General features: G+C 38.2%; 2 protein-coding genes across 3 annotated transcripts; both read left to right on the forward strand.

Annotated features, from left to right (window-relative positions):
• Nucleotides 1–34,574: 34,574 nt before the first annotated feature.
• On the forward strand, nt 34,575–71,284 carry BMT2 (base methyltransferase of 25S rRNA 2 homolog). 2 transcript variants are annotated; one of them, XM_064507671.1, is made up of 6 exons: nt 34,694–34,829; nt 39,421–39,485; nt 46,979–47,120; nt 56,616–56,789; nt 64,564–64,678; nt 67,963–71,284. In XM_064507671.1, exons 3-6 carry the CDS (start codon nt 47,050–47,052, stop codon nt 68,590–68,592), a joined length of 990 nt encoding a protein of 329 aa, XP_064363741.1. In that variant the 5' UTR covers nt 34,694–34,829; nt 39,421–39,485; nt 46,979–47,049; the 3' UTR covers nt 68,593–71,284. The 2 variants fall into 2 exon arrangements, with proteins under 2 accessions (XP_025973505.2, XP_064363741.1); XM_026117720.2 differs by lacking the exon at nt 39,421–39,485 and having other exon boundaries at nt 34,575–34,829.
• Nucleotides 71,285–73,637: 2,353 nt separating this feature from the next.
• Nucleotides 73,638–101,026, forward strand: TMEM168 (transmembrane protein 168). Its single transcript, XM_026117719.2, has 5 exons — nt 73,638–73,837; nt 77,645–78,911; nt 88,927–89,069; nt 91,496–91,770; nt 96,173–101,026. Exons 2-5 carry the CDS (start codon nt 77,775–77,777, stop codon nt 96,718–96,720), a joined length of 2,103 nt encoding a protein of 700 aa, XP_025973504.2. The 5' UTR covers nt 73,638–73,837; nt 77,645–77,774; the 3' UTR covers nt 96,721–101,026.
• The last annotated feature ends 43,153 nt before the right edge of the window (nt 101,027–144,179 follow it).

Below are 144,179 nucleotides of genomic sequence, written 5' to 3' on the forward strand. Positions count from 1 at the left end.
CTTAAGAAGCAGTTTTAAAAAGTCTGTTCTTGGGATTTGCCCCAAACGTAAAGGCAGGTACAGAAACAATTTATAATAGGAGTCAGCAGCACATTACAGACAGAGCACTCCAGTGTGGTTTTTCCTCTTACGAAGGAAGTTATAGTGAAACAAATGCAACAGCAGCTCTTAAATGCAAAACAGATTTGCCCCATAGCTTCATGACAAAACAAGCTTGAAAGAGTTCTCCAACTGAACTCTACTCAACTACATCTTTCCTACCTCCCTACCTTTACCCAAAAATAATTGCCTGGAAAATGAGCATTTCCTGAAGTTAGTCCTGAATGCTATTGTACTCAGGTTTTGGTGCACTAAGGCAGAAGACATCAGAGCCACTGAATATTTGAATTAGTCTCAGCAGGTCAATTACTACAAAGATTTTCTGCTCTAGTTGCTTGTAGAGAGATGTGCTCTTCCTAAAAGTCCAGTTATTTTCTGTTTAATTTATTTGCAAAGCAAGACCTAACAGTGTAAAAAAAATCAATTGGACAAAACAATTTTATTGGAGTTCACATGCTACAACAAGGTGTACTGGTACAAAACCTCAAGCAAGACAAACAAGCAGTCTTGTAACTTATTCTTTCAAAGACCTCAGCTGTTTGCAGCAACATAGGCTGAGCACAACATTCATTTAACAGGTTTCCCCCTTGATCAATTATTTAGTCTTTCCTTTTATTTTACTGAAAGTTCTTTTTTCTTAATAAAATTGCTACCTCTAGTAAAAGACATATCCCTATATCTTCATGCATTTGAACTTAGAGCACTGTAAAATCCTGCTTTCATACCTCAGATTCAGTGGTTTCTATCTAGCCTGAATTGTCTGTCAGGCAGGGGAGGATGACAAGTCAATAGAAGTTCCAGCAGATCAAAGCACAGGACCTGTCAGGCCTTCATAGCCTCCAAGTCCCATATTATGTTGCAGTCCTTATGGGCCGAAGCAGAACCTTTCATTTGAGAACTTGGATTGAAGAAGTTCCAGAATACCAAAAAAATGGATGAAAGCCAAAGAAAGTCTGTAAGCTTGAGATTCTCAGGAATAAAGGGAGAATTAGCACTATCACACACAGCTGCACTTGCTGTCATTAAACAGAGGAGATAATAAAAACGATGTCTGAGGATAATTAGCTAAAAATGTACTGTAATCTTCAATAGATACTTTACAAAAAGTCCCACCAGAAAAATAGATTCTTTACAAAAATTCCCACCAGGAATCTTGCAGCTCCTGCGATACTTATTTCTACGCATTAATTTTTTTTGCTTTTATATATTCAAATACTTTATATACATTTAAGATGCAATTGATATTTAAATTTTGCTCAATCCTTTATGAAGCTTAGTGGACAGAAACAATTCAATCAGAAATAAAGAATGATGCAAATAGGCAGCAAGGGAGTGACTCTTCATTCTGTGTACAGAAAAATTAATATCCACAGAACAGTTATTAAATAAAGCAGATTTTTTTCATCGCTCCAGTAGTAGAGCTACACTGATTTTGTACCAAGCAAGTATTATACACTGAAGAAAGAAGGGTGACACAGAGCCGAAATTTGCTGAGAGAGGGGAGGGGAATAAGTGTTCTACTTATCTGCAATGATAAATGCCACAGCAAAGCACTAACAGCTGTTACTTCACTCACATAAATGCATTCTGCTTTCTTTAAAAAAAAAAGGTGTTTTTGTCAACAAAACAATACACACAACACCCAGTTTCACACTTGAAAGATAGAGAACATTTAGTAAGGGGTAATAATCAGTCAAACTTATCAGTTTGCTTTCCTGTTAGAAGGAAATGATCTTACCATTAAAGTCAACAATGAAGTAAATAACCCAGAAAGAGTCTTCCTTAATGATCACAGGGCCAAGAGCAGCAGAGGAAACTGGAGGAGCAAAGGGACAGACAGGTAAGACACACGTACTTGCAAAAGGTGTAAATCATCAGAAGTCTTCAAAACGATGCTATTGCCCTGCCAGGTGCATGCGCACCCGGAGAGGGCAGGGGCCGAGCAAGCAGAGTCGGGGCCACCCCTCCCCGGATGGATCCAGGCTGCTCCTCTCGGCACAGCACGGCGTGGGCTGGGGCTGAGGTACCAGGCAGCGGCACGCTACCCTGTGTCACACCTGAGGTGTGAAATGAGGTGTTATAACTGCAAGAGCCGAAGCTGGAAAGCAGAAACCGTAGAAGGCGCTGGCTGGAAGGGACCTTTCAATATGCATTGGAGCTGCACAGAAACACAGGCCTCTTCAAAGCAACAGGCTTCTCTACAAAACCTAAATGGTGGCAAAAGCTGAAATGTAAATCATTCAAATAGTTTCATCTTCCAATCCATAGCTCTCAGCTATCTTATCCTCAGTATAACGATGAGCTGGAGGCCAACTTTAACTCCTTACCACAACTGTCTGAAAAAGGAAGTTAGAAGCACAGGCTAGCAAAGGTCCTCCTGCAGAGCTCCAAGGGAGGCAGGGGCAAAACCATTTTGCCCCACAGATCCTCAAGCTTCTTGTAACTTTGAGGTCACATAGGAGCCTGTTCAACACCACATCTAACCTCTCCGTCCTCAAGTGGAGGATGAGGTTTTCAGTGTGCTCTAACATGGAGTTTTATGGTTAGTTTGAACCAGAAGGAGAAATATAAGTCATATTTTTCCGTCATCTAATTGGTGTTTCTGTCACTTCAGGGCTTCTTATTGTAATATACTTGCCTAATATATTTGCATAGCAGGGTGAGGAAGATACTCAGGGTGAGAAAAACTTACCTTGACATACTAATTATAGAAAGAAAGTTATTTTAATTTAAGAATCTATATGACAATTCCTATACAATATATACATGTAAATCCCTGGTGTATTACACTGGTTTATAGGATGGTTGGCCTTTGTGCACAGTGATGACATTGTGTATGATATTTATATTCTATTAAAGTGGCTGGTAGTTATTATAAAGCCTGCATATATCTTCAGTCTTAAGATTGTTTGATAATACAGTGTTTTAATAACTTTATAATGAATCTACATAGAGGCGGTGTGCTGCCAAAGAAAAATGAGTATGAGCTTCTTCTGTATCAGCACTATAAAATTAGGTCTTTCTAATCCAGTTTCTGGGCTATACATATATAACCTTTATACTTGCTTACAGGTCATTAATAATGATACTTATAGCTTTTAATTTTGTTACTGCAGAGGTGTGTAAAATGGGAAAAAATATACTTAAGTACCTCGTGTGCACCAATTTAAAAAAAATCTATACTTTTTTATTTCATGAGTATACAGAGCTGATAGTACTTCTGAGGAAATTATACATATTTCTAATTCTTAAATTAAAGTTTAGGTTTTGATGAACAAGTAATTACCGTAAAAAATTCATTTTTTCTTAATCCTATCAGGTTTTCTATCAGGTTTGGAAGACTGCAACCATTCAACCACGAATTCATCTGTGGAAAAGATACTGCAGTAGAAATCAAAAGATACATGTTGTAATCTTTAACAGTTAAAGAAAGAAACAAAATACGCCGCCATTACTGTAACAAAGCTTTAGCATTTTCAGACAGCTTAACAGCTGAAACAAAAGTAGAAGAGGAGAACCGGCTACCTGCAAGCGAGCCAGGCAAAGTACGGCAAGGGCAGATATCTGATCATTCCCGAGTAATCACAGCTGGCAAAGGACAGAATGATTTCAGATGCAGATTTCTATTGAACTGCAAAACCCACTGAAGGCTCAGCCCAGCCCTGGCTCATGGGGTGTCGGGAGGGAGAGCACACATGCTGCATTGATCATCCTCCCAGTGAGGACAGAACTGCTGAAAAACGGGAAACCATGGAAATTTCCAGTCTGCTCCCCAAGAAACATGGGCACCAGGGGAGCCCTCGGCAAGCAGGCGTCGAGGCAGCGGGGGCTGCATGTGCTCAGCGGGCTGGTGCTGGGGCCGCCAGGCTGGGAGCCCGTGCACTCCCTCGGTGCCGGCACACACGTTTCGCTTCTAACTTTTGTCTGCGACGTGCAGCCAACAGCTGTACTTGATTTGTTAAAAACCTCTCACAAGATAGGTACGGATGACTGTTCGATAGCAAACAGACAATAATTCTCATATTTCAATACCTAACCTCTGCTGTGTCAACCGCACAAACTATCTTTGGATAAAGTTTATGGGAGTATAATGGAGTCAGCAATATCCATATACCGAAGCTTTGATGGATCCTTTCTGAAGCTCACATTAATGTTTCTTATGCACTGTCTGAAGTCAGAAACAAGGTTATGTCTTCTTTTAGAACAGGAATCAACAGTCTTATTATCACTGAAAAAGACTATCCAAAATGCCTGTTACCCATAATATGACATTTAAATTGAATAAAATATTTGAGATAAACTTCATTGCATTAAAAAACATCAACACAGAACCAGGAATGGCAGAGGCTCCAGCAGGTGATATACTTGAACACTTGTTTATTAACTGCTGCATAAATAGATTTATTAAACACCTGCAACCACCAATTTCTGTGCTACCAAACCCTCCCCCGCCTGAAAATCAGACAAGTTCAGTTCAGGCATGAGAAAAGTATTAAAATTCCAAAAGCTGATTTTAGAAAGCTTTACTATGAGGTGTGTGATTACCACTATGGCTCAAAAAATAAATGTTTGCTGGAAGAGTCTGAATGAACAGCGTTCTTCTCCCTGTTCCTCTGCAATGTTCTTACTATTGATTATTTTTAGCTAGTGAGATATTCTGGAAAAGCAGTATCTATTAAAGCCAACTGCAAAATATGTTAATTCTAAAATGATCTTTCTACACAAACTGAGGGGAATATGAAGTGTAAAATAAATGTTATACTGCCTTGAATCAACAAGTCGATCTTATTAAGGTGCTGAGCAATTTAGATGATAGGCTGAAAATTGGCCAGGGCAGAAAGCAGACAAGACCCAATTAAGACAAAAAGCAATCTGAGTTTACAGAATAATCTATAAGAGTCGGTAACAAATTACAAAAGCCTAAGAAAATTACAAGCAGTTTTTGTTTTCAGTGCACAATTGAAAGTAGCTGCACAAGAAACAAGTATAGCATTACCGAACAATTCAGAGTGGGTTTATTTTACATTCAGTCTTCATTTGTGAAGGATAGAAAATATATTAGTAGTTCGAATATGCTTATGCATAAAAAAAGCTGGTTTTCATTAAATGGAGAAAAGCCAGGGTGCTGGGGTACCGAATCCACGAGAAACTAGATGACACAGCACCTCCGTTGCCGGTTCTGGGCTGTGAGCTGGGTTCCCTGCTCCGCCAGCGGCCCCAAAACCAGCACCAGGCTCTCTAAGGGGGGCAGAGGTAGACCGCAGTTTACTTGTCAAGCTGGTTTAAGGATTTTGAATGCCAAAGGAAAACACATGGCTGCCAGATGACTCAAATTGCAGAGATGGTCTAAAACCAGCGCGTCAGCTGAAAGAGCTGACAGGGTTACGTCTGTGCCTGGATTAGGGCTGCGCAAGAGTTCTGCCACGCTGTCCAGCCTTCACAGCCCTTCCTCGCTCAGGGACTTGGGGAAGTCAGACTCCCTCCTCTCCCCTTGACTGTGGCCCAAGCCTTTTCTTTCACTTTCTTTTGGACCATTGCCATGATGGGGTCTGGTCTTCCCACCAGGGGTATTTGCAGCAGGGCTGAGGGGCTGCTCCAGCAGCAGAAGCTCATGGAGCTGTGCCCGTTGCTGGGGGTCCCCCACGCCGCAGCAGCCAGCACCAGCACCGCGAGGGCAGCTGGGGCCACCGGGGCAGCTGCAGTGCCGCGAGCGGTGACAGATGCAGGCAAGGAGCAAGCCAAAGTCGTGACTTGGGCAGGCTTGTGCTGGCCAAGCAGCCCAAAGCTTCCTTCTCCCCTGCCATGCAGTTTGGCGATTAACAAACTCTCTTGCTGTAAGAGAGAGAGAGAGAACTGATAGGAAATCCTCCAAGCCAAAGAGGAAAACAAAAGCAGGGAATTTTTAACTGGAAAATTTAGGGACATCCAGAGTCATGTGTGCTGACTGTTATATACCTTATTCTGAGACAACAGAGCAAGAAACCTAAATACCTAAACCTAGGGGAAATCTGCCAAGCCAGTGACTCCCAGGCACCTACCCGCAACACCTCTCAACATCAGCACATTTAAGTGTTTCAAAATATTAACATTATACTCAAGTCTGAACTACAGTAATGAGGAACATCCTTCTCCTCCTGCACAAAGCTATGAAAAGCACAGTGATATCATATATTTTACTGACACATAAATATTATAATATACAAAGTAAACTTGGAGCACTTGGTGATGCCAACAGGCAGCTAGCAGAATTTCCAAAAGCACTTTGGTGCCTTGGCCGTTAATTGAAATGTAACTTTACAAATCTGGTTCCCTGTCAAGCCAGGAGCTATATTACAGATCTTAATGCAGTTTGCACCACCATAGTACAGACAAACATTATCTCATCCAGCATAAAGTCTACAAGGATAAATATAACCCAACAAGTTCTTTTGAATTGGCACAGTATTTTTACATTAAATCAGTAAATTGTACCAGGCTGAAACAGGACCAAACAGACAGAAGACTATACTAGTCTTTTTTTTCTTCACAATTCTGAAAATAAATTCTAACAATTTAACCATTAAGTAATAAATTATTATAAATGAGTAAAGACGATACTGAAAATACACAGAAAACAATGATTGTTTGACAGGATTAACAGTGACTGGTTTATATTTGAGTATCAATTAGAATTGACCTACACCAAAGAACAGGAGTCCTTTATGTTAGTGTATTAGTACCTACTTCTTAAGGGAAAGAAGAGGCTATGTTACAACTGCAATACTTAGTAGAATAGTCATTGCAGTTGCTTATTCCATTTCTATTTTAAGTAGGTCTTCCCTTATTAGGAAAAAAAATGGCCAGTAGGAAATGCTTATGTTAGGGCCAAGAGCTTTTTCATAAGGAATGTAACATGTGCAATTAATTTAATCTCTTTCTGCTTTGAAATATGTTGCAAACAGATTGTGATTTTCTTCAACACATTATACTAAACTATTCAAGGATTCATTTCAACAATAATTCATATTCTGAACCTCATTAGTGAGTAGTTTGCTGCCAGTAGTCAGTATTAAAAAATGAACTATTTCAATAGATTAGTCATATGGCTTTATTGGTTCTTTTTTTTTTTTTTTTTTTTTTTTTTTTTTTTTTTGACTTGATTGCACTAATGTAAATCAGACAATAAATTTGCCTGTGTAAAGACAAGAATTCGGTATTATGTATCACCAGTATTTCACAATATTCAATTAATCTCCATTTTGGCAGTCACTCCTACTAGCTAACTTATTTGCTATCCTTGCAGAATGTGACCACCAAAACAGCAGGAATATAGGCTAAATGAGCTTCTTAACAAGCAGGATTGCTAAATGCTCTTCACATGTTTACTCACTTGTAGAGTCAAATTCTCCTTTTTTTTCAGATTGTGTATTCATTTACATGAACACCATGTGAAGGCAGGATGGGCTGAAGACCTTACAAAGCCACAATTTCTTCCTGTCAGTGGAAGTCCCACTTTCTGTGTGTACAAGTCGCTACACAAGGACTATACTGAGGCAGTAGAGAAGGCAGCTCACGGTTTCTCTACTGCCAGTCCTGGAAAGTGTTATCAAAAACAGAGCCCAGCTTTACAATCAGAACTTCAGTGGCAAATAAGGTAGCTCAGCAGAAACAGGAACTCCTCAAGAGCAACGTATTCCATAAAATCATATTCAAGTTCTATACCTTCATCCGTGTAACTTCTAGAGAGCCAAGCTGTGCTGGCTTTCATCCAAAAGCAGGGAGGGAGCTGCACTACTACCTCTGCTCCGCTACTGCTGCTTCAAAGAGCCCATTAAGGAAGCTGGGCCTGAACAGAGATGAGTTTTGATGCCAGAGACGATGCTCTGCCCTCAGGTTGTACGAGCAGTGTCGCTCTGGACCACAGAGTTGGACCTGCAGCACGTGGCACTCTAGAAAATCCTGCTCTGCAGTTCCAATTATAAATGGCCATTTTCCTCCTTAGACAGTCACATCTGTACCAACCTACTGAAACATGCCTTAGCATACAAAAAGCTAGCTTGAATGGCACATAACTTATTAGGCTAAGTGAATACTCTGACCATGCAGGAGTGGTTTACAGGGCTGACAGAAGCAAACCCCAAAGGAAATGCAGGATTAACTTTTAGTCAGTTAAGTCAGTTGACTGCACTTTATATAACTTAAAAGTTTACAAGCTCTAGTAGCCACACAAAATACATTTTATCTTATTTTAGAAAACTTAAAGGAAAAAGAAAAAGGGACCTTATAGCATCTTTCCTAATATTTAATTTTTTTTTTTTTTTTTTGCATTACCATAAACATTTTGGGTGTTATCTTAGAGCAGCCATTTAGTCCTGACAGTTAACAATCTCTGTCAAAGAGGAGAGGGCAGCCAGATTTTAGCAGTTCTCTGTGTAACTGTGGAGTACTCGGTCCTTCTGCTTTGTTGTGAGCTGAAGTTCACAAACATGAATTGAATGGAGGCTTGTACCAAGCATTTTATATAATATGTTTCATGGATGACTGCTAGAATAGGGATCCATCCTGATACAATCCAAAATTTACTGCTCAGAAATATCTCTGTTCAGCAAGAAGCTACAAAGGAGTTAAAAAAAAAAAAAAAAAAAAAAAAAAAAGACGTTTCAGTCCTTGACTGTTCCTTTCTAGTAGTTTGTTTTCTTTTTCTGCTATTCTTTTTGCTAGAAGACAGCAGCTAGATCTTTGGAAGACCTAAATACTGATGTCACACCAGGCTGAAACATGAGTTACAGCTGCTCCCCGCCAGAAGAGAGTCCCTGACCATTCATTACTCGGCCCCTCATTGTGGGAAGGCAGAGCTGCAGCTAGGATTTCAGTTTCTTGTGACATGACTATTCCAGCCTGCCCACAGGCTGCAAAGACCTGACCTTTCAAATGTAAAAATAGAAAACTGAATTGCCTGGATGGAGAATATAGCTAGAATTTGAGGCAGGAGGATATTTAACTTGTTTTCCTATCAATTAGATAGATTCCTTAGACTACACATACCCTTCAAACTCTCTTAAATTAATGGCATTAAAATCTTAATTGGTAACCAGCCGTTTCTGCTTCCCCCAGGCAATTCTGACAACAGAATTAGGCTCAGGTAACTCAATTAGACATCAGCCCAACCTAGCTCTCTCCAAACAGGACTCTAAGCAAAACTCTCCATGAGCCTGATGAAAACAGTGTTAGGATTGTTTTGTTGAGGTCTGATACCGTATGCCTACAATAATCAAAAGGGCTAAATCTTCTCCTTGAAGCCCAAATGCTACCTAGTTGCAGATCCTATGAACTTCTCAGCTCAGTGCTTGGGTGCTTCATCCACCCTGACCTAGAAATTCTGCTAAACTGCTTGGTGCAGTAGGGGGTTGACCTTATTTTTGCCATGTTTCCTTCAGTCCTGCTTTGTTTCCCAACAGTGTGCTTCAGACTTGCACATGAAGCACAGAAAACAAGGTAGCAGCAATCTTACTCTTCCCTTTTCTGCATGCTCCTGTCCTGTTTGCTGTTTGGAAGCAGAAGCAGGGCTTTGCCTCACCTGTGAAAGACATAACATGAAGAGGGAAGATGTGTAGGAAAGGGCAGCTCCAAAAACCTGCAAGGACAAGGTGTTGGAGCTCAGTCCAAATAGAGAAGCTTGGGGCCATGTTAAAGTAAATTCTTAGCCCCTGGCCTCTCGAAGGGAGCACAGGATAAGGTACAGAGGTGTTAGTACAGTACATGGGAAGAGGCAAGTGTCTCCAAAGCATGACCCAGACATCCTTTTCTCTGAAAACTTAATGTATTGAATGTTGCTTTACACTCACTGGCTTAAAACACATGGTTTTGCTATGGAACAAGAATTTCCCTGCTCTGGGGAAGCACTCTTTCCACTAAGTTCTCCTTTATCTGCTCTACAGATGTGCTCTTTGCTACGTAGTAGCCCCACATCCACAGGAGTGATGGGAGATCCCTCCCTGGTGCAATGGGCAGTTACCAGAGGCAGTTTCACAGGCTGAGGAAAACCTACAGCCCAGGCTGGCGCCTGTTTCCTGGGCAAGTGCTCCAGCTGGTAGGCAATTATGCAGAAGGTAGGAGACACAACCAGATAGAAGGCAATATTTCTAAAATTATATACGTTTGTAGACAGCCAAGAGTGAGTCTGAGCTCTTGATGCAGGTTCACATCCCCTTTTGCAGGCCTAGGCCTAGGCCTAGAGCTCCCAAAAGGGGTAAATATGCAGATACACCCCTCTGCTTAACATTCTCTATCACTATCTTGGAGTAGTTTCCTGCCTGTTGTACAGTGGATGGTCCAACCCCCCTCCCAAGGTCTTTAATTCTTCCCATTCTCTGCAAACCATAGCCTGTAGGCTTGATGGTATGATTGTATTTTACTCCAGGTACCAAGCACTTGGAATTTGGGCACTGAAGCACTTAATTCAGAGGTACTAAACCCTTTATTATATCTTTTCTCAGTCAGTAACTTACTGACACAAGCAAAATTGATATACACAAGAGTTAAAAGGATTAATGGAAATCTACATTAGAGATTTGCACCAGATGAACCAGATTGATTTTTAAATCCATTTGATTAAATGGGTGTACTTTTTCAAGACTGATTCATTTAGCAATTTCTCCCTCAAAGGCTTCACTAATGTTTCGCATACACTGACTAATTACTTTTCAGAACACTGTGTACTTATTCTCTGCTTCTGTGGACTTCACACAGTCACTACATCTGGGTAAAGTGTATATAAATTGCTATTCTGCTTGACAGTCTTTCACACCACTCCAAAGGATGTATGTGAGATCATGCAAGGGGCAAGAGAGCACCTGACAACTTTGATTGGAGATGGAAGCACAAACAGCATGGAAAAATAACTTGCCAAAGCCTACCCAGGTGCTGGGATACTTATACTGGTTGCGTATGGTCAAAAAAAAGCTAAGTCCAGTAGGAGGGTTGGAGCAGACTGACAAAGGCAGTTAGGTCCTTGCTGAGGAGAGATCCCAGACTGCAGGAGGGAGGAGGCTGGGGCAGGAGCGGAGCCTCCACCACCTGTCCTCTCCTCTGCTGCCGTGCTGTGAGCAGCGAAACAGCTCCTGGCATACCTGCATGACATCCCATGTCGGCCAAGAATGGCATCCTGCTGTCCTCCTTATGACAGAGGCAGATGACAAGTGATGATTTAATACCAGCTTTTCCTTTATTTAACATTCTGTTAATGTTAAGCTCCTGAACCCTTGAAGCTCCACCACCGCTCGGAGGGTTTACTCCCCCCACCGCCTTCTTAACTTTGTAAGCAGTTTTTGTGTGGCTTTGTCTCAGCTTCATGTAGCTTTGTTCTCCTGCCTCCTTCCTGCACAAGGGGATAAAAGTCTGCAAAGTCTTCAAAATCCTCCTAAAAATCCTCCTGCTCCATGCCTGCAAAAACCTGACAGTCAGCTGGTTTGGCGGATGGTCTCACCTTTGTCTGTCATGCTAACTACTATTTTCCATTGCTAGCTTTGTGCCCCCCTTGTTTTTTTATTTTATCTGTGTGTTGGGTCTCATCTTACACCAAAACTGCTTACTTTTAGGGGCAGGGGATGAATTTATGTTGTTTGAATTGTGTAGATTTAAGAAAGAGAGAGAGAGAAGGTATAGCAACAACATACCTGCTTTTTACTGTCCACCATTGCCTTATGGAAATGGAGGTGTACTCAGATGCTCCCTTTAGGACCAAGGTTTGAAGACCAGTCTCAAGGCATGGTTTCTTGTACACTTTTTAAAATGCAAAGCTCCCCAACTGAGAGCTCACTTAGACTGTGTCTACTTTGACAGGTACAGTGAGACCTGCATTTACTGCCCTAATGCTTATCCCAGAGCCAGAAATGCAGAGGATACAGTGCAGGAATCACTAACATAGCTGGACATGAGCCAGCACAGGTCTAGCTTTAGACTAGATGTGTTTGCCTAACACGGGCACAGTGACAATCTCACACAGGTCTACAACAAAGAGGCTCAGATCTCTGAATTCATCTAAATTACTGTAGTGATATGCTGCCCTAAATTCACCATCTCATTAAACTTAATGCACCATAGTAACATATTTATCTAATACCAGTAATCTCATGCTGCCAGTGCTGTCATGAGCCAAAGGAAGAAAGCCTGTGGTCAAAAGAAACCCTTTAGAAAGGCGTACAAAGGGGATCTTATTTCTTGAACATTATCACCTTGCTCATTGTAATGGTTGCACTCACATGCCCCTTAATGACAAGAAAGGCAGAACTGGGACAAAACTTCCCCAGAGATATATCTCTAAAGCACTGAGATATATTCTTTAGCACTCTGCTGTAGTGCAGTATACCTGGCTGATGCCTGCGGCACTCACGCCGATTGATATAAGTACACGCAAGAGGAGGTGAGTCAGGCACTATTGAGGTTGGTGTCCCCTGCTGCAAAGCTTCCCCAAACCACATGGCTCTTATCAGAGCTGGCCTTTGGGATCCAATTGCTGTCCTGCTTTCAAGTTGCTAAAAAGGCTGAAATTCACTCCAAGTGTGTTCACAGGTGCTCTCGTAACCTTCCAATACTTAATAGACAAAGAGATCTCATCTCTGGAAAATTCATCATTTTAATTGTCTTCCATACAGCCAGCCAGGGCTGGAAGGGTAGTTTAGTTACAGCTTCTCTGGTTTTGGGAGGCTGCTTTAAACAAATTCTGAAATTTCCAGGGCTGTTAGTACCACCGCATGTTCCCTGCCAAAGCTGCCAGGAGCCTCTTGTGAGTGCACTTGTCCTCTGTTGTGACCAGTCAAGTGTAAGACACAGCTAGAACTAAAGGAATAAAGACTAATATTTAAGCGACGGAGAGCCGCATACCAAGCCCAGCTCTGACTGAATTCTGCCTCTGACTGAAGTAATGAAATTCCTTTCCAAGTGTCCTCATCTATATAACACAGATAGTATCTGCCTGCATGGTGCTGATGTAATAGCTAGGGTAGCTAAGAGTCAGTCCTGCCCTGCCATACTCTAAACAATTGCACTTACTTTAGAACTGATGCGTAAGATGTGAATGAAAATGGAAATTAGTTAAGTATTTCCAAATTGTTACAAACACTGAGCAGTAGAATTAAAGAAAGCAGATGGTCATGCCAGACCTCAAAGAGATGATGCTGCTGAGACAAAGGCCTTTCAAGGTAATACAACCATAGTGAGAAGTAAAGACAAAAACTGAAAGGGGACAAGAAGAAAGAATATGAAAAATTAACTAAGAAAGGGAAAGCCAAGAGAAGGAAATCCTTTTCAGAAAGGGGATAGTGAATTATATATATTAAAAAAAAAGGAAAACAACATGCTCAAATGAAAAAAACTTTTTAACACAAAGCAAAAAAAGAAATAAAAAAGCTCCCAAAACATTTAACAACAGATCTTTCCCGTAACACTGCTGTTGATTTTTCCTGTTAACCCTGTGTGTCATTTCCTAATGTACTTTTAAAATAACACAACCTGGTTAATCAAATATGGGCATCATCCTTGCTAAGCAGCCCAGAAAAAATACCATATTAAGACTAGGATAGGACTGTGATCTGTCTCCCCCATTAGAGTCAGGGATTGGAGGACTAAATTAATATGATTTCAATACATAACAATTTTATTCCTTCTTATTAACAACCATCCAATAGAATCCCTAGTTTTAATTTATTTTGTAAGACACCACTCTTAAGAGGTGACAACACTTGATAAAAGAAGAGATGCGTAATATTTGAATAATCACTATGGGGCTAATCTCAATATTGAGGTTGTTCTCTGTTATGATTAACAAGGTTAACACTTCCATGGTTCCTCCTCTTTGTTCATATACTGATTGGACTAATGACTGTGACTTGACATAGATTTCTTGTCCTACTTTCTACTTTAGATAGTAATTCACTTCTTCCTCTGACAATGAAGATATATCTTGGAAAATTACCATTCTATACAGTACACTGAACATAAGTCAAAACAATTTTCCGTTCAGTTTGCAGGCCCCAGAGGAAACTGCTGGCATGTGCATACTGCACCCTGTATAAATGAATGCATGAATTATACATCAATGTTATATGTCTCAATGTTTTTTAGATTATAAGCTATTTTATTAAGATTATACAGAATTTAACATGCAAAGTGACCCAAACCCTGTTTTGGAGAGTGTATAATCAAAGGTACCAAATGATACCTTCAGCGCATATAGCCATACCACTCACAAAAAGAGAAACAATGTAAGGCTTCAAAAAGCAGAATACAATGAGTTTGTCTGCACATCAGAAAAGGCTCTTTGGATCTACTGATAATCCAGCAACAGAAAACAGTAAACATAACCATATCATCATAGGCCCTAGGTGCAAGAGTCAGAACTATATTCTATTAAGCCATCTAAAAATCATATCTTTCCCTGGAAATCTGTAAAAGTTGGCATTAAATGTGGGTTCTCCAACTCCATGTTTTTCTGGTCACCAGTCAGAGCTAGTGTAAAGCTTTGAGAAGCCTAATTTACATAGCCTACAATTTTAGGATCCTGAAACCAAAGATTTCAAGCAAAGGAGAAGCGACCTTTCTGATGAACTAATCCCAATCAAAGACATAGTGATCATAGTTTTCTTGGCATAACACCAAAAGATTTTTTGCAGAATGTATACTGCTATATTCCAAAAAGCAAATTTCAAGGACTTCAGAAAGAGCAAGAATATCAAAAAAAGAATCCATGTTAGTAATGCTGGCCAAATGGGTAAGAGGATTATGAAGAGCTGTGAAAAACTAGGTCTAGTATCGGGGCAGAAATTAACAATGACTCAAAAATGACTATGATACGGAATGTAGTCTAAAAGTAAGTCGTGGTGAGAAAAGACAAGCTTCTAATGTAAGTAGACAAATGCAAGTAAAGGAAAATATGCGACCCTCCACGTCTGGATGCTGTACTGTGAAAAGAGCATTAGATAGTTTTCAGCACTGTTCAATATTTGGGGAGAGCAAGCACTGAAAGAAGGAAACAAAATAAACACAATAAATGAGAATGGGTTTGAAAATTAACATCTGATGGAAAAAGATGCTTTCAAGCTATGATCCCCAAAAGTCTATTTTTAGTCTTAGTAAAAAAGAAGGTTTCAGTGGCTGCCGCCAACTTAAAAGCACAGTTAAAGTAAATGAATATACTGAACAGTAGAGGTGGAAGACATTTTCAGAGAACAGAAATTTGAGCTCACTTTTGCTGAACAAAGGCAAAACTGGAAAGAATTACAATCAGGTTGAATTAAGTGAAAAATTCTAATGCTTTTTTAATTAAAATGTTTTTCATTCCAAAATTACATTTTCAAGTCGGAGTGATACATTTAATGTGGAATCAATCCAAATAATTTTATATCAGATTTCTATGCTTGCCCCACAACAAGATCCATTACTCATGCTGGCCAGGTAAGTGCCTTTCATTCACAGTAAAGGAAGGAGTAATTAAATATTTCCATGTATGATGACCTGAAACAGAAACTCCTGTCGAAGGTTAAAGCCAGTATGGTGAGCAGTTAAGCCAGTTAGGTCAACAGGCTTCTCTGATTTCTTATTTGATTTTAAGGCAATGAATAGGCTGAGGCATAGGTGTTTTAGCTGTGTCTTATTAGAGGCTGAAAGAAATCAGATGGCTAACAGAAAACCAGCAACCCGTACAAGCTGTACTGGTAAGGAGCAAATACAAGGCTTGCCGTGGTACCCGACCAGTTGGAAAGTCAGGCTTAACTATCGTAAGCAAAGAAGCTGGTTGCAAAAGTATAGCATGTTAGGGTAACTAAGCAGACAAAGTTGCAACAGAGCAATACCCAAGCATGATCCAATTCTGCTATTGATAGAAAGAAGCTCCAAATATTAGGCCAACATTTACAAAGAATACATATGAAAATACATATGCCTTCCAGGGCAGGAGGCCCTCACAAGTCTCCTCTCTCCTGACATGTACACCGAAAGCGGAAAAGATGCATCTCATACATAAAAGATACTAATACATGTATATGTGCATATAAAATCCATAATTTTGACCAGGCCTTTGAAAGGAATAACATGCATTAGCAGTAGCCCTAGCCATTCAGCGCTGTTCAGGTTTCTATGCTGTTTTCAGCGCCATGCAATGCACACTTTCAAACCATAATATAGCAAGAAAAAATACACCCTGCATCTCTCATGTATGGAGCCCATCCCATTTTTCCTGAGAAAGGATAAAAGTTGCATATACATTCATTCATCATCAAGTACATGAGCTTTTATATATGAAGGCAGCCTTCAGGTTTCTCTTCTACCTGGCATAGAGCATAATGAGACCAGAAGTGTTCCTTAATCAGTCTCCAAGAAAGCTCTGCCTCATGCACTGACGTTTCTCTTGTGATAGTCAGACTCATTGTACATGAGCTGACAGCTGCTGCCTTCGCCCCAGATGCATGAATTTCTGTATATTTCTGTATGCCATAAAAATGTCTTTAAGGCCTTATAGATGAGGAAGGTGATCTTGAACATAATATTACATTTATTTTGTGGAGAAAAGTAGGTTTATAAAGGTAGGACAGGCAGATATGCTTATGGAAATTTCTGTACTGGAGATATATTTGTGACAGCGCTGAAGAAGCTGGGAGAGCAACCCATCTAGGAGGATAAAAGGCCCCACTGTCTGGGACACAGTCATCAGTAGGGATGGAAAGGTACCTCAAGGGCACAAAAAACTGAACAGCAGCAACACTCTTCACTTTTTGCAAGCTCCAGCTCACATCCCTAGAAATGGATCTTTCATGACATTATCCTGGCTTTCTCGTACTGTGTTGTGTAACACATGAAGGGTTGGGAAAAGGAAGGCAGTAGAGCTGGAATGCATCGAACAGAACTTAATATTGCTTCTATCTACAAACAGCAGAAAAGAAAGCTTATGACTATGTTCATAAGTATTTGTTTTCTAGGAAAAAAAAAAATCTCCTCAAAAGGAACAAGCAGTTCTCGAAACTTTGTTCAGCTTTTTGACTTTTCTTTCAACTTTCTTGAAACATGATGCTTTTCTAATGTAAAGACCCTTAAAAACAGTCTTTTTCTTCCCACATTGGATATTTAATAAGAGATAATAATTATTTAGTAACCACCTAGGCCTAGGACCAAAAGGTTTTACTTCTAATTATCAAATCTTTCATCCATTTAGTCTCCTCCTAGTTTAGAGCAAAACCAGTTATGTTATCGAGCAATTTTAACATTTCCTCAATTACTAACAGTAAAATTGTCTTGGCATTAGCCACACAGCTTCTACCTGTACATTAAAACAGCCTCAAAATGTACCTGACATCCTGCTGGTATCTGACAGCCACCATGGTGCTATCTACAGAACATGAGCTGGAGCTGCAACTTTAGCAGATCAGACTAATCAAGTATCTATTTTTCCCTGACTAGTGGTAGTATAGAAAGTAGAAAATTCATACACATGCTTGCATAAAATAATTATGCTTCTGGTTTTTGGCTCATGTCATAATGACAAATCCATCATTTTCATGCACCGAGCTAAAAACACTGTAAAGGAGGAGCTATTGAAAACTTCGAAGCTGTTTGTAATGATACTTATAGCTACTCAAGAGCACCCACTCAGGCAACTCCTAATTAGCTAACATATTGGTCCATAATAGCCTACCAGTCTACTAACACTTGTTTCTAGGCACAATTTTTTAGATAAATCACAAATATTTGTGAAAGATACACTGATATCTCTATACATGTCTATATGCGGAAAGATATTTGTATTCTCCATTCACATTAGCTCAGAAGAACTAACTCACATGCAGTAAAATTCTGAAAAGATAGAATAACCTGAGATTTTAAGACATGACAGCAGATTAGCTGATATGGGGGAGTCTGGGGTCTACCATCACTCTGTTTTTGAGGCATCTGACAATTTTTTTTTCTTTGAGGAAGGAAAGACCTCACCGGCCTGCACTAGTACATCAGGCCATCCTAAAATAGGGCAAATCAACAAAACCTCTAAACTTAAAATCAAAGATTAAAATTAAATAGTAGGGCAATTACTTTGATTTCAGGGCATTCCGTTTATTTTATACCAGCAATTGTTTCACATGACTGAAATAACATACAAGGTTGAGGAGTAGCTCATAGCCTCATGTCTTTTTTTCTAGACCTAAATTCCTTTGTTATCTCCGTAAGATTGACCCCTTAAAACCTTGGCATTACTGTTACCTGTCTAAGATTCCATCAAATTTTCAGTGTCTTTTTAAACCTGCACAGATTATTCCCAAGTGTAAGCAAAGCTGCATGAAGCAGAATTATTTTCCTGTCCCTAAAAGTCGTACCCTATTTATACATCCAGTACAGTACTCATTTTCTGCAGCTTCATCACATTGTGAACTCCTGTCTCATTTGCTGTCCATCACCCTCAGGTCTTTCTCTGAATCACTGTATTTTAAAACTTATGATTAGGAAACTGGGCCTTAAGTAAAAATAACTGACTCAATCAGCCCTTACCAGGGTTTTGAGAATTCAGACAATCCAACAGACTATTCCCCTACTTTCCTAACTCCATCTTCCCCAGTCATACTACAAATAAGCACATTTACTCCCACCACACACTAAGCCTATTATAATTACTTCTCAAAAAAGCTTTGCTGTGGGTTGAGAGGAAATTGAGAAGAAAATAAAAAGCTGTGCCAGAGGCTCCAATCCTATCACAGAAAGGTAAGTGTTCCTTCCAGCACCGGGTGCAAGTCTACACACTCCTTAAACCTGAGGGTGGGACCAAGTATTGCTGCTTTTTCATAATCACATCTGCTCTATCATCTTTCCTTTAGAAATACTTCTCTCAGACAATTCTTTACCATCTCCTGTTTCCCCTCGAAGCTCCACACAGTTTGAAAACTCCTGCGTGGTGGCCAGCGGGCATTTTCTGCTGCAAGACAAAGGGGCTCTGAACTATTAAATTCCGAATATGTATATATACTCAGAATATTCCCAACTGCTGATGTTACATTTTAAATTATATTTCTGCAACCACAACCTCTACAAACTTCTACATAAAGCAAAGTATGATAAGATTCTTAGTTCACATCATTCTAAAAGTGGATGCTTCATGAAAATCACAAAAATCATCCATCACATTACAGCATTGTTTATTTTGCATCTGCAAGGTTAACTGCTGCAAAATTAGTTTTCTGATTTTGAAGATAGATTATTCAGTCTCTCTTCTGCTGACTGTACTCCTACCAAGCAGCAGACTAGTGAAAAAAAGAGTAACTCATGTTACGCTTCACTTACTGAAAGAGGTTAAGGCATCTCCATTCCTGGAGGTTTTCAAAACTTGGCTAGACGAAGCCACGGCTGATCTGATTTAATTTTAGCAACAGCTCTGCTCCAAGCAAGAGGTTGGGTAGATGATGTCCAGAGGTTCCTTCCAACCAACACGTCTGGGATTTTGTGGTCTGTGAAATCAGCAGGAAAGTCAGTTGTATCTCACCGTTATATCTCACTGCTTTTTAGATGTCAAGTACTGAATAAGGAAAAAGGAGAAAATGCATCTATAAATAGAGTCAAAGCATGCCTTGTTCTTCCTGTCCCTTACAACAGCCACAAGAGCCAGAAGCAGGCAGAAAATACAAAAGATCTTTCTCTCTGCAGCAGCTTGGGTGGATGCATTGCAGTAAGTAATGAACTCACTGCATACTGCTGCCGTCAGTGCTGAGAAATTTGCCTTCACAACCCTGACCTGGCCCATACGTCTGTGGACAGAAAAGAGAGCTAGCAGCCGTGTCAACAAGACATAATGCTAAGGACAGCGATGACTGAAACATCAAGTTTGCAAAGCAGCTAAAAATGTAGTGACAGGAAAGCAGGTTGAAAAAATTCCAGCACCCTCCAACCTCACAGCTGCTCTGAATTGCAGTAAGCTGAGTCTCTTCTTAGACTTTTCCTCCCAGAACTCAGCATGCTTTTGCATGCCATTAACCTTTACATCTGCCTACTTCCAGCAAGCAAGTTTATGATATATGTTCTTGAACTTCTCTTCTCAATCAGCTGTGTTCTGCACCAAAAATTGTGGGTTTGCTTATGACTTCTTATTTGCAAACCAAACCTAGAGGTTACACAAAGGCAGCTTTTTCGTGTGGTGAGCACACAACAGAATCTGAGGATGATTTTGTAATGAACTTATTTTTGTCAGTGACTATACTGTAATTTCATGCAAGCTCTGAGGCACTGATGGCATATTTCATTCATTTTATAGAGCCCCATGCATATTCAGAGTGCTATATACGAAAAAAAAGCTGCTTATGCTCTTTCAGACTAATAGTAAAACAAAGTCTTGCAGGAAAGATTGGGTTTTTTGAAACTTCCACCTGTGTTTTGCAGAACCAATGGGTTTGTGTGTCAGCTAAAGTAACTTTTACATTTATTAAGCTTAAGAAGTTGAGTTCTATTTAATTTGACCTTCAGTTATGGAGACTAAAAGGGTAGATAGCTAAGACAGCACTATACTACTGTCTTGCTTCTCCATGTAAATTGATTTTTTTCCCTAGGTCTTATACCTAAAGGCAATGAGCATTATGGCTGTGACATCTGCTGCCACTGCAGCTGTGACTCCAGCTGGTTTTCTTCCCTGGGGTAACCATAATAGCATGATACTTAGATTTGGGGGGGGGGGGGGGGTGAATGTATTGTAGAAAATATCATCTAAATCACCAATCACATCAGTTATTATTTTCAAAATGAATTCTGTTTTGCAAGAAATATGATTTAAGAAGCATTCCCAAGATTTCAGCTTGTTTAGAGAATGACATACCTGTTTTTTCTTGTCATTATTGTATACACTGTGTTGTTGCTTACTCCTACACAAAGCAGAGTGAGAGTATTTTATGCCTGCTTCATGCAGCTCAAGGCTAAAAAGAACCATTTCCACTTTGCACGTGCTTTATGACTGAAAATTTTCCCTGTTGATTGCAAAAGAAAAACAGGTGACTGTTAATTTAACATTAAATTTAGGGTTGGTGGAAACTGTCAGGTTCATACCCTGAGAACAGATGTTTCTCAGCCATGTTCTGGAAGTGGCTTAGGTGGTGGCAGTGCAGTTTCTCCCTTCTTAGAGTCTTCCTCCATTTTAAAGAACAAAGTCCTTTGATACTGCAAGATGTATTTGTATCCCATGATGAAACAGTCCTTCCTAAGAAGTCTCCTCCTATCTTAACTCTTCTGACCTTCTATTTCAAGTCTTTTTTTTTTTTTTTTTTTTTGAGTACAGCAAACTTTTGGAATTGCATGTGAAGTAAATGATTTGGGGACCCTTCTGAAGGGGATATCCCATTATCATAGAATTTCCTATGACTGTGGTGGATTAGCTGTAGCACACATAGTGGTTCCTTCCATTCCTAAAACAACCTGAAGATGCCATCAGCGATCCAGCTGCCATACAGACGCTTGTCCATTAGGAACCATTTCTGCCAGATAAGAAGCTACTGAAGAACAGTCACGAGAAATTAACTATATTTAATTCTAATTAGGACAGATTTGAATCTCTGACTTCAGAGTGGAGGCGAATGAATTCTTTGAGCAAATTTCCCAGTGCACTATGTGCTGAGGATAGCTGTAGGAAGTCAACAGTTGTTCTTTTTTGACATCCAGTGAGTCTCTGCTCAAGGCCATGTAAGGGCAAAATAAGTGAACACAAAAGTAATTATTCATGGAAAAGAGGAGCAACATTAACTAGACTTGGGATTTCAACTGGTATGAAAGGAGGTTATGCTTATCTTAAAGACGTAAATGTTGCTAAGTAAACACGTTTGTCTTCATTTGAAGACAGAGCCACTGAACTGTTTGCCCTTACCATGTTGTTTAATTGATTGTTGTCTGATTGACTGTTGGCTGATTGGACTACAACATGTTCCTAATATGTGCCCCTCCTTCTCTTAATTTCTATTCCTTAAATTCTTAGAGCATATTAAAAATCAGTTTAGAGGCCTCTCTTTTTCTGATTGCTGGCCATATTTGCAATATCCCTCATTATTTTAAACACACTGAGTTTTAGAACAATGCTATATGCCTCTACTATGTTTTCTGACTGTTGCATTCACTTTGTTACTTCCTATTTACTGCTAATTGGTCCTGCAAGAAATCTACAGGTTTTACTTACAGGAAAATTGCAAGCAATACAACTCAGCTTCACAATTATAAATCAAACAATCTTTGAGTAACTGCCATTTCATAAATGTTATCTTTACTTTTCCTATGGAGTAAAAATCAAACTGGTAAATCTAGGACAGATACTTAGTATGAGTTTCAGTTTTTGTTTTTCTTATGTGATTCATATGGTCCCCTCTCATCATGTGTAACAAATCTTGTCTTTTTTTTTTTTAATAGTCAATACTTGACTAAATTTACCATTTCAATGTATACCTTCTTTGATTGGGAATGACTATTTTGCAATTAAAATATTGAATTGAGAGCCAGGAACTACAGTGCCATCAAGAACAAAAACCTGACTTAAGGCCCTGTTCTTCGTTACCTTGCTCTGCCTTAAGGGTCTCACTGCAGCAGTAACATTTTTTCTTATTTATTCAAAGATGAAAAGGGCTAGCTCAACACTTGCAGTGCAGGTTAGACCCCTCTGTTAATTTTGCAGGGTCCCTGGGAATTACAGAATATCTATGATATTCTATTAGAGATCAAAATGGCTGAAAGACTGGGGTGCCTTGGCTTCATCTCCATGCTGCAACCACCTGGCAAGAGGAACATGAGAGCTTCAATAAGCAGGCTTCTGAGAAAGTAGGTCTAACACCCTACATAATACAATGAGTCATTTTATTTTTCCTACTGTGTAAATTGCGCACAAGTGAGTACACAAAGTGCATGACTTGACAAGACACAGATGTCTCAATCTTCCTGAGTTAACAAAAGGACCCAATTTGCTCTTTGATACCCTTGAAGAAATCACTTTTCTTAGAAGTGATACTCTGATCAGGACTAGCTTGAGGCACAGATGCTATAGACCAATTAACAGTCACATTCACTTAGCTGGCTAACTACTAACTACTTCCCAGCAATCCTCTACAGATGTCATGAATTTATAGCATGGCGCTTCCTTTCTATGCCGGTAAGGTATATGCAAGACACAGCTGAGCAGCCCTGTTTGCTGTGCTGGCATAAGGGCAGTGGAGCTACGGAGGGCACACAGTAGGATGGCAGGGTCTCCCTTCAGCGAGGCCAAAAGTAGGGAATATTTGCTATACATCAACCATCTCCCCCACCATATGATCCAGAATATGAAGTCTTGCACGCTAGCTGAGATTTTGAGGTTTGGGATTTGCTTGTATGGCAGCAGTTGTCAGCAATGTGGAAAAAGTTCCATGAATGATAAAAAAGAGTGTATTATGCTAATTTGTATTAATTTATCTGTAAGATTGAAAAATTGCTTCTTTATTTTCTGGCTTTATTCAACTTACAAATCTCTTCTGATTTCAAACTGTTTGGGCACTCTTAATTAAGGACTCAATTTTACAATTATGTTTAGAAAGAAATTTATATCAGACTTCTACCTATGTGCGATTATAAAATCACACAACAAACAGTGAGACATACAACATCACACAACAACCTGAAGTGAGAAAATAATTCCTCTAAGCACACTGTCTACTATTCTTGCAGCCAGAACTATAACCAGTTCCAAAACTACCCAGCTATTTTGCTCCTTTATCAGTCAAGATTTGCATGTGCACATGCTGGATGCCAACATCTGATCTAATGACCATTAATGTTTTTGTATAAGGGAAAAGAATGGTTCCGTTAGTCTGGAGCCAGCTGTGAGTTTGTAAAAGCTATTGTAAAGAGAGTATATGCCGAGTAATAGTGATTGCAAAACACTTACTAAGCATGTTGACCCAAGTCTTGCCACTGAGTTTAAGAGATTCAAATTTAGACCTGATAAGCAATTGCTGCCAGAAAGGATGGTGGCTTATGCCAGTCACCTCTGGGACCCAGCAAGTACATGTGAATTCAGTAATATCCAATAGCAAAAGAAATTTCAGACTATAGCCATTTGCTTGTCATCTCCATTTAGGTGCCAGGTTCTATAGGAAGAGAGTCTCAACAACATTCACAGATGACCTGGTAGCTTGAAATAGCAGAACAGCAAGTATTATAGTCACTGAGCATGTAGCCTAGAGTGGAGAAAATGTAGAAGCTAATTTATTTAAAATAAAATTCCCTAAAAGAGTGACTCAGTGAGGATTTGGTACCTCTTCTAGAAATCGATTGTGCTCTATCAATAACATGGGAATTTTGGGAAGCCCCTCTGTACTTTGTTTTAAAAACCCCATGAAGTTGCTCAGGTTGCAAAAAAAACCCCTAATAGTTGCAAAGAAGTCTCAGCAATGGAGAACTTTAAAAGCTTACCTTTATGCTGGCATTTCTCTTATTCAGGATAAAAGGGGAAGTGAGGCTGGAGTACAAGTCGAAATAATAACAGGAGCAACCTCTGAATTCTTTCTTGACAGCCCAAGGGCTACTTGTCCCCATTACTTTGCAGATGTGTTAGAAAAGTCCCTGGTGGGCAATTTCCAGTTCAGCTTCTTCAGGAGGAAATCCAGTTCCTGTCCTCCCAGGTCATGATGTGATGTGATTTAAAGAACATCAAATGCAGGAGATTCACAGGCAAGGGAGATTCACGCTAAAAAAACGTTTATGTAGTGCTCTTAAATGCTCATGTAGACAGATCCATTCTATCCCCGATAGTAAAAGGTTCCTCCATCAAAAGAAAATTGGCCAGGGTCCTATTAGTGTTCACCTACATGAAGAAGCAATTGTGGAAGAAGCCAGGTGTGAACTTCAAGCCCAATAGCCATTTTGTCTTGTTTCTCGTTGCGGGTGTTGATTCCTCTCTTAGGGCTCTGACAGTGGCAGGTGAAACGGGGAGGGCTGCAGCAGCGGCTGTTCACAGCTGGACGTGTGCCCCTTGTTCAGAGCTTTCTGCCTCTGTTATAAGGCTAGGTCAGCTGCTCATAAAGCAGCTGCAGGGCAAATTACACACTAAAATTAAGGAAAACCATCAGGCATAAGACATGACCAAGAACATTTCCTCATTCTAGGTAAACCTAGGCATCCTAAGCCAGGGCCAAATTGCAGAGGGATTTGCTGGTAGCCTAAAATCAGCCTGTCAACAAGGATACAACAGATGCCTCATACTGGACCTGGGAACAGTCTGAAATCCTGCATGCCCCTGGGAGTTCCTGGCTGAACAGGATTTGAGCGTAACCACCATCCACACCAACAAGGAAGGCAAAGTATGTATTCCACACCATTTAACTTGGGCTGCTTCTCTCAGAAGCAAGCCTTCACAGATGTCAGAATTCCGGTTGTCCTGTCCAACCAGACTTAAAGGGAACTTCTTCTGAAATAACATATTGTGTAAATATAGCTTCATGCACGGACTGCCCTCTGAGAATTGTAAAGCCAGCTAGATCTTTTCAGTTATCTGTGGGTCTTTAGGCTTCAGCTTGAATGGTAAAAGAATGCAGGTAATCTTTTAGCAAAGGGAAGTACAAACTGAAATACTTTCAAACCAGAAATTTCTCCCCACCTTTTCATACAATTTTTAGTACTGTTCAGAACCAAGGAAAAAAAAGTTAATGAAAAGGTAAGCTTAAAAATTATTTTGAAAATACATTTTAGTCATGATTTTACTTCTGATTCAGGGGCCTTTAAGTAATGATGAATAAAATTCACCATTATGAGTATAAATGGGGCTTGAAATGTCATGATATGTGTAATAAAATTGGCCACAATTACTTTTTTTGATGCTTCAGAATTATTTCTGTGTCTTCAAAGAAAAGGCTGTTTCTATCCACGTAGGAAAGTTTCCACAAGAGAATTTTAGCTTCTAAAAAGTCAAGGACAGGAATGCATCAAGTACAGACATTTTAGGCCCTGGGATTAAGGTTATGTTGCATTGTGCTGAACATGTAGCAGACAGAAGTCTTTGAGTCTTATGCCCTCCTTGTGTTATATTGTACTCACAAGTAATTTTCCCCATTTTGTAGTATGTTTTCATTATGACTTCCAAAAGTATGCCCTGCCCTTGGTGACCAGTGCAGAAAAGCCAGTAGCCCAAATACATATTTTTATTGTAAAATGATTCTTAGTATCATTTTTCTGTAATGAAGCCATCAACCTTTATAAGGAATATCTGCACTGTTTTGAAATCTTTGCTTACAAAGAGTATCTACATGTGATGTATTTCAAGAAACAAGGCTACTATATCAGTTGAAGTGGCAAATGTGAGCACTTTAACACAACATTTCCAGCAAAATTTAGCTTCTGAAAAGCAGAACTATATTTTCTAGAAGGGCGAAGATTCTACTTGACAACCATGACTCTAAAGAAATTAAGTATATTCAGTTAGGTCTCCCCCTCCCCTGTTTTTTAAATTAATGAAAAAGAAATGGCACCTGTAGGGGTTGAAAAATATTTTGTGGTTGTAATTATTGTGCAGTTTATATCACATAGCTGAGATGCTACTAAAGCTTGATAAAGTTGTTGATTGTTGCGTGGCTTGGAAGTGCTTCTTCCACCTCCTGTTATACCAGTGAGGTTACGGTTATGCTCTGAAATGTTCTGAAACTGCCCTTGGAGAAATCACAGCATTGCTCTACGTCTCAGATGCCAATGTTTATACTACATGCCGACTATCCTAACTAAGTGTGTGTGTGTGAGGGGGTGTATCTCCTCCATAGTTTGCAACAAGTATCTCCCAGCCTGCATTTCAGTATCACTCCAGCCTCCCCAGCTATATGAGCCATTCTTATTTTCAGCACTGCCAACTCTTAACGACTATGGCAAAATAACCTTACCATAAGACAGATGGCAGCCTTTCCTCACACTGCCTTACATGTTTTATCTTCCATCGAAATGGCTGACATCTCCCATTTTGGATAAATGGGTTTACAACAGCTGTTTCCCTACCAGGCATCTCTGCGCTGGGTGTGAGGCTGCACTTGGTACAGGTGCTGGAGAACTGGGAGCTGCAGGAAGCTGGGGGTGCAGACGTACAGGGAGGACGGACGGCTGCTGCAGTGGTATCACGGGGGGCTCACACAGAGAAGACCCTGGGAGGCTCCGGGGCCACAGGGACCTGCAAGTCTGCATTCAGCAGTGCAAATGCAATGTAGCCAACCTCTGTGGACAGACCATGAGGCATCTGACTGGTATGCCTACAGGAAGAAGTCCTTGTTTCCACAGTTTACAGAGCAAAACTCTGTAAAAGGGAGCTCTCACATGAGAATCAGAAGGAGGTACTGCTGAGGACACAAGCAGATGAAAAGCCCAAATGGAAATGAAAGAAGGAGTGCTTAAAGACACGTCTATATGTACTTCTTTGTTATTTGGTAATTTTATTTTTTACTCTAATTTTAATGTAATGATTTGTTTTAGATGTAGTTCAACCACAAATATTTAAAATTATTTTTGAAATGTTTTGAATATGTCAGAATTGATTATTTTATATGTCAGAATTGATTATTTTAGCAAGACTAGAGTTTTCAACCATAACGATAGCACTCAATAATAGAGGCTTAGCTTAGGCTACATTTTTTCTAGGAGTTAACAACATGATTAATGTCAAAGAATATGCTTACATGTAAAGAGAGGTTATAGAAATGTGTACTAGCAAGAAATCTGAAAGACTTCAAGTCTTAACTAAAATCTGAACATCAATATGAAAGTATGTTTTCATTAACTGCTATAGTACCTTTCAGTTCTGTTTTGATTTCCCAGATTTTGAATATAATAGTTTATCAGTGTATTCTCAGTCAATTGAAATAGTTATCTAATTCTATCACAACTCTAAATATCTTTAAATAAGCATTCCAGAACTGCACTGTCCTTCTTCAGTAAACTAAGATTGTACAGACATTTGGACCTCACGGCAGCTGCTATCAGATCATTCTTAATAGAAGATAAAATAAAAAAAACTAGCATGGAGAATGCTCACTTCATGGTATTTGTGTCACAGTTGTTTTATTAGATGTTCTGAGGGAGAAATGAGAAACCGTTCTTCTAACAGTATATATAGTCTTCGCCTGTGGTGCATGTATGGGAAAACCGTTCTGACCCTTTTTGTACTTACTGCCAAAAATTCTCAAACAGCATTAATATTTGCAGTTTCATTTGACTTGCCACCATTCCTTAAGGTCCTAAGTCTGGATCCTTCAAACCTATGCACAGAGTACTTACCCTTTTAATTTTACTGATAATATCTTAAACATCAGTGTCACCAAGGCCAGACTTATCCCAGCCTAAAACGCAAACCATGTACAAGCTGAGTACAGCCTGTACAAGGTAAGTAGCAACTTCAGCATTCCTTATTCTTCATGAAATACATTATACTGCCTGAAATATATTGTCCTGAAGAAAGAGCTCCGTTTGATGTTGTATGAATAGGGTTTGTTCTTGTTCTCTCATCTTCTTAACCAAAAACTTGATTTGAAGTTCAGTAGAGCCCCAAATAAATCACACGATAGTATTCAAGAGACAGAAAAGATTAAAAGGAGTTGGGCAGTCTTTGGTAAGACAAGAATAGTTTATGCATGCTAGAGATGTATTTCCTTTATAGGTCATATCTAATGAATACCCAAAATACCTTCTCACACACCCTTTCAGGACTTAGAAAGGGAAAGAAAGACAGAGATGGAATGATGCAGCATGCCCTGATCAACCCACAGCATCACAGAAATAGATCATTCTTCATAGATTTTTTTCTCTACAATTACCGGCATCTTGAAAACTGTCTCAAAAATTCAAACAAGTTTAGTTTTTCTCTGAGTGCTTTTTAGCATTTGCAACTCCAATCAGGCCATGAAGTCATCTTAGTGTGTAAGTCAGGCTATCATACCTGAAATACAAGATTACAGGGATACTGCTGTATTTCCCAAGCTGAAAATGACCTAATAGGCAGCTACATTGCTATTGAGCTGAGCTGGAATTATACATATTTGACCCATAAAGGAAGATTCTAATTTGAATCCCCAAAACTGACAATATCTTATTGCTATCGGGTTCCCTAGACACAGAAATAACCAAACATAAAAGCTTTCCTACTATCACTGAATTTGTCTTAAAGTTACTGTGTTTGAATTGATTACTCAGCAAGTTTATGCATAACAGCTGACAGAAACATGAATCAGTGCTAAAACTGCACACTATTTTGACTGACATTGAAAGTAAACCAGTTAGACCTGCTGGATGTTTTGACATCTCTTGCTAAATCAAAGTTGTTTTATGAGTTAATCTTATTTGGCAGCAAGAATTCAACTAAGAAAAAACTCAGTCTAGAACAAGTCGCTAGTTAAGAGTCTTTGTTAAAGCAATCATTGTATTGACTCTCTTCATTTAATAATTCATACACTCCAAATAATAGGAGAATGTGTTCAGACTAAAATCAATGAAAAAAAGAGATTTTTAAATGAATTTGGGATTGCTTTTCAGTAAGTTATGTTTATATTGAATGATCTTTGTTAATACAGCATTAAGTATGTTTGCAAAGTACATGTTGCAAATAAGTTCTACAATGAAGTACAGTCTTTATTCCAAAAAATGTGTTAACTGTTCCCAGTATTAAAGGATCGTTTTACTTTTTACAAATACACATAACATTCAAAATATCTGAAGTCTGAAGTACTTCGCTGCATTTTCAGTATACATTTCATGGATTTCACAGAATTTAATTACCACTACACTGTTAAACAAGTGACAGACTGACACGATTAAAGAATTCTAAACTCCCTTCCTGTCTCCCAACAGACAGCTACTTTCCATGGATAGACACAGCTGGTCAATCTGTTGGCCACAACAGAGGCAGTGAACATATTGTTTATCAGAAGTGCTGGCTAGTGTTAAAAATATTCCTGCTTTATTGCAACACAAGCTAACAAGCAGAAGACATGACTTCAAAAATTAAAATTTCTGATGAATATCCAAATCTAGTGGTCTTGAGAATGCATATTAGACATAGTGAGCCAGTCTCTGTCTGCACAAAGGATTTTTCAGCCCTCTTTTCCAAGATCGGTGTCTCTGGGTAAGTGAGAAGCAACTTTAATTGGTCTTCAATAGAGGAATCCTCTATATGTTTTCCAGAAGCAAAATGTTTATTTCAGTAAATATTGGGACTTTAGAGCCAACCTGAAGTCATTATCAAGCCTGTTTTTTCTATTTGAAATACGCAGGGGACTGAATAATGGAACTGATGATATAAGCTTTCTTTTAGAGGTGTCAACCTCCAGGAACGGAATCCGGGATCTATAGTTATAAAATTATTGTTATGCAGTAGCAGTTTAACCACTATGTAATTTTAATTACTAAATTACTAAAGTGTGTAGTCTAGAGAAATGTAATAATGGACCAGCTCTTAATAATTGCCTCAGTGCAAATTCAGGGATGTGACTCCCACTTTTGAATCAAATTAAGTTATTACCATGGCTTACAGGACATCACAATTAACGAATAAGAAGAATCTTACATTCAACCCAAATATGCTGTTGCTGCCTGTTTGTCTTCCCTGTGGGTACACATAGCAGAAACAGTTCCATACCTAACAGAGGGATCTTTTCTCTCTTTTAAATTATAGTGGTATTTCAGTATTCCATTAAAATCATTACATCCTTCTGGTAATATTTTTGCGGACTACATTACATTAGAGACTCTTATGATGATGTCATCACACTGGAGAAACAGTGTTGCCTAGAAAGGTTTCTTCTCTTTGATGCAAAGTCATTTTTTTCTTCTTTTTCAAACAACCAGTATCAGTAAGATAGAAGGGATGAACACATTGAAAAGACTCGATTGTCAAAAGCGCCACTGAAATAGAGAAAGAAGCAGAGCACTGCTGATTTGATTTTTATCTTATTTTTCTTCCATGGTTTCCCTGGGGAGAAAGACTGAAAATATGAACTGCTGTCACCCTTCCCTCAGGAAGGAAGGAAGAGCACTTCCACTTTGTGTAATCTTGTAGTAAAAGATGTGGGTTCAGATCCGCTCGAGCAGAGCAGGGACGTGAACTGGTTTTCCCACATCCTCAGTAAATGCCCTACCCACTCAGGTACTGGATAGAGCAGGGTTAATTCCTCCTTCTGTCCTGTGAATCTAGACTTTTGTTTCTAAAGCTATTCATGAAAAGTGACTGGACCTGAAATATTTCAGAAATGTCAAAAGCAACTGTTCTAGTCTGCTCTAACTCTGCTTTTTTAGAAAGACGAACGTTTGGCCATTTCCTGCATTTGAGCTAGCAAGTCCAGCTTCTCAGACTGATTCTTCCCCAGATGATGATACCTCATCATCCCAACTGGATCACAGGTACCTTATTGTCTTATCCTCTCCTTATCACTGGTTCTCCTGTCATGCCTCAGGGACAATCACAAGCCTTGTGTCCATCTTCATTTATTCCTTGACTCTCCCTGTATTGTGTTCAAGAAATGTATCGAGCCCAAGTGTTTGTCTGCACATTGACAGCATACTGGGTCATCAGTTCCAGGCCTGACAGAACTAGTCCCACTTTAATTACTCATTTGCCACTGCTCTCTGGTTTCTTAAGCAGAGAAAGCTGGTTTTATGAAAGCTTCTCCTTGACAGTTTTGCATTCAGATCCCATTTGTGGAGTCTAATTGTCACCACATAGTCTATAGGGAATTTAGAGCATGTCTCTGCTCTGATTGATAAACTGAGGGGAGTTTCAATGCATCTTGAAAGCATAAAACCTCTTTCCCTGCTATTTTTTCTTTTTTTGTTCCTGGAAAAAACTTGACATTTCATAAACACAGTTCACTTCCTTATTGAAACTAAACTTTTAATTTACATTTTTAAGAATGAAGAATATATTCTATATCTTTGTCTATTTTAATCTAGAAAATACTACCACATATATTAAAGATTTTATACTTCTGTTTTCCCTATTTTTAACATGAGCTAGTGCATCTAGTTCTAGATATGAAAGCAGTCTGTGTAACAGAGTTGTATTTTTTGCTTGTTGACATTTCTAAAATATCAGATAATAATTAAAATCTTGAAAATAGAAAGCAACATCATCATTAACTTTTATAAAAAAGGAGAGTAATATGTATAAGAACTGTACAGTGCAAACTCATAGTATTAAAACACACCTAATATTAATACGTAAAGTTTTGAAATAATTTTGATCAGTTAAAGCCATTCTGTTAGTTGTAGAAAGAACCCATGAGAACTGAAAAGCAATAGTAATATCATTCAAGATAGTAATGTTGTTGTTTATTCTGAGAAAGTATATCTCACATAAGTGCTCTGCACTTTTTTCCTGGGTTTTTTTTCCAATTCTACAAGTGTATTTCCAGTTCTCCAGTTCACAGATGCGTTCATATTTTAACTATGTACCCCACACTTCTGAGTCCAGAGGCACTGGGAGGTTTTCTTTGGTGCCACAGCAGTGCACGTAGCAGCCCTGCTCCAAATGCCTCCATCTCTTCTCTATGTCACTCCAGTATTCCTAGTTTTCTGAGAAGGCTTCCTCAGAGGTCTTCAAGTACCACGTAACAAACAGAAGACTGACTGATGCTTTCCCTCTTAATTCTCTGCTTCCCAAAATCCTGCCCAACATAAAACTGGATAGGACATTAACCACTGTATAGGCTCCCCCTTTAGCAAAAAGTTTCCTAGTACCTATCAATTTAATGCCCTCTTTTTACACTGTCTTAATTCTTCTCATGTGGACCTGCATATGAAACTAGAAGGATTTTGGAAAGATATCATTGAGCCCCAGCACTAAGCCTTCTTCCTAATTCAAATTTAGCTTCCTGGATCAGATCTGTAAATCTGAAATACACTAACCTATATGAGATGATGATTTCTGGATGTTTTCCAAGTTAAAGTGAAATTAATAAACATTACTATTTGGAGTTTTTTAATTAACATATGCTGTTTTTCACAGTTCCAAAATTTAAAGAAATATGTAACTAAAAGAATAACTAAATCGCTACATTTCTCTTTCCCTTCTTAGTACTGATGTCAGTAGCAAAAATTTTAATTTTCCTTCCATAATGTTCCTCTATTTTGAGAAAAATAGAACAGAACGATTCTGATGATATAATACCTAATGACAGGTAAACATAGTGATGGAAGATCCAAACTAGACTGAAGTTTTCTAGGCATTTACTGAAAAATAACCGGAAAAGCTGGACCTTTACTCTTAGTGTACAACCTACTTTTAGGGAGATGGGTGCAATGCAGTATTTGCCTGCACAGCTCAGTGTGAAGTAAAAGAGGGATGCCATCACAATAATAAAGAAAAGCTTTTGTTTGGACATTTCAGTTTTGACTTGATAATTCCACCTTTAGGGAGTTTATCAGAGAAGCAGAATGATGCCACCCACTGTAATTAGCTCAAAAATAATCTTTTTGGCAGGACTGACATAGTGCTGATAAGAACCTATTACAGTTGTATTCATACACCACACTGCATAAAGTTGCATGTCACCAAATTCTCATTCGGATGAAATCTTGACCCTACCCAAGTCACTCTGATTTGTCACCAATTTAACTGTAGCCACAATTACCCTCTTAATGTTTATGAACATCTTCAGAGAAGGCAATTAGCTGCTCCTAGCCAAGTCAAACAGGCAAACAACTTTATGGCAGATCTCCCTACTGTGATCTTGTGAGAAGTGCTTTTGTCTATTCTATTTCCAGCAGTGATGAGAGAGAGAATCGCATTACTTCAAGTTTTGTGAAAATTTAAAGCTGGGTAGAGAAAAACGGAAACTGAGTCACTGCTGCTGCTGTTTCTCGGGGAGGCACAAAGGTGCGGCCGCAGCTGCATGAAGAGATCCTGACACCGACCCTCCCCTGGCTGTGGTTGGAGACGCAGCGCCGTAATCCCCGAGAAAGTGGCTCCGTTGGCTCTGCGGCATGGAGGTTCTGATTCGGCACGGGTGACACATTTCGGTGCAAATAAAGGCAGAAGTTGTACCGCCTGGAGCTGGACCAGCAGCTTCCTAAAGCCAGAGGAAAGCCTGCATGAAACTGTGCTCTTCCAATGTCCAGAGTGCGGAGACCAACCTGCTAGGATTCCCTTGATTTTGAATTGAATCTGTTTTGACGGGACCTTGTGTATTTGCAAAGGGATTTTACCACGTTCAGTGAGATTTCAACGAGATCTTTTACATCCAGGGTCTCTCAGATGGCATTTAAACAGCAAAGGAAGGAAACCTTGCCCTCCCCGGGGGGGCTACCCTTCCCTGCGTCTGCCCCCAGCGGACAGGGGGCCCGTGCCCCTCAGCATGCTCAGGGCAAAGGCTAAAGCAAGCCGGCTGCCCCTGAGGCGCCACCGGCGCCACCCGCTCACCGCCCGGGCCCAGGGAGGCCTGGTCCCGCCGTGGTCATGGCGGCGCAGGCGGCCACGACTACACTTCCCGGCATGCCGAGCGCGGCAGCCCGCCACCGCGCATGCCCGCGGTAGCCACCGCCCCCCGCCCCGGCGCCGGGCGCTCACGCCTCCCTGCGAGCCGGGCTGCGCGCGGCGCGGCGGAGCAGCGGTAACACCATGGAGGTAGTTCCCCAGCCCCGGCCGCGGCCCGGGCCCGGTGGGGCCGCCGCCCTGCCGCAGCCGCCGGAGCAGGAGCGGAAGCTGGAGCAGGAGAAGCTCTCGGGGGTGGTGAAGAGCGTCCACCGGCGGCTGCGCAAGAAGTACCGGGAAGGTAACCGCGGGGGAGGGGCCGCCCCCGGCGGCGGCGGCGGCGGCGGCAGGGGCGCTGCCCCGTGCGGCCGGCCGGCCGCGGGGCAGCGGCGGGCGCGGCCCGGCGGGGCGCTCAGCGCGGCGGGGCCCGGGCCGCCGCCGAGGGGGTGTGTCGGGGGCGCGGAGCCGCCGGCGGGGCGCTTCCCGCTCCTCGCCGCGGCCCTGGCCGGGGGCGGCCCTGCCCCCCACCCCGGGCCCCCCCCAGCGCTGCCCCGCGGGCCGGGGGCGGTTCCCGTGTACCCGGGCGGCGGGCGGGCCGCCAGTGCCGAGGCCGAGCGGGCGGCGGGCGGGCTGGTGCTCTGTCCCTGCGCTCCCGGCCGCCGGGGAAGTTGGCTCGGGGGGCGCCGAGCTGGAGAGTTGGGGGTGGGGGGGGCAGTTATCAGCTGAATTGTGCTGTGCTTGCGTCCTCGGAACGTGAGCCAGTTTGTCATCAGCGCTAACGCTCTCGCGAGCGGTTCCTGCGAGTGGTACTGGGATGCTAAGAGCAGCCCAGAAACGCCTTGAGCTGCCTGTTGGAGGCCAGGGTTGCTTGCTGAAATCTGTAGCCCCCGCAGGCAGGCTGCAGTGACCCGTCCAACCTAGTGCAGGTGGCAAGAAGTTCATCCCTCCATCCTTGCAGCAAGGCCTCTGTTCCCCGGCGTGTCTCCAGAAGGACGTTCACTGAATGGAAACTGTCCCCGCTCCAAGCGTCCGCTCTTGCCTCTCCTCCGCGGCTGTAAACTTGCGTTAAAGATCCGACGTGGTGCTGCTTTCTGGGCTCTGGGGAGTCTGCACAGGAGCCCGTCTGTGAGACTTGGTCACAGGTGTCTACTTATGTAGACATCGGTTGAGAGACACTGTTTATTTTGGCCTCAGTGAATGTATAAAACTGAAGATCTCCCTTGCTCTCCTAACATTTGGGTGAAGGAACATAGTACATTTAAACATTAAAATACTTGCAAAGAAGCCCAACTTCTAGCAGTTCACATTTCTGTTATTTCGGCCTGTCTGTATGTTCAAAAAGGCAACGTTGCACTGTGAACTTTGAAAATGTTAGCAATCTTTGTAACAGCCATTTTTTGAGGGGGTTTTGAGGGTTTTTTTGTTTTTAGATGAAAGCCTAAGTTATATGGGAGTCTGCATAAGCCTTTTCTGCAAGGAGCAAGTTAGTATGCAGGGGTAATTTGTGTTTTATCTTTAGTTCAGTGTGATCAGTTTAAAAAAAAGAACAAACATTTCTCTGTTTTATTTTGTATCTCCTATAAATTGCGTGTTAGTGAAAACTTCAGAGTGATTTTTCTAGTCACTTCAAATTAGCAACATTGTACTGTATTTTAATGGAGAAAGTTAAAAAATATGCTAGTCACATCACATCTGTCTAGCAAAGAAAGTTCTGTCCATTACCTACCATCAGGTAGTCTTCAGAAGTTGCTAGTGATCAGTATTTTATATCCATGTTTTAGATTATTTCAACTTCAGAATTTTATTTTTGGAATGAAATTCTAGATCTTTCCCCTCAGGTTTCTATAGGCTTCCAAAAGCAGACCCGAGTCTCCTTCCAAAGTGCCTTAATGTTATTCTGAAGTTGTAATACTGAGAAGTGCTTGACCTCAAAAGCGCTGTGAAGTTTTGTTTTGTTTTGTTTTTTTAATACTCCGTTGCGCTGACTGGAAGGTATGTTACCCTGACAAAATCAAAGCTGACAGTTTGCTAAAGAGCTTAAAAAAAAAAAACAGAAAATCCTACGTAATTTCTCAGTACAATTTGAATTATCACTTGGGTATGAAAAAACAAAAAAGTTTAAAACAAAAGGCAGCACATCCTTAGTGATATACTTACAGCTGCTTACACAGGGGAAGCCTCTTAACTCCACAGTGCAGTGCACCTAGTCTTACATGCAGTAATAACAGAGCTATTTTCATTATCCCAAAATCTTGTATTGTCTTTCCACCTGTTTTGTTCTTTTTTTTTTTTTTTTTTACTCTGCCTCTTCTTGCATTTATGGAGTCTTGTTCTATGAAGCTAGTTTCCACTTCATCTAAATAAGTAAATAGCACCAGAATTGCTGTTGTGTGGACTTCAGCAGTGCTTTGTCTGTAGATACTAAAATAGAATTGCGTGTTAGTTTTTTGGGGAGAGGAAAAACATGTTGCATATCATTCTGAAAACTCTAGGATAATGTCGCATAGGGTGGATCAGTCTAAGAATTCACTTGATACTGTAATATCTTAAGTTACTGTGTTTTTTTACAAGTGTTGAAGGGAAATGGATGTGTCCTTAAGACATTGAGATGTTTGTCATAGAAGTTATACAGGCTTGACATTAATAAGCTGATTTCTTTGAGAATTCACTTATTTTGCAGATGTGAGCAAGGCCTGTACTTTAATGGACAAACACAGAAGGCAAGTCTATATACTACCTGACTTCTTTATAACTGGCATCGTTGAGCTAATTTTGTTTTATACCCACAATGGTTCCCCTTTTTTGAAAATGAGTAAGTGGAAAAGTGACAACTATACACTTCAAAACTGCAAGCTAACACATCTCTGGAAAAGTCACAAGTATTTGTCAAAGTGCAAGAGCAATATTTTTTAACTAGGGATGTATCAAAACATTTTTTTCTAGTTTCTAAGCAATTACTAGATGAAAGGTTAGTCAGCATCATGTCATTCAAATGTTTGGACAGCTTCTTAATGAAAATCATTGAACTCTTAAAATTTCTCAAAGCAGAATCTTGGCTTCTTTTTTAATTATTGCATTGGTTGAACCATTTTTACTCTTTTCAGTGTAATGGATGGGTGTTGTGTGTACTTCTGTGCTTTGTCCTGTGGCTAATGTGATATCATCCCAGAACATACCAGTATACTTAGGACAGGCTTTTGCCGTGTTCGAAATTGTTCCACGTAAAGTCTTATTAAGTTGGCACAGAAGTGCATTTTGTTTCTGTTTTCTTTACTGATCTCAACTTTTGTACTGTATGACCAGTACTTACCTTCTACTGTTTTCAGGATATCACCAATCTAGTGTGACTTTTAGTGCGAATATTGATTTTTTTTCTATTTTTTAAATTTTCTTTTCTTTTTCTTTCCTCCTCTTCCACTTCCCTACCTCCCCCCCCCCCCCCAATGCTATGAGTAAATAAAGAGGGAAAACTTTTAATCATAAATGCTATGGCAGATTTGGCATTTTGCGATTGCAGAATAATCCAACTTATTCATTGTGGCTCCTAAGGTAGTATTAAATGTTGTGTATTTTTAAATGCCGTAATGTAGCTTAACAAATGAATGTCTCTGATCTTTTAGCTATAACTGTGAAGAAAATTGTGGAGGGTTTTTTAATAATTAAAAATGATTGGGCCTCATCCATGGCGAGTGAATGCATCCACTTAAATTAGCTAATCATTAACAAGTTGTTTCAGGCTACTTTAAGCCAGTGATAGAGATGGACAAGACTGTCTAGTGGTTCCTAAAAATACACAGCATTATACAGGATAGCCTGTAAATATTGTCTCAACACTAAGGTGTAAAGTTTTCACTTAGGAGTGTATCTCATTAGCTTAGAACTAATGTTTTTCTGAAGTTTTACTTCTGTTTCCTATCTAAATGGATTAGTTTAATCTTAATTACCTTAGACAGCAGGGTAAAATCCAAATGCTGAAACAACAGTTTTTAGATGCATAGTTATTCACTTAAAAACTATTTCAGGGTTTTGAATACTTGACACAAGCATTTAGAAAGTACAAAAATTAGGGGGGTTCATGAAATCTGAATTTGGCCTCCTCATACTGTCACCTTACAGCATGGCAGTGGGGAAAAAGCAATTTTTTTGATTAGTCTCTTGCTCTTGGTTTTGTCACCTGGCATAATAGGTGACCGAAAAATTAACAGGATTTTCTGCTTTGCTCCTTTTAGGCCCTAACAGCCACAGGCTGCAGTATGTTGTATTGGTTGCATTCAGCCTGGCTTACAGACAGGCTTGGTGATAAAGCAGATTTAGTGGTTTATAGGGAGCTAAACAAGATGTACTGAGCATGTGCAAGGTGAGATTTGTTTGTTTGTGTTGCTTACCTTAGCCAGGTAGGGTTAATTGTTCCTGTGATATAAGCAATCCTTCCTTAGTACCGGAGCAGCCTTTTTTTTTTTTTTCTTCTCAGAGTGGTTTATTACCTTTCTGAGCATGCAGACACATATTGATCAAGTAAATGTTTTCTATGCAATGTGACACTCAGTTACAGAGGGTTTTATATATAGTCCTAGGAAAGGTGATTTGCAAGAGCCTCTATTTCCCCCTGAAAACTTGGTATTGAGTACAAGTGGAAAATATTCGCTTAGGTATCCGTAAATGTATTTTATGAAATATTTTACTGTGTGTTTGCTAAAGTGTTTTGTTTGTCTTTCCTTACAGCTGTTAAGGCTTGGAATCACACAGAGAACTGGCATTAGTACTGTTTAATAAATAATATTATTTACTGCATCACAGAAGGTGATAGAAACATTTTAGGTGGTAGTTTGATTCCTTAAAGGAAAGAAGATTTGTTAAAACTTCAAAGAAATGGTTTGTAACTTTATCGATAGGTTTTTCAAATCCAGAAGACTTGAAGAATTTTGAGAACCCTCTCCCACAAAAGTAGCCTGAATAGGTAAGCAGTGGAGACATTCATGTGGGAAGCACTGTGCTGGGGGCAATTTCTCTGTCATCTCTTCCTCTCTCATGTTTTTCATGAAAAACCTTGAAAGAGCTTAAGCTCTTCCTGATGTGAAACAGGAAACATTTTGAAATACTGACAGTTTTCACAGGACAGGAAAACTTTTTACCAAGCTCTACATGATATTTTAACAGTTGTTACTCCTTTTCTTTTTTACTGAAAACTTGGATTTGTTTCTACAGTAAAACATATAAAATCACCTCCATTTGTCTTTTCCCACCTGTATTAATTTCTAGAAAGAGGGGAGCATTTGCAAATACTGATAGTTACATTTTCAAGCAACAAAAATTACATTTGATTTAATTTAAAAATTAAATTAAAACCATTACTATTTTATGATGTAGGCATTAAAATATGGCAGTCCTTACATTTAGAGTGTCTCTGTTTTGCAGTGAAACTTTTGTTAAAAATCCCATAACATTTTACAGTTTGATCACTGGTATCGTTTTGCTTGCTCTTACATTGAAAGAATGTACACAGCTAATGTCTACTGGCTCGGGCGCAGACTCGCTTCCACTGAGCAAACAATTGTACGTAACCTCCTTCCCAGCTCCTTTATTGCATTGGTGGGAAAATAATGTTCCTGTTTCAGGGTCAGCAGAATGAAATCCATGCCTGTGCCCAGCTGCTTCAGTTTTTGTTACTGTGAACAAATTACCAAAATCAGTGGTTTATGTTAGTGTTCTTATCTCTGCATTGGAGAGGTTAAGGTGCAGCACGTAGTCCCTTCCACAAAGTCGGGTTTGGGGAGGAGGAGGGGGGTGATAGTTTCACATAGAGTAGATTCAACACCTGGGGGCAGTAATTGCTTAAACTATTACAACAAGGCTCCCCAAGTTTGTGTAACAGCCCTCAGACTTTTAAAGAGACTTATAGCAGAGGGGAGAAAAATGGATCTTTCTTCAGGGCAATATAAGCTGAATCCTAATAGATGCTTTAAATAGCAGATGAATTATACTCTGAAGCTTCTGTTTAGTATAAACAAATAGAAAGGACAAAATAAACAAATGAGAAGGTCAAATGTAGGAATCTGCATTTGGCTAAACGGATCCTTTCAATTGGAGTGGGAGGGAGGAACACTGATATATGAGAAGTCCTAACACTTTTATTTTTCTCCACACTTAGTCATCCTTTTTAAATTTTATTGCGAAATATTTCAGGTAAATCTTAAGAAATGTAAAGCAAAATGCTACATAGAGAAGAGAGAAAAATACTAGCTTTGATTGCTTAAACTTTGTGTTCGAATGTTCTGTATCTGGATGTATAAAATTAGATGACAGTGGAGCCAAAAATATCTTAACATCTTTCACAAGAAATATTGCATATGCTGTATTAATGAGACAGATGTCAAATAAGATTCTGGTTTATCTTGTATATACTGAAAGTTGTAAATAGCATAGTATTAGCTAATATTCTTCATTTAACTTATTCTCTGTTAATCACTGCCGCAACATCCAGACATCTAGTAGCACAGCTAAGTTTGAACCGAGGAGTCACTGTTAGATGATGAAACTTTGCCACATGGAATATTTATAGGAATTTGATTTCAGCTTTACCCTAGTGGACAATGTAGTGTTTCTTTTCCCATTTACTGCAATTCAGCAAGTTGTGCAAACTAATACCCGAGTTCCAATGAATAGGAAAGAGGCAGTCTTAAGAGGCTAAAAACAAGGGTTTTTTTGTTTTTTTTTTTTTTTTTTTTTTTATTTAATTACTGTTATTCCACAGTGCCTTGCTATCAACAACAAAAAAGAAAGCCCAAAGATCTTAGCAGGCTAGCCACCTGTCACTTGAAATTATCTGGCATTGTCAAGGGCACTCGCTAATTGGGGGGGATACATTTTCTTTTTACACTAAGCAATTCAAAGAGTGCATTTTATTAACGCTATTGTACAAATAGGCACATGTCACTTTTGTTTCTGTCTTTTATTGTTAGTCAATATATTAAGCCTATTTTTTCTTCCATAGGAGCCAACAAAGGTATACACAGGAATGATATATGCTGTTAAATAGCAGTAGTTGGGGAGGGGATTTAATCTGATTTTTAGAGTGCCAGTTCCACCAATTTATACTAGCAAGTAGATAGCAATGACTTAAAAGCCTCATTTAAATTTAAAAACAAAATGTATTTTCCAGAAGGAAATAATGCCACTTGTCCTATTGACTGTTCTAATTCCAATTTTCCTCAAGTCTTAGAAAAGTTGGGTTTGTTGTTGTTTTTTTTTTTTTTTTTTTTTCCTTTAAGTTAAAAAAAACATGCTGCATCTCCTGGTGTATTTTAAAACTTGGATTTTTTTTTTAATGTAGTGCTAATTACCTGAAGGTTAAGTGCACAGAGTCAGTTAAATTTAGGGGTGCAAGGTCTTATTTGGTGATGTAGAAAGTATATTGTACTTGTTTTTGAGATTGTCAGAGGTGACTGCACTGTTTCCTAAAGAGCACAGAAGGAATTAAGGAAAATAGCAATTAAAACTTCTCTCTTGGGTGGAGATAGTACATTAACTCCATATGACTTAAATGTTTTATCACTTAATAAAACACAAAATTATTCAAATCAGTGGTTTGGGCTTTTATCCCACTCAAAAATGAGAAACACTTTCTTCAGCAAAACTGAGCTCTGCTTCTTTTATATGTAGAGGGCTGTGCTTTGTTTAAAAGCTGAGCTTGGTAGGATTTGTTCTTTCAGAAATCTTAGTTGAAAAAGGATAATTATGTTAGACTTAGGTATTTTTTTATTTAATTAATAAACGCACCTTAAATATCTCATTTAACACTGCATAAAGAACTGTCTTTTTAAAAATAAATAAATGACAGGCAAAATCCAGAGTGGAAGCAAGCTGAACTTTGTTTAAAAAATAGACTGCCTGGGGAGAGGAGTTATGGTGTGGGATTGTCCCCCCAAGAATGATGAACCTAGTCTTCTCCCATGGTGGCTGCAGACCTTCCATGAGATCTTCCCATTAAATGGGGAATGGAGTTCTAGTAGGTCTGTGTAGTTCTTCCTTATTTATTAACATGTTTTCGGTTTTGAAACTTACAGCTAACGTTAGCACTCTATTGCTGTTGCCCACAATTAGAACTATGTTGTAGAGTCATTTAAAAATAACTTATATGTGACTGACCTGTTCTTTCAGTGGCAGAGTGCTGTAACTGCTGATTACTCTGTGGCTGAGTTTGGAGGTGTGATTGGTTATTCTTCCTGGCACGTTCACGTGGAAGGAAATTATTTTGAAGGATTAAACTGTTCTAGATAAACAGTATTGGATTTTTTTAATCGTATCAAGGTTGTGCTATAAAGAACCTACCACTTTTTCATTGACTGACTGAATTGCTAGAAAGAGGTGGGGAATTGTGTTTTTTTTTGTTTTTAAAGGAACAGTTAATTTCAAGTTGAAGAGTAGGTGATTTGTTGGGGGCTTTGTTGGCAGTTATGCATAGAGAGGAAAGCAAACAGTTTTAAAATAATGTCATTGTAGTGACTCAGTAGGTGTGTGAAACTGCTGTTTTGAGCAGTTCTTGCAAAACAGATTTTTCGGCTGGACGCTGGCATAACTGGTTCCTCTATGGAGATCTGAGGTATATAATGATCCCTTTTGAAGAATGAATGCTCAAACAGGTTTTAAATCACATAAGAGGAGATCTCCCAAGTTCATAGAAAGGGTGTCAGGTAGCCCGAAGCTTTATATTGCAGTATGGTTATGAGTGCTTGAGATTAAAAGTTTAATGCACAAAAGCAAATATTAACTCAGGGAATCTTTGAGATATGATCCAAAGTGTGAGACATTTTTTGGTCCTTTAAATCAGCCTACCACAAACTGATTTAATTTACAACCTTATTGATTCCTTGACAGAAGTTGTTATTTATTTTAGTTCCTTAGTAACTTTTTTTCCTACAGAAGTTTCCTGCATATTTTGCTGCACTTTTGGTTACACAAGCCATGGTTCAGAATACCTGTTTAACTCAGCTAGACTCGATGCCATATTTGTACATGGGCTATAACATACTGTGTGAAAATTAAATACATGGCTCCATTGTGTTCTGGTTGTTCCAGGTAGCAATCTGAAATCAGATGCTGCAATACCTGTTGCAGCCACTACTTCAAAATCTATCAACAGGCCTTATTTGAATTTTCAACTCTGACAGTATTGGAGCGTGATTCTTCCTTTAAAATTGTAGTTTGATTGTAACCAAAGAAATGGGCTGTAGACACAGTATCACAAACACATATTTGCATGTTTGTCTGGAGTTAAAGTTCCTGTAAATCTGGGTAATTGTCACTGTATGCCTTTCCAAAAGTCACCCTGGAGAATACAGAACTTAAAAAAAAAAAAAAAAAAAAAAAAAAAAAAAAAAAGTATTACCCTGGTACTTCACTTAAAGGAAAGTGGACCTTTTGCTTTTTTGAAAGTTACTACATGATGGTGCCCATCACTTAAGAAAGGCCTTTCTCTGCTGCTGTTCTGAAGCTTGCATAAATAAAATGACAGACAAATGGGCGTCACGTCAAAACCCATTGTTGACAGTGGGTCAGCAGCAGGTGCTGAGACAAGAATATAAGGAAAGCGCTGCAGAACTATCATCCTGTGCTCGCTTACTGTTCCATCTTTCAGTGATTTTGTGGTCTGGGAACTCCTGAGTTAGAAGTCACATCTGCATTCAGAGTTCTTTGTGGATTATTTTCCTTTAGTTTGTCCAGCTGCATGAACTCTAAACGTAATTGTGCATTTCATGAAAAAATAACTCTTGACTTTGAAGCTGCCCTTTTCTGCTTTCTCTGAATGTTCTCTACTTCTTTGGGAACAGTGAAAATTGTTCCATGTTTACCTTTTCTGTGTCATTCATGATCTTGTGGGCACCTGTCCTTTTCCCCATTTCTCCCATCCTTTTCTTGCAGCTGTGTAGGTGTGCTGTATCTACCCTATGAAGAAGCTCTGCTGTATCTACCCTATGTTGCTGTTTCCTGCATCTTTCTAGTTCCCCTGTATTTAAAGCGAAAAACAAAACAGAACTGCCCACAGAATTGATTTAATATAGGATGTATGATAGATTTACTTTGTGACAAACTTTTCTGTTTCGTTCTGCATTTCTTTTTTAATAGTTCTTATCACTCAATTTTATTTTCTTGTCAGCTCCGTGCTGAAGAGCTGTTACCGCCCTAGACAGTTCTGGTGTAACCCGGGGTTCGCATCGAGGAGCTGGTAGTCAGCTGCAGGCCTGTTGCCATATATCTGAATTTAAGATTCCTTCTCTGTGGGCTTCTTTGTCTCTCCTCTGTCTTCCAGAATGATGTGAATGTCCTTGTGTTGTTCAGACAGAAATAAAAGGAATTGCTATGAGAGGAGGATTCAGAGTTAGGATTTGAAGGAGGCATTGCTACTGTGCTGTAAGAAATAAATGGTCAGTTAAGTGAAAAACATCTGACCTTTGCATATTTCTCCTTTCCCATCCATTTTATTGGCTAAGCTTTTAGGAAAGTGGTATTTGGAAATGGAATAATATAACTAATTCTCTAGGAATAGACCAGACAAAGTAACCAACTAAAAGAAGAGTATTGAACGTGGAACTTTGTATTTGTAACCTTTTTCCTCAGTAAGTGTTCGCTTGTTGTTTACTTTCTTCCTTTCGGTTAGCCTGTGTATTCTTCAAACAAAACTTTGGCAACTACATGCTGTTGAAGCATTTCACGGTTTGTCAGGAGCTTGCAGTAAGATTCAGAGTACTGTGGTAGAAAAATCATGAAACTATATCTAAATTGCCTCAGAAAAATGAAGCATAAAGCTCCAACAGAAATCCCTGTCGGGGTCTTCCTGTGGCTTGCACGTTTCTCAGGCGTGTTCTGCTGCAGTGGTTAGTCGGTGACTCTGCTAGCATCTTTTTGTGTAAAGCATACATCTCTGAACTTAGGTCATGTGGGAAATAATGAGTGATACTACTCAAACACAGTATTTATTTTGTTCTGATAATTCTGAGCTTTCTTGCGTGTGCTTGTTGTGCAGTGAGCAAAATAGATGATTCTTTGGTTTTCCTCTCGTTTCTGTAAAAACTAAATAGTATTGTCTCCACTCCCTGATTTTCCATCTTGAATGGCCTCTTGCACAAGGCCGTGTAAACACCTAACTTTAAACATGACTCATTTTGTTGATGCTTGTACAAGTGTGCTATCTGATTGTTCTTGAAGAAGAGATGATTGTCATAACACCCTTAAATCAGACTTGAATAGGCAGTAACCTGGCTGGTTGGCTTAAACCTTTTAAGTATGCAAGCATCTGTACTTGTCCATCATATGCAGTCTTGCTTTAATTGCAGGATGGGGGGGGAAGGGGTTGTAACTGTTTTACACACATACAAAGGAAAAGTTGCCAGTGTAAGAAAACTGTTTCAATTAGCAATAAATAACTAAGCCCATCAAAGGAATTACCATAAGCGAGTTAAAAATCTATCGCATCTATTTCATATAGGACAGGTCGTGCCAGCATACTTGCTGTAAGCTACTTTCAGGCTTTGGCAGGCATTATTGTCAGCTTATGCTTGATACACTTTTTGAATATTTCTTTGTAATGTTAAAGCTTACTAATTCTGGAACCGTGTTGTGAAAAGTATGTTGGTTGTCTGAGCCAACTCTTAACTGATGGCTGGGCTCTAGAAACTTGCTGTTGACTGTGTCGGCTATTAGGGTGCAAGAACAGTAGACACTTTTTCTTCAGATTTATGTATATTTATATTAGATGTGCGCACACATTTGTGATTAAGAGGCCTAAAAGGAATTACTGAACATCACACCAGTTAGCATGTATTTTTCTTTTTGGGGAAATGTCCTTTATTAAGGTGTAGCAAGGGGTTTTGCACTGTGGGAACCACAATGGGAACTGTGGCTAGCCACGACTAGCATTTATCTGTTTTTTGTTTAGTAGTAGTTCATTATGTAAAGCAAGCTAGAAGTGGTATGTAGCAGCAAAAGAGAGAAAATCATCATGTTTAATTAGTTTTAAGTGCCAGAACTTAATCTGCAAGACTTTTTTCTTAGCAAGATGAGAAACATGAAAATTAACGTGTCCCTGGAGATCTGCAAGACCTTTCAGTCTTTCATTTCTAAAATGTTTGTTATGTTTAATGCTCATGCATTAAGCAGAAACCTGAAAGGTTTCCTGCTTATTTTTCCTGATAATTTTAACTTCACAGAACCGTTGAACAAAACCAGTATAATGGAAATATTACTAATTCCCCAGGTACCCAAGAGTCCCTTCCTTCTCCAAACCCCAGAATTTTGTGTTTGACTAGAGAAAAGAAACCTTGTTTTGTTTTGTTACGTGCAGGTAAAGGATTACTGCATTATGAAACTTCTTTTAATTTAAAGAGTGATTTTGCCATAGAGATAATTAGCGACATTGTATTTAACATGCAATTTTTTTGTTGTTGTTTTGTTTAGTGGGAGACTTTGATAAGATCTGGCGTGAGCACTGTGAGGATGAGGAAACTCTGTGTGAATATGCTGTGGCAATGAAAAACCTTGCAGATAATCACTGGGCAAAAACTTGTGAAGGGGAAGGCCGAATTGAATGGTGCTGCAGGTAATTCTTAATGTGTTTGAAAGATTCAATTGCATATTTTTACTAGCAATCATTTGTAATACAAGGCTTAAGTGTTTTCTTGCTTTTTTGCCATTTTTAAAAATCTGTCAATGTCTTATTGCTTTCTAAAACAAAAGCCTTCCTACTGTTCCAATTTATTAAGAAAATATAGCATATGAACTGTTTTCTTATAAACTGAGACCTTTTTAAAGTATTTTCAACAAATGTCATTTTTCTTCAAGTACTGAAGCTGTTTGCAAGTAAACTTATGAAGTAATTTCATATGTTCTTGCCTGAATCTAAACTGAACATATATAGTAATTGTACCTCAAGTTTAATTTACAGGGTTTTGATTTGGTTTGTGAGTATAAATATGGTAGTGTTTGATCTCTAAATACAAATCCCCACCACTCAATTTTCAAGGCCTAATCAAGACTTTAAGCGCTGTGAAACTTGTTTAAAATGGAAATTCTTACGTGTCATTACCACTAGGACAGCCCAATAAAAATTAGATGTTTAAATCATGAATTGAGTTCAGTTAAACTATTTTAATCCCTGAGAAAACTAATCTCTAAAAGAGGAGAGATGTTGGTCACTCAGGATTCCTACATGGAGATGGCATCTAAGACACACCATGGTATCTGTGCAGCAGGATAAAACAAAATATTGTTGAAATGTAACCTGGAAGAGAGCTTATCACTGGTCCCAGCTTTGGCAATGGCTTTAAATCTATGAAGAAGATGCTGTAGCCAAGAGTATGAGAGAGATAAGAACTTTACAGGTCTACATGTTTGAAAACCGTTCCATTTTCCATCATGATCTTACATTCTCAAGTAGATTAGATATTAAGAAAGTAACATTCTGTTAAAGTCTGACCCTTGCAGGTGCCTGTTGCAAGATGACAAGCAAAGAGGCACTAAGAAAAGCAGGCACCTAGTCACTAAATTTAAATTTGTTACACTGTTCTAGTATGCATCATTTCAGCAGCAACTCGAGCTGTTCTGTTCTGTTCTGCCAGAAGTGGACCAAGTAATGACATGCTTATTTCCTTTCTCTCTGCAACAGAAACTTAAATATTTGAAAACCTTTCCCTTTCATATTGATTTTTTTTAAAGCTTATATATAGTTATTTCAGTGTTTCCTTCTAGACCATATTTTCTGATCACAGTTTGTGTATTCCTGTCCCAGATGCAAGAGAGGTGACTCAGCTGGGAAGAAATACAGCCAAAATTGGATGCTGTTCCACCGGCCTTGTCAGGGATATGTGAAATGGAGAAGTACTACTGAGGTTGCAGTAAACTCTTGTTTATGTAGATTTATGCTCACTTGTTATCCACAAGTGCCAGATTTTTTTTTTTTTTTTTAAACAGGCTCCCTCAGTTGCAAATTGTTTTCTTGTATTTGTGCCATTCATTACTTCCGTGGAAGTGTTGATCTTTGCACTCTTCACTAAATTATAATCTCTTGAATCATTTTGAATTCTAATACTGCAATTTCTTGCAGCATCTTCCTCTTCTCCCTGTCTTGGCATCATTCACAGATCAATTAAGAGGAGGACACACTGTTCCAGTGTTCAGGTTATCTGTGAAAATACTCATTGTACTAGACCCAGGAACAGATACCCATGGAACATTGCTTGATATTTTCTTACAATTTGATTATCAACTAATATGTGTAACTTCTTCAATAGAGTTGTGTGAACTTACTTTAAAGTAATTTCAGCTAACCAGTGTTCCCTTATCTTGTGCAGAGGCTTGTGTCCTGCTAGGACAGGATAAATGTTCCTTGTGTACAGGGGAGGAACAGCTGATGACTGGTATCTTGAAGCTTTTTGCCTCTGTGCATCATTTGCTTGTATTTTCTACAAGATTTACAAAGTAAATGGTTAAATAGGTGTCCAGTTTGGGCCCTGCAGGATGAACTCATATTAAGATGAGAATCCGTGTGGTGAAAGATATTAAAATACCCTATTTTAGCATAAAGCTTCAGTTAAAGCATGTACCTTTTTAGTTAGCAAAGTCAAGGGGTCATGAAATCTAAATCCGTAGAAGGTTACTTTTTACTTCTGTGTGCTTCTTGTATTAAACTGAGGCCTGGATAGCTAGATACCAGGAAGTGGTAGATACATGTTCTGCAATTTTTTATTCCTCCTTAAAGGGCTAGGAGGTGTGCGAGAGGGATGGCAGGTCCCATTGTCATTACTCCTCCTTGTGTCTGGTTGCTTACTTGCATGCAAGAGAACTTCACTTGCATGAGTCTTCGCTGAGAGCTTTTGCTCAGTGCCTCAGCCTTACATCACCATGAAGGCAGGAAGGTAGCTGATGTATTAAACTTTAGCTGGAAGCTGAAAATACTAGAAAACCACTGGTGTAACCCTGCTGAAGTCAGGGTGGTTAGTTTGTTTTCCTTCTAAGGAAGATCTTGGACATCCAAAACAGAGAAGTGCTTCTTCTAGTAGCTGGAAAATACATATTTGTCATTCTTTGCTATGTTTTTCTTGTGTTTCCAGGCATTTTCTTATAACCAAGTACCTGATACACCTAGAGAATGCAGCGTAACCATTAGAGAAGTCACGTGTACATGTTTTTAGCGTCAAGAACAACAGTTTGCCTGCAGAGTCCTGCTTTTCAAAATCTTTCTAGCTATGTCATTAATGACACTGGAAAAAGCTATACTCTGAAGTTAATCTTTAAACCAGGTGACATGTAATTATCTCTACTTCTTCATTAATTATTGATTTTAGAATAGCACCTATCCAGATTTTAGAAACTGTAAAAGGCAGAAAGCAGTGCATGATAGACTGCTGAAGACCATATACTGCCTTGTGTGAGGCCAGTTTGCTTTTATTTATTGCTTCAGGACAACTCGTATAACCTTTAGCTGGTGTGGAGGAGTGCCTTAAGCTTTGTCTCATTCCAGATGCAGGTTAGTGATCCCTTGGGTGGTGATGTAAAAAGCTTGAACAACACTCAACAGTTCTTCCTTTGCTTTCTTTTCTTATCTTTAGAAAATTGAATAGCATAGCAAACTGTATTTAGAAATTAACACTTCTGTTACTCTTTCATTTCTTTTATATTACCATGCAAAACTTAAACCAATATGAGATAAGATGATGTTTAGCCTGAATAACTGTTCTAACTCTTAATTTTTACTGGCATAGGTAGGCTAGTGAACCTTTGTGTGGACAATGAATGCTGTCCTATTCTGGTTCTAATTAGAACAAAATAAGCTAGACCAGCAGGTTTGTTTCTTTCTGTTGCTTTTGCATCAGTGTTAAGACTTCTGTTGACTTGGCTATTTTTTTAAAATAACAAAAACCAAACCTGCACTTCTGACTAACTAAAAATAGCTATCATGACAAAATGTTATCTAGATCTGCAGGTTATAAAACGTCTTTTGACAGTTCCATGAATGAACTGAAAAAATACAGTCTTGATGAAGTTACTATAGGGTAGGTACAGAATTGCTTGGAAAAATATGTGGAAAATAGATGTTAAAAGCTTATCTTAAATGTGATATACTGAGCAGGGCTCTGTAAGTATCCATCTGCCTCTATTACTAACCAATATTTTCATTAGTTATCTGATAAAATACAGAGTATGTTTATTAAATTTACAAATGAGACAGAACAGTGAAGAATTGTCACTAGGTTTAAGAATGTTATCAGCTATACCAGTGTTATCAGCTATACTAATACAAGACTTGAAGTAAATTGGTTATGTGTCAGTGCATTTGGATTTTATAGCACACCACACCCTGGATATGAAACAGTCATGGGATACTTTTGCAATAAAGGCAGATACCATACTGGAGTATATAAATAAGAAAATGGTCTGCAAGATATGTAAAGTATTTCTTTGACTTTATTTAGCATTGGTAAGCTCTTAGCATTTTCTTCTTTTGGCTAGACAGGTCCAAATTCTAGAAAAAACAAGGCTCGTGTGGAAAAACTTGGAAGATCTCCGATCATTTCTTTATCTTTATTGGAGCTGAGCTCCAATTCTTGAAATGCAGCAGCCAAGATGATACTTTGGCTTAGTCATGTGTTACAGAGTTTTTGAGAAAAACAGGTTTTTGCTGGAAGTGGAAAGTTGATCCTGTTTGGGTTTGGAGAATAGACTAAATGAATGTTTGAAGTCCCTTCAACACTGTTTTTCAGCTTTTTTTTTAATGATGCAGTTTGCTTATCAGTTTACTTTCTCTTGGGTAAAGAGGAGGAGGGAAATGATTTAAAATAGAAGATGGACTTAATGCTCATTGTTCATGTTTGTATAACAGTCTCCATTTTTTTTTCTTTAAATTGACATAACTGTAAGCTGTTTGCTGAATGCTAGAGCAGAATTAGAACAATGATCATATGATAACTGCTGACTGTTTCCAAGGTCTTGGAATCCTTCAGCAATGAAGGATACTGCATCCAGAAGCTGATCTGGAGGTGGAAACACCACCAGAGAAACATCTGATGACAGACTTAGTTATATTTCTTAAAAAGAAAATATCTAAAAAAGCTAGAAGTCAGATCAAATACAAAAAAAAGGGAAAATTTATAATATACAGGTTTTTCAAGTTGAAGTTTAACAAAATATAATTAAGATAGTAAACAATTACAGTACTTGAGACTGAGAAACCTAGTGCTGTCACATATGCTGAATACAGAATTTCCTTAACCTAAACCTTCATGCTCATGACAATAACAAAATGTTTTCTAAAACAGAGGTGAACTTTTCTGCTGTCCTAGATATGGTTAATGTATACAGGGAAAGTTAAGAATTACACCTACCTTGATACTTATTTTCCTTTAAGGGCAGAAGGGTGAGATGATGGCATCTTTAAGGTTTTGTGTGACTTGAAACCCTGAAGCATAGATAAAAGCCATCATAAATCGCTTTTTGCCAAAATAGAAGTTGACTGAACTAGTGTTAATTTAGTTATTATCTTGTCAAAAAGAACTAGCTACTAATTCTTTTTCAGCTCTCAACTTTCTGGATTAACTAGTTATGATGTTACTTTCTCAGTCAAGGATTTGAAACATCCCCCCAAATTTTAATTAGTCTATAGAAACCCATGTTTTGGTATTCAACAATAGCTTGAGAGTTTTAAAAAATGATTTCTTTAATGAACATGTATTCATATCAACTCTTGCTGGAACTCTTTAGGAGTGTCCAGCCCAAATATGGGGATTCTTTTCAACTTGAACAAGTTGTTTACCATTTGGGATTTTAAGTGTGGAAAACAAGTTTCACTGTGGAAATGCCAAGAATTTTTTTTTTTTTTTAAAGCAAAGACATGGCTTGGACAGTTCACCTGTCTTTCTGCCAGCAGACTTAAATAGTTTAGAACTGAAATGTTTATTTCCCAGGTCATGTAAACTGCGGTAAGTCTTAGCTCAGGTACCATTTAAATTGCACAACTCTTCATAAACAAGTATGTTAATTGTAAAACTAATGTTGTATTATCAAAGACTGACAGTTTAAGTGTCAGTTAAAAATGGAGTCATGTCAGTTCACAGAGTTATAAAATAGATTCCTTAATTTTATTTCTCTTTGTAAATAATTAAGGGATGTTCTGCTCATTACTTGAGATAGCTGTTAAATGTATAGTCTCATATAACTGCATACTCAAAACCACGTGTGATCAATGACAGCATTTAATAGCTGTAAAGTTAAACTTGTTGGCTACATCAACAAGTTAGCATTAGGTAAGTTACTGAGTGGATTAAATTTGATTAGCTCCTGTGCGGTAGCTGCCCGTATGCTCACTCTTGCCCCATGGTAAATGCAGGGTAACCTAGTCCACTTCCATGAGGTGGGTACCCAGACACAAGAGCCAACAGGACAACAAACGCTAATTCTGTCAGAGTTACTGTAACTTCAGGAGGACCTAAAACAGAGATAACCCTTAGTGGTTATGAAGTGCCATGTTGCCAGACTGGGGGGGTAATGTGTTTTTTGGGTGTGGTGGGTTTTTTTGTTTGTTTGTTTTGGTTTTTTTTTTAGTTTGGATGTGGGGATTTGGGGGTTTTTTTTGGCTTCCTTGTAATACTGCCTTGAAATACATAGACTGGGATCTGAACATGAAGAATCTGACCAGTCTTGAGCCTTCTCGTAACTCTGAACCCTCTGTCTTCCAGTGAAAACTCAGGAGCAGATGTCTGCCTTTGTAGTTGCCTTTTGGTAGTATCTTATGTGCAGACATGCATGGTTCTGGTTAGGATAGTTAAGAAGAATATAGAATTATGAGAACTCAGTTGGCAAAATAGGGAACAAGGACAGAGAAACTAGAGATTTGCCGTAGTAACAACAGACAAGAAAGAAATGGTTTCTTCACAGTGGCAAGAGAGTGGATGCCACGTTTTAAAAGTATGTGGTTCTCCTCCTATATGGCAGCACATTAGGAGTTAAGCTGGGCAGCATGCCGGCTTCTGATGAGTTAACAAGTTGATAACATCAGTAGTTGAGGAGAGAAAATAATACCTTTCCCCAAGGCTGTGCACTTTTTGATATGTTCTGACCTACCTGTCAGTATTGATGGCTGTATGACATTACTTAAGCTGCCACTGATTCAAAATGCTTTAAGAGAGATAATGAGAAAAAAAGATTTTTAGAATAAAAATAAAGAACTGTGCAAGTTGCTAAAGAAGTAATACGGTGCTGATACACAGTAAGGAAAAGGATTTTTCTTAGATTATATATATATATATGTGTTCTTTCAGATTAAATGACACACAGAACTAAATAGCTGTGAAAGACGTAATCCGTAAATTGATTATATAACAAATAATTACCATATAGTGTAAAATACAACTACTGTACCAGCAGTAATTCAGGTATTGTTCTGGGGTGGAGTTTTGTTTTCTTCTGTTTTTTCTCTTTCTGCCAAGCTAAATGACAGACTCCTTCTACTTCAACTGTATGTTAAATTGTTGTCTTTCACAGAATCAGAGAATGATTGAGGTTGAAAGGGACCTTTAGAGATCATCTAGTCCAACCCTCCTGCTCAAGCACCTAGGGCGTGTTGCCCAGGATCGTGTCCAGATGGATTTTGAATATCTCCAAGGATGGAGACTCCACACTCTCTGGGCAGCCTGTTCCAGTCCTCAGTCACCCTCACAGTACAGAAGTTTTTCCGTGTGTTCACATGGACTTTCCTGTGTTTCAGTTTGTGCCCGTTGCCTCTCGTCCTGTCACAGGGCAACACTGAAAAGAGTCTGGTCTCTTTGCACCCTCCCTTCAGATAGTTACAGGCAGTGATAAGATCCCCCCTCAGTCTTCTCTTCTCCAGGCTGAACAATCCCAGCTCTCTGAGCCTTTCCTCATGTGAGAGATGCTCCAGTCCCTTAAACGTCTTAGTAGCCATTTGCTGGACTTGCTCCAGTAGCTCCGTGTCTCTCTTGTACTGCAAAGACCGGAACCAGACGCAGCACTCCAGATGCAGCCTCACTAGGGCTGAGTACAGGGGGAGGATCACCTCCCTTAACCTGCTGGCAATGCTCTTCCTAATGGAAGATATACCAGGATACCATTGGCCTTCTTGGCCACAAGGGCACATGGCTGGCTCATGGTCAACTTGTTGTCCACCAGAATTCCCAGGTCCTTCTCTGCAGAGCTACTCTTACCATATGAGTAATTTTTAGTGGAGTTAGTATGGTTTCACAGTGTATACATTTGGGGGTATGGTAGCCTGAGCTGGTATTCAGGCCTCTATATGTGATCTTGCTCCACACTGTTCAGATGCTGATCTCGTATTTTCTTCATTCCACCCAACTTCTCTTTGATCTGAAAATAGCTTTGGTCACTGTGGAATTATAACTATAAAGTTGTTGATTATGAATATAATTTTGTCTGAGTTTTTCTCATATGGCCGTGTCTTCTGCTGTAAGGTTACTGTCTGCATTTAAAACTCTTACATTAAGTGCAAGGATGCCTAGGGCCTGCTTGAGCAAGTAAAACTTGCTCAAGCTTTGAGATTATTAGACACAGGTGAGTCTTGATCTTGAGTCCACATGACCACGCTGGCACAGAAATGTGTCCAAGGTAATTTATTTTTTTCCCCTCACAGCAAGAATTAATAACCTGAATATAATGTGCTACCACAGTTATATGTTTAATGGTTGAAAGCTGGTCATTTCCTGCCAGCTCGGAATAAAATGGCTTCTATTTGTACCTGTTTGGTTGTGTATTTCACTGTACAAAGCGTAACTCCATTGACACTTTTTTTTTTCTCCTGTGCATCTTATATGGAGGAGAGATTGGATATTTTTGGTGCCTAGAATATCCCCATCCTTTAGATAAGGCCTGTATATTTCAAGTTATCGTCTCCATTGGTGATTTAAATGCAATATTATACCAATGTGTGCTTTCCTGAATCTAAGTGATGCGAAATGCTATGTTATCTTGATCCTGTTTTGTATAAGCCCTTATTAAATTAAACTTGAATTTATGTTTTCTGGAATGTAACCTTTAAACCTCTGCAACTTTGTCAGAGGAAAATTGAATGAGTTTTCAAGACAGTGTCATAAAAATTTGCTGTTATGAAAACAGCATTCAAACAAGTACTATTTTTGTTAAAGTTTTCATGCAAATACTTGGCTGGCACATCTAATTAAAATACTGCTTTATACAGGGTGTCAGGCTTTTTAATTTCACAGCAACATATTGTTTCCAATTCTAGATCTATTTTGTGGACACAACAATTCAGTTATTCTCTGGAATGTAATGCTTGGTTCTCACACAGTAGTGCTGACTGCTGGTTAAAGTATGCATATGCAATTTAACTTTCTTTTTGATAACATTCGTTCCTTTAAACTGGTTAACCTTTCTGTTCAAATATGACCAAATTATTTTGCTCTGGTTTTATTAACAAAATAAGGAGGAAAAAAAAAGTTTAGTCTTGTACAATAGTACAGCTGCTGCAGATATCTGTTATTAAAAAAAAAAAAAAAAAAAAAGAAAACACAAGCAAACTCAACTAAAATTGAAAACCAGTATGTGTAAACTACTCCATAAACCTGGCTTATGTTTCTCTTCCCCCAACTATACATGCTTCCCAAGACACAGATGCTTCATAAGCCCCTGCGTTTATGGGGAACTAGTTAATAACTGTCTGCACACATATGCAAGCATGCCTTCAATGGAGAGCTGTGGTGTACGTGTGACGGCTCAGGTTGCCTTCTGGTAATGCTGTGACAAGACTTCCATTGTCTTGCTCTAAAACTCTATCCAGATAAAACTAATTTGAATATGTTCACTTAACTGTGACTTATGGCCAAATTCTTGGCATTAAAATAACACTCTTGATTTCAAGTGGGTCTTTGGTTGTATTGCATCTTTCTTAAATCTGATTTATCATAGTAAAATTTGGAGTAAAGTGCAGTAAAATTTTGTTTGAAAGCTGACAGCACTTTAATCTTTTAAACCTGGCTTGTGTCATACGTTGATAATAGTGACGAAAATAGCGTTCTGTTTTTTGGGGAAACCTTTTTTTTTCTCTTTTTAGTGTATGCCGTGAATATTTTCAGAATGGCGGGAAAAGAAAAGCACTTGAAAAAGACGAAAAAAGAGCACTTCTTGCTTCTAAAACCACTCCAGCCTTAAATGTTTCCCAGGCTCCCAAGATTGAAGAACCCTTACCAACGTTTGGCCTGACAAATCATGAAGCTGTAACAGAGGAGTAAGTTTTACCTGTTCTCGAGACTTCTCTCTCTTTGTGTGATAAGATTTTTTTTTTCCCCAATATTAGGTCAGCTTGATGCATTTTTAATAGTTAAGAAAGGGTATTTTTGTGTGAAAATATGCATGTTTCAAGAAATACTTATGTTGTAGTGTATTTTGGTGGATGCCATAAAACTTAGCTTGGGAAGGACAGTTTAGTCATCTTCATTTAACTGTTAAAGCAATTTCACTTTTGCATGCCATTGGCATGCAATGCAATTTATATTAAAGTTTGAGGTGGAATAAGGGAGGTATTAATTAAGTTAAAATCTAATGGCTGTTCAACATTGTTGAAAATTCAATTGCTTATGTAAGTACTAAGTACCCAAATGTAAATATCAGAGTACTTAAAACTTTCTTTTCATAAATAATTGCGGAGAAACTCATGATTCCAATTATATACTTCAAAGGGAATCTTGAATTATAACCATTAATTTTAGGTGTGATGATTGGCTTTGGTATCCTTATTTCCTTAACAAAGGTTTTAATTTTTTTTCGAACCTTAACTCAAATATGAATTTTATTTTTGGTGTTCAGGAGTAGATGTTGTCTTTTTCCTTCTTTCTCTCTCTCTCTCTCTTTCTCTTTTTTGTTTGGTTTTTTGTTACAGTACCCAACCCTCTTTTTTTCCTAAATATCATAGATCATATTTGCACCATACTCATGTACGGTGGGAAGAATTTCATACGTTGCATGTCTAATGGAATAATGAATGTATAAGTATGTGGTCGTTAAATGTTGCATTTATGATTTGATTTATACTCTTCATAGACAAACTCTTTCAACTGTCTGCAATAGTATTTTGGTTTTGTGCTGTGAAGAGATTTTCTCATTACTGTGGCTTGTCTTCTGTGAACAGCACTTACTTCAAGTCAGATGCAGTATGGATTAGGAAAGTGACAAACATGTTACTAATGCTTATTAGCAAATGTCTTTATAGCCTTATCATGTAGCATCTTTTTTGTAGCTCGTGTTTGTAGAATAATTTGCAAATGCCATAAAGATCTCAAATGCTTACGTAGTTGGATAGTTGCAAGCAAAATGAAAACATTTTGCCTCGTATGATGTTCTATTATGACAAGGCAACAGATGCTTCCAGAATGAAGGTAATGGTTTCTCATAATAAGCTTGACAATTTTCTCTCTCTCCTTTTTTTCCTTCTTCCTTTCTCTCTCCTCTGTTAGCATTCATATTGCTATATCAACCCAAGAATGAATACCTGTTTTTAATGAGAACTGTCAGGCACTTTCTCACAGAAAGCTGATTACATGTTAATACCTTAGAATATCTAAATAAGGCTAGCATTTATTAACATATAATTTTAACATTAATATAAATAGCAGTTCCTTGGTACACATTTGTTTAAATAATAGATTTGGTGATCATATACTACTTCAAGTTGACTTGTTTTCCAGTCTGAGGCCTTGTCATGATATAGTGTTAGCTCTCTGTCTCTCTGCATGTGGTCCACCTTCATGCATTGTGCAGAGTTTATAGTGGCCACTGCACAGCCAACTACACATGAGTTTCTTCTTGCTGCATGAAGTCTGTAGCCTTAGCTTTTGATCTAACTAGTGTGTATAGGAAGTAGTTAATGTAAAGTTTTTATTTCATAACTTTAAAAGTATTGGTTAATTTAGCCAGTGATGATGGATGGTCTTTATGTTCTTTCTCAAACTTGAAAAACACATATACATCCATAAACACATACCTGACAAATAAAAGATTCCTGAGATTCACTGAATAAACAACAAGCAATAGTCATGTTTCTAGTAGTTGTACAGGCCTTGTAGTGACAAGGCGTAGCTGTTAAATTACTGCCCAGTGAAGCCAAAATTCACTCTCTTTCTTTATATTTCATAGAGGAAATTATAGAGTTTATCAGTGGAAATGGTTTGTGGATTGCACAAAGCATGCCTGCCTTTCGAAATGCTTTTGTACTACATCTAGTCTGATCAATGAGTGAAGTCTTTGAATCTTGCTGAGATCTTGGGGGGGGGAAGGGGCTCCCCCTCCAACCTGGTTCAAATACTGTCATTCCATTCTGTTCATGTGATACTATATGTGAGAGGGTGGGGTGGGGGGTTGTTTGGGGATTTTTTTTGCCTGTAGGTATGACAAAGCCTGTGACTTTCTGTTTTACCAAGTAAGCATGAAGATAAAGATTTTGTTCTTCCCATGTGTAAGCCTCTCTCAAGTACTGTTAATAACAGGGCACTTACGTAGGAGCTCTTTCTCTGCTTAGCTTTACTAGCAACTCACTGTAGAGAGACTGTACTTTGCGTGGTAGGCAGCTGAGCTGGCTCAGGAATAAAAGATTCTTGAAGCAGTGGTCAAGAAACTGGGAGATGCTGAGAGATGTTCTCGGAGGTGACAAAAGGAAACAGCACAGGAACCAGACGTACAAAGCTAACTGCAAGTCAGAAAGTCATTTGGTTGCCTAAAACGAAGCCTGCAAGTAAGGAACCATCTGTAATGACATTCTGTAGAGAGCTTCCTGTGCACTCTTGTGCCTTTTGTATTTCTGGTCTTTCTGACCTAGTTGCTTTGATTTTTTTTCCTGTTTTTAAAAAAAAAAAACAAAACAAAAAACTTCAGTTTATATTCTACTAATACCTGTTTTTTTTTTTTATTTTAAAATTTTCTGTTTTGAGGGAGTTAACAATAAAGAAAAGACTGAGCCATGTTCCTGTCAAAACCCTCAACAGCTTGGCTTCTCATTCCACTATTTTAACAGATTCGATAGTGCAGAAAGTTGCACAAGAGAAGGCTGCCATATCTTGGAATAATTTTTATTGACATACAGGACCGGTAGAACATACTAGCATTTTTTGATCCTCTGGGTTACTCCTTTATATTAAAGCATCTGTAAGATCTTAGGTAGTATGTATGAATACTGTAGAAAACAAAATCTTTTTTTAAGGGAGAAAAAACAGAATCAAAGTAATGTTTCCTATATTTTAGTGATTTTAGAAATTATGCAGCCTCCACCCCAGATGGTAGTGCCTGTGTGAATATCTTTATACTAGTATTAAGAATTCAAAACTAAAATTATCTTTTAAAAATAAATTTGGGGTATATAGAGCTCCTGACCTTTATGGCCTCATCAGGATTTCTGACTTTTTAACTGGTACTTCACTGAAGCCATTTCCAGTTCCTCATATTGTTCTTTGCCAGACTAAAATTGGTAAATTTCTCATTCCCATCTCTATAAAAAGTAACACTGTTTTCAGTATTTCCTCCCATCCCAAAAGCAGTTCTATGTCTCTAACATTACAATTCTACCTGTCATGAAGCTGAGCTTCAAAGTGGATCAGTCTTGCAAGACAAAAGCAGCTGTTATCTGCTGTTTAATAGCCCCTCCCTTCAACAAAGCAGTCCCTTCTTCTGTTCCATTTTTGAGTCCAGTTTTTCTTCTTTTTTCCTTAAGTCAGTCTTGCTTAATGGTAAAAATAATAACCTTTTTGGTATGGATTTTTCACAGGTCCTGTTTTGACTGTCTCTTAAGGTGCAGCATACAGTTTCTTCTTTCCTATGTATGTCAATAAGCAAGTCCTTCCTATGGGATGTCTTCTATGTGGGGTTTTTCCAAAAATGTGAGGCCTACCAGTGTTGCCAGTCAGAACCAGATTTATTTTTGTTTTGTTTTGTTCTGCTCTTCTGACAGCAGTGTAGGGCTTCTAAATTTTTCCCCTTCCATGCTTGGATGAATGATAATTGAAGTATAAAACTGTAAATGAGGAGATCAGCACCTGAGTTAATGTCAGAGATAGTGACTTTCCTTTTGGTCACATAACTATGCTCTGTTTATCTATCTATTTACATTGATAGCTGGCAGCCTGAGAACTGCTATGCAGCAATTCATTACAGCTATGCTCTGAGAGGCAGTAAACACTGACAACCAGCAGGAAAGTCTAGACACAAGTGAGCATCTGAATTTCTACTACTTACAAGGTTTCAAAGTTCATTTGCAGTGGATTCAGACTGCCAAATGCCTTTGAGGTGATGCAGCTGTCACAGTAAGAAAAGGAAGCCTCTCTTTGCCTTATATCGAATGCCTTAGATCTGTTGTCTGTCTGTATAGAAGAGCTGATTTTGGGTTTCTGTTCAGCTTGGAATCCAAAGCTGCAGCTTTCTAGAAGTGTGCCATAATGCCATCACAAGTAGTCTGAAGGGTGCCTTCACCCAGGGAAAAGCCACGCTGCAGCCAAGAATGCAAGTTTAATAGGCGAGCAACATCTCCGTGAGTTTGACTGTTCTGTAAGTGAAGTGGGCTCTTCTGAAGATGAGAGGCTTCTGGTTTGTGTTATTTACTTTTAGTCTGTTCAGGTATTTCATCTAACCCTTTAAATTGAATTTTTAATGATCTCTAGAAGCTGCCTCTTTTCTTTATGGGAAGTTTTCTCTGCACTAGGCTATGGAGTCCATTTCCTGCATGTTTTGTTTTCTCTGGCCCCATGCATTTTCCATTCTTTTGCTGTAACTATTGGACTACTATATAGAAGGCAAGCATACATACAGACATAGGTGTTTCTGTCTGAATGAAAAAGAATAAAGTGAACAGTGACTTTTGCTTTTAGTTTCTGCATCATCTTTTCAGTGGCTCCATTCATTTGTTTACTCTATTTATCTGCCATTAGTATCTGCAATGGTTAGACAAGAAGTGCTGTTCTGAGAAGCCCTGTTCCAACCTTGCATGGAAAGAAACATGATTTGACTTCGGCCCATATTTGTAATTTATGGCCATTAGCATCCATATGGTCCTTTGGTATCATTCAAATTCCTGTTGTACAGGATGCACTGAGATTGGCATCCAAGCTGGGAAGAAATTCACTATTGCCTTCATTCTGAAATCTCACTCAGTTCTGACCAACTTACTGAGAACTCTGGTACTTTGTACAATTTTAACTGAGAATTAGATATATTTGCTGAACCGTTAGCCTTGGTGTTGCTTGCAGTTTGACAGAAATATCCCATGGATATCTTATATTCCATGTAGGAGCAAAATCCTTAAACTCAGCATTATTATTTTGCTGAATACAAGGGTTCTTCTCATGCTTCTGCAACATCCTCTCCATGGTAGATCATTGGGAGTTAAGAAGGAGCTTTGGGGAGAAGCCTAGAGAGCCCAGATCTCCTTATTGCTTCTTAAAGAAATTGTTTGCTGTATTCTGTGTTCTTACTGCTTTATTGTTGCTATCAGTACAACCATGGTTTTATTGGACTCCACTGGCTGTGTAGATGTATTTCTGGAAGATTTTTCAGTCATGTGTCTCCAGGGCTGAATTTTTCCCAGAAGGATGACAAATGCTGTTTTAGAGGAGCCCATTGGGTTTGGAGACAGACATTTGAAGCTAAAAGGAACAAACTTTGCTTGCTAGAAAGTTATCATTCTCCTCCCTGACAGAGCTGTGAATTCACCTTCACTGGCTCCATTAATGGATTTTAGGTATTCTAGGATTTTACCAAACGGGATGGAAATTTTTACATGCCACCCTGCAACTGATCCAAGAGAAAGAGCTGAAACTCTTGGGCACTGCTGGCCCAACCAGTTATTTCTGACTATACTGTATATATATATATTTTTTTTAATGCAGGGAAGCACTCATCCAAGTTGTCTTTTAAAGAATAGGTAGAAATAGTAGTTGTCTGCTAGTGGACTGGAATTGACCAGAATTATTTAACTCCAACGCTTACTTGTCTGTTGCAATTTCAAAGGAAGAACAAACAGCAGGGACCTCCTAAGTGCAGACTGGAAGGAGCGTATGGAACCAAAAAATAATGTTGCTGATTATAAGGTGTATTCAACAGCTAAGTTCCTGATGTCAGTGTTAACTGAGTGCAGCATTCAAATTCTTTTGAGAGGACAGCGTATCAGTTTAGACAAACTGTCAAAGAAGTGCCAGGAGGAGGCAAAACTTTTAATGGCAATGGAGTAGGTGACTGTAAGTACTTCTGTACAGGTGCATTGATCTTTTCTGATGCTACATTATATACAGTGGCAACTGCGCTAGTCATGAAGAAACTGCCTTTGGTTGCAAACTTGAAGACCACAAATGTTCCTCTAGGTATTTGTCACGGGCTATGCCTTTGAAGGTAAGAACATTTTCAGAAGCAAGACGAAAAGCTATCCTCTTAAAAAGTTGCCAGGTTTTTGCGTGGTGTTTTGTTTTGTTTTGTTTTGTTTTTTGACAGCTATGTATTTAACTCAAAAGAACAGTGATGTCTGTTTTTATGAAGGCATTTTAGGTTGGTTTTGCAGTTGGTCACAGAGAATGTCAAAGCTTCCAAAGAAAAGGAAAACCTCTTCTGCCAGCCACTGGCATATCTTTTACTTCCTATAATGGGAGCTTCCACCAGGCAGTTTAAGAATGTGGTTTCTTCTTATCCTGGTCTGCTGTCTGCTTTCTGACCTCTCACTCTCCAGGCTTTTTTACCCCAGGAAATTTTGGAATTTGGCTGAGATGGCAGTGGGCCAATTTTCAATGTGTTTATTTCATCTTCCATGATATTTTGGGAGGGTATATGTGCATCTCTCTGCAGTATTATGGAACTAAAATAAAAAATGTCCTAAGCACCTCAACCTTTTTCTGTTAGTCTGAAGAATAAGTCATGATTTCCCAAGTTAATTCGTCCCTTTTTTTATCATTACCCTTCATTGTTTTTAATGTAATTAAGTATTTAGTATTACAGTCTTTGGCCTTTTTATCTATAATTTCCTCCTTGAATAGTAGATTTGTCACACAGTTGTTGATAGGGAAATAGATTTTTGATTTACCAAAATGTGCTCCAGAATTATTCTTATAGGATGAATCTTCATCTTTGAGTCAGTTTAGAAGAACTCTGATTAGCTGTTCATAAGTCATGTGAAATGGCTATTTTTACTATTTCTCATTTTAAAAATTTCCGATACCCCAAAAGCAAAACTGATTACATGGTATTGAACAGATATTTCCAAGTGGTTTTGAGGAAATCCTTCAATTCATCAAGATGTTTAGAATAACTTACCTACAATTTGAGCAGCCAGTTCTGAAGTTTTTGACTCTCTATGGAGCAGTCTAACTTTTTTGCAGTACCCACTGAAAATAGAAATGGAGAGAACCTCGAACAGTCACCTGTTTTCAGAAAAGTTAGTTAACACGGGTCTTACATTAAAATGTTGGGATGTTTAGATAATAAAAATATTTTGCAGGGAATAATTAAATGTTTTCGTTTTTAGAGACTTTTTTTGATTTACTACAGAATACTATTGTGTATCCTCTGTCTTTGTTAATTCAGATTGTAACGCTTGTCTTCAGATGCACTTAAAAATGGGACTGACAAATTGGTAGTGTTGTCAGTTTGTCTGTGAACTCCTGAAACTGTAATAGAAGTAACTTGTCTGACTTATGTCTACATGCTGGTAGATACCACAAAGATATTAAATGAGGAAAGACAAGGTAAGCCTGAGTAGCAGACACCCAAATTGCCTTTTAGTTTGTTACTACAAGTTGCACAAATTATTACTATTACAATATTAATAACTCGGGATCTTCAGCCTTAGGAATATCTACTTTACTGATAGGGCTTGATTTTTGTAGGCATGTCAGCAATTCAAGCAATGCATTCATTTCTGTTAGTCACTATCGTAGAACACTACAAGGTGTTTTTTGTGTTAATTATCTGAAAATGTAATTCAGAATATAGTTTCAACAAATAACATTTGATAAAACTGAATTCCTGTTGCTTCTTAGATTGCTCCACTCCTTGGGAAAGATTAGATTACTTGATGTTGGTAGCTGCTTTAATCCATTTCTGAAGTTTGAAGAATTTCTGACAGTTGGCATAGATATTGTTCCAGCTGTTGAGGTATGTGATGTTTGCTGAATTAATATTTTATTTCATTCTCAGATATTTTAGAATACTTTAAAATGTTTTATAAAATGTATGTTTAATACTTAAATATTCATCCTAAATATCTTTGCTTTGAGTGAGCTATGGTCTTCATACTATGTCCATTCGCATGAACAAGTTCCAGGATTTATTAATAGAGAACTCTAATTGATTTGTTTTAAAAGATCTATTTTTTATGAGTTAGACCTTTATAATGTTGTTGTGGATATTAAAATTGGAAAGTGTTTGTAGCCATCTTTTAATGGCATTTCGTAGAAGTCCTTGCATCTTGAAAGGCCTAACTAATATTTAAGTAGGTTTATGCTTAGGCATGAAGGGTTTCTCTCAGAGGCTGCATTTGCTGGCAGGAAGAAATGATCAGTGACTGTACTCGGGGATGGTTTGGGGGGGAAGGATGTTAATAAGTGTGCTCTACTGGGGCCTTTCAGTTTATTGCTACAAATATTGCTGAACTTTCTCAGTCCTGAGGGCAAATGTATCGGCTTAGGATGCTCTTTATTGTAAGTACTGTGTTTGGGGTAAATTGTTGCATTTGCTCTATGTAATAAGGTTCTGAAATACATTAATTCTGCTTTAGTCCTGACGTGTTCCTTTTGTCTTTCCCTCTTAACTTGACTTTTTTGAGTCCTGATAGTATTTATTAACAAAGCAAAATGGCAAAGCAGGATGCAGGTAAAAAGATACAGAAAGGGACATACATCTTTCAAAAAAACTAAAAATTTAATCTGAGGAATAAGAAAGATGTAAAATTGGGGGGAAAACTATAAGAGGAACTGAAATCTGTTATTAGTGTAAGAGAATAAATGTCTTAAGTGTTTAGAATTTGTATGTTTCATATAGGGAAAACTTAAAATGTTGATGTACGAATATGGAAATAAGTTTTGGCTTTGTGTTTTGAGGAATGAAAAGCTGCACCAAGAAAAGATTGGTGTTGCATTTAGCTAGGCATTGTTCAATGACCATTTTCAGTGTTAGTGTAAAGTACACTGAGGGAAGTACACAGAACTGTGAATTAGGAGGAAGGCAGAGAGACTGGCGAAAGCAAAACTTCTTGACCTCGTGTTTTTGTTGGCCATTCCTTCAGACACTCTGCTTGTGACACAGATCTTTCAGAATATAGTTAGTAGTGATTACTTTCTTAGCATAGCTTGATTTATCTACATTGGGGGGGAAAAAAAAAGCAAAATTGGAAGTAAGGGAGACTCTCCACTTTGGGAAGAAGAGTAACTAAGTCCAAATACAATTTCATACTGCTGGGAAACATGCTAAATATGCAGATGTTTTATTGGTATAAATATGGTTTGTGGCAGAAAAGGACTGGAAGGATCCTGAAATTAAAAATGAAGAAAATACAAGTAGGATTGAGTTCTGTAATGTCAACGGATGCACTGAAATGTGACTGCTGTTTCAGTTCCCAGAAGAATTCTAAGAATGTCAATTGAAGACTTGTCTAGAGCAGAATTGTGCAGTATTGGTAGTGTTCTTTTCCTAAAACTGCCTTGCACTATTCAAATCCCACTTGAACATCCTTTAGTCATGAAATTGTTCTTAAAATTATTTCTGCATAACTGTTTTATGAGTATTTTTCCACTGCTGAGAGATTTGCAGTCTAAATAGCTGTTTTTCAAGCGTATATGTGCAACATTTAACTTAACTTCACTTAGGAGCAACACTTATCATGTTACCCTGAAAAATTATATTTCAAAGCACTTCTTTCTTTAAAACTTATTAGTAGACATCATGAAGTTACGACTGTTAATTTCCTGTGCTAAATATTACAAGGAAGCAGAATGTAGCCCTGCAGGTACAGTGGTTGCAATTAAAATTTCTTGATCATAGCCACATAATGCAACTCTCTTTTTTGCATACCAGTGGCCAAGATTAAAGCTAGTGAAAAATAAATCACAGATTTTTAAGACACTGATTAATTTTTCAAATTTAATGCATATTCTCTGAAGAGAACATGATTTTATATAAATAGAAATAATGTTTTCTTCTGCTTCCAAATAGTTGTGCATATGAATTGGTTTATGAATACCTTTACAACAGTATTACTTTTTTGATTATTGTTTTGTAAAATATGCTATAAATATTTTTGTGGTATGAAAATGCACCAGATTTAACTTTATCTTTCAGATGTGCTCCACAGAGTACTTTTTCTGCTTTCATTTTCACTTAATTTTTTTAGAAGTCTGTCATTCACTGCACATTCTCTAGTCATTAATATCATTTTTTTTTGCTGCTGTTGTGTTGAAGCCTATCATTTAAAAAAAAAAAAAAAAAAAAAAAAAGAATTCATACGAGAAGTCAGTGCCAGGCCTTTATGAATGTGAAGTGTCAAACTGAATAGTGTAATATTACTCTTGGATTATATTTTTGAGCATGTTCTATGATTGAGGATGTTATGAACTTATGTTTGTGTATATTATATTGGTGTGTCATTTCCTGCCTTTGGATGGCTTGGGCACACAAATGATCAGCTGATGAATTTAAAGCCTTTATCTTTCTGTTTTAACTGCCCAAAAGTGCATGTTTTAGCCTTGCTGTAAATGTGAAGTGTAACAGTGAATGTCCTTACTGCAAAGTAGCTACCGTGCTGTAACTTCTAACATAGCTTAATACCAAAGTATTGAATTTCTCTGACTCTTTTTTTTTTTTTTTAAGTGAAAATATTTAGTATCAAATTTATTTTCTAATCAATGATGTCAGGTTTATGCAAAACATAATCTATACTTTTTTTTTTAAAGAATTGCATTGTTTCATACTGTTGCCACATTTTAATACGCAACTGTATTGACAAGTATACTGGGAAGATAGGGAATTTTGGTAGTTAATATGGGGTGACTTTAGCTTCCAGCATCTGGAGAAACAAGCAGTGTGGGCCTGTCTGATTATTTTTTTTTTAATCAATTGTGAAATAGTTGATTTGACGCTAGAAACATTGCTTGGACTAATCTGCTATTTTCTTTTTTAAAAATGAACAGTTCTTATAGCTATTAAATCTCCGATAAATTGTTCCACATCTAAAAATTTTCTTTGCAACTGTGAAAGCTAGCATTACATATTATTTTTAAATCAGTATTTTAGATTGATTTACTAGCAAGAGGCATATTCAGCAGATGTGAAATATCCTCAAGGGAATGAAGAGGTCTGTTGATGATTATCCTGTGGGTTTAAATTGTGAATTCTTCTTTAATCTTGATATTTGTTTGGCTTTTTCTGTTTTCTTTTTCTACTAGAGCGTATACAAATGTGACTTCTTAAATCTTCAAATTCAGCAACCTCTCCAACTGGCACAAGATGCTATAGATGCCTTTCTTAAGCAGCTGAAAAATCCCATTGATTCTCTACCTGGAGAACTGTTCCATGTCGTCGTTTTTTCACTCCTCCTTTCTTACTTCCCATCACCCTATCAACGATGGATATGCTGCAAGAAGGCACATGAACTTCTCGTATTAAATGGCTTATTGCTTGTAATCACTCCTGACTCATCCCATCAGAATCGCCGTGCAATGATGATGAAAAGCTGGAAAATTGCCATAGAATCCTTGGGTTTTAAACGCTTCAAGTATTCCAAGTTTTCCCACATGCATCTGATGGCATTTAGGAAAACTTCCCTGCAAACAACAAGTGACTTAGTCAGCAGGAACTACCCAGGAATGTTGTATATTCCACAGGATTTCAACAGTATAGAAGATGAGGAGTATTCCAACACTTCCTGCTATGTTCGATCAGATACAGAAGATGAACAGCTAGCTTACGGTTTTATGGAGCTACCTGACGCTCCATACGACTCAGACTCTGGAGAAAGCCAGTCTAGTTCAATTCCTTTTTATGAGCTAGAAGATCCTATATTGCTTCTAAGTTAATGCAGTAGTTGAAATGCCCTTTAAGTCAAACCTCTTGCTTAACTAATTTTGCTATACTAACACGGGCTCAACACACAAAAATGGTTTGCATAAAGATGCAAAGGTTTACAGAGTTTGTTATTTTTTTCTACTTTTGAATTTTAAAATTTATTCTTGTATGAAAGTGAAAAATACAAATTTTATGCAAATGACTCATGTCATAGCATAAATTGCTGTTACTTTCTTTACAATTTATATCACTAAATTTTTTTCCAGAAAGGTACCATTCTTTTCCTTAGTGCTGTGAAGTGTGAATTCTATTTGATTTGCTAAATATTGTTTCAGTATTTTAACTGTTAATGTTGTTGAGCTTAAGGCACTGGAGTTGGTGGGCTTCTGAGAAGTTTATGTAGGAAGGAATAATTTGCACTTTAATTAAATGTGCGGATAGTTCTAAGACATTTGGTTACACATGTCCCTTCTTAATTATGGAACAAAACTTTTTTCCAAAATGTGTTTCACTCTGGTTAAGTCTGGGCTGGAGAAGCTATAATGTTTGCACATTTGATTTTACTTTCACTGCAGCCCTCTTGAGATAACACCAATTGATACAGCACCAAAACATTGGAATATATTCATACATGGTTATCCCCACTGTGTAACTTCATCTACATAAATTGCAGGTAGACAGGAGAATTCTGAAGCGGTTATCTCCCACAGAGGAGTGTGGTACGTCTAGACAATTATGTTTCACTTCAAAGCTTGGAAGGTGGTTTTGCGATTTTACGAGAGCACTAGCACTAACATACATCAGTATTTCCCCAGTGATGGTGTTCTGTATTCTTTTCAGACTGTGGGGTTTGAGGGAGACAGGGTGGTTTTTGTCAAGTTTTAAAGTAAACTATTTATGCATTTTTAAAAAACACAACTGTTTTCTTTAATTGTCCTTTATTGTAGACCTCCCAAATTATGACTACAGACCAATTTTGTAAAAGCAATCTAATTATATAAGTTCTTCAAGAATACACGTATGTGCTCAAACAAGTGTATTCAGACCACTTATATGAGTGAAATGAACATACATGATTTTTGCTTATTTGGACCCAAATTTTCTGTTTGGTTAAATAAAAATTAGCTGTCTGAAAACTGGTCTGCAATATAAGAAGCTGGAGCAGAAGTGTTTTACATTTATGATTTTTTTTAACTTGTGTGATAAATTTATGAGGGGGGATGTGGGGAGGAGAGGGAGATTCTGTTCAGAGGTAGAAACAGAGGATTCAGTATCAATTTAGCTTAGATTGCCCTCCATTTAGAAAGAATGGCCAGAATTTTCAGGTTTGAATGTTAGGGTTTTAAATCTGTATGTAAATGCCTAATCACACATCGTTCAAACTAGGTGCCACATCATGGATTTCAGACTGACTTCAGGAACATGGTAGAAAATACTAATGAATAGTTTCACAGATGGCTGTGATGAAATATACCTTTTACCATATTAACCTACCACCTTGTATTTTTAATCCAGAAGTTACCACATAAACTGCAGTTTTACTGTGGCTTTTACAGTGGTTATTATAAAAATGAAACTAACCCCTTCCTTTGAAGTTTTGCACTGAAGTGTCACAGTTTGACCTGCCCGTTTTCTGATATACCTTATTTGCTACAAAAAGTCATCCTGTATTGGTCCTGTTTACACTAAAACATGAACTGTACTGCAATGCTTTATTCTTTACATAAGCTTTTTGTGTGTCTTACACATAAAGTATCCCCTAAAATCTAATTAAAATTTGTTATTGAATGTGAATGGTATAATTGTATACAAAATAATTATATTTTGATGTGTAAAAATTAAGATTAGACTCAAAAACAAAGATCATAGTTGATAATATTAATTTTCTGCAGAAAATATTCATCTAATGAATTACAGTATGGATTTAAAATGAACTATAACTCAGAGTTTGCATCTAATGCTTAAAGTTCACTTTCACTAAAGTGTTTGTCAGTCAAAACCTTTATTCTTCCCAGTGAACTACTGACTCCAGCAGTGCTCATGTTAAAGCTAAAATTTTGGTGCTATTAATTCAGTTGTTTACAGGAATTTAAATTTGTGCATACTTCAAAGTGTGCCTAACAGTTGATACTCCTTTTGAAGTTATTTACCAACTAGCATAAATGTTGGCATTGGTCAATGTAATTTGGTTTGTGATTCATACAGATAAGCAATGCAGTCCAAGATTTATCATAAATAGATTAACATTTAAAATTTAGAGCTAATTGGCAACTTGGTGACACCATTTTATCTGTGCTTTAGGGACCGGAGATTTATAAAAGCTTGGTCCTCTTGCTGCTCATTCTAAACACACCCGAAGTGTGTTCTTTGGTGGGGGTTTTGTATGTTTGTTTTCCCCAATGGACAGTGGATTGTGGTGGAGGAGGAAAGTGGAATTTACAGAAATACTTAAACCTCCCTCAACAATAAAGTGATATCAGGAGGTTTTGAATATTTGGCTTTGGTGCAAGAAGAATGGCTGTATGGTTATGAAGTGTTTCAAAATCATGACTCAACAAGAGATGAGGAAGATCTCTCATCGTTAAGGTGTTGGAGGAGAAAAGAAAAAATGTGTATTTGCATTTCTGTTGTCTTTATATCACTACTTTTTGTGAACAAAGCACATTTATTAAAAAGAAAAAGAAAACCTTTATATAAACTGTTTGTTTGGGGTGGGAGTGTTCTTTATTTTTTTCTTCCCCTTGCAATCAGTTTACACTGAAGTCCAGTAAAATCAATACATAGCTATTTCCCTTATTTTCAAGAAAAAATTTGTCTCAAGTATATTTTATAAACAATAGAATTATAGTAAAGCTGTTTAATTTGGTACTTCGATCTCAGTTTCTCTGTTTCAGTTTTGGTCTCTGCTTTATGGAAGGGCTTTTGATACAGGATCAGCTAGAGGAATTCCATGTTTCTTTGCCTGCCTACTTAAATGCCACCATTGATAATGCAGTTCCTCTCTTCTCACTCTTGATGCATCTACATGCACTCTGAATTTTCCCCTCTACCTTCCTGAAATCTATCTTTGCAGCTCCTGGAGTAAGTTTGCTCTTTGAGGTCACCGTTGTATTTTTCTACGTGATGATTTCAGTATTGGAGATGTCAGAAAAAAGAGGCAGTGAGAAAAGCAACTGTAAGAACTACAAACAGGGCTCATCAAGATTCTGAGGACATTAAATTTCAGCAGAACTGAAGTGTGTCTCCAGTGACTCTCGCTGCAGATCCCAGCTGTTAGATTCTGGTCTCTCACTTGATACTAAAGATCAGAAAACACCATTTCACAGCTGTTCTTAATATTGCTTCCTGCAGAATTTTCCCTCCTTTTATGCTTCAGAGAGACTTGCTGACTTGCCTTAATCTGTGATCATTCTAAGTCCTTTTAATCATATCTCCATGAATCAGCCAGGTACCTTTGATTCCTAGTACTTGGGCTGTCTACATGTTCAGACTTTCTGCTCTTTCTTTCCTCATTTTAAATCTGTTTTAAACCTGCATAGTAGTGGGAAGATTTTTAAAATGCTGTCTTTAGCAAACTTGCATGGACCTTAGTTGTTTTACAAGTGTTTACTTCTTTATAAAGTAAAGTGTTCTCCAAGAAGTTCAACAAATAGTTGCTTCAGGGGTGTTCTTAAATCATAGTTGAAAAGATAGTGTCAACTACATGTGTCCATGATGCTGTTAAAGCATCTGGAGTAGGTGGTTTTTGCTAAGCAATTGAGGCTTTTCCTTTTCTGTTTGTTCAAGGATAACCTCTTAGCTTTTTGTTACCATGTAACTTCTGAGCCTGTTAGCCAGTTTTATTTAAATTTGGAAGAGGTAAAGATCTCAGAGATAATCGTGGTTCCTGTGAATGAATTGTCTGAGAAGCACCAGCCAAGTTCAGATGTTTGAGTAGCCAGCTGCTGCCAGTCAGCACTACTGCTTTTTGTCTAGGTAGGAGAGGGGGGATAGAGCTGGGGTTACTGTGATGAAGGAATTACAGGAACAAAGGACAAATCCACAGGAAAAACAGGCTTCTACTTTTGCAGTGTAGAGATATCCATGTGTGGCAGCTGCCTAAACTTCAAAGTCAAACTACCATTGTTTTGTGTATTTAAGCAATGAAGCTATTAAGATCCAGAAATCGGACAATCTTGCCCTCCTGCCTTCTGTGGCCAAGGCTAAACACTGCAGTCCACTTTTTTTTATTTATTTTTCCAGCCCATTAGCCTTGCATTTTTTGTGATGGAGCAGCTTTAACAAATATAGTGGAGAATCACTCATCCTTATAATCTACATGTTGCTAATTCTCCTGGAATGAGCCAGGAGTAGGTTCGAAGGGTCGGCGTGGGAAGACCGGGTCCATATATGCTGTTCTCCAGGCAGCTATTCTCACTGCTCTGCCTGGCTCGTTTGCTTCAAATGAGATGTAGGTGGCTTTTCCTACAGTGTTACTGCAGATTTCACCCAGCTGGAGCAAGGCGCTTGCAGCACAGCCACCTGTGCTCACTAGAGCCACGAAAGGTGCAGGTATCCATCTTCTGTTATCTAATTCTGGACGAGTCTATTCTGGTCCATCCATTTTTCCCCCCCTTACAAGGTGGAAACACCAGTCTTTTCTGACATGCTGCAGGGAGCCTCTGGGCACCAAATTCCTAAATTCGAGGTGCAGCTACAGCCGCCTGGGCCCTGCAGCTCTGACTGTGCCTTAGCCCACGGCCTTCTGCCCCACTACGCAATCACACACCTACATTGCTTATGCGTGGCAGGCGCCAGCCTAAAACTGCCAAGAGTGGAAACTCATTTGAAGATATGCCTAGCGTAACATGAAACAGCAATGAACGTTAATGAAAAGTTAAAAAAAAAAAATCAGCTAAAGACTAGGATTTTTTTAAATGCTTTTACAAAACTCGCGGTGACAGTGGCCCTGGGGATGGCAGTTTGGGATGCCTGGCCGCCCCCACCTGCGGGAGCCTCACGCCTCACGGCTCAGCACCGCGGCCGCGGGAGCCCTCCCCGCGCCCCCGCCGGCTGCGGCGGCAACAAGCCCGGCCGCCGCCGAGCAGCCCCAGCCCGGCGCGACGCTGCCTGGCTGGCGCGGCGCAGGCCCCGGCGCCCAGCGAGGCCGCGGCGCTGTTTGAGCCTTCGCGCTGCCCGTAGCCGGGACGCCTTCAGCCGCAACATGGCGGCGGCGCTGCGAGGGGAGTTGGGAAGTTTCCGGGGCGCCTGTTGAGGGTGAGTCCGGGCCGGGGCCGGGGCCGGGGCCTGCGTGCGCGGCGGCGGCAGCGGGGCGCGAGGTGCCGGGGCGGCCTGGCCCCGGCCCTGGCTCCGGCCCCGGCCCCCGTTGCGGGCGGCGGCCGGGGGGCGCGACGGGGGGACCCGGGAGGGAGGTCCTGCGCCGCCGGGACGGGCCGCGCGTACCCCAGACACCTCTGAGGCCCCCGGGCGCGGCGAGCCCTGCCGCCCGGCAGCCCTGCCCGCGGCTGTCGCGCTGGTGACGGTGCCCGTCCAAGTGTCCCCAGCGCGGCCGGCGGCTGCCGCCCGCCCCGCCGCCGCGTCGGTTGGGCTTGCGCGGGTCATCTGTGACAGCATGCGTGGCTGAAGGCTGGTGTTTAAAACCTGAGCGGATCGTTAATCCGAGGTTTAAAGCCTCGGTACTGGTGTGCGTTAGCCGAATGCTACTTTGAAAAATAAACTCTCACGGAGTTGCTCTTTTCTTCTAAATGTGGCCCAGGCTGGAAGAATAAACCAGAAGGACGTTAAGTCCAGTCAGCAGAGCTTCAGTGTATATTTTAGACAGGCCTCACCTAGCCTTGAAATCAGCTGTAGTTAAACTACTGGAGCATCTTTGGCGGTTTTTTCAACTTTCTCAGACAGATGATGCTGAAAGCATCTTTGGGAATACCATTGCTTTACGTATAGAAAAGTTTTTGGATAGTTTCTCTTCAAAATCTGTATTTAGACTGCAGTTCAGATTTTGCCTAAAACCATAAATGTTTGTAAACTTGATGATGAATATTTAAAAATAGAAGCATATATTCTGTTTGTTTTGAATTTAAATGTGGTCTGGTTAGATATGTAACTCAGACACTGCAACCTGAAATATTAAGGACATCAGTTTAAAAAAAGAAAAAAAACATTGATCAGTCTTTGTTCAGAGTCTAAACAGGACTGAGTAACAAATTGCATGTTTTAAAGAATAAATCGGATATTGAAAGTTCTCATTTAAATTGTCTGTATTGCTGCATTACACAAATTTTGTAATATCTATGTGGTATATTAATCATGAAAATGCAACCTTTTCCTATTTTCACCAAAAAAATCCAATATTTTAGATAGAAAAATACATTAGTGGTCATTAACATGGCTTACTAATGCGTCTTTTTGCTAATTTGATAGAAAATTAGGAAGAGGACGTTGAATTTCTGGTCCGAGTTGTCATTTTGCGTCTATTTAGATCTTGAGTAGACTTTTTGTTTTGCCACTATAAATATGCAGGCCCACCCCACCCCCTTGTGTGGACACATGGGATGTCAGCTGGAGGGGGATTTCTCATGACCTACCATAACAAAACTGCGCTTGACCCAACGTGAAGCAGCCCGAGTAGTTTCTTGTCAGAGTGGCTGCTTCCAGGCTGGGAATTTTGCTCCCCATGAATGAACCTACCAAAAAATAACTTAGTAATAATGTCAAAACTTTAAATCAGGCATTAGATGGAAGCTTAACTTCTCGCATACGAGCCAGTCTGATGATTACAGTGAGGCTATTGTCTAAATAAACATTTATAGTGTTAGTCCCTTAACTTGGAGGAATTCCAAAAAGGCTCAGTAATCGAGATTACAGGCCAGTATGGCAGATGTAGTTCAGTGCAGCAATACTGAAGCATCAGTACTTTGGATTAGAAAGAACAGTGAAATCATTGCTATTTATGGTTTGAATTAGCGGTGACTTCGCAGCGGGGAGGGGTAAAGATGTAGGAGTTAAAATAAATGGCTCAAGCTGTCTGAAAAGTGTATGTTGATTGTATTAGGAGCAAAATTGAGAAGGGTGTGGACCGTGCTATAATACTATAAATAATTGATATACAGTCACCTGGAATATGGTAGCTAAGTTTTGGTTGTGCTATCTATATGGAGTAGAAAATTAATGAAAACCCAGCTTGTCACTGGACCAGTTACTTACGATGGTTTCTCACTGGGTGTCAGTCTCCAAAGTAGCCCAAGTTTATGGGCAAATCAATTCTTCGCTTTTTTTTTCTTCATTGGTTTAAGAACTAAAATTTAAAAATCGAGAATAAGTTCTAGGTTTTGAGTTCCAATTTAGTATACCTTAACGCTTCCCGCAGCACTACAAATGAAAACAGTGAGCTTTCACTGTTTCATTTTTCATATGTAGCTTTTACATGTTCTTGACACGTTGGCTGCTCTCTTATACTGTTACCATTAGAAAGATGGGCAAGTAGGTGATTACTTCTAAAAGCATAGAGGCCTCATGTGCATCTTATTTGTTGGGGACTCTGCCCATAACCTGAATAATCATACTCTTAGATAAACATTTTCTTAAGAGCTTTACATTTTAAAACATAAATTATACATAAATACTACACAGGAGTTCAGTAAGTTTTAACTAAGGGAATTTGGAAGAGTGATCCTGGGCCCCTTTTAATTTGTGAAACTTGTTAAGAAAATTTGAGGAGGAAAAATAATGATACTGATTTTATTCTTTCTTTATTTTCTTGTGATCCACCTATTGTTTCCCATCTTAATTTCTTTGAGGGTATAGGCTCTGTATTATGTGTTCAGTAATTACTGGTTTAGAGCTTCCAGGCACAAAAGTAGTAAAAATCAGAAATATATGTGGTTCTTTGGACATGGAGTTATGTTCTCAAAAAATATGTTCTCTGAATAATTGTTATGAAATTGGTAATTATAACACATTTTGCATACAGAGTGGGGATTTGGCTTCAAAATACAAACTTTTTGTGCCTTTAACTAGAGAGCTTTGTACTGTGCCTCCAGCAGCCTCATATTAACAAGACAACTATCAATAAGTACACTGCAATGTAGGTCTTGATGAAATAGAATTTCCTCAGTAACTTTTTTACTTCTAATTATAGCAGTTAATAATATTGGTTAAGTGTAAGCTCAATAAGATTAAACATTAATGGGGTTACAGCAGTTCTCACTTTTCAAGATGCAGTTCAGATCAGGAAGATACTTCTCCCGTAAAATAATAATGGTCTCTAGTGAGACCTCCATATCTGCCTTTTCTTTCAAAATTCCCTCTAAAAATATTACTCTCTGTTCCTATGTTGTATTAAAAAGAAAAAATATGTCAGTTAATTGGCTCTGGTTAGGAGGAGCTTATGTTATAAATATTTATCCTGATGATTTTGTTTGTTTTTGTGAAAAAAGTGGCTTGGAGGAGTGAACATGTAATACAAAGGTTTTAATTTTACATTGAGAAAGGTCTGGATTTTGTCTCTGAATATGATGATGACCAAATCAGTTGATATTCCATGTGTCCATTCCCCTTCTGAGAAATGGAGGTAATGGTAACTTCCTTTCTCATGATCTTTTGTGGATTTAAGCTCATGAAGTTCTGATGAGTTGACTGGCCATGAAGTTCATTTTCTAAACCCCATAGCTATTTGACTGCTAAAAAGAAATCTTGCAAAGCATACTGAAAAGTTTTAATGTAAAGTAAGAGCTTAATGTAATGATGAAGTTAAGCAATGCTTTGAAGCAACATTAAAGTATTTTAGAAGGTGGTAGAAATCATAGGAATGTTTTGGATTCTCATAGATATTTAATGGATGTTTCTTCTTATTCAAACTATGAAATAAGATTTATGAGAAAATCATTTTATGTCATTTTAATAAGGATCCCCAATTTGCAGGACCTTTAAGAAAATGCTTATTTAATCTTTATTATGTATTTTTTAGATTTAAATATTAAACTATTTGGGGAAAAAGGATCGCTATCTTGTGTAAGATTAAAGGGAATAATTTGACACTAACACTTCTTCTAATTCTTTTTCTAGGACTTCAGTGATTCTGGACCATTGTTGTTGAAATGATATTACAGAAGCCAGCTATTGCATTGTATCTGTTGGATGAAACCCAAATATTTACTTTCGGCCAAGTGGGTAAAAACCCTTAACTGCAGTTTACATGTGTAGGTCACTGCGTTACTGTTTTAGTCACTGTCTCTATGCAGCAATGACAAGGTTAGAAGAAGCAAACAGAGAAGTGAACATGCATTCATCTGTCAGATATCTTGGCTATCTTGCCAGAATCAACTTACTAGTTGCCATTTGCATGGGCCTTTATGTCAGATGGGAGAAAACTGCAGATACACTGATTTTGGTAATATTTATCCTGGGGCTTTTTGTTCTTGGAATTGCCAGCATACTGTACTACTATTTTTCAATGGAAGCAGCAAGTTTGAGTCTCTCCAATCTTTGGTTTGGTTTTTTGCTTGGCCTTCTCTGTTTTCTTAATAATTCTGCCTTCAAAAATGATGTGAAAGAAGAAGCTACTAAGTATTTGCTCCTTTCCGCCATTGTTTTAAGGATATTATGTGCTTTGGTTGAGAGGATTTGTGGCTGTATCCATCATCGACCGACTCTGCTGACAACGGTTGAATTTTTGGAACTGGTTGGATTTGCAATTGCCAGCACAACTATGCTGGTGGAAAAATCTATGAGCATTATTTTGTTGGTCATGGCTTTGGCCACGTTGATTATTGACTTACGTATGAAGTCTTTTTTGGCAATTCCAAATTTGGCAATTTTTGGAGCCCTTGCATCCTTGCTGTTTTTTCCTTCACTGAAAATTCCCACAAACCCATTTGCCTTGGCATGTTTCTTCAGTTGCCTAATTTCAGATCCGCTTCTTGATGTTTACTTCAGTGGACTTTCAGTTACTGAACGGTGGAAGCCCTACTTGTACCGTGGCAAAATTTGCAGAAGGCTTTCTGTCATCTCAGTTGGAGTCATTGAACTTATCTTTTTCATTCTTGCAGCCTTTAAACTAGGTGACTTGGATCTCTGGTATTTTGTGATACCTGGTTTTTCTATTTTTGGAATTTTTTGGATCATCTGTCATGTTATTTTTTTTATAACTCTCTGGGGATTTCACACAAAATTAAATGACTGCCACAAAGTATATTATACCCACAGAGCAGAGAACAACAGCCTTGATAGAGTTATGGCATCTAAAGGAATGCGTCACTTCTGTTTAATTTCAGAACAACTCGTATTTTTCAGCCTTGTCGCAACTGCTGTTTTGGGGGCAGTATGTTGGCAGGTAAATAATAACCTCTTTATTTCGATCTCCCTCTTGAAAATGTTCCTGAGAATTGTTGGCTTTTCAAAATTCTTATAACATTTGACAGTGTACTATGGCTCAGTACTTCAAAGTTTATGTTGGAACCCGTGGCTTCAAAAACATGTTCTTATAGTTTAACACTGTTCTGTCTTGACTATGGCCTAGTAAGGCAACTGGAACTTACCAGCTTCCTTATGTGGTCAGAATGAGAAGAGTTAATGCTGTCAGTGCAAAAGAAGCCTGCAAAGTATTTTAAGTTATAAATTTACTTATTTATGAAATTATTTTCCTTTTGAATTCATTGCACCATAAAATTTGTTTTCAAACTAAAGCATGGTGTTGCATCCTCATAATGCACACTGTACTGAGGACATTTCTTATGGACTGTTGTAATGGAATCAAGGCAAACTCATGTTTTAAGAATACATTTTTCAAGAATTTCTCTTTGTATTTAAATACTAACATTAAGTCAGAGATAGCTGATAAACTGGTAAATTGTTGCTATAATATATGTTCTCGATGCCTTGCTTTCAAATCTATTTATGCATCACAGGATATATTCTCTGAAAGACTAGTTCTTAAAACCATCCAGTCTGCTTATTTTTGACTTTTCTTTCCATTTCTGAATGAAGGCCTATGTCCTTTCTTTAGCAGAAAATACACATTTCTCTTAAAATACTTGTTCAGGCCCCAGATCAAAAGTGCATTGGCAATGTTGCAGCATAGTGGAAGGGAGTTTGGTTTTATTTTTTAAAAAGCTGATCAAAACTACGACAGTCACTTTTGTATCCACACGTCTGAAAAAAAAAAATCTAACAGATCCAGTCTACAGAAATGCCTCTACAGTGGTAAACAATCTGTTGCCAATTCTTGTAGATTTTCTCAGCGTAACCCCCTGGATGAAATGTGTTACAGAACTTCATGGAGAAGGAAATTGACAGCTATTTTGTGAGAGCAGTAGGGTTTGGGGTTTGTTTTTTTGAGGGGGTTGTTTTGGGGCTTTTGTTTGTTCATTTGTTTTTTGCCTTAAGAGCATTCGAGGCTAACTGGTGAGCCTGGCAGGAAGGCTAGGTAGTTTTTACTCTTGCTTTGAAGAAGTATCAGCATGCATTGCTATAGCTTCTAGACTTGCAGAGAGGACAAAAGGAAGAAGTTTAACTAAAAAAGAAGTAGAGAAGAAAATTCCCCCAAATGTATTTACAGAAAAGAGAAGGTGCTTATACACTGAAAGAAATGAGAAAGTAGTTTGGAGGACAGAAACAGATAAGATATAAAATCAGCATATTAATACTGGTAACTACCATATTTCTGAGATTTATGTGATTTTATCAAACAAAATGCAAATCATTATTGTATGATGGGTGGCTACTTTTTTGTAAAAGCAAATCTCTTACCATCTCTAGTCTTGCTAATGTTGTCTGTTTTGCCCCATTCCTTTAACATCCTGAGAAGCATTAATTAATATTACATTGTTTAAAAACACTCCACCTACTTATACCTAGCAAAGCAGTCAGAACAAAGCAAGTGCATGAATTGCCCAGATAGTTGCTGGAGAGAGGTAGGCTCTTTTGATGGCTTATGGAGCAAGAGTCTGTCTGCTGGAGTTAAACGCCTGGCTTGGACAGGACCTCCTGTTGTACTCCTCAGAGGAACCAGCCTCTCCGCATTGACTTATATAAAGTACACAGGCACTTTCTTGAGGAGGACTGCTTCATTAATGCAATTTAGATGCCTAAGCAAGGTGGATTCATACCCATCTTGTTACTTTTTCCTTTTTACGTTGATCATTCTTTGTATCTTTGTAATTTCTTTCTGCCTCTGTCATATGCCTAAAAATAATTGCAACTTATGTATTTGATTATTTTCAGGCATCTCTAATTCTGAAGAAGTGCTGTCGCACTTGTACTGAACAGAGTTCACAAGAAACAAGTAGGCAGTTCACTGGAAATCTTAATAGTTGTTGTCAGCTAATTTCAGTTTCTAGCATCCTGGTGTGTAAATAAGAGAAGCCGATCATCTTCATCTCTGTCTGACACACTATGTATTTATTCAGTGGGAAAAGGAATTATTGCAGTGGCAAAAATGAAAGGCATCAAGCAAACTACTTTTCCTCCTCAGGAAATCAATCTTTTTGCTGTAATCATTTATGTTTTTTACTGGAAAACTATAGTTACATTTCTTTTAACTACATTTTTTTATCATTTATTTATAGTAAAGCAACTAATGAATTAGCTTAAGATTATGAATACAGTTGTCTCCAACTAGAAGCATTTCTACCTCAGAAGTATGATGTTTGCCTTGCAAATCACTCTGTTGCCTATTTCATCTGTTGCCAGAAAATGAAATACTTTATCAGACATGGCTAGAACACAATTTTCTAAATGGATTTACTATTTAATGTAGTGACTGTAAGATGCTCTGGCCTCTGCTATAGTTTTCTGGATAGTGCCAGTTTTCAAAATAATTATCAGTAAGGAAGCAATGGTATATAAGCACACAATTTACACCTTTGCAGGGCATTTGTTTTTTTCTAAAATTAAGGAAACTAGTCATTTTTCTTCTCTATAGGGGTGGTTACAGGCCTTAAGACAATACTTCAGAATTCTTTGCTGAATTTTTTTAATCTACTGTTTACAGTAACACAGCAAACAAGTTTCTGCAGCAAATAAGTGCTTTCCTTATGGTGGTTTATACATATTTTAACAGTTAAAGAGACAAAGCAGACTGTCAGAGACTGCTGTCTGTGTTTCTTTTAAGAAAAGCAGTAGTTATTACTAAATACTTAGCGGGTTGTTTGGGATTTTTCTTAGAAATCCTTGCTGCACGAAAAAGCAATAGTTCTTCATACAGAGTGTAGTTAACACTGTTAATATGTATCACAGCGTGCTGTGGATGCTGAGAGGCTCAAGAGAGATTTGCACAAGTTCATGGAAACAAATCCACTGAGAGTTATTTACTATATAGAAACCACGTCTGGCTCAGGAAGCCCTTGAGCCACCACTGGTTAGAGGTTGGAGTACTTGGGAAACATCATGCATGCTTGGTGGTTGCATTTCAAAATTGAGTAACAGCTTTTCAGTAGGATATGTTTCAGCTGTGGCATGGTCTGCTTCTGAGAATAATCCCTGCTTTAGCTTAAAAGGAAAGATACCTTGACTTGTCAGTAGAAACTTGGTGACATTTTTCTTGGAAAATCCCCAGAAACTATTCTACACCTGTCTTCACATTTGTGAGAGTAATTTTAGTCAGATCAACTCCAATAGTACTTTTTCATTTCAGCAATTGCTCGTGTGGCTGTCTGTAATCAAGTCCCAGTCAAGTGATTGGGACTCGATCTGGCAGAAATCATGCAAATGACAGGCATTATTTCTTTCAGAAACTAATAAAATGATGAGAAGTTTGCAGACAAAGGCCTTCGAATTTGCAAGCGAAGTTCTTGGAAAGGTTTGGGGAAACCTTTTCTCGGAAACTTAAAATCAGATTTTATTAAGTGATCTATGCCAAAGTAACAGTAGTTTTTCTGAATTACTGGCCTAAGAGAATTATTATCCCTAGAAGTCTTGTATTTAATATTACCAAGAGAAAAACAAACTGTGTCAGAGACAGGTAAAGTAATGGAATGAAGTACTTTGAGTACATTATCCTTGTTTCTAATGAATTTTATGGGTTAGGAAAATAACGGTGTTCATAATATATATGAGTAACTGTACTTAAAGGTACTACTGAACTCAAACTATTCATGAAAAAAAAGTTAGTTTGCTGTGTGTATATTCTTTTGTTTCTGGATGAGTTAGTGATTTTTTATTTTCTGTGTTAGATTGCCTCACAAAAGTTTCTGAAAAGCTCAGTTTACACTGCCTTTAATAAAATTGAAAATGGTGGGGGTTTTTATTCTTAAAAAAAAAAGGATTACTTTCTAAATAGTAAGGTTTTTTCTAATTAACCTCTGTATTTACTTATTTGTATTTTTGTTAACATCCCAGATTAAGTAACTACAAATTAAATCCACTTTTTCTCTATCATTTCCCCCTTCTTTTCTTATTGTCTTGTATTTTTAATCCACTCTTCCTCAGATTTCGTTTGTCTAGTTTAAATATATATATATTTTTTTTCCTCCCTTGAGGCCCTGCTGCACCTCGTGGCCTCTCTCCATATTTTATTAAACAGGCACGCCATTCTGAGTTTTTTCTCTCTCTCTCTCTCTCTTTCTGTGGTCGTCTTTACTTCCCCCTGTTATTTTCTTCACTGTTAGTTTTTCCCTTCCTTCCTGATTTGACTTCTATGTTTCACTTTCTCTTTATAGGCTCATCTGTTCAGTTTCTTTTGCAATACCATTATTTCTCTTTCCCTACTGTCTCATCTCTCAAATAGATCCTGAATTCCCCTTCCTCACCGCTAGTCTTTTCTAAAACTCACCCATTTTCCTATCTTTTTTTGCTGCCCAACTTCCTCTCCTGCATATGCTCAAGCCCTCGTCTTGACTGTCTGCAACTCCAGGCAGATCCCAGTTGCTTTGCCGTGTTCCCTTCTCGCAGTCCCAGTGGCACCAGCGCTAGCTTCTCTGGGACCGCAGCTCTCAGAGGCCACGGTTCGTGAAGGGGGGACATTCTTTGGAAAGTTGTCATCTTAACCTTGGCGGGAGGAGCAGATCCCTAGCTACTAACCGTTGTACCTCTTTTGCCTAAGAAAGAGTGTGTGAAGGTAGAGTCCATAGAAGATAGGTATTTGTGGTAACCAGATTAAGCTCAGGGTGTTCTCCATTATCATAATGTAATAGGGCGTGATTGGTTACATTCCTTCTGTCTGTTTTGAATGTATGTCAGACAGGAATTCAAAGGCAAATAAATGTTCTTTCTCTGCGCATGCTTTGCAAAATGCTGGGAACTCAGCACCAGTGTTACTTTGTGACAAGAGAAAGAAAATATTCATTGCCTCTTTAAAGAATGTGATTTCTGTGTTAAGCTTTGCTGTCAAAGTCTCATTATTTCAGAATTCAAATTTTTATAATCAGAACTCAAATCAAAATTCAATTTAGTGTATTTTTAAATTGACAGACATTTCCATTTTTGCTAATGCATGGGCTGTGATTAGAACAGAAGTCAGAGATTGGCAACATAACACATTAAAATCAGTCTGCCAGTGAATGTGAAGACTACTTTCTACAAAATGTTTTCTAGATTTTCTCAGTGATGTTCTGATAGTCAGAATAATGAGTTATTTATTGTTCTCCAGAGACTATTCTTTCATTAAATAATTTGTTTATAAGGATGTTTCACTTGGTAGTTGTTCTACATTGTAACTTTCCTAATTTTGTCTTTTATCTCCTTCTTTTTTCCCTCTAATGCATATTTCTTGTTTTCATTTGGAGTGAGATATCCTTCAAATATTTGCTAGATTAGTTATCACGTTACTTTTTTTTCTCCTTAACTTTTCCCATCAGGGAGTATCTCCTTCTTCTAGTTTTGTGGAATTAAACTGCGGATAAGCTAAGCAGAATTGTTTGTGTGTGTCTGTTTGTATATGAATATATAGTGTATGCGTGCATATGTATTATATATCTTACATAAAAAATGTGTGTATATGAATATACTATAAAAATAGGGAAATATAATTCAGCTTGAATAGTGGAAAGCAAGGCAGAATCGTTCCTTATAAATACCCAAATGCATTTTCATAAGTCTTGTAAGTTGTGTTAGTCAGTTACCTGTAATCTTAGTTCACATCTGTTTATAAATTTATTTCTATTTTAATTAGAAGGGCTTTTCTATAGGTCTTTCAATTTAAATGAATGCTTTTTAATTCTTTTCTTTCTCCTCATTATTTCTATCAGTCATGTATCGCTTATGCTCTATTATTAAATACTTTCCCACAATCATTCCACTTTCAGTAATGGTTTTCTCCTTGGGACTGAAGCTGTCCTATCCATGAATAATCAACCTTTGGTATAAAATACCTCTAAATTCTTCTGTTGTTTTAACAAAATTACATTTAACAATAAAGTATTGCTTGAAAAACTAAAGAATGTAGAAAGGCAATACTACTAGCAGATCTTGCTCGTCTTTTATTGTTTGCCATTTTAGTAGCCAAAGGCAAGTATTTTTACGTTTTCTACATTGAAATGAGGATGCAGATGGTATTACCTACATATTCATTTAGAAGAAGACAGACAAAGGCAAAACAAAAAAACAAAAAAAAAGATGAAGAGAGAAGATGGCCACTCCTGTTTTCTGGAGTATTGCAGAGATGGTCCCTGTCTTCTGTGTTTGCTTTTTGAGCAAGCTGTCTGGAATCAGTGAGCACTGAGAGTACAGAGACGTACTGCAGGCTGGAATTGCCAGAGCGATCGGAAACAGAATGAAAATGGGTTGAACAGAAGAACATGAACTCTTTCTAGCTCCGCCTATGTATGCATTGCCATCTGTTCCATTAAGAACCAGTCATCAAATCTTTTGGATCTGGTAAAGCACTGACAGTCTCCACCTGGCGTATTAGCTGTTATCTTAAAAGAGACCTATCTTAAGATTTACAGTAGTTACTAACTTAGTTACTATTTTTTGCTTTTTCAGATTCTTACAGTTCAGACATAGTAAAATGCCACCAGTCATTGTATTTGCAGCACTGAATTAAAATATTCCATGTTATCTCATTATAGAGTTGTTCTAGAAATCATTAATCAATCTTATATTTGTTAGTGAAGTATTTCTTCTAAATCAAAACTATTCAAAAAATGCTGACAGCAAATGCCAGCATCTCTTTGCTTGCTTTCCAAATCACTGCCAATTTTGCCAGTTATTGATGTTTGTTTGTTTGTTTAGCATCAGTTTGCTAGTTTATTAAAATTACATTTTAAGTATAAAAGGCCAAACTATCCTCTTCCCTGAGAATCTGCTTGGCCACTTCTTGGTTGACAGAACACTGGGCTGGAAGGGCTCTGGAATGCAGCGGAGGGAATTGTGTGCGTGTCCCTGTGGACCTTGCGAGTTACTCCTGCTAAAACAGCCATTGTAATTAATGCTAGTAAGCATTTGTGGAAAATGCAACAGTTGTTTTAACAGCTTACTAGTTTAAAATACATTTTCAAAGCATTCCCTAATCCTTAATGTGGTTTGGAAAAGGGACCAAATTTCCAAAGTATTTTAGGCCTAAATCTTAAAAATTTCTAGGTGGATAAGTCCAGATAAATGTTAGGCAGATAAATGTTATTCAGACATCTCTGAAAATGGTAACTCTACTGTGGCCATTTTAAGGCTTGTGATAAGAGAATTAACTTGTGGTTATGATGATGTTCAATTAAAAAAAATATTCAGAGAGCAGCAAAATAGAATAAACTGTTCCTGTGTTATTTTCCTATGTTAAATACTAAATCTACAAAAAATGTATTGGAAATGCTAAAAAATGGTTTGGGATTTTTTTTTGTTCTGATATGATAATAGTCTTTGTAATATTCTGATTGCTGTAGTTTTTATGGGCAAGTGTTTCAACAAAAATATTTAAAATGTTGACTTTGTTATTTTGCAATATATTCACTGTGATCAAAACACTATCATACTATTAAGAGCAGTTTGTTACAGCAAGATTCAAGAAACGTCTATATATGATGGAAAAGCTGAATTACTTTTTCATAGTTCTAAAAATGCATTATAATACTTTCCAGTATATGTTTTCAGTCTTTCCAAGATTTAGATCATGAATAGGAAGCTTTTCCAGATGAGCCCTTCAGTCTCTGCAGAACCAGAGTCGTCTTTTTTCTTAATTTAGAGCAGCTTATCTTTCTGGCATCTACAGTTGCAAAAGTAAGTCTCCAGATCTTGAAACTAACATAGCCAGTGAGCTGCGGTATTTCGTCAACTTCCCATACCTTACCAAACTTCTGTAGGATGAATACTGAGTTCTAGGTTTTATAAGAACTAATTTTTCTAAGTTTTTAAATTTCTGGGTTTTTATTGCTGCTTCTCTGAGTCCTTTTCAATTTCAGAGTGTATTTGGGAAACTGAATAAGCAAAATGGATGTTTCCTGCTGATATATTTTGAAAAAATATATATATTTCCTTAATGACAGGATTTTTCTCCTTATTGACAACAAAACAGGTTGAGGTTGCACCATAATTGCTATATTGTTTTGAGCTTTCCTGTCTTCTTCTGGTGATTTCAGGTGACTGTATGTCTTTTTAAGAAATTTTTCTGAAAATTCTTATTCTTTGACACAAAACCCAAGAACCAGTATGTGAGTGCTTCTGTGCACTTGTTCTAAACATGTTGCATCTACTAACTTGCTTTCTGATCCTCACCCTCTGCCTATAGACAGACTGGAAAGAGGAAGGGAATATATCTGGAACAATACAAGATATCTGCTGGGATAGCTAAAAAAATGATGTACCTGTGAATTTCCTATAATGTGCATGTACCTTAATAGATACACCTTATTCCTTGTAAATTCAAATTATTAGCCCCAAAACATCAAACGACATTACGCCACATGAGATCTGATTGCAGTATTTTACACTAGCATTATCACCTGTCATGGACCTGTTATATCTGAACCAGTTCTGTAAGCTTGAATGTTAGCAAAGAAGTTGCCATATTTATTGGACTTTCTCTGACAAGATGTGCAGAGAAGCTCTCTTTGGTTGTTATCTGATATGATTTGACATCTGCTCAGTGTCATTTCTTCCAGTTTACTCTTCAGAGCTAGAAATTAAATAAACTCTTTGTTTGTAATGCGTTTTATAAAGCGTAGTGGGATCTGGATATAATTTTATAGTGGTTTCAGATGTTGGAATTTGTGAAGAATGCTCAGTTAACAGATTCTGTTGTTTATTTGTGGTAAAAGCATTGCCATCACCATTTCAAGGACATATAGGTGAAATCCTTATATTGAATATATAATGGGACACTTTTCAAGACTGGGACAGTTGGCAGACAGACTGTTTCTTCTTATGGCAGGAAGCATATAAAATGGGTAAAGTTGTTCTTTCAGAATAAGTTATCTAATATTATTTCTCCGTTTAAAAACTGAACATAGTTGAGTTAGGCTGCCATGTGCCAAGCAGAACTGAGTTGTTTTTGGTGCAACTTTTCAGTTTGATTTACTTTACAAATTATAACTAGCTTTGCTTCTGTGTTAAACTGAGTTGACAGTCCACACCAGATTACTGAGAGTGTTAAACAGTAAGGCAATGTACAGATCATTAATATCATTAAAAAATTCATTAATATTGTAGATTTATTCAAAGAGGGCATAACACAGAGGTGGTGAGAGGTCGCAAGACTCTTCGGATGACAGAAGGCTGTACCTGTGAAGTTATTTCCTTTGCTACATAACAGAAATTAATATTTAATAACTGTACCACAGATATTAAAGTTCTTGATTAATTATATTTTATAATATTGTTTCTCCCCTTCCTAAAGCATTTAATGCCTCATTAAACTCAGTCACATAATATTAAAATAAATAAAAGAAATCTTTATTTATTCTGCCTCTCACTGACACCTGGCATTTCAGGATTCCATTTTTATTTTATTGCTACTGGCAGTTGCAACTTAATTTTTAGAATGACTGTGTGCAACTTCTTTTTTCACAGTTGTGCTTTACTGATTAAGGCCTGATCCTGCAGATATTTACAGATGTGCTTACTTTATGTACATAAGTAATTCTGTGGAATGTGATTGCACTGCTCCAATGGTAAAGCTCAGCTATGATCAGGGCTTTCAAGCTAAACCCTGTACAGGTTAGAGTGTTTTCAAATTCATTCCTTTCAGAAGAGTGATCCCTGCTTTCAACAGCCACTTTTGTCCCCCACTCCCAAGTTGGCCTTTCATTTGTCCTCAGAGTACTTCACTGTGTAATACATGTGGAAGAATAGGTATACATTAGATATAATAGAATAGCTTGGATTTCATGTTTCAGGACCCAGTTATATGTGATCAAACACAGGGAATCGTTCATAAAACCACAACCAATGCAAATATATAAACCTGTATGTTTTCCTTTTAGCCAACCAACGGGATCTTCATGAGTGCATTTCTCATTGTTTTACCTCTGGAGTCCATGGCTCATGGGCTCTTCCACGAGCTGGGAAACTGTTTGGGAGGAACGTGTGTTGGGTATGCAGTCGTGATTCCTACCAACTTTTGCAGGTATAGTTACCATGTATTTTAACTTCACAGTAGTATAAGTGACCTGATATCCAGTTCACAGCAATCTGATACCCAGATACAGCAATGCAGTGCTGTTTCTTGCATTTTCCAGTAGTTAAATACCAATTTAAATAATTGGCTAATTTTGAATAACCATTTTCCTTTCCCTTGCCTTTCAAAAAGAGTATTCTGAATAACTGTAACACTACCATTATATATACATTTGATTTCCTTTTGAAAAATAAATACTTTAGGCATCAAACATGCATAAGCAAATTCCACAGTCCTTATCTTATGGAAAACAGGATTAGTGCACTTGATTCAGTGCAGATATTTTACATGAGGAGATTTAATAAACTAACAGATCAGTTCTTGTTCAAAACAACTTTGAACTGTATTAACTGAGATGGTTTCTACATTTAAAGTACATTGAAGCTATATTTGCTATTGGATTGCATACCAATTATTTATACAATGATACAGCAGATTTTTTTCCAGTATAAATCTTGCGATATGAAAAATGTTTGGGGGGATTCTGTACTATTATTACTTGCTCATTTATATGGTTTTCTTATAAGCTTTAAACTTGAAAAATGCAATTTTTGCTGTATAATTTGAATGGTACAAATGAACCTTTTTTTGTAAAAGGCATGCAAGAACTATCGAAGTTATCTACTTGAGTTACGAGAGGAATGGAGTGATATGTTGAAATGAGAGGCTTAAAAATAGAACTGCCCAATTTATGAAAACTTTCCAGCTTACTGTGTACGTAATGGATTCAATGGATAGGGAGAAAGTTTAAGGGGCAAAAGAGACTGAAGATGCTGACCTTAGATTGTTGTATGCAAGTAGTGTAAAATACTGTAAAAACAATTTTCTGAGCTTTCTGACACTAAAGCCCTCAGCTGCCCACTCTCTTAAATTAAAAAAAAAAAAAGAAAAACAAAAATTCCAGTAAGTCAGTTATTGTTAGGGATTAAAAAAAATTACCTTGCAATAGAAATAATATTTTTCTCTTATTTCCCTGGCAGTAATTTAACTCTTTCATTGTATTATATTATTCTGACTGTGGCATTTTCCTTTGATTTCTCAGTGGATGAAACACTCTGGAAAAACTGTTTAGAGCATAGCAGAGTTACACTTTCTTAGTAACAAAGCTTTATTGTCTTGATAACAGGCCCAGTCTTTACTTGCTGAGATAAACTCTGATGATAAAGTATTAAATGTAATTGTTGTAGGGGAACATAAACCTTTGTGAAGGCACTAAAAAACTGAGGAGATGCAAAATTTAATTAACTAGACCAAAAAAGAAACCAGATTAAACTTTACATATAGACTTGCAGAGAAAACACATAAAGAATATATATAAGAAATGGTATTTTGTATTAGTAGAGTAAGATCATCTCCATATTTTCATCCAGAAAATCTGTGCATCTCTGTAGTCAAGCATAAATCAAGTGGATTTTATACAGCTCTCTGTTAGGCCCCTTAGCCTTAACATTACTACATTGATTGAAAAGTGATGAATGCTCATCTTTTTCTGAGAACACATCCTGAAGAGGATGTCATGATTAATGAATAGTTATGAAGACTTCAAAAAAAAAAAAAAAGAAAGACAGACAGCCATGCATTTGGGAATCTAGGGGCTCTTTATATATGTGTGTTTGTGTGTGTATATTAATGTGTGTGTATACACATATGCACGTAGTTTGTTCCAGATCCAGTTCAGAATTTTCTTAGCAGTTTTATTTTCTAAGCTGTGAATGCCATTATCTAAAACCTATTTGTTATGCTGAAAGATCAGCATCTGAACAGCAAACACAAGTAAGAATTACTGTATTTGCATAAGTAACTACCATATTGAATAAAGACTATTTTGAAACTGAGATATATGAATTTAAAATATCTGAGTAAAATGTTTACTTAGTTTTCTCTTGGTCTGTCATGGAAATCTAGCTTGCATGATCGTTAGTGCAGACCAGTTCTCATTCTGCCTGTACTGCTTCCCAACTGCATGTGAACAAGTGCCTCTTGGAAAGCAGTGCTCTCAGTGCGAGTTAATGAAATAGCTGAAGCCCAGCATGTTCACATCACAGCTTGTCTTCACTCAGCAGGCTTAGAGCGCAGGCAGAGCAAGTTCAAGTCTATAGACATAGACACAAATCAAAAGCTGCGTGGATAGCACAGGGTTGAGTAAAGACCTTTGGATTTTAAAAGTGTGAAAGAAGGAAGGGGGAGATACTTCGCTCTCGCTCAAATACAGTATTTTGAATTGTTTATAAACTATATATTTCAAGCAAATTTGAATTTAGCACAGTGCTACTTCATAGTGGAGAAAACATGCCACAGAAAAAAAAAAATTTCACCCATTACTATCAGTCCATTAAACATGAAATCATAATAATAACTATTTTTCTGCTGTTTAGTCCTGATGGCCAACCAACTCTTCTTCCACCTGAGCACGTGCAAGAGTTAAATCTGAGGTCTACAGGCATGCTTAATGCCATCCAAAGATTTTTTGCATATCACATGATTGAGACATATGGTTGTGACTACTCTACAAGTGGACTGTCCTTTGATACTCTTCACTCCAAGATCAAATCTTTTCTTGAACTTCGGACTGCAGATGGACCCAGACATGATACCTATATTTTATATTACAGTGGTCACTCACATGGCACTGGCGAATGGGCACTAGCAGGTAATTGTTGTTGGACATTTTTATTGATAGTTTTGGCACTGATAGACTTTCCAAGTCAGTGAATTCTTTCTTATAAAAATCATATCATATTGTGAAACTTCAAAGTTTTGGTCACATTTATTACCTGACAGTCCAGAATGGCACAGAAACACAAGTGTCTGGAGAACGAGTTTGTACAGGTTGCTGGCAGGAGAGGAAAGAAGGAATGGGTAATATACAGAGCCTGACTGTTAAGAGATTCAGGGGCTGGAAGGAGTCACCAAATTCGGCAAGATTGCAGGCTGAATACCAGTGGAACTAGTGGAGAGAATGTGGAAATGCAGTAGACCCCTTTTGTATGCAGTTAACTTGATGCAAAGAAGCAGCTCTTTCCTTTGCCTTCCTCTGTATGGCAATCAGATTTATTACTGTATGAACTATATGTCATTTTTAGTATTTAGTCACTCTGACAAAAATCCATTTTGCAGGTAACTATTCTGTAATTCTCAAAATGGTGCAAGTATTGCTGATTCCAAGTGTGCGCTTACAATTTTAAAGATGATTTCTTATTCTCCTTACAATTGAACAAGTTAACTTTAAAGCATACTTTTTTTGGAAAAGTTAAGTGGAAATGAGGCCTTCCTGTTGTAAAAACAGCTTTCCCCTGTATTTTGAGAAATACTTGCTCATTGCAAGGACTAACCATAGTATCTTCTTATTCCTTACATTACATGGTGGAGCCAGCACACTTCAAGCAATTTGTATAGCATTCTATGGCACTGTGTCAACTAGGTTATCTATGAAGGGCTGCATGGGTGTCTTCAAGATGTGCTGTGTATTTTGTAAAAGATGGAAGTAATAGAAGAGACAGGAAGCAGGTATACAATCCACACTAGGAAAGCAGGCGTTCAAACATGCAGCAAACCTTGTATCATAAAAAAAAACTGTGGTTTGCTGACATCCTAGAGTTCAGGAGTCATTGTGGGTACAGCGTAGCCTCAAGACTGCCAACCCCTGTAGTAAAGGGCTGGTTTAATGCTGTGTTAGGTGTTTGGCATAGACTTAGCTATTTCTCCCATTCCTGGTCCAGTTTTGATCTCTATAATGTGCAGTTCTACCTCAAACATATAAAAATTTTTCTTTGATAAATCTACTCAATGTTTTGAATCCTTGGTAGGTTTAGCCTTACTCTCTTGGTGATATGGAACTGGGCTTCTGAGGTTGCTGTGTGCAAAAAATGAATCTTTTAGTAAGTACATTGATAATCTGCAACTTTTTCTCTCTTCCTGGGACAGAATTGCACTTCACGGTTTGCACTCTGTCTGTGAGTTCCTGGCTGTTGTCAGTAGTATCTCTGTAGGCATGTGCTCTTGAACAGTACAGACGGATTTGAGCTTTGCTGGTTACGCTGAGCTGTTCAGATGCAGGTCAGTTTTGATCTGGAGGCTATATACCTGTTTTAGGGCAATTCCATGCCTGAACTATAACATCTGCTGAAGGGCAGTGCATTTTATTTCTCACAGATTTCATCTGTACTAATTAAAAAAAAAAAAAGTCACAGCCATTCTCTGAGCTTAGCGCAAGCAGTGTAACACAGCATATGCCAGGACTGGAGAATAACCTCTCTGAGAACAGGATGATCCAGTTCACAGGAGCAGCTACTGCCCTGTGCTGTTACTGAGTGTGCCCATGCACTGTGTGGAGCAGGATAACAGTGAAGCCTGCAGCAGAGACATGCTTAGTTTACCAGGATGTATGTAGGCAAATGTTGCTGCACAAATGTGATTAGACAGCCTCCAGACCAGACCTGACTTTTATCTGGCAAGCCTGGAGCATGACAGAGAAGCTCCGGTCTCTGTGTACCTGTTCAGGTAGATGTTCCCAAAATTAAACTCTGTCTTCACTTTAGGATGATGGCCAAGGTAACAATTACAAAAAAAAAAAAAAAAAGAAGAAAAGAAAAAAAAGAAAACTAGTATGATAAAAGACACAACATGTAAATGCAGTGGTTTTCAACTTTCTCACAAAGTTCTTTTTCAGTTCTCCATCCAAGTGCATCTTCACCTCTACTTGGAGATAATGTACAGTCACATAAAGGAAAGGAACAAACAGTTGGTACTTGCCATGAATCCTTTTTTATGATTAGTTTCCTGTTGCGAGAGTTAGATAAATCACAGAGTGTAACTTGATATTCTTTCCAGGTAGCGCTGCTCCTGAATGTAACTAGAATAATAAACTGAAAAGCTGAAGGATATTGGATTATATAATTGTACCTTGTGAACTGGACAGTGGTGTTTTGTGACAGATGGAACACTTGGTCATTAGCTCTTGTAATCTGTACCATCCTCTGACCTCTGGGGAGGATTACAAGAGATGGCAACAATAAAATGTAACATTCAGATATAAAAGAAAAAGCAGCATCTTACTGAGGGTTTATGCCGGGATACAGCACAGCAGTAGCTGTGTAGTCTTTGCATCGTAATGACATCTTTTAAAGGAGGCTTACTGTATTTATTAGTTCACTAATGATGTTTCTTCATTATTGGAAGCTGGGTGGTGTATAAAATAAACTTTTAACTAGTCATGCATAAAGTATGAACAGTCAAACAACCTGGGAGGTCATGTTCTCCAAGTGAATGCAAAGGCAAGAGCTGGGGTAATGAGGCTTTGTCTCTGATGCTAAAACTGTCAGCTTAACTGCCTGTGAAACCTGCCAAAGTCAGAGGTGGCCAGAGGTGCATAGATCTCTTACACAGCTTGGTGCCTAAATCATGTGTTGGCTGATTATTCCATGTGTTTGAGGTTAGTAGGGTTAGAAGTTACTTGACTTGTGTGTGTGTATGAAGAATGAAATGGTTTTCTTTGGACAGTTCTATCTAATACCATTTTTAAATCGCCATACCCCTGCATAGTTATGCTAAAATGAAGTTTATATATAAGCCTCTAAAATGTGAAAAAAAATAAATAGATTTTTACAGCTAATTTACACAGAAGTTTTACCTAGAGAAGGGAAATCAGCTTCTATACAAGTCCCTGGTGTAGAGGCACTGAACTGCAGCAATGTGGGGATAATGTACCAAGATAAGTCATTACTGTAGTTTTGTATTTTTTTATGATTTCCTTTGATACTAAATTTTCCAAGTCTGTACTTGTTTTGGAGATGGTTGTAGCCATATAATTTTGCCTTTACTTTAATTGTGGTAGCATGCTCAGAGCTTTAACTCTGTATTATTAATTTGCTGCACTTTCTTGTCCACCTTGCAGGTGGAAATCTGAGTTCTGAAATGTGCAGCTATTCTATTTTGTTTACAGCCACTGGAGAGTCACTTGTGCGACCTACATTTCTACTAGCAAGATTTTAAACCCTGATAAATGCTATATTCCACAAATAACATTGTTATGGAATTAAAATGCAGTTATATTAAAATCACATTTTTCTACCTGTCTTGCTAAAGTCTCCTTAAATTACATAAAAAGACAACACTTTCAAACTAGAGGGTTTTTTTTGTTTGGTTGGGCTTTTAATCTGTATCTTAGCTCCAACCTGCCAACACTTAGGCATATCAGTTTTTCACATTAATAATCACTCTGGAGCAAATGGAGTTTTATACACTAGTGTGCAAGATGTTTTCCTTAGGCGTTCAAATAAGTAGTCTGCTTTTCAGAGCTACTTAGATCTTGCAGTATCTATTACATTTAGTGGACAGAAGGGATCCCAACTGTGGGTAACTTTGTTTAATTACAATCTGTTCTTTTCAAACATAGCTGGAGCATGAGTTGAGATAGAACATTAAAACTTGGAAACTCTATTCAGAAGTATTGTCTGAGCTGGTAGGAAATAAGTACTGTGAAAATTTTCCTATTAAATCTTTTGTTTTAATGAGTTGTACATCTGTATCAATTTTAATTTTCTTGAGGCTCTGAAGACAAACATCTGTGGCTATAGAGCGACTCTCGATTTCTGGTCAGATTAATTTTTTAAGCCAAAGATGTGGTTGCGCCAGTAGGTGCCTTTCTCATTTTGCTTCAAAGCTGTTAGCATGTGTTATATAGGTTCAAAAATCCTCTCTTTCCTTAGGGTTATTAGGAATTTAATACAGAATAAACTTTAGTTCAGGCTTTCTCCCATGTTTAGCTATTTCCAGATTTCTTCAGTAGACTTTAATTTCTTTCACCATAGGAGGAAGTTTCTATCTCCTTTTTATCCAGGGTGGGTTAATGGCCTTAACTGTCACTGCAAGCCAGGTGAAATCAGTTCTTATCTCTCTGGAGGTTTCCAACACCTGCTAGCAGGGAGGATCAGTTTAAAATTTGTTATCTCTAAGATGAAGTTGTTAAAGTAAGGGATTCTTGGAAACTGCAGTCAGAATTCTAGAGATTTCTGCTTCTTCACGTTAATCTTAAATACTTTCTTCTTTGGTAGGAGGTGATGCATTACGACTTGACACACTTCTGGAGTGGTGGCGAGAAAAGAACGGCGCTTTTTGTTCGCGACTCATCATTGTTTTAGACTGTGAGAACTCTCAGCCTTGGGTTAAAGAAGTAAGAAAAGTGAATGACCAGTATGTCGCTGTGCAAGGGGCAGAAATGGCTAGAGTTGTAGACATTGAGGAAGCAGATCCTCCGCAGCTCGGTGATTTCACCAGGCAGTGGGTTGAATACAACTGTAACCCCAACAGTAACATCAGCTGGTCTGAAAAGGGACGTACAGTGAAAGCAGTGTACGGTGTGTCAAAACACTGGAGTGACTACACTTTACATTTGCCAACAGGAAGCGATGTTGCCAAACACTGGATGATATACTTCCCACGTATTACCTACCCATTAGTACATTTGGCAAACTGGTTTTGTGGTCTCAATCTGTTCTGGGTCTGTAAAGCGTGCTTTAGGTGCCTGAAAAGATTAAAAATGAGTTGGTTTCTTCCCACGGTGCTGGACACAGGACAAGGTTTCAAACTTGTCAAATCCTAATTAAGAACCAAAGAGGAACATAAGTGGGAATTCTGGGAACTTTCTCATTTACAGACAACTTACAACTTTTTATAGGACTGTTTTCTTTGAATAAATGTGCTATGTCAGGAGCTATGCTCACTTTGTTCAGCTTTTTGAGCAGCTACAGAATATGCAACAGTTAGAAACTGCAATCTTAAACAGAAGAGGGTAGGACTATAATATTCAGGTTTTGTTACTGAACTGCATCTAATTATGTAAAAGACTTATTTGATACGACCATGCATTTTGGAGACAGTTTGCATGTTCATATGTGTTACCTAGAAAGCAGCTTTTCAGAATCACCAGTTTGATGGACAGCGGCTCCTATGAATGTTATGGCATGCGTATTTGTCATTTATATTCACTGTTAGATTCAAATACAGGAAAGGAAGCAAGCTAATATTCAATTCAGTGTATATGTCCTTGAAATTATATGGTGGGGTCAAGGGTATTATAAAATAGCACTGAACCAAAAATTAAAATAGAAAAATGAAGAGGCATTGTAGGTAAGTACCTACCAAGGATGTTTAGTTTTATTTGCTTTCACATCTTTAGTCCCTGCCTGCATTTTCTACTGCCGTCAATGGGAATTGGCTGGTAAAAAGAACTTTTCTGATGACCCTGTAACGTTCTGTTGCTGCCCACCAGACAAGGGTTTTTCAAATGCAATTTTTAAAACATTGTGTTACTTGCAAAACTCAGTATCTTGCAGTGGTCTTTTTTTGTAAATATTCCCAGTAGTTAATTCATATATGGAATAAAAAGTGTGCTGAGAGGTTTTTTTTCTCACCTGTTAGGGTGATTCTGTCTTTTTCAGATTCTTGTTAGTTTATATTTTGAAAAGCAACCCTGAAGAAGGAACTTAACAAAGAAAATGATCCATAAATAAATAAAAAAAAAAACAGGAGGAAATGCAAGTGTTGCCTTGCTTCCACATTTACCTAGTCTTTGCCTAAGAGCTTGATCCTGTACAATATTCAATATGGGGTTGGACCGATGAGTTCATTAATTATTTAAACTAAGAACAAACAGTTTGACTGAAAGAAGAAATTATTCCTTTAGGACAGAACCAAATCCTGAGTATTCCTGAGCTTTACTCTCCAGGCCGCTAAGTCCTAGTCTTAATTCTTCCAGTTACAGATTGTTGAAAGGGACTCTGGAAATCCTTTCCCACGTTTCCTATTCAGAGAAGCTGCACAGCTTTCTAATCTGTTTGCTGAAGTACCGAAAATCAGGAGTTAAACTGCTAAGCTGCTAAGTCAGTACAGTTTGTGGCATTTTTTGCATACATGTGTGCAATCTAGAAGATCTAGAGTTTACTTTTTTTCCTGTTTTCATCAGTATTTTAATTAAAATGTTAGGCATTAGTGATATTTGTCTAAAATATAATTTATTGATTTTTTTTTAATACCTGAAAAGATGTTAGGAGCTCTTTAATGCTTTGTCTTCAAGGACTTTTCTGATTTCATTTTAACTTTTTAGACAACTAAATTAGAGAATCTGCTAACACTTACAGCTGTTAATAACTCCTGAAAATAAAAAGTTGAATTAAATTATGAGGTCTGCAAAAAGCCAGAGTAATTTGCACCCACCAACTTCAAAATGTTGATTTCAGTGGATTTACAAGGAACAGCCACTAAGTTTCTTCATTACTATATATGTTTTTTTTTTTTTTAAAGCAAACAATCCACCACACATACTCTTTGCCTTTCTCCATCCCCTTCCATAAAGGGATAAGGAGATGACCGGTCAAATCAAATATACTACCGCAGATCAGTTCCATTGAGCTATCTCAAAGTAAATGCCTTAGCTGCAGCTATGTCACAAATTCCAGAGAGGTGGCTATTCTCAAGTACGGTGGAGGGTAATCACACCATCCACCATCACTTATCCAACTGAAGTTCCTAAACTGGGAGCCTGAGGTAGGAGTCATCTTTCTTAAATTCAGATGGCTGAAAGCAAGACATCTAAATCTGAGCTAGTGACCTGAGGCACTCCATTTCTTATCAACAAAGAGGAATGGATATTTCCAAAGGATGACTCATTTGATCTATTTTAGGATGAAGTAAATTGTCCTGTGGTTGGGCCCATTAGTTTTGTTTTGTTTTTGCTGAGCAGAAGTAGAATCTTAGGTTCACATACATGTGACTATCTAACTTTCAGATGCTGAAGTTCAAGTAGACAAAGCCCTTGCTTCCATTTAATGACTTTAGAGCACTTACGTCCTGAGTCATCCTCTGGAGCCTTCCCTGGGTGCGTAAGCTCCTTCAAGTACCAAAATTGCATACTTAACGTTAGGCTGAACAGGCATCCACCGAGTTCCATAAAAGAAGCAGGCCCTCCTCAGTAGAAGTCATTTTCAGTCATTTCTGAACAGCAAACCTTGAACAGAAAAGAAATGTTGCATGAAGGCAATTGTTTGGTTTGTAAAATTATTTTGATTGCCCTTTTAGCAAAAATTCCTCTGATTGCAACACAAACTATTTCAACTAGAGCACAAAGGCAGACTTTACAACACAAAGTTCCTTTAAAGCAACAGTGTAATACCGAATAGTCACAACATAAACATCTGACAGTAAGAAGTGAGTTCTTTTTTATTTTCAAAAAGGCTGTGAACACCAACCATAACACTTCCCGCTAATTATAATGGGTAAATCTTACTCTGTATGTGCTACTGCTACATTTTTATGAATGTCATCTGTATATTTTTCTTTTTGTACAACCATAGGAGCAGTAAGTTTGGCATTCCTCACCTGTCCTGGGACAGTGAGTAGACTAATGTGGACTATCCTTGCTGTGATTTAGTGATGGACCCATTTGGGGCAAAACAAATACAATGGTGCTGGTCTTTTGCCTCTGTTTATTAAATAGTTGCAGCTTACTTATCAAACCATTGGATTTTCTCTAGGATAGACTAGGTGATCTTTAGCAGTTTGTTGAATGAAGAGTCAGCTAAACATGTAGCAAAAAGGTTATTGGCAAAACTAATCATGTGTTTGCAGGTTTTTTCCTGTTTTCTCAATTAAAGAATTTTAGTTTTCTGAATTTCAGATAGTTTTAACAAAGTATTTCTACTTCAATTTTGTTTTCTTTTTAAACAGCAAAGGCATGGTGAAAATGCTATGTTAAACTAAAAGATGTGTTTACAGCCATGCAAACTGTGAGGCCTTTCTTGGACAGAGACTGTCCTTTGTGTTTCAAATCAAAACAAAAACTGGGGTGTAGGATGATGAGTCTCAGGAACTCAGTATTAATTCCCCACTTCAGCAGCAACCAGTATCAAAGCATCCTACTGTGACCCACGTTCCCACGCGAGGACCAGGGTGAGGGCAGCGCGCTCTCAGGTTTCGGGCACTCATGCACTTCTGTGGGTCACTGCTCAGCCCCAGCTCACACTCACGCACATGCCTTTAGAGGGACTCCACCAGAAGGACCCTAAGGCAGTGACTTGTCATCCCTCCACTGTTCCCTGTATGAAAATAGGGCAAATTTTGAAAGAGTAATATAAATCATATTCCAAAGAATGCTACATATGCTATTATTTATATACAAGTTATTTTTCTTGAGCTGTTACATGCTTAAGAATGAATTGCGTGGCTTGAGAAAGTTAAAGGTCTAAATTTTTTTTTTTAAGATTCTTGTCTCTACTGTATATTCTAAATTTTGTTATAAAGTTTGTTAAAATTTATAGCACAGCAGTAATTTTATGTTGACTTGGTTTCATTTACATGTATAGTATCAATCTTGCTGAAACATCCAAATGCACTAAGTCCTACAAACGTAAGTCTTCAAAAGGAATTCAAATTGCAAATTCACAGTAGTGTTTTTCTCTGAATAAGTATGGGGGGAAAAAAGCCATTCATCTTAATTTTTGCACTACCGGAGTTACATATTTGCAATTTGTTATTTTTTGTATGTCTTGTGATTGTTGTTGTCTGGCCTTTGGTTAAAGTTTTTCTTAGAAATAACTTCTTCAGCCTTCTTAGTTTTCCCTTTATTTTGCAAAGGCATAATTAACACTGTGGTAGATGTAAGCGTCTATGTTGCCGGCACCAGACAATATAACTGGGTTAAAGTTCTTGTTTATAAATACCTTGTTGTGGGAGGATTTTTACTGGACATACCGATTTTAGATTTGTAAATAGATTTTTGTGTATTTGTGATATTGCTTAAATATATTTTGCTGTTTTGGATGCTCATTTCCATTTCATGTTTTTCTTTATGCCTCAGTCACTTCCAGAATTTCTGTATTCGCTCTTGAATTACATGTGGTTTTTTTTCAGTACAGCTTGTTTCAGAGTATTTTTTAGGCAGAAATTGCAACAGAGTTCACTGAAAATACATTAAGGATGATCTGTGTTTTAATGCTTTAGTAGAAATGAGAAATAATAGCTGAAATGATTAACACAGGAGTCCGTTCACCTTGTCATTTTTATCACCTTGTCAACAAGCAAATACAAATGTTCATTATGCTTTGAGACATTTTATATAAATTTAATTGAAGACATAAGTATTTGTATTTAGCCAAATTTGTTGTCTTCTCCCATAAGATCCAACTGTAAAGTTAATGGAGGGTTTCTGTCTGAGTTAGATCAAGCCTGGGGGAATGCATTAGAAGAAAACTTTGATGCTGTAGAAGGCTGAAGAAGTCAACTCTGCACGTTTGTTCTCTCTCTTTGTTGCTTTTTTTAATGTCTTTTTTTGTAAATCAAATTTCTGTGGATCATTACATTACCCATACCACACTGCTCAAGTTCTCTATAGTCTGACAGCTTATCCCTAACCATCTGCTGGAGTTAGGAACTGGCATATAAATTATACAACCAGCTTTCTATTAAACAAGATAATAATGGACTGGAGTATCACAAGAACTTGTAGATTGTAGAAAATAGAGGTACTACAAAATGCTTTGGCAATGCCACAACGAAACAGTTTTGGCTAATCACTGGCACTGCTGTATCCATGTTTTCTCAAATTTGGCTCTAACCCTAGACAGCAGCATAGCTGCACCCTGAGTGCTGTCACATGGCTATTGTAGTCTCTTGGAAAGGAGCTAGCCAGGTATGTCCCCATGTCTGTGGCACAGAGCTTGCCTTTTTTTATTTCCTCTCTCCTTTTAATATTTTTGGTGGCGTAGGAAGTAAAAAAAACCAACAAATTTAACCAGTGTAATAAAAGCCATATGAACATACAATTAATATTTCTGTTTTGATGGTGTTACATATTATTGTTGGAAACCAAATGTAATCTAAGCACACCAAATATAGAGTATTTACTTATGCCCTTACTCTGGTATAAGCAGAAGTTATTTTAAGCAGCTTTTCAAATTCAGATCTCTCTGAAATGAACTCTGTTCTGTTTCCAAAAAAACTTCTGTTAGTCAAAATAATGCAGTTGATGGTTAGGAAAAACAACAAAACAAAATAGACTCATACAGTGTTTCACTACACTTGACTAGAGCGCAGGATGAAAAATATTTGGAAGGAAACTAAAGAATGCTAGTGATTTTTTTTTTTAACTATTAATTAAACCTGCCCCACATGCAACACTTTGTATCAGAAAAATTCCAGCATGCTGTTTTGGAATAAGTGCATAAAGGCTTGCTGATAAAGCTACTGCTCTATCCACTGTACTCAGTTGGGTTTCCATCACGTCTGAATGAGTTGCCCACCACCACTGTCAAGTAAAACATACTATTACCCCCAAATTAGACTGAAGACTGAAAAGTTGGAGCACATAAAAGACTTTGACATTACAGAGCTCACCTTTAGCTACTCAGGTCTCAGGATGAGGCACCAATTTATTTTCACAACCAGGTACACACCTTAGGCATTTGTGAAGGGTTAGTCACCCTGCAAGGGGAGTCAGACTGCTCCGGATACTGAGGAGGCAGCTATACCAAATAACTACAGGCAGCTGCTTGCAACTAATGACACTGAAATTTAAAATTCCACTCTTGACAACATTGAATTGTCATTGATCTATATAGCTTTCACGCACATTAAGATATTTTGGGTTCTTAGGTCGGATACCTCTCTGGACTGAGCTGGGGAATTGCCAGTGCTGACTCACCACAGTGCTGAAGCTGACAGAGACACAGACCAAGCTCTCTCGATTACAGGCAGTTCTGAAGTTAATAGCTGTTAAAATAAATCAATGTGAACCTAACTTTTGCCATCGCACAAATGCAAAGCCAGGATACTGTAGGCTAGTTTGTGTCAGGAGCATAAAACAGGCAACACAGCTGTCTTTGCAAATCAAAGAGAACAGCCCGATTCAGAGATTGGCAATAGCCACAGGAGAAGAAGAAACTTTGTAAAAAATGTTTGCTTTATAAATTGTGTATAGGGTCCCTAGATACCATGGTGCTGAATTCATTATAAATGTATAAAAGAACCATTAAGAGGAATGGAGGGGAGGGGGGAACACTGACAAATTAGGTTTACATAGCTGAAAGCCCTAAAGATTTATTCTGCCTTGCAGAAGAGAGTAAAGATTTTTATCCTTAGAGAAAGGTTACTTCTTTTCCTAGGAAGGAAAAGGCAGAAGGAAAAAAAAAAAAAAGGAGGCGAGAGAAAAAGAAATACTAGCAGATAGGTCAAACTCAGAGCTGTGGCTGGAAGAACGGGATTCACAGACTTAGGTTATTTCTATAATTAAAAAAAAAAGAAAATAAACAGTTGTGAAGCCTCTCCCTAATGACCTCTGTACTATTATACTGTCTTACCCTCCAAAACAGGGTAGCTGCAGACAAACCGCCCACTGGCCATGTGCCTTGCCCACGCCAGCTCCGGAGCCTGGCCTCAGAAAGCTGTCCGTCCCGGCCAGCGGCGCCAGGGCTGTTAGGGCAAACCAGCAGGGTCGGGTTTCCATTCTGGGTTCATGTCCTAGCACTGTTAAATTTACTGTTATAAAGATGGCTTCTAAAACATTGTAATTATTATAGTTTAAGATAAAGCTGTTCAGTAACAGCTGGCCAGAGCAGTGCTGGGTTTTTTTTTTGTTTTGTTTTGTTTTTTTGTTTTTTTTTTTTGTTAAATAGCACAATGCCGACAGTGGATGTTACGTGCCCTCAGGCATGGTTGCACAGAAGTGGCTGTGCGTGAAACACCTGCAGCAGCACAGAATGACGTCCGCTGTCACCCGCCCTCGCTGACGAGGAAGATGGCTCAGGCCAGTTAAGCCAGGTCTCGGCCTCTGTTTCTTTTTTATGCTGTACTGAGGCTCGAGAGACTTGATGAGCAAAGGCAGTACTTTCTCTACTGAATTTGAAGTAGCTCTCTACTATCTAAAATTACCCAGAGGAATAGGCTGTTTAAAAATCTATCATGCTCTGCTAAAATAGATTTTATGAATGCACAGGATACAGCCACAGCATACACTAATGAGGCAGGTAAATTATGGAGTAGTTGAAAGTAGGGCTGGAAGCGCAGCAGGACGTGCTATTTGCGAACTGCCCCCTGTTTGTCTTGCACCCAGGCAGACCACAAGACCATTTGATTTAGGGTAGAAAGTGAGATATTTTGTAATATCTGCTTGTTTGGCATAATTATATAAAAATAGTAAAAATAAGATACCAGGAAGGAATCAGATGACAGCCCATCATCTGCAAATACAATAAATGTGTAACGGAGCAGCACTCAGGAGGTCCCACCTATCTGAACAAGCCAGAACAGACTGATTCTGCCTGATGAGAAGCAGCAGCAAGCTGGTCTCGATTCACAAGGAAAGTGCGTATAAACACCAAAATTAGCTCCTGGAGGCTTGCAAGACATTCACAGAGCCTTCAAGCACCTTCAGTTTTGGGTAAGCAATTTGTCTTACTGGGGACACCAAACTTAAGCTTAGCACATGCAGTGCTCCTGCAACTCTACTCCGAAGTTTCTAATGCATATTACAAAACTGAATTATTCAGAGAAGATTTATGTGGGGGCAGGGTGGGGGGGACAGGAAATAGCTGTATAGTCAAGTCTTTTCTGGAATTTATTGCTGGGCATCAGCTGCCCTGTGGCAATTCTGAGACAACAAGAAGAAGAAATTAATGGCAATCTGAAATGGCTATGCACAAGCGCATGGTAAACTGTTGCCGCTGAAGTTACGACTTGCCCTTACCCTGGAGAGGAAGGTTTGTTGGTCACCGTGTGATGCTAGATATAAAATTGCAGCTGGAGCACTCTTACTCTAGCTTATTTTCTAATTCCTTCCTCAGTTCTTCACTGAATAACCTTCATAGGCAGCTAAGCTGTGAGTCCTGCCAGGTGGTGTTGCAGATGCCAAAAGCTTACATGGATTAAAGAGATATAGGACAAACTCAGGAAAGAGAGCTGCACTGATGGCTCTGAAATACAAAGCTAGTAACCCAAGGTCAGGACACCTCTCAGCTACAAACCGCTTGGCCTGTTCTTACAGCTCTTCCGATTTTAGGCCACTCTCAGAAACACAGTGCTGGACTAGATGGGCCTCTGAACAGACCTGGTACAGCTGTTCTCATATTACAGTCCCCTCTCCCCTGAAAAACCTGTGGTGCGCTCGTCCACATGCTCCTCGTACTGCCGACAAAGTATGAAATGGCCCCAGAGGCCAGAATGCTAATTTGTAGTTGCTGAGTGATAGCTACAGTTTTGGACTCCACGGTTAAAAGAGCGTGAGAGGGTTATTAGTTATCTATTTGATGAGCCCAGATTCTTTAAGATCAATCAGTAAAATATCTCAGAGTCCTAAACTGTGAAAATATTTTCATTTTTAGGCCCATATTAGATTTCAGAACAGTCGCTGAATGACCCTGAATGCTCACAATTGTATCACTAGGTCAATTCAACCTATATTGTCAAAACTGAAATAAATACCCTCAAAATACCACTTTCACAAAAGAACTGATTCCATGTTTGCTGTCTCTTCTCCTCCAGTTACAGTTGCTAGTCTTTATATTTTCAGAGATCTTAGGGTGTTTTTCAGTTATATTAGTTACAGTTTTGATATCTTTAGAATTTATGAGGCACTCAACTTTAGACCACGAAAAAAAAAAACGAAGTCAAAACTGGTCACAAAGCTGTCAGTTCACAGCTCATTCCAGCTCATCCACCTTTCACTTTTTATTTATTTATTTGGTTGTCTTTTCTGCAGCAGAAATCTTGCTTTGAGTGCCTTAGCTCCGACACAGCTCCTATTGCAAGCCATTAGGTTTACCCAAAAGAACTACTTGGCCGAAGAAGCCAAGGGTAAGAGCCGCGGGCCGAGGAGCCACGGCCGAGCTTGCAGGCAGCAGCGTGGGATCATCGCGATGCTCACACAGGAGAAAGTATTTGCTCTGTGTTAGCATACTATCCTACAATCCTAGTCAGTGGTTCATTTACATAAAAGTCAAGCCAAAGGGTAGCCATAATATACTTTAAAAACTCACGATTTTTGGAGATAAATAGTAGGACACAGCCAGCAGCTTTCCACCAAAATCATTCTCTTATATATGCAAAACCAACACAGTTTTAAGCCCTCTATTAAGTTTTCTCAGCATATAAAAATTGCTCCTTCCATTACCGGAGCTCAAAGGTGTTGCACAACAAGCCTGTGCCTTCAGGGGTGCTGCAACCCTGGCAAAGAGACGTCCTGCTAAGAAATTGGGCTCACATTCCCCTCCCTTCATGAGAAGGGCAAGCCCAGACCTACCACCTGCTTCAGCTGGTCTAACCCCCACTGCACTGCTACAGGCGTGTGGTATGACAGCGAGGTGGTGTCTCACATCCAGAATTTCAAGCCCCAGATATGTGAAGAAAGCAAGCATCCAGGGAGGCCTCCTGAGCCACCAGCGAAGGAGGAAGTTATTCACGCAGTGTGGGGCAAGGGGGATGAAAGCCAAAAGCCCAGACACAGGTGGATAAGCAGCTTGGGACTGCAAAGTCTGTTCTGGAGTTAAATTCTGGAGTCTTGTTTCTCCATTAAAATGTTATTTTAAACACATATTGAGGGAAAGAGAAGAAGGAAAGAAGTTAACACTACTGGCAATAAGGCCATTGACTAGCCCTAAGCTAGTGGTCAGAGCAGTTTGCTGTGAACTGGCCCAGGGTTCAGATCTCCGAGGGGACTTCTGCGCTTACACCTCATATCCAGAGCAGCAGGACCTGAACCCTGCTGGTGCCTCCTGTCAGCGTCCTTCCTTCTGCTCGCGTCTGGCCAGAAGCCGTCGGTTCTCAGCTTGCCATGCAGCGAGCCACCTAGCTCAGCGCTATGAGTGCCGCAAAGCCCTTAAACCAGCTTTTCCCTGGTTCCATCTCCTCGCAGAGCTAGACCTTGTGGGTGTGATGAGAATGGACCCCCAAACATGTGCTCCAACCAAAAACCAGGAAGAGGCGCAAGAGATGTTCCCGTTTAACTAGAAGACTGGTTCAAGTTCTCAAAAAGGATGCTGGAGTGTGACAACTGTGAGTCCAGTGCACTCTTTCTCTGAGCCAGCCCACCATTTCTGAAGCTATAGCAGGAAGTAAATTGTGACCGCTCACATCATGGGTGAATAGCTCTAAACACCAAGTTATGGGTAAATAAGAAAATTCCTGTCTCCTTGCCAAGCACCTGTTGATTTACAAGGGCAGGGGGGGTTAAGGTTCCAGAAACAGCTTGTCTTTGTGTACAGCAAATTGCATCCTGTACATCCTCGTGCTGTAAGCAGGAAAAACAGCACTGAGTATTCACTTACTGTCCTTCATCTCAGGAAACCATGCATGAATGCAAACACAGGAAGCTGCACTTTAAATGTCAAACTACACTTTAAAAGCCTTGTCTCAATTAAGCTTTTTCAAGCTATAAAAATATGAACAGCTTCAAGAATAATATAACATAAGGAGAAACTAAATTACTTCTGGTTTTTTGTTCTCCCTTTCATAAATCACATTCTGCTGAAGTCAAGCAACAATATACTCAAACATTTTCCACCAGTGGTATTTTGCTCATCAGGAAGAGCTCATAAGTTTATTTTGAATTGGCATTTGCACATTCAGTTAGTCAAATTCACTTTATAGTGTGACACTGCATAATGCCGCACAACTTGGCTTCATAAGGATTTTCATGAACGTTAAAGCACAACATATATACAGGAAAGCATACTGCATTCCTGTATGCTCAGACTGGAATAAAATAGCTGTTGTGTTCCATCCTTCTCCATATCTTTCTTTGGAGGACTGGATGATGTCTTTCATCTCAGAGAGAAATATTTGCAAGGAAATATCAAGGAAACTCTTTCTACTTGTACAATTTCCAGTTTGGGGCATGTGGAGGGAAATGAGCTGACCATACCTAAAATGTGTCCATTTCCTATTCTATAGAAAAAGAGGACACCAGCCCAGAATACTGTTTTGGGTTTGGTTTGGGTTTTGGGTTTTTTTTGTTTTTTTTTTTTTTTTTAAGTATAGAATTCTTTTTAGGAAACAAGCCAAACCTACACTTAGTGAATTGCTCCAAAAAATGCACAACTATCCCTGTGGTATTTTGCCCCACGCAGAGTGTGGGTAGTCAGCCCTAGGCTTCATCAAACATTTAGGGAGTCATCACAAGCACAGCCACAATCTTCCCATATTTAAAACTTTCTTCCACCTAACCTAGACTTTTCAGACATGTCCTAATTGAAAAGTAAGCCCCTGGCAAGTATGAAATTTTAATGTTAAGCCATCTGAAATGTCCACGTGAAGAAGAAAACTTTTTAAAGAAATTGAACCCAAGAAAAAGGTAACCACTGAAGTAACCACTGTAGTAACTGAAAAACTTGCCAAAAAAGGACCTAAGTGTTGAACATAGATTTAGAAATTAAGCACTGCTTTAGCACCGTTACAGTGTGTAAGGCATTCTTCACCTGTACATATGTAACATTCCCTGAACATCAGCTGCACACATTTCTCCACTTCTTCTTAATAAGTTTTCATTTCTTATCCACATCAATGTTTCAAATTCTAAAACGATTCATAATACAAGATAATGTAATTACATTACAAGACAGTTTAATTTGCAAGTTCATTTCTTGCCAAGAATAGGGCAGCAGAATCCCTAATTCTAAATAAAGCCTATTTTATGCCAAATACCTTTGCCAAAGCCCTCTAATGAGCTGGCACAGAACGGTTTCACAGGAACATCCTACTGTCAGCAGTGCTTTCCAGGCATTACTGATATCTCATGACAACTCTTTTTTTTCCAGGTGGCTGTCATTTTGTTCTGCCCTATTCCAAACAATAAGCATGAGAACTTCCTCTTTCAACCACCATACACATTAAAAAAGCAGGTCACTTCAGTATATTTTAGTTCAGCTTTGTCGTGTCTGGAAATATTAAACAGTACTATTAAATATTTATAGTGAAGCAGTTCTGTCGCTGATAGAGAAAGCAGAGCGGTCAATGTTAGTGTCTGCACCACAAATGGCAATAGTAGGCCCTGAGTCATACGCAGAAAGGAGCAAAGCCAGAACAACGTGGGATTCTATTGCTTCATGCTCACATAAATAAGTGAAACACCCCATATCCCGAAGACTGCTCAGCTGAAACTTGTCCAAATGGTCTCTGCCTGTGGAAAAACTGACGCTTTCACTCATTGGCCTAATAGGAGCTGAGGATATTCATATATTTTGAAGGCCTCTCTTGAAAAATAAGCATGTTCCTCTCAGGAGAAACCAAAAAATTAGATCAAAGCACTGCCTTCTCTCTATTGATTTCATCATCATAAGCCAAATTATAAACTAGTTTCTCATAAGTTCCCATTAAAGGAAGCTTTCCTGAAGAAATAACTGAATAAAGTCCAGAAGAAATCCCAGCGTTTCCTACCACTGTCCAGGATGTACAACACTTCCCTTCAGTGACAAACCTTATTCTCTGAATGCCTTAACATGGGTACTCAGGGGTAGTTACATGTATTAATTGACACGCTCTGTCATATACTGCCATCTACAAGTAATGTGGCCAAAGAGCTGAGTATAGCAAAACATTAAAAAAAAGAGAGAGAGCGAGAGCAAGAGAGAAAGAAAGAAACAACTCAGGAGATGATGCTTACCTGAGAGCTCGCTTTTATGAAGGTCTAGGGAATACCAAGCTGTGGAATGAAATGAGTGCACAGACTGGTTGTCATTCACAAAAGCTACTACCAAATCTCCATGACCTCTCTACTCTTGAGGTAGCCAGTCATCTCCAGGTCATTACCAACTTGTGCATCAGACATAGTGGACAACACTGTGAGGGGATAATACTGACATGGCCCAGGAGAGATGTATTTGACAGCCTTAAAGCCCCAACTTTGCTAGTCAACACAAAGCATCTTTGTCAACAGCTCCAGAATAACATAGACAAGGAGCCATAGACGAGCTCCCTCTTAAAAACTTATCCTGGATGCCCTTGTTTCAGTACAAAAAATGTTTTGAGCTCAGGAAGGGAGAAATCTGTTCCTCAGACACGGGGTGACTTGTCCTGACTAAAGAACTTTAGCATGAGAAAGATCATGTCTCTGAAGATAAGATGAACAACCTGCAAAGCTGTGAGAGCAGCATGCCAATACCAGACTCCCTAATCTCTTCAAGTCAGCAGCACTATCCTGAAACCTGCTGTCTATACTCAGAAGCAATCAATTATGTCTAAGCAGGTTATTTACTGGGTGATGACAAGAGCCTGTGCTCTTCTGATGCAAAGAAAGTACAGCTGGTGTGGGTTGGGAGCAATAAAGTTTGAACAGGGTGTGAGCAATTAAAGAAACTTAGCCATTTCTCTTTGCTATATGCCTTTCTTTGTTAACAGAGTCACTTACTCCAAAGTGTGGTTTATCACAGTGGTACGTTTGCTAGCATTAATGCACTGTTCTGTAATTAATTCCCACAAATTCTGTTATTGGTAGCGTTGATGGTCTCTCCCTGGAGATCAACTTCATCCCGTGCTCCCCTGATCAACAAAGCCTTTTTCTGAATGACTGTTCAAATACTGTCTAATTAGCTGCAAGGTAAGAAAGAAGTATGATTTTGGGAAACTGAAAGGGATGTTACTAGGCTAGGGACTTCCACGTAATAGCATTGTAGTGTTAAGATTATATATTGCAAGACACAGAGGTAGAAATCATGAGCCACGAGAAATAACCCTCTCCAGAACACTGCATGGCCCGTGATGAAGGCTGTCATAGCAGCATTTCTGTGGCTATAAGGGGACACTTATTATTATTAATTTAAACTAAATTCCAGGGAAGCTGTGGCTGTGCTGCCTTTGTGCTTTGTGTAATTTTGAATGGCTAGCTTATGAATGGCTGGGGAGAATTTTAAGAATTACTTTGTGAATCTACCATGAAACATTGCATGTCTTTCTTCAATGAAATGCGCAAAAAATGAAGCAAGATAATTGCTCTCTTATATTTAGGAAGGAATCCTGTGATTTATTAAGCTTGTGCCTGTGATGGTTCTTTTTTAATCCTTTAGTATTGTATGAACATTGCTATTATATGTGATGAATACTGCTATGAAACTTACTGAATATTGTAAAATATGAGGACTGAACAATTCATGAAACGCAAGATGCAATTTTGTGAAAACTGAACATGTGCTATATTGTCTTTCCAATTCAGAACATATTTCACTGAAATCTTGATTATTTTCTTTATACAGTGTCATTTATACTTCATGAAAACATCAAGGAGTCTTCTCTAAATACTTTAGATATTTCATGAAAACTGAGTATGAGAGCAAAATTTCTTCAGCTGGAAGTGGCTCTGTTATAGAACTTTTTTCGATTTTTTTCTTCAATTACACAGATGTAAAATACTTGTTCTTTTCACAAAATATAAATAGAAGTCATTTTACTGTAATAAACTACACCAAAGGTGAAAGCTTGTGAACTCAGTAAGTCATGAAATTTTGATGTTTACAATAAGTATTGTGTGAATTTATCAAAGCATAAGAGACCTCAAGTTTCCAATTACTTGCCCATTTCATTTGGCTCCACAACTTAAAAGAAGTGATGCTGCATCCATCCCTTTAAGTCAGTTGCTAATACCCTGATGACCACGAAGCTGCGTGGGAGAGAGTCCTCACCTGAGTATGTTGTTTCAATATAGCCTTCAAATCAAATCTTCAGTTGTTAATGCCCTGTACTATGGTCTGTGTGGAAAAGAAGATATTGGCTGTGCTCAAAGAAAAAGCCTTGCTTCAGTCTGCCTTCCAGGAAAGTCATGTGCTTCTTTATCTGCAGGAGCAATCCTCACTTGTCCCTGCTTTCCTACAGTCATACTGCTTATGGTGAGATTTTGCTCAGTTATAACATGGCCTTTTACTATCAACTCCTCAACTTTCTATTCTGAAGCCTGAGAAATCCTCTCCAGCCGTGAAACGACTTGCTGTCAGCCTTCTTAAACTGCTAGATATTGAGTATTTTCTCCTTCAGCTTTGCAAGGAAGAAGGAAACTGTCCTTGATAGTTGCAGTGGCTCCAGTTCCAACACTGCGGAAGGCAAGAAGACGAGCACAAACTTCTTGTTCTTTTTTTCAATTATCATGGCTTAAAAGATGCGTTCCCCTACCCTCTTCAGTTTTGAGATGTTTGCCTCTTCCCTAGACTGGAGGCAATAAATTGTTTTCCACCTTGGTTTGCCTGTATATGACACTGTGTGATTAAGAGTATCCTTTCTATATTCCTGCGATGTTTGAGCACTGGGTAGGTAGGCGATTGTTTGCTGTGGCCTACTGATCAAGAAGAGCTGACAGCAGCAGTTCCCATCACCAAGGGAAGAAGAGCGTTCCAAGGACAGGGGCAGAGAAGTGCTTGGGAAAGCCATGGAAGAAATTCCATGTTTAGGATGCCTGCAGGAAGCAAGCTAATAATTGTACTGTGGTTTCCATGGGCAGACTATATCTAGGACTAAAAAGCAGAGATATACTTGTTCAAGAAGTAAAATGGAAACAAGAGACAGGCAGAATGATCTCTCACAAAATGCTGCTGGCATGTAAGCGTGTTGCTTGATGTGCTGAAGCACATGAGAAGGCAGTGCTATCTGGTAGTGTTACAGTTGTACCTTTAGAGTATCCTGCAGACAGGTACAAAGTTCATTGACTGGTCATATTAATCCTTGCAGAGTTAGGCAATGAAATGCTATATCATCTATACCCTGACATAATTCTGAGTCCTCTGTCAAAGATGTCATCTCAGCAACCCAGTGATAAAACTGAATAAAACTACTTTAAACGGTACCTAGCTCCTAGACTACACCAGCAACTCCTTTCATTGTAAGGTTTTATTACCCAAATGTGGCATGTGCCACATTAAAAAGCGCGCCAAGATATGCAGGTTGGCTGCTGATGCCAGACTTCTCTTAGGTTGCCTCAGCGTCCCAGGAGCCTGGTTTGCACAGGAGACCTCTCTCTTGTCAGGGTCCTGTGAACCCAAATGTGTCTGCAGCTTTGGGGGTTTTGCTTTGTTTGCAGTGAAGTGAGGCTTGTTGGTGGTGCTCTCTGACAAGATCCTATCCAGGAATAGGATAAAAATACTGCCTGAGGTATGTATTCTTGCCTAGTTTGCTAAGGAAATGAGGCTTATATAATAACTCTGTGTGTGCAATGTTTTTGTTCCCAGTAACTTTCAAACACCATAGTTAATTTAAATCTCATTTCATACCAAGCTAGAGATCTTAAAGATATTAGGTTTCTACAAGTTTTGTGAAAGTTAGCAGGGGAGATGGAGAGGGACCTCCCATAAGTGTCCCTCTTGAGGGAGAGGCTAAAGAGTGAACTCACTCCAGCTGCTAGATATTATATGCATGAGTGAATATATTGCAAATGGCCCAATTGCTGGAAAAGTGTAAACCACAGCTAGCATCATTAAACACCAGAAAATCCAACTAGGAGATTTAAATCCATAGGTAACTCATTTCCTTTGGTTTGCTGTTCATGCAACCTGCTGTTTGTTTTTTGGGCGTTTTGTAATTTGCCTTTACCACCTTGTGCTAACAAAATATTGCAGGCCAGCCCAAATGCATCCCGGTTCGTTCACCCCTTTAGGGGATACTTCTCCAGCCCACCTTGTGCCTTTCCTCCTTCCCCGAGGTGAAGGCGATCTAGTGCTGACTCAGCACTAGAGCCATGCTGTGCTGATGCAGGAATGTGCAGGTATGCGTCGCCACAACTTTCTTCACTGCTGGCTAAGGCTTGAGGGTGACAGGATTACTCAGTCCCGGCAGGAAACGAAGCTGAAAGACTGCCATACATTACAAGCACATCTAAGTCTGCACTACCTCCGTAAGCACTGAACTTACAGCACCTTCAAAAGAGAGTGAGGAACAAACACTGTCTTGGCAGTCAGTGCATCCTAATTACCGCACTGTTAGTCGCAGCTGCTTCCATGAGCTGTAGCTGAACTTAATGTGAAATAAATGCCCCTGTGAAGACACGTCTTTGGTTTCAGAGCTGTCATCTCCTCCAAACTGCTGCCGTGTCACAGGAAATTAGCTATTTTAAAATTATAATCTAAATGGCTCTTCAGAACATTTCTTCACTATATTGCTTTCTTCAAGTGTTTTGTAAAGTAATCTTCATGACGCTTTTGTGAGGCTGTTAATGGCATCCAGTGAAATAACTCAGCCAAAACAAAATGGATGCCCTCAGACAGGGAACTTTCCCAGAATGGATAATACAGTGTAATAGTTCAAACGCACGTGAGCACAGAAGAGCCTCCTTAACTTGGCAGCGGGTGCCTGCCTTTGGCTCCCCGCTGGCTGTGCACCCTTGTGCTGAGCACCTGCAACGGAACCAGGAAGCTGGAGCCTGCCAGCATTACGATTACTGACTGACAAAACAAAAAGTGTGGCAAAAGTTGAAGGTTGCCTTGTGGTGTCTAATGACCTGATCAGCCTGCTCAAGACAGGGTCTAGGACACACAGATTGAGATAATTAGAGGATAAGCAGTTCTCCTAGCCCCAACCTAGCCTCCCCATCAGGTACCGCAGAAGGATGGGAACTCTGAGGGCAAGGGATAAGTTCCTTCAAGATCCTGGTACACACACAGAGGTGTCTCCCCCCTTTCCCCTATAAACCACTTCCTCCTACCTCTCCACTCTTCCCCCCTCTCCCAAACTATCCTCTCCTGAGTTGCTCCAATGCTTTTTCTCTTCCCCTCATTTCCCTTTCTCTTCATTTCAGCCCCAACCTTTTGCCTCCCCAGCTCTTCATCCTGTAGTCTCTTCCCCGATGAACATTCACACATTTTGTCTTTTCTGAAATAGCTGGATTGTAACCCAGGTAAAGGAAATGTCTGAATGAAATTACCTGCTTTAAGTAAAAAAGGCAGAAATAAGTTTCCTACAACAGCAATTGCTGGTTTTAACACTGATTTCTGCCAATGACCAGCATGGAATTTACACGGGCTGGATGGCGTTCCAGTTCCATGGCCACAGCATGTTCCCACCACTCCGTCACACCTGGCAGCTTCACAAGGCCATGCATCTTACTGGCCCAGGAGACCCACTCCAGTCTTCCTATAAAGGGCATTAAGCTCTACATACAGGTCTCTCAAAGGTGCTTTGCTCTGGCTGCGATAACTGTTGAGTAACTAAGACTGTTTGGGGGATAAACAGATTCATGAGTGGAATCTGCTAGTGCTAAAAAAGTGCTGTTTTGTGAAATGGAAAATGAATTTCAAGACTGCTTTCTGAATTTGGGTCACAACTGCTATTCCGCATCACCACAGGACATGCCAGACATCAAGGTAATCTTGAGCAAATATGCGTAATTTGGACTTCCCAAAGAGCCAATCTTTGGATATGAAGGGTGTATCAACCTCACTGTAGCAATGTCAGCACCATAATATGATCCCCATAAGAAGATGAAGGCTCTAATTTATGAATGCAGAGATTTCCTAGGAATTCCTGTAGTGGTGCCCTCCCAAGCTGTTTATTCCTCCTCTCTCTTGGAGAATCCTACCCCTGCTTCAGGCATGACTCTGCTTTTCATGTAACAGCTGCTAAAATGCCAGATTTACTCCAGTCTTGGACTACCTGTAAACTGCAGTGGTTCAGTTGCAGCAGCAACTGCACCAACACATGCATCTGAGGCTGCAATAAAAATGTCAGAAGCAGGGTGGAAAACTAGGTGCTATAGCTGTCTTAAGTCATTTCATGAATCAAAGACCTCAGACAGTCATAGGAGTAAAGCAAATGATGGGACATAAGTCTCACAGCTTCCAGGCCTGTTCCTATTTCATTAAAATACATTGCACTATTTTTGACAATACTTTAAACTTACAAAGGCTGTCATTAGAAACAAAATACAGCCTTGCTGTTACATTAGAGCACAAACTAGTGTCTTTCATAGCTAAATGAAAACAGAGGTATGACAACTCCTCTGCATTACAAAGGAAAACTAGATGATACTGACCAAAGGAATACAAGCATTTCTTGTAAAGCTAGCGTGGTGCATTGAGAGAGACTCTGCTTGGCCTCATAACAGTCAGCAGTTTCTTTTTGTCTAAAGGCACAATTCACTGCAGTGAAGTAAATAACGCTCAGTTACAGACTCTTCTGGAGTACACACCACTATCTGGTAAAGCTGATAAGGTAAACTGCACTGCTATTAAGTCTTCAATACCTTGGATTAAAATGAGTTTTAGTAATTACACTGAGTCAAAGCTGCTCCTGAATCCATTAGTCACAATCTTAATCTCTCCTTGCTATGTCAGACTAAACGGGATTTTGCTGTTCTCTTCTGTCTATACCTTTTTTGCTACCAGTAACATCTACCCACAGCCATTTAAACAGAGAGCCTTCCTGTAAGGACTCAGTAGTTTGTGCATGAGAGCAGGGCAAGTCTCCTCTTATGGCTATATAGAGCATCTATGTTCAAACAGTTTTTGTACTGAAGAGGGAAGAAACACTCATGTCACTAGTATTCCTTTAAATGTCTCTTCTACATCACAAATGTAATCAGTACTTTCTTAATCAAAAACTGGTTGGATCCGCAGAATCTCTGAAAACTAGGCCACATGTTTTAGTGCCTAAATTAAAAGATGCAAGTACTATCACTTTAACTTACATACACTGTGTAATTTTATCCTCTTATACCAGACAAGCCTAATACAGACCTACTGTCTTAGGACCGTTTTCTCTGGCCATCTTTTTTGAAAATGGGTTGATTCAAGGTTCTGTCCAAAATAGCTGTTACAGTTTAAGACACTCCCAGCCCTAGCTGTGAGCCCACCTCTAGCACAGGTGAAGCAGAGTAGGACGTATGCGTGCACCAGCAGAACACATCCTGGCAGAACACTGAAGCATAAACTGATACTTCTGAAAAGACAGTTAGACTACTTGACCCTGTAATACCCCAAACTTCTAAAAGACTCAGGCCTTCCTCCTTTCGAGCTCACCAAATCAGTCTATGATGCACAAAAAGGAAAAAGACTGCATGCCCACCACTTTGTTTTACAGACCGAAATCAAAATTAATTTGCTGTTTTCATTTTATCCATCCAGTACTGCAATTGTTTTACCTACAGTACAATTCAGACAAACTGATTTCATATATTAAAAACTATAAAATCTGTTTATTATGAATTCTTTGCATGTTCGTGATTCTAACATTGTCTTTTTTTGTTGTTGTTCACAACTGGTATGCTGCAGGTAGTAAACTGGAAAACAGATCTTCTCCATATGAGACAATTAATAATTGAATCAGTTCTGCAGGTAGGTGGGCTTGGGAAAACTGGTTCTCCTTACGTTGCCCAAACAGATATGAAGGAGGAAAGTGAAAGGGTTGAGGGAAGGAAAACAAGTGTCAGAGCTGGGTTCTAAACCTCCAGATGACAGGCTTAAAGGATATATTTCTGAGGCAGAAGGACCATCTTGATTGTCAAAAGGGTCCAGGTCTGGATCAAATCCCCCAAAATATTCAACAGGAAACCAGGTACATAAAATCTATTATTTTGCATAATGCTGACTGTCCTTTGAGACATATGGGATTGGGATTGTCTCAGAAGCCAAAGCTCAGAACTACAAGGTTCTGGATTAAGCTTTGGGGGACAAAACAACAAACATCAGACAACCAGCTTGCTGGCACACAAATCCATTTTTGGACCTGGGGAAAGTCAGGGCTTCAGACTGTGCATTTTGTGACATGGTGCCTAAAAACTAAGTGCTGTAGGGTCCCCTTTATTTTTTACCTTCTTTTCTTGGGAATGTTCAGATGCTGATCATTTTATCAACATTGTCTGGAACGTATTTTATACAAGAAGACATATTTGACTCTGGCAGAGTAACACTTTGTATTGTTCTCAGTCTTACCATTTGGAAACTGATCATTTTTAGATCCATGGTCTTCCGTAGTCTGAGAGTTACAAAAACCTTACCGAAGCAGTAGAGACCAGTTCTTTCTTACCATATTACTATTATTTTTAGGAACACCCTTAGTGCAAAGGGCCTTTCCATACATTCAGGGAATAGAGGGACAATCCTTAGCATAAAAATCTCATTATCTGAGCAAATCAACAGGATTGTATACAAGTTAAACAAGACATGCTGCAGGAGACATAACTGAAAAGGTCTAAATGGATCTTAGAAACTGGCAAGATGCAGATGTCTTGTAGCTAAATTCAGAGATGTGGAAATGTCTGGCAGGCCAGTTTAAGTAGAATACTGTACTATCTGTACAAGAAGCTAGCGATCTGGTGAACCAGGGCAGTAAAGCTGGCAGCAAAGAGGCACGCTGGAGAGCCATGAAAGCAGATGCAAGGACCAAGATCAGTAGTGTTAGCGCAATGCCTCTGTCTCAAGCAATTAGCTTTACTGAGAAGGTTCAGTAATGCAGTGTTATGCAATTGTACAAATTCCACAAAGCTATGCAGCTGGTCAGATGTTTCTTCCTACTTTTATTCTATTCATCTACTTCCAGACTGATAGTTGGCATGCTACTAGTTGGCCTAAGACTTGCATGTGCTTTGTTTTTATAAATAATGAGCTTAGCTCCACCTCAAGAGCTTTGGAAACTTCTTAGGCTAATAAATCTGTTAAACTTGGGCTGTGAAGCAACTGCTGCAATCCTGTTTTTTTCTAGGCACTACAGCTATCTAGCACTGGGTCATTTATTTAGGAGCTTATCTTTAGATAACCAATGTTTTTAAAAAAAAATCCCCCAAAACCTTGGTATTAGTATGTCATATCATTAAAAGATAAAAAGGACTTCAACGTAAACTAAAAATGCCTTTTGAGAATGCTTTTAACATACAAAATTGTGATGCTGCAGTAACTTGGATTAAAGCCCAAAACTTAATAATACTAAAGTAAAATTATTCTAATATAAAGTTTTACTACTGCTTAAAATAAGAAGCTAAACATTTAAAATGGGGTGAGATGATACAATAGGTCTGTTCATTTTTTTGAAATAATCACAAAAGCCTGAAAAAGAGAACTATGCCGAAATTCAATTTAACCTATATTCCTTTTTGCTATTACAGTGTTGTCATATAAACAAAACTGGTGCAAGTACTACAGTGAGGAAAACTGTGCAGAGGGTTTCTAATCTGCACGCAAAAGACAGCAGGAGCCTTTTAATGCAGGGGGAAGAAACATGTAAGTATAGCTGCAGAGGCTATTCCACCTGGAGAGCAGAGGCAGTAAGAGAGCTCTCCAGAGTAAGAGCATGGCGAGCACAGAAAGAGGTCACTGATCCTCAAGGCTTGCAAAGAGCATCTGTCCCTGTGGGATTCAAAACAGATACTAGGGTAGCCAGAGCATTTATCTGAATTATTTACATTGAGAAAACCAAACTTAAATGCTATGGTAAACTAAAAGAGCTATAACTAATGGTTCTTTTTAACAAGTTTAAATGATTGCTGAACATGTGAAAGGTTGACAAGAAACACATGAAGACATTTACTTCATTTGCATGGCCTTGGTAAATCCATTCCCTTTACATTACTGGTTTTTTGAAGGCATAGAGGATCACCTCTAGACTTTTACGGACACTGTGCTGCATTACAGACACAATTATGCCATGTAAAACAAGGTATCTGCAACATGGCTTGGATAAAAACAAGCCACCAAGATGCTTAGTATCATCGTAGATGGATGTGCTATCACAGGGACTGTTAAATGCAGGAATAATATTCTGTTTTTCTGGTTATAATCTTTCACTCTGTACTGGAAAGTGAAATTTGCAAAGATGCTATTAACTTTTAAAATTAGCAGTAATTCTAAGTATTTTCAATAGTGCCACACTTAGAAAACTGATCTAAAACAAGTAAAATTTACAAAGCCTTTGAGAGACCACTTTTTCAGGACTGCTCCTCCTCAACTCCAAGTTCAACAAGAATAAAAAGCATTCAGTGCCTCATTAGGAAGATATGGCCCAATATGTAAGTTTGGGATGCAATACTATAAAGCACTAGCACCTCCCAGAGGACGCTGACTGGTATCAGTTCTGCAGCACCCCAAACAGTCTTTTCTGTCAGCTAGCTAGCAGTTTCATTTTCAGGTGGCAAATGTTGCTACAGACATATGTTAGGATGCTAAGTATCTTGCAAATACTACACAGCAAGCCCTCAGTTGAGGCCCTCACATGAATTACGGTCACACTGAATTCACTTAGAGCTGGTAAAGAATGCTCTGACAAAAGAGGAACAGGACCTAAGAGCTGCTGAGAGCTGAGGCATTCAGCTCGGTCTGGCATCAGGAATTTGAAGTAAGACAGTTTCATTTTCTAAGTGGAAAATGCTTCAAAATAAATTCTAAATAGAAAAGAACACAGAAGTATAGATTTTATTTTTAATGGGAACACAAAATTCCTGAAATCTTCGCATTTTTCAGTTAGAAATTCTGAGTTTTGAATAGGCTGTCTAATACACTACTGGTTGTGCAGTTTGGGGCTGCAGTATTGGATTATAACACATTACAGCAGTGCTCTCCATGCAAGGAAAGGACACAACAGAGGAGTGCTGAGCTGCATCTTCATTACAGAGCAACATACTGATACCTTTGTTTGATCTAAAAGCAATCACCCAGTCTCATAATATCTGATTTACTCTCCATTGAGATTAAAAGAGAAGGGCCTTTGCTGGCTTCAGTAACAGCTAGATGTGGTCCCTGTTGTCTACAGAATCATGATTGCCACAGATAAAGTAAAAGTAGTAACAACAGAATTATCAGACTTCCCTTTTTTATAAGCAAGATTATAATAAAAGATTTCCAGTCCTACAAAAATTAAGGGGAAGAAGAGATTTCAAATCTCTGAACAAAAAAGGTTTCCTTAATAAATGCAGGGAATGTTTTTTGAACAGATATATACAGAAAATAAAAAGGTAGTTAACCCAGAATTAGAGAGTATTTTTAAAATTAAAATATTTTAATAAGTTCCTTAATCAAATAGATTGCATTAGGTCATAAAGAAGAAACGTAATTCAGGCATCAATGCCTTAAACGTAAAACAAAAGATTATGGCAAAAGAATTAATGCATTCCTCCATTCTACTGTATTTATGATAAAAAGTATGCAAGCGATATAAGACAACATCATTTTCAAAATCCATTACACAAAGCCTGGTGTCAAATATTTCAAAGTGATTTGAGATAAACCCAATCTTTTGTTGATATTTTAGTGAAAAAATACTGTATTTAGAGAAGCTTGCTGTGATGATAAATTTTCTCTGAAGTGCCTTTGGCTTCCTCTGAAATGAATAAATACTGGCACTGACACACTGATGATTAGATAAGCCTTGACACCAAGAGCTGTGACATAGTTCAGATTAATCTCTAGCAAGGATGACCTGTGTGAATGCTGCCGAAATGAATACCTACCAGAGAAATAAATCTGATACACCTCTTGAAGACACAGATTGCCATTTCTTAGACTCCTTCCATCTCCAATATGCAGTGCTGCTTTACCATTACCAGCCTGCTGCTGACTGCTCTGGAAAGTGTAACTGTCTGAACTTTGGGGCGGACACAAAGACATTCTAAACCACCACACCAGAGAGACAGACAGACTGCTGCTGAACTCAGCAGAGGGAAGGCATACAGTTCCAACTACGGATAACAACTCTTCTTCATTTACATGGTAAGTAACTACAGCCTAAGTGAGGAAACCTGGTCTCTCAATACAAGGACATATGCTTGTAATCCCAACGCTGCAAGCTACTGAGGGCCTTCAGAGGAATTTCCGATACTCCACATCACCTTAGTCCTAGTTATTAGTACTGGCCACAAAATTCAGACCACTCCTTCTGCAAAGTATGAATGTGTTGAGATCCAAGCTTTGGATACTGCCTGGTAAAAAACAGAGGGCAGAAGTAAGCATCCCCAAGTTTGGAAGGAATTTGGCTCATTAAATTTATTTCAAACTGAAATGTGACTAAACATAAAATAATCTCATTTCAGATATAAAACTGATAAATTCATATTACTGCAGGAAACTTGTTTTATTTTCTTATTAATAATGGGACTGAACAGTGAATAGTAATTTATAATCTGACAATGATGTTTAGTTCTACAATATGAAAAAATCTAATTCTTCATGAAATAATCGATTCCAATAATCTATGAAAGGTTTCTCAAAAAAAGGCTGCACAACCATCTTATTTCAGTTGACTACTGTGCCTCACATATGTCAACATAGTCTGTTCTTTGCCTACTTAACAAAATGGATCTAAATCAAACCATAGGCTTGATGAGTTTCATAGAGTATTATCTAATACTGAGCCACAGGAAGCATATTCTATACAAGGATAAGAAAAGACTTCCTGTTAGAAGATGACTCTTCCCCATAGCTAAGTCTATTAACCTTTAAACATGTACTTTGAAAAACAGCTTGGAAACCCACCAAAAAACAATCAATCAGTTAAAAGCTCTTGTTCAGGACACCCTTTTATATTTTTTAAAGAAACAAATTTTTCATAATTCAAACAAAATGTGAACCAGTCCTATTCCTACAGCCAATTATTTAAATAGAAGTAGGACAGTAAGACAAATATTACATGTATATATATGCAAAAACAGTGTGAGTTCACAATAGCTTTCTCAAATTTAAAGTTAGGTAGAGGAATCAAAATGTCTAATGCTGATTAATCACATGCCTGAGCTAAATGGAAAAGTTATTTAAGCTTATAAATAGTCCTGAAGGTCATACATGCGTGCAAGACAGAAACCATCCCTGCATTTAGGTACCTCCACTATGGGCCTTTGGGTACGTAAATACAAAATTTAGATTCTAAATCTTAGATTGGATGTTGCCTAAGTCAGGAAGCACATAACTACCGCTTTATAAAAGGATGTAGGTGCCCGAAATCGGATTTAGATCAAACACATGTGACTAAATCCAGCAGTGCAACAGTCAAAACCATAGACTCCTACATTTTCATCAGTTGAAGAGATGCACATAATTTGTCTTAGTATAGAATAAAACACTGAAACAGTCAAATGATTGGGCATTAGAACTCTTATCACAAACATTCTTTCTGGCCCAAAGAACATTTAATTTTGCCATTTAAAAGTAGAGCAATTTCAACAAGAAAGATTGAGATCACTCTTTCACTGAGATCACTCTTTCACTGAGCTAAAATTGCCTCCTTTGGGAGGTAAGTCCAATGGGTTCAAATTCTCTTCAGGAAAAGTGAGAAATTGAATCAATTCTCCAGCATCCTATGCAAGTGGCCCTAGCCAAGAAGTAAAACATCTGACATTTTCAAGAAGGATTGCTTACTGTATTTCTGAGAGTATTCCCAAAGAAATAAAATCCATACTTTCAAGGAAAAACACTTCGTTACAAGCATTTATCAGTGTTCAGAATGCACATTATCTTTCAAGAACCACTGAACTCTTCAAAATTGAATATATTAATGAATGATAAGCGTGCTTCCTACAGAAACAACAAAGCTACGTTCAAGTAACAGCCATAGCCTTCATTTCATCTAAATTGAAAATGCAGAATGAAATCTCATGCTAGTGCAAAAGTTCAATGTGAGGAGGTCCAGGGGACCCTAGAGAGTTAAGTCAACTGACAGCATGTCAAGCAGACAAAATTAAGTGTTGGCAAATGCAAGGTAATGTATGTGGGAAGGAATAATGTGTCGAGTTCTAAACTACCTCACTCTCACCAAAAAAAGCCCTGATATTTGCAGATTAAGACCACAGCTCAATGTGCTGTGAACAGACAATAAAGCAAACAGTGTTAGAAACCATAGAGAAGATGAGAGGAAAATAAGAACATATTTCCACATTTTCCTATAAATTCTGCAGTACTATTCAGGACTCACTGAGTGAAAAAACATATAAAGAGCACATGCAAAGACAATCAGAAGACTGATTAGAAAACAATTACAGTTGGGAAAGGCATCTGTATGAGAAGAAAACTGGAAGACTGTAATACTTTAATTCAGAGAAGAGTGAACACACCATAGAGGGACAAGAAATAATGATACAGCAAAGGAAAACTGAACTTTCTATCCATCTGTTCTTAAAATACAAGAAAAATCTTCAATAATTTTTTTTTAGTGTCATCTACAAGGTTTCCCCTTCCAGTTTAATGTACCTCAACTGCTTGACCTCAGATTCTCTTTGGCTTGCAACAGTCATGGGGACCCTCACCTGAATAGCCTTATGCCCCATTTTGGAGCAGTCTTGTTCCTCTCTCAGGACATAATCCTCCACAGAATTACTAAACAAAGTTGATCATGAAATCCGTATTCACGACACAATTTGAATCATTGTAATTTCGGTAAAGCAGATGCCTATTCTTTCTGTTTTAAGTGAGTTCTTGCATGGATTGCAGTATCAGTAAACAGTAGCTATGAAGCTGCTGTTCAGGTCTGGAGATCTGCAGAACAAATCTAAAATTTTGCTTATATTAGCGAATCTACAGAAACTATCCAAGTACTAATGGAATGCGCGCTAGTCAACATAATTAGATCAGTTAGCTGGCTCATAATAGTTGCTATTACAATAAGATATTTATTTAAATAATCTTTAAATATAAAAACTCAACCTCAAATCCATTTGTAAAAGGCCACAAAGCCAAAGTGTGCTCCTGAGCACTGCCCTGCTCAGGTTGTCTTAAAGATCCCTGATCACATCACTGGTTTCAAGCTCAGTATTTTCCTTGTTCAAATTGAAGCTTAGGGGGAAGAAAAATGGGAAAGTTGATGAATGGTGTAAGTAAAGACCGAAAAATGCCTTTGGTAAGATACAAAAATATGAAACTGATGAGAATCTGTTTTCTGACTAATAAGGTCTATTTCCCATAAACTTATATAATTGTCACTGTATATTCCTTAACAATTTATTAATCAGGTCTTGTATCAGCATCCCCTATTTTGCCTACAACCAATGTCAGAGAAATCTTGATTGCCCTATACAACTTTTTTCAAGATAACTAAAAGCTAAATATCTAATAAAAGATATTACTTCTACCTATAATCGTGATTTTCTTCTATCCTCAGGTTATCACAGCTACAGTAACACTATTATTAGATGAACCACTCTCTACAAATGAAGAAATGGAAAAATAAATATGAAGCAATGACTCAAATGTATTCTTATCTTTACAGAATATATGGTGGAAAAATCAGAAACACAAAAGGAGGTTGGCCAAAGTAAGATTATAGCTCAATCTGCAATGTGTATTTTGTTTAGTTCAACTACTGTATGTCCCCGAAGACAAGGTATAAACTACACAACCCACAAGGCTGTGTATAAACCACAAGAGCGTCTTTGGGGTAGCTGTGGGAGGGAGAAGATAGAGCTTGAGAACTGTCCCAGCAGAATCAGATCTGCATTTCAGAGTTGTACAATTTACTGTAATTCTTCACTAGCAAGAAAGAGTTTACGTTCAGGAAATGGGTATAAAGCCCACAAAAAGAGTACCCAGACACGTTCAGGAGAGCTGAAAAAACACAGAGATTCAAGCATTCTGACCTAAACAAATCTGAGGTGCTATTTTTCTGTAGTACATAGGGGTTGTTGCATATGTTATTTGGGTAAACAGACACGGACTAACCTGCTTTACGCCTCTTCCATTAATGATTATAGCTAGCCACTAATTCTGGGCTAAGAATAACATTCCTGCCTAAAAAACAAGATGAAGTAGCAGAAAAATTTTATTTTTTTCCAAAATGCTTTTGTCTTTGGAGATCTTTTGGTATCAACATGGACCTGGTAAGCAGTCTTGGTCGAGATCCATGCTTATAGTACAGGCACGTCTGGAAAAGCCACATGCACTGTAACAAACCTAAATTGTCATGACTGATGCTTATGCCTAATCAGCCCCACAGATGTGACAGGATAATTCTGCTCAAGTTGTTTACTCTCAGAGCTCTGAGTCATACAAGGTGTCAATTATACTGAAGTTAATAAGAAAATATTTAATTCACTAACTGCAGGATCATACAATGAATCAGCCTCTGAAGAAACAGGATTAATTAAAAAAGCAAACAATAATTGCCTGTAATTTTTAAAAGACCAGTAAAACAATATACAATCTAGTTCAGCTTTACTTTCCACATGCAAGTCAGATTATTTAAATTCATGCATAATGGATATGTCTCTTTTATGAAGTCTTGTTGCTTTTTACAGTATGAAAAGAGAAGCATTATGCAAATATAACGTCTTAAAAACAGTCTCTTGTCAAACAGGCATCATCTTCTATTTCTCTGTTGTTAATATTATTGACAAAATACTTGATACTACTGATTATGCTGTTTCTTGTAAACCACTTATTTAATGGGCTTAAACAGCTGTGTTTTTGCCTCTGTGAATCTGAATTCTGTTATGAAGTTGTAACCATGCTGTGAAAGAGCAATAGGCAAAGTCTTAGGCATACTACCAACCAGCTGGCAAACATTTGTTAGCAATAAAGGTATAATTCGATCAACATTGGTGCATTTCTAAAAAAGCTGGAAGGTTTATTATATTCCCCCTTCTTCCTCTGTAAATAGTTGAACCCACATGAAATGAACAGAGATTTAACTTGTTAATTCTAATGTATATATTCTTGATTTATATGGAATTTCTGCATAGACCTGTAAGCATCTGCCACTGTTAACAATTCCAGGTCTGACCCTGGGAAACCTTGAGTCAAGCCAGCTCTCTTCAAAATTTCTTTTAGGAGCCATTGTACCGGCTATAAAATTAGACCACAGGCTATCTCAACTTTAATGGCTCCAAGATTAGAGAAGAGAAAAGAAGGTTATGTCTTGTTCATCCCTGTATTAGACCATCTTTCTGCATATGAAACCTGACTAACTTCTTGGGCAACAGAAGTAATTACAGCAAAGTGGCAAATTCTGGCTAAAGATTTTTGTTTGGAAATACATACTATAAATCTGTTTGCCCCTAAAAGTGCTTCACACTTTTCAAGTTTCTAACTACATGACATTAATTCTACAGTTTTAAACACTGAAAAAGCTTATTTTCAGTTCAGTAAGACTGAAAGCATCAGGCCAACAGAAACCTCATGAAGTTCAACAAGAAGTGCAAAGTTCAGCATCTGGGGGAGAATGCTCTGGTGCACCACGACAGACTGCGAACCAACTAGCTGAAGAATAGCCCTGCTTCTGGAGTCAGGATGGATGTCAAGTCACACATAAACCAAACAGTGTGCCCTCATATAATGCAAACCACATGCATATTAGGAGGAGTATGGTCAGCAAACTTATGGAAGTTACTATATTCCCTTCTACTTGGCCTGTGTGAAGCACACCTGTAATAGTGTATCCAGGTTTGTGTCACCTAGTCCAAGCAGAAAATTAAGAAACTGAAGAAAGAACAGGAGAGGGCTATCAGGGGACAAGGGCATACGACCTACAAGGAGACGTGGAAGGAAGCAAGCTTGCTTAGTCTGGCAAAGAGACTAAGGCTGGAGGGAACTAACTGTAGCCTTTAACAACTGATTGAAGGGCAATTATAAAGATGATGGTGTCAAACTTCTCGATGGTGGCAGATGGTAAAACATGAGACAATGGCCTCAAGTTGTAGCTTATGAGGTTCAGACTGGACACTAGGAAAAAATTCTCCACCAGCAGGTTACTGAGGTAACCTGGAAAACGTTACCCAGAGAGGCTGTGGAATCTCCATCCCTGCAGTTGTTCAAGACTCAGCTAGATGAAGCCACAGCTGACATGATTTAGTTTTGTCTTGCTACAAGTGGGAGGCTGGACTAGATGACCTACAAAGATCCATTGCAACCAATATTTTTATGATTCTGTGTGAAGAACTGAAAACCAGCTCATATTCTTAAACATGTTTATCCCTGGAGAAATCACAAGTCTTATTTTTGTTTCTAAAGAAAATGTCTGCAGTTTGCCTTACACAGCAGAAATTCAGTTTAAGCCAATGCCATCTTTATAGTTATTTTTCAGTTTTTCTCAGCTACGCTAAAATGAAGCTGCTTCAATGGGAAGAAAAGAAAACTGAGATCTAAGAATCCCAACTGGAGGCAAGCACCTTTGAGGGATGGAATTCAGACCTTATTTCTCTTCTCTGCATTTCTAACTCCTCTACATTTCTCCACTCATCTTTGTGGCTTCTTTGAACTCACTTCTAAGGCACTTCATGTCCCCTGCTGTGTTTTAGGCACCTATGCTCTTAACAATAACTGGCAAAGTTAAGGATTGCAACATCCAGGCACTATTTGCCCACACAGCTTATGAACTCTGCAGTATCTCTGCTGAAAAAGATGATTTGAACAAAGAAAGGAGAATAATGTGCATTTTTACTTTTAGCTATTTTCTAAATACAAAAAGCAATAGATTGGAATACCCTATACAATAAAGGTTCACAGGAGTAATGGGATAGATGGATAAATTTCATACAAAGGATACTATAAATTAGCCTCTAGCTTTTTCACTAGTGTTAAAAAGCTGCAGGACCATCCTGATTTAGTTTCCTTTCCTTTTCTACAAGTGCACAGCATGCCTGGAAGAAGCTAGTCTCAAAAACAGTGTGTCTGAACATCAGATACTTCAGAGCTATCTTAGGAATGATCAAGGATGCAAATACATAACGGCTAAAGGACTGAAGAGAGAGAGAGAATCCAGTCCAACAAATCATAGTAAAAGAATACTAATTTCTTGGCAAATGCAGTTTCATTTTGCTCTTCTCTGTGAAAATACAGAACCTCTATGACACAATAGCTCAGTATCTACAAAACAGATTGATAAATCATCATGACCAAATCTTCCACAATTACATGACAGGGGAAAAGAGATAAAAACTAAGTTTTATACTGATAGATCCTAGAAAATATCACAGTCAGATTGATAACATAAAAGAGTCACCACTCTGCAACTACATTAGTTAAAGAAACTTTACTTCTTGACTTTGGTTTTGCAGGCTTCAGGTTTCTTTGGCCCTGGATTCGTCTCACTAGAGAAAGAGAACAGAAAAAAATGAAGGTCATTTTCATCAGTTTTCCTTTAACTCAGCACTTACAGCGTTTATCTTTGCATCGAACAGATTTATATTTTTAATACTAAAACTGCAAGAAAGCATTATTCTCTCACTTCAAATGTCGTATGTTGAATATTATTGCTTGGTCTGATTGTTATAACGGAAGACAAAGGATGAGCTTAAAACCAAGAAGCCCTTTTCAGTTTCTGGCATCATAATTATTTTTAAAAAGCATATAACTCAGTTGTAGGTGACAGCTAAAATATGTTACTGCTGTTTGTGGCACAAGGACCAATGCTTTGCCATCACTGGTCTGGGTTATGAATTTCAAAATCTTTCTTCTACTGGGCCGGGGCTTTTTACTTGCTGATGGAGCAAAATAGTTTTGTCCCTGATCATGTATGTGCATGTATGTATACCGACCACAGGACCTCTTCTGATTGAATGTCTAAGAACCTTATGAGATATCACTAAGGAAAACCAAACAGTCACCTCCTGTGGGGTGTTGCATAAGGTTTTAGTTTCAAGTAAAGTGGAGCTGGAAAAGTCCCTACTGCCTCCTCCAACAGAAACATTTGGAATTCCACATGAAGAAAGATTTAATTGGTTGGCATGACTGCAATGTGAAATTTGAGCGGGAGAAACATGCAGACCCTCCTTTCACGTGTGTTACACCTTTCTGCTTCTAGGAACAGCAGCTATTTCTCTCCAAATCATTACCACCTTTTTAATGCATGGCCAGCATCAATTTTATTCCCCTCAATAACAAAAAACCAAGCAAGCTCCAAACTACTCTTTGATACCACTCTCTTATCCTATTTCCCCTCAACTTGTAATTCCCACACACCCAAATCCCTGGTTCTGTTTGGTTCTCCAGCTTACTCTCAATGCTGTCAATATCCTCCATTCTTCTCCTCCAGCAAGTCCCAGCAACAAATAAATTAATGCTAATCATCCCAGCATAGATGATGACTAAGCAAGGTTAAAAAAAAGGCAAACAACTGGTTAATGTTTTTATAGGATCCAATATTTTCTTTACTCCACAAAGACTGAGCACATAGAAATACTGCTTCTTCGTGGGCTTTCTTGTAAATTTGAAGGAACACTGACATCAGGAAATTAATACTCTTTTACTCTTGGAATATGAAATGCCAAAAATAAGGTCAAATAGCTAGTTGAAGAGACTGCTTACAAACCAAATCCAGAATTCCATCAGGAGAGGAAAACCTGACATTTCAATACTTCAAGACTCACTTTGAAGCTCTGCTTAAAGAAATTCAAAACGACATTCTGAAGCTGTTCAAGCAACAAATCTAAATCATGATGTTTTTCAGTTCCCAGTTACTGTTTATGGATACTGTACCATTCTAATGCAGTTTCCAAACATTTTGCCTTTTTGAGCTAAATAAAAACTTAATGAGAAATTACCTCTTCATTTCACATTGCCATCTTAACTTGTTACTTCTTTTTCTTCTTACTCAACCATTTTCTTCTTTTCAGTCCTCATCCATTCACCTCCTCTTCACACATACCTCCATTGCAAAGAATATTTATAAAATTCTTAACATTTCTCTAAAATTAATGTAGTGATTCCTTATTATCTTTAAAGATTATCTCCTTAAAAGAATCATTAAAGAGACACTGCACTTTTTAGTGTAGATTATGAAAATGTACTTGTTTAAATCTTTCATTTAAAATGCTGGCATAAGTACTTATGCTCCCTGGTTATTCACAAATATACTTACTATTCAGATTTATTATTTATAATTTAGTTTCAAAACAGTCTTACAATAAATTTGGCTAAAAATAACTTGTACTGAATAGTAAAGGGACCTAGTGTCTTCTACCACATTCCTAATAGGCAGATACACAGTAAGACAATGAGCATTTTGGGTCATTCATGAGCCTTTAGGATTTTTCAGCTCTCCTCCCTCTCATTCACTAAAGAAATACGCCTGTTTCTTATGCTCCCATTTGTTAGTCGAACATCAGGCACACTCTGCTACCCATTTCTGCACTATTTTAAAATTGCTGGCAGGACGAGTTCTCAGGGCACCAACACACTGTAATATAAATTGGGCTACAGCGCACTGACAAAAATTGCTATTCCTTAGTTCAACCTGCCCCAGCTGACGGAAGACTGGAAATGTCAGCAAGAAATTACTACGATGTATCTATCCTTCACCTTAATGCTACTTGTAGAGGAGAGGGGGCTTTTTGGTGGAGAAGAGGGAAGGCGACAACAGCTTTTCTTCATCTGACAATTCATCAGCTACAGTCTTCTAAACTTTCTGCAGTGCTTGAACTAGTGTATATATCTCCCACCTTAACCTGCTGCCCAGAATTTTATTCTCGGCCTCACTAGTGTGATCTTGGGCACCCTACTTTACAGCTCTTCCTCATTACCCAACAACTATCTGATAGTAGTGATGCTACCCTTCCTCCACAGGGCAACTAAAATCTATCTATAAAAAAAATTCAGAACGTATAAACTACTGTAAGAGGTAACAATTCAACTGATTAGCATTTGTTCCCCAGCAAAACATTCACCATGTATAAACTTATAATACAAAATAACAATTTAACTAATCAGCACTTATTTCTCAGATCTGGAATTACTGTTTACCATGTAGGAAAACTAGGACTTTATGATTATGATGATATTCTCCTGCTACTGCCATCTTTGATTTTTCCTTCACAGAGCTACAGACCTCCTTCTCTCCTGGCCACTCTGAAACAGTCTTTGTGATTCTTAGAATCCTCTCTGAAAACTAACTTTCTAAGAAAAATATGGCCAAGAAATTTTATGTTTGAGTAAATTTGTACCTGGACATTTGTTTAGGAATGTAATTCAATTTCAACTTCAGTTTTACATTTTTTCATATAATTCTGTGTGTTCCAGTGTTGCACTGAATTGAGGTATGTTTCTTATTATAGTTTTCCCAAAGTATATTTTTGTTCTAAGTAAAATCCCATTTGTATTTATGTTTTGTATTTACATATTGTACTCATACTCAGTCAAAGTCTAATTACAGTGATATCAACAGTTTGAAAGCTCTTTGCCTTTGCCACTAGTCTAGCTATGGTCTGACAGAACAGGATCAATACCAATACAGGTACGCTGAGGCAATCCTGGATTTTGTCTGCATTCTCTGCAGAGACCTCAAATCTCCACAGAGAGATCTCACGGTCTGAAAGATAGACACGGATTACCATGGTCCAAAGTGTCTACAAGCAACATTTCAGTTTTTTTCATATTTCATGATGATAACATTAGGAGAAAACATTGGAAAAAATGCTAGTAAAGCTGTTTGTGCCAACACTATCATCTTCTCTTCTGGGCACACTCCACACTCACCACTGCTTAATCATTTGTTAGATTCATAGGGTCACATATTTGTAGCCTAAAGAAAACAAAAAACTCTTGTTTCCACATTGGTAATAAAATAAAAACAACAAATAAGAAGACTTAAGGAGAAGCAACAACTAGAAACGAGTTCACATTTGCACTTTAGTTAGTTTTAAAATTCTTCCCTATCATATTTCATTATTTGACCTAAGCATGCAAAAATATTCTGTATTAAAATAAAAAAAAAAGTCTGTTTCAAACTTTCCCTGTGGGTGTAACATTTTTATCTTGTGCCTCTAGCTAAAAGGTGTGACTATTCTTCAACAACAAAAGCCGTTATGTTTTTATTCTGTTTAATCAGTTAGACATCTTCAAGAAAAAAAAGGATCTTTACCAGCAATTCAAGTTACGAAGAACCACCTCTACCCTTCTAACCAGCAACCCAGTTTATCAGTATGGTAAGTACTACTGAAAAGGACTAACCTAGGTGTTTCAAGCAAGAAGAAAAAAAATCTATGTCTAGGGTTAAAAGCCATAACCTAGCCATTTGCCTGCAGTTGTTTCATTTGCAAACAGTGCAGCTATTATATTTTGCAGATTAATCAGCAAATTTAATCTCCCTATCTGTCCTCAAACTCCAACACTGTAAGCCTTTCCTTCCTTACCTTCCCATTCTTTCCCATCCCACATTGTCAATAATTAAGAAGTAGAAAACAAAAAAGCACCCCACACTTTCAGGTATGGCCTAAGTAGAATTCTGCTTTATGTCCTGTGAAAGTACTAAGTACTTCTGTAATTCCACAGAAATGCTTCTCAAAAAGAAAAAAGAAAACAGAACATTCTAGTGGAAGAGAAATAGGCCTTTGCAGGCCTCTGGAATAGATTTGCAGTCAGTGAGAATGGATATATCATTACCTTCTGATGTTGCATCCAGTTCCTTCACTGTCTCTGTATCTGATATCCTCCTGAAAAAGGCAGTGCTGTCTGGACACCTAGCTGGAGTGCCAAACCTACGTGACTGCACTTTCTGATGTGGAAGTAATGCAGTTGCATGCTCCTTCCTTAATGCTACATTGAAAGAAAACAGACTTCCTCAAAAACAAACAAAAAAAATCAATATTTTGGTAGAGAAAGTTCTATGGACTAAAAACATGTTTCTTGAAAAAGTATGTAAAAAAATCTGTAATGAATTCAGAACAAAGGGCTGTACATAAATAACTTCAAAGGTACAGCCGAGAACACATACACTCATATATATGGAAAATGTTAATTACTGTACATACAACGAGATTTTATACCAGCATTGTTGTAACTCTCCCTCTCTCTAACCACTTTGGTAAGCTCTCTCCCACCACCAGAGCTGTCTGTGACCAAGGACCCAAGACTCAGCTCAGCTGTGTAACCTTAGCTCAGACTGCTGAGGAAATTGCAAAGCTAGAAAGAGCAGAGAGTGGATCCATAGAGTAAAGCTTGGCAAGATAAAAAAGGTAAAATTACAGAGGATTATTGAGAGAGGGATTCTTAGCAGTTCAGGGATTCAAAAGGAAAATACCAACACAGAAAGGTATAAAATCTTTCAGGAAAAAAACAGGGAGTCAGAAGATGGCAATGCAACACCATCGAGTATCTCTCCCAAGGAGGAGTGGAGGTCAGCCCTTCCCCACCTGACTGATACCTGCCTGCCCATCAAAGACTCTTCAGCTGCCTTATCAGGGTGGTGAACATACTAACGCTTAGCTGAGTAGCTCACTAAACCTAGCTATCTTTTGTGTGTTTTAGCTGATAAGAAATTGCTTTATGTGTGTGACTTGCGGGTATGCTGCACATTCTGCTCTTTGTGCATGGCGAAAAATGCCTGAACAGTGTGACCCCTCTGCATTGGGTAGTGTTCTGAATAGTTACTAATTGTCAGAACGCAGTAGGACAGACAACAGCAAGATAAGCAAGAGAGTGCACTAAAATAAACACTTTCAATATTCTTACGAAAGGATGATGACTGTGAATTAAATAACTGTCCAGACAAAATGCTGATTTCCATAATTGTGTGAGATACGCTTAGCGACCACAGGTATCTGAAAAGCAAAAAAGACACTGAAAACTTCTCTTACTATTATGAGGATTCAGTAAGCCATCTGTCAAACAAGTATTTCTAAACACAAGGATTCATTTTACTACAACCCAATCCATTCTTAAAACATAATTTAGTCTTTTTTCTTAAAAAAATAAATTCTTACATTTAAAAACATTCTTAACAATGATTCTTTCTTAAAAAGGAATAAAAGTGCTACTGCAAATAAATAAAAATTATTCTTGAGATTAATAAATATTTTACTTTCTATATATTCATTCAGATACAGCTTTGAGAGCACAGACTTGCTCTCTTTGCATTTCTTTCTTACCTTTTAAAGGTACTAGCAAGTATCAACCAGAAAAAACAGTATTCTACATATCTCACCATCTTTATTAGGTGACATTTATTTTTTCTCAGCTGTTCTATGCCTGATAAACCATAGATCTGAGATACAGGTTTCTAAAACGTATTTGCATGTACCATATATCTCACACACTTTCCTGCAGGCAATCATCTTTGAGCTACTGGCGTGAAGTATGTCAGCATTATACTATTTTAGTGACCTTTCTTTAAATAATTATTGCCCATCTGAGATGTTCACAAGTATTTTAAAATTAAGCAGTATTTGCCTACTACTTTATTGATAAATTAATTTATTCAAGATAAAACAAGATCAAGCTACCACATACAGACCTATAAGCATTTTACGATTCCTTCTTACCAAGAAATTCCATCTCTTTATGTAAAACGCTACAGCTCTTCATCCTAAACATTCACTTTAATTAATCCCTCTTACAAGATCCCCCACAAAGAATATCCTAATATAGGGGTAACAAAGGTAAGTTAAATATATATTTTAATCTAAATAGAAGATAGCACGAAGTACTCTATTCTTACTTCCCAAATGTAAAATATCATTTAACAATAGCTAGACTAGCATACAAATCAGTAGTATAAGAATTAAAAGTAGAAATCTAGTGGCTAAATAAATACATAAAGACAAAAACAGGTAATTCAAAATTAAGGTCCCAATTTTAAGTCAAACAAGTTGAAAGTATGGACATGCACAAAAAGCAGTAACCCATATATTTGTACTTGTCTTCTGGCAGTGCTTCCCTATCTCACTCTCTTAGCTTCTTTAAATAACTGTAAATTTTGGATTAGGAATTCTTTATTTAAAGATGTAGCTGTAAAGTATGTAGACTGGCATAAAATAAATCAAATTAAGTATGAAAACAAATGAAGCCCCTGTAGATATTTTTCACTGGTTAATAACTAAATTACTAGACTCTGTATGGCCTGTTGCTGTGTACTTCTAAGCCCCTGTAGATATTTTTCACTGGTTAATAACTAAATTACTAGACTCTGTATGGCCTGTTGCTGTGTACTTCTCTAGCTGCACTCCAACTAAAAATGCGCCTGAAGTAGCTACAACACAACCACTAAAGTGATATCATCAAGATCACAAAGAATATGTCTTGTCTGACAATGTATATTGGCACTGCAGTAACGGAAATGCACTATTTGTTTAAGAAGGCACTGCATATTTTCCCTTGTTGCATATATCTTAATCCAGTACCTGGAAAAATTGAACAGTTGAGACCAATGAGTAAATTTGTTTTTGTTATAGCTAAAAAAGAAAGGAGAATGCCAGGGCCAGGTCCTTGTTTCCCTTGGCCATTAAATGGAAAATTGTATAAGAATCCTCTTTAGAAAACATAGGGAAAACACCCTGAATCTACTCCCTCTACAGTAAGAGCCCCCTTTCTACAAAGTCACAGAATGGAGTTTCCTCTTGAAAGCCATCATGACTGGTAAGCATTGCACTTAAATCAATGTAAACCAAGCAAGAAGTGGTCTGAATTGACTAATGGCTTTAGATTGAATTAGTCGTTCACACTGAATTCAACTGAATTGCTTGGCTGTCCATTATTAAATCGCACGGGGTGTTACAGCGGACCTCTATAATTGCTTTCCCAGATCGGAATGCCTCTAAACATTCTCAGCTAGCTATACTAAAGACCTGAAACTGAAAACCAAAGTGGAAGAATCATTTGATTTTTTTTTGCCTCCGGAGCTAGGCAATCAATCTGTCTGAGGCTTGGCCTTCTAACATTAAGATACAGAAAGTATCTGGGAAATCTGAATCTGCTCCAAGGCCTGAATTCAAAATGACTGGGAGATCTTCTGCAAGTGTTTAGACCCAGCATTCACAGGGGATATCACAGAGTAAAGGTGTGTTGTGTGTTAGTCCAAACGCAAGAATGAGGATAGCACTGTCTGAGGTACTATGCCAACAAATAATGAACACACCATCCCAGGATAATGAGCTTTACTCAGGAGTTTTTATGTCCTACTTGCAGAATACATTTTCTTAATGGAATAAAACATATTTATGCCATAATTATATAAAGAATCCAGTAGTGAGCCAAGAGATTGAAACTTGAGTAATACAGATGAGTCAAGTATTGGTATAACTAAATTGTAAAAAAACAGTATTTCAGGTTTTGTTATTTACTATATGATGTTTTGCAACTGAGAGAACTGCATTTTAACGATGGTTTTGTTCACCCCCAAAATGATCCCTGTGTTGATGTATTTTCAGATGAGCATAATTTATAAGCTCTCAAATATAGAGGGAGTAACAAATGTATTTATTTGGATCAACATTACATCCACAGAATATTCATCCCTAATTTAGCTTTATTTTAACTGTTCACAACCTTGTCATAGTTTCCAGATAAAACGGTAACCATAGCAACTACACATCATGTATCAGATAGCAAACAGTATCATATCCATCCACCATACACAAGAATCTCAGGCTAGCTAAGGAAAAAATAACTGACAAATATTTGTGCATCAAATTTGTCATATTAAGAAGTTGAATTCATATGCGTTAGCTTGGTAGATTATGTTTTATGTATAAGGAACTGTTTTAACATGTTACTGTGATGATCAAAATTCAGACCTACAAGCAGCTCTCAACAATAAAAGGTAATAGCTGAAGTAGAGAGCTCTCCTTAACTACAGAGAGCTTCAGGACAAAACAGCATGTGTCTCCACCAAGTGACCATTTTACTAAAAAGTGTTCTTATGTAAAAGCAGTGTGATATGTACATAAAATAAGACATACTCACTCTATCTCACTGTTGCATTATTAAAAAAACACACAAAACAAAACTGGTTTTAATTATGCTCTCAATAAACAAGTGCCACAATCTCAATTTCAATGAGATACAACTGTATTTAAGGCCAGCACTGCAGCAGATGCAGTTTTACTGTAAACATTCGGTTTTCTGGACAGAAACTCTCAGGCATGGGAAGCATGAAAAGAATAGGCAGCATAAATAGAACAGTTTCCAACACTGTTCCCAAGTCACAAAAGGACAATATTTTTACCTGGCTTTATAAAATGACTTGTTATCACTCCCTGGCATGAGCAAAAAGCTGACCGATTCTTAAACCTTTGTTAGTCTAACAGCCTGGCTCTGCTTTTTTAGTAATACTTTATTTCCTATGGGAGATCAGAACTAGCCATTGCTCCATTGTGCAGCCTTGTTTATGGCCTTTTAACACAGCAGAGAACTACCAGGCATATTAACAATTATTCCATTATTGACCTTTCATTTTAAGACTTGCTTTTAAGTTACCAATTAAGCAGCTTTTTAGCTGAAAAGTGTGCTTGTTCTCAAAGAAACAAACTCCCTCACAAAGCATTTTTATCCAGTTAATCAGCTATTCAAAAACCCTCTCTGAAACAAGACTTGGTGTCTCAATGACCGAAAGACCAGATCTGATCTGTTAAGAGCAAAGAACTTATTTCACCACTCACTACATTTGTTTGTCACTCAGTGATGGTCTAACCGGAATTACTGAAACAGAGAGCAGTGACATTGAAAAACCAGAAGACTACTAACAGAACAACTTAGTTTTTCTGATCGTTCTTTTCTGTGTGGATTTCTAATCACAATGCACATATGTGATGGGACATGTTACTTAAAAAATAGACTAGAACAAACCAATGCACATCTCAATCTAACCATACCAATTTCTGAAAAGTTTATCACATTAGGGGACAGGTGAGAAGCTAAAAATCAAAGCTCTTAGAATTAAACAACAGTTTTTAATCATAACATCACAGAGCTTTTTAATTTATTTCCTGGTTATAGCATTTATTTTCACATCACTGGACTCAAACATGATTATATGGGAACAGTCCCTTTCAGAAAGCTTTGGAATTGACATAAAGCTGATGTTAGGTAAAAGATTTGACTAATTTCAGAGCTGACGTTAACCTTTTCCAAGGAGAAAGAAAATCTTGAGAAGTTACTACATGTCAGTTCAGCAACAGTTAACAATTTCCTATTCCACTCAAGTTGATGACATAATCATACACAGCTAGATTTCCATCTCTTAGAATTTCTGCTTCAGCATGCTTTGGTATCTGCCCATACTTAGAAGAAATTTTACATAGTCAGTTTTACAAAAATTTCAGTAGGTTAGTCTTCCTCTGTGTGACCTTGTCTAGTATCATTGCTGTCTCAATGCAATTTGAAGTTATTAGCCTATTCACCTCATCTAATTCATTAGACACTCTCACAAGGGAGCTGGCACGCAGGAGAAAAGCAGATCATTATTTTTGAGAGCTGATGTTTACCCAAAAAAAGTATCCGGCACAAGAGTCTGCACATTCTATGGGTTTTGTTAGAGATCTGTTCAATTAGCATCTCTTCTCCTATATGCAGGAAGACACCAGCCTCATTCTGCCTCTCAGCACTTTATACAGGGGAGGTTCCCAGCATAAAGGAAGCATAAATGAAGAGTGAAATAACTCTTTCAAAAACATCTGAAAATAGTGTGTTGCACTTAAACCTCATTTCTCTGTCTCCTTATGAGTATATTCCTATCCCTTGCTTATCCACTGCAGGATCTGCATTGGAGAAAAGTCATGCTATAAAGTTCTGCATGTAAAGGAGTTATCTTCATACAGATCCTGGCAGGAAAAAAACCCTGTGATTCTATGACAATGCATTGGCTGTGCCTTCTGACATGACCACTGGGAAAGAACTGGAATGGCTGGATCTCTTATTGCCAAAGAGCAAAACCATAACAGATCAAAACTTGTTCTGACTTCAGTCACTTACTTACTCAAGCTATTTACTTCTCTCTACAGTAATCAAATGTGCATGAGTACTCACTTATCATAGAAGTCTGCCATTTTAAGACTAGAGAAGTCCTCCACATCAAAAAACTGTTGATTCTTCTTGGACAGTTGAAAGGCCTGTTGACAAAAAAAGAACTGAAATCTTAACTAGATTATCTGCAGTATGGATATAAATGCACAGTGCCATAGCAGTGAACACTTTGGTAAGTTTGAGCACTTAGAAAAGCTAAAGATATCAGTATTCCAAAACTCACCACTGTAGACTCTTTGAGGGATTGATAACAAGGAACAGGTGTTCATATGGCCAGTTTTAATACAAGTCATGCCAGTGGTGATCAAGAATCATCTGTGAAAACTACCTAATGACTTGAGGAAATCAAGTTTATAGCTTCAACCAAGCGGTCCTCATAGTGCAAAACTTGCCAAAATAACTGGCACCTTGAGTCTCAGCAGGCCCACCAAATAACTACAAACGGACCCTGAGTGACACTGGTAGCCACATCCAGCACCTCCAGACCAAGAACAAAGCAGGTTGAAAGGTACAGTATAGCTGTTCCCTATCTGTTCTGTGCAATAATGGAGGATTCTCTACAAAGTTTCTGTCCTTTCATAAATCCTTTCATTAAAGTGTCTATTTACTAATTGCACATTAATTACTACTACAGTATTTAGAACACGCATTTGAACTGCAAACAGCAGTGTATGAAAATTGCAAGCTATCTAGCAAACGAATTTGAAATACTCTAGGTGTATGTGTTAAAGTCCTATTGCAAAAGGTTAGAGTTAAAACATCGGTTGCAGAGAGCATATGTAATTGATTTTAAGTCACACCAAATTCTATGAAATTACTTTTGTGCTTAATTTTAAGCATACTCTTCAGCATTGCTGATTCACAGCTTTGTCTTGAAGTCTAATTATCGAACTTGCTTAGCAAGATTCCTTGAAATCATATCTTCAATTCCCAGCCAGCAAGATGACTTTATTCCTTTAGCTTTAAAGAGTGATTAATTACATGACATACTTTGTCATCAATGGTTATGTTGGTAACATAGAAACTGATGTTTTATCTGCACAGTGAAGATATTAACACTCATCAAAAAAATTCTAAGGGTAAGTATTTATCCTCCTGTTGGAAAGCCATGATCTGCCTTCTCAAGGTTTGCTTGTAAGAACTATTCAAAAAATCAATTATTCATGTAGTAAAAGAAGTATAACCTTCAGTAAGCCACCTGGAGTCTGCCTGAGGGATTTTCAAAATTTTCACTTTGCTTGTTTCATATAGATGCAACCTGAATTTCTCAGCTGCAAAAATCTTTATGCTGTTATAATACCGTCCAATGCCAAGTAATTTGCATCTAATACAAACTGAATTGAAAAGACCTATGGCTGCTTCTTAAAACACCAAAGAAGGAGAAAAAAACCAAATAAAGATTGGTGCTTATTATTTCAAAAGGTACTTTCTTTACTGCTACTCAGATGTGTCAGGAGGTGATTAAACTAACCTAGGTTTGATACTTAACTGATTAAATGTTTTACTCTATGAGCTGGAACACTACCTAGAACTGTTCCACTGATGCTGCATTATTAATGCAGGAATGTGCACACACACTGCTCGGTAACCATAAGTCCTCATATTTCTTAATATTATTAATTTTAACCTTAATAACAACGTTCCATCTACCCATAATTCCTTCTTCTCCTCAAAACCAAATTACCTATTTAGTCATACTGACAAAAACAAAATCTACTTCCAGTTCCTCGGTAGTATCAATCTCTTCCCATCTTATTTTTGAAAGGACTCTTTCAATCAACTCTAGAACAATTTTCACTTTAGAAAACACTGTCTGCCACAGTGGAAGTGAAAGGTAGCACCAGAATGACATGGAATTCTTTCATTATTGATGAAACTCCCAACTTTTCAGTGTAATCTGTTCAAATTTCCATACCTTGTCTCATCATTACATCCTGGGAAATCACTGTAAGCTTCCTATAGATTTCAAAACATAACAATCATTCCCTTGATCTCTCTGAAGGACTACATTCACTGTAAGATCTACACTGGCATCCTTCCTCTGAAGAACAACTGTTTTCAAAAAAAGGCTGTGGCAATGGAAAAGCACTTTTTACCAGGCAGATTACAGTGAATGAAATGGAGTTCACAAAGCAGACAGTGATGAACAATAGTCACCTAATTCAGCACAGTCCTTCATCAGTTGCTATGTATTCCTTTTTATTGTTGGTTTACTCTACACAAGTGCTTATATCACGTTCATCATAGTAGTATCTGAATGCCTTCCAGTAGTACACGTGGCAACTTGACTAACATCTGCCACACGTTTGCTCCCTCAACTTCTCCCTAGTGAGAACTGTATGTGGTAAGGAGGGTTCTGCTTTGGTAAGGCTTGTTTTTTTGGTTTTTTTGTTTTTTAAACCAAGCGCTAGTAGTTACTGCAGGAAGGATGTGAAATCACAACTGAAAGGTGATCCAGAAACAAACCTTTCACTTAAACACTCAACAATATGAGAATTCCATTGGTATAGGGGAAAGCTTAGGTCACATCAAAACTCAAGAACCAAAAGCATCTGAGGGCAAATTCAGCTTCAGCATAAACAATGGCTTGGAAAAGATCTGCAAGTGATTAAACTAAAGCCTAATTTGGTCTTGCATTTTCTTTTTTTTAAATGCAAGAATCAAAATAAACAAAAATTTCTATACCTTTTCATGGTCTTTTATTTTTTTCTAAAGGCTGCAGGCTCCCTTTTGCCATAAGATTATTTATGATGGCACCCCTTATGATTAAAGCACAGACATGAGAAGGATTCAGCTTGAGGCTGTAGTTTAAGTCAACAATGGCTCTCTTTTTCTGTTCTGCGCTACTCCACACAAGCGCCCTGATACAGTATATATCCTGTAAAACAGGAAGCATAACAGCAGATTCAGTTTTCTCCATCCTGAAGGTAACAATTATTTTGTGGCACCTTCCTGGTGTGCAAGCTGAAGATTTAAAGATGCCTCTGAAACAAACAGAAGTTCCAAAGAGCACCATCTAGCATCTTCTAGATGAACAGGTGTGAGCAGAGCCAGCTTTGGTTAAAAACAGTACAAACAGTACTGTTAAAAACAAAACAGTAAAAACAGAAGCTTACTGTCACATTTCAGACATGAACAGAAGTACCTACCTGCTACACCTTTTTTACTTAAATAGTAATATCCCAAACCACTTCCAAGTGTTTTGTATCTTATGCAATTCTAGCGTTTCCGGTGACACTTGTTTAAGTGGTAATCCTGTTTCCCGTATGACTGTGTTACTACATTGGTAATCTGGCTCTTTACGTGACTGTGTCACTCAAAGTATGTCTACACCAAAGAGTCTTTTATGACTTTGTACACGTATCTATCCAGGTATCTCAAGAACTAGAAGAGGTTTAGCTGGGCAGCTCAGAGCTCAGTATAGACTGATGATCCAAAAGTTTACTGATCTCCTTGGACAAGTCTTGCAGCCTGTGCTAAACTCTAGATTTCCATGGGTTTTAGCAGTACCCAAGTTCAGAAGTTTAAAAGTGGCTTTGACAGATCTACACTACACAGATATGTAGATATATGTAAATGGAAAAGTTTTCCATTTAACCTCCAACCTCATAATTCTGGATTAAACACAGATCTCTGAGTTCCTTTAAGAATCTCTTCCCACAGGTCAGAAATGTATTTTTTTCAGAAAATGCACGTTAACCACATAAATGGTTTGCTATTTGTAAAAATTACATAAAGATAAAAGTTGGAATGCTGGACACCACCTCCGTAAAAACAGGGGATATTTTTGAAAAAGAGCATTTTTTTTTGTACTTGAAAAACACGCTTGCTCTGTTTTTTACTTTTTACAGCCCTCAGGATGGAAGAAGATGATAATAACAATGTTACACTAAGCCAAAGTCATCTTAATAGCATTCATCAAATGCATTACAAGTAACAAATGTTGGAGACAGAAATGGAATGGCTAACAGCACATTTTTCACAGTAGTCACAGTATTAATCTCCTGGTTTTCTCAGGACATTTTAGCACAGCAACAAACCGTATTCCATATTGTGTGAGCAAACTGTGACTGTTGCTGATCAGTTAAGAGCTGCACACTTAAATTCTGAGTTAACCAAAATACCCCACTATCTTGGTTACCTGACCTCCCCCTTTACTGCTTCTGCCAATTGGTTTCATTCAGTTCTTAAGTCAAGTCTTAGGTCTTGACAGTAGCTTCATACATACATACTGTGCAAATTTCGCACAGTCTGACACAATGGGGTCTTAAGTTGGTTATAGCCTGTATGTATTTCCACAATGTAAGTGTTACATAATGACAGTCTTTTGACATGCAAGTTGTAGACCTGCAAATATTCCTTATCACAATATCATTTTCCCCCACTTCAAAACATTTTACAGAATCGATTATTTTACACAAATACATCTAGGCTTATTTTGATTACTGTATCACAATTTAAAAGCTAGTCAACGTGG

Source organism: Dromaius novaehollandiae, chromosome 1 (assembly GCF_036370855.1).
Source record: "Dromaius novaehollandiae isolate bDroNov1 chromosome 1, bDroNov1.hap1, whole genome shotgun sequence".
NCBI classification, from domain to species: domain Eukaryota; kingdom Metazoa; phylum Chordata; class Aves; order Casuariiformes; family Dromaiidae; genus Dromaius; species Dromaius novaehollandiae.

Coding starts and splice junctions, on each gene's coding strand:
- TMEM168 (XM_026117719.2), top strand. CDS start 77,775: ATGTGTAGGTCACTGCGTTACTGTTTTAGTCACTGTCTCTATGCAGCA. Junction 78,912..88,926: donor TGGGGGCAGTATGTTGGCAG/GTAAATAATAAC, acceptor TTTTCCTTTTAG/CCAACCAACGGGATCTTCAT. Junction 89,070..91,495: donor ATTCCTACCAACTTTTGCAG/GTATAGTTACCA, acceptor TCTGCTGTTTAG/TCCTGATGGCCAACCAACTC.
- BMT2 (XM_026117720.2), top strand. CDS start 34,676: ATGGAGGTAGTTCCCCAGCCCCGGCCGCGGCCCGGGCCCGGTGGGGCC. Junction 47,121..56,615: donor CGAATTGAATGGTGCTGCAG/GTAATTCTTAAT, acceptor TTCTCTTTTTAG/TGTATGCCGTGAATATTTTC. Junction 56,790..64,563: donor CATGAAGCTGTAACAGAGGA/GTAAGTTTTACC, acceptor GTTGCTTCTTAG/ATTGCTCCACTCCTTGGGAA.